The sequence below is a fragment of the Homalodisca vitripennis genome, chromosome X (genome assembly GCF_021130785.1).
Source record: "Homalodisca vitripennis isolate AUS2020 chromosome X, UT_GWSS_2.1, whole genome shotgun sequence".
Classification (NCBI taxonomy): Eukaryota; Metazoa; Arthropoda; class Insecta; order Hemiptera; family Cicadellidae; genus Homalodisca; species Homalodisca vitripennis.
The window spans coordinates 116158501-116302679 of NC_060215.1; the positions used below are offsets into that span (position 1 = coordinate 116158501).

At 33.7% G+C, this 144179-nt stretch overlaps 1 protein-coding gene across 1 annotated transcript; it reads left to right on the forward strand.

Moving 5' to 3' along the window:
• The first annotated feature begins 22580 nt into the window (after positions 1-22580).
• Positions 22581-95026, forward strand: LOC124369812 (homeotic protein Sex combs reduced). Its single transcript, XM_046827925.1, has 2 exons — positions 22581-23529; positions 92443-95026. Exons 1-2 carry the CDS (start codon positions 22821-22823, stop codon positions 92733-92735), a joined length of 1002 nt encoding a protein of 333 aa, XP_046683881.1. The 5' UTR covers positions 22581-22820; the 3' UTR covers positions 92736-95026.
• Positions 95027-144179: the final 49153 nt, after the last annotated feature.

Consider the following 144179-nt stretch of genomic DNA (forward strand, 5'->3'; position numbering starts at 1 on the left):
ATAATTACCAAGATTTCCCAGATAATTACGTTTTACACTAAGATTAATTAACGGACTATGCGTGTATGAGTGGGGCTGCGTGCATGTCGTGGACTCGCCTGCAACTATGCAAGTAAACTTTCAAATACGCAGTCACTTTTATATTCCTAATTAGTATGCATTTTTTTAATTTATGTATTTTTGGGGTTCTAAGGATTTAAGAAGTTTTTATTTAATGTTATATTATAATAATATAACAAATTTATTAATGATATTTAAACCTGGAATAACAGTCACATACCTGGTAAATAGTGATAAATTCTTATAGGGATACATAAAGCAATAAAGGTTGCTTATTTATTGGGTATTAACATGAAATTTATTTTAACGATATTGCAATAAATGCTACTCAGTTCTTTTTGACATTCTATCACTGTTCACTAAGCGCAACGGTGTTTGGTCGTGTTACTAATTTTGTTTAAAACTTTTAGTTACATTCCATTGAGAGAATAAAAATGAAAAAAACACAGCGTAATCATCCCATTATGTTTCCAACATTATAATTCCATAAACTATATCGATATAAAGTTGTATCTGGGGGTACGTTGTAATCAGGAGTATATCAAATCGGTTGAAAGTAAGGATTCATAAATTCGTAGCATGTATATAAGAGGAGCCTGAAGGGAACGACTAATTTATAATCATAAAAATACAATTTTCTCAACATATATTTTATTTAAATTGATTTCATTTAATTTAATTATATAATTCAAGAGTTATATAATCATAGAAAGCTGTAATTTACTTATATAATAAAACATTAGAAACATGCCATTCCGTGAAGCCATAACTAAGAGACTAAATAGTATAAAATATTGTATAAATAAGTAAAACAAAGTGCGTGTACCTTATCTTAAGCTTGATTACTTGGGACCAATAAAAGATTACTCAATCCCAAATTGAATATTTCTCCTATATCTATATTTGATGTGTTTCTTCATCTTCTGTATCGAATGTAAATGAATCTGATTCTGCATTATTTAATGTATGTACAGTACTCTTACCATTTTTGAACTGTATTTCTACAAGCTCTGGTTTAAATATTTCTATCTAGAAGATTGTATAAGTGTGTTATCAAATTCTTAAATTTTGCTTCTGCATTTTCTTTTAATCCTAAAATTTTATCGATTTCTTTGTTCTTCTATTTTTTCTGTTTCGCTTTTTAATTATGTTGTTTCACTAACCATTTATTGAAGCAAAATTGACAAGTTTACCGATCGATTTAAAATTTTAAGTTTTTTCTTATAAAATTACCTGATTCTCTATATTGTTCTAACAGATCTAACAGACCTTTATTAGTATGTAATTGTGTGCGTCTGTGATCAAGACTGTTATCATTTTTGTCATAAAATTCCAGGTCTTTGTTACCACTTCCATTTTCATAATATCGATATAAACGTTTTTTGTTTATACATTTTTTCCAAGATGATCTGATTTTTTCGAGATGTTTTCCAAATTCTCTAATATTTCTCTCTTTTTTTACATTGAAAAATGTTTTAAAGGATTTATCTATCGATTATATAAAAATTGACAGCATAGGGTTTCACAACGTAAACGTAAGATGTAACAACAAAACGTAAAACGTGACAATAAAAACATAAATGTGACAACAAAAACGTCAAATTAACGTACATTTTTTAAACCTCCCAATATTGTATTTAGTGAACCTAAGATGATTTTAAAGAACTGTGTATAACATACTGTATATATAATTTTGTCTAAAGATTGCTGCAATTTCTACGGAAATTAAAACGAAGACTATTTACGATTATCAAAGACCAGACACAAAACTACATCGGAAACCTTACTCACTTCCCAACTATGAAGCAAAAATACAAATCCATATTAAAATTTATATGAGCAAAAATATATTTAATGTTTTTGCGTAGAGATGCCAGTTAAATACAATGTCGTAAGTAAATTTCATAATTGTGAGGAATGGTCATAGACGTCCCATGTGCTGGGCTGCCAATATGTATTATTTTAGTGACGTAAATATTCGATTTGTGAAAAGTTTCAAATCTTTAGGACATTCATATTAAATGGTATTGCAGGAAATAAAAAAGGCCCTGTCGATTCCTTAAGAAAAATCCTCATTGTATTATATAAAAAGTCTATACAGTGTCTAAATAGTCTGTGAAATTGCAATCTGTAATCAATAATAACGAAGTTTTAACAATACACATAAACCCTAAAACTATGGAAAATGTGTTTAAATATAGAACAAATATAGTGGTTAATGTAATGTGAGGAAAATACAGAAGCTGTCATGAGTATTATTGCGTGGCGATTAAACCAATATCTCATCTATCTGGCACGATGAAGACGAGCATTGCCACCCATATAGCATAAGTGAAATTATCTTTGCCAATGTCGTAGTGATAAGCTCGAGAAGAGAATACAATACCGGAAATCACATTCAGTTAATTTTCAAAATATCATAGCGTTATTATCGAAAATTACAAAGAGGATCTTTTGAAGAGAAGAAATTATACAACACATATTGATACGTACCTATCTCCATAAGCTATCAAACTATTTAAATTAGAGCAGTGCAAACCCGGGCGTCTTAATACTCCATCTGAAGTATGCAAACCACTCGTAACAAGTCCAAGAAATAACGTGATCACAATCCTATTGTACTGCAGTCGTTTTTGCTTGTGATTTCACGTTTGTTTTGAAAATGTTTTGGAAACCCTTTACGTGAAATTCTATTCATGAAATCTCCCGTGTATTGTTTGCGCTGGAACCAATGTGATTTTTGCTTTTAGATAAGCTTAGAGGACAAGCCGGCCCTCTATGAGTACGGATGACCACAAATCGATTTTGAGTTGCTTTTGAACGATGACCACATCCTACACAATGATTATAACGAACACTACCATTATCAAGAGACCTTTGATTTGCACTATGATTCATACCTAAGTCCAAATTTGAACAATCCTCTACTAAAACGTATAGGACGAAAATACAGAAAAAATAGCTGAGGTTATATATATCACGGACAAAATTTTGTCTACGTAGAATACAATTAATCATGATAACTTGTATCTGGTAATTAGTTAAATAAGTAATGGAAACATGCTGATTCAAACTGAAACTACCTGCATTTAGAGATGTTGGTCGTTCTTGAACCAGTACAAATAGTCTTTGTTCTTGTTTCCTTGTTCCATGTAGACTTAAGTGTCGATAGATAATTATTCCACATAACGTAGCTATTGTGGTAAGGGTTGATTAAATGCGAATGATGAACTAAGCTTCAGTTCACCTACCTTTTAGTGAAGGGTCTGAAATCCGATGCTATCACAGACCTGACTTTGATGTCGAAACGATGCAAAGAGTTTGTTTTGAGCTTCATCGTTGCCTACTTTTTACTTTTAAAAATGACTCTACATGATTTTAGGCGTCTGGAATGAAAGCGTAGGATTTCAGACGCTGCACTAAGAAGGTGAATTGGAGCTAATCTCAACATTCACAGATAATTACTGTCCCACTTCTAGTATTGCACAGTGTATATTAAAAACATTACGTTTAGCTTCAAAAACATATAATATAGCATCAAAATACATGACCATCCTTGCAAGTTAAAAGAGTAAATCCCACATCCAAAACATTACAAACATGTTCTCTGGTCCCTAACCAGAATTTGTCTTCAAAATGAACGACATACATAAAAATTAACACTCTCCAAAGTCTGCACTACAGCGAAATAAGATCTTTCCTTAAATTGTTATAAGGTTTTTTTTTGTAAACATTAAAAGATTACATTTTAAAAATTTTAGAGAATTTAAAAAACCCACCTTTAGTGCTCATCCTTAACCTTCAAGAGATTCTTTCGATTGGACTTGTTATCAAGGATTCCTACCCACAAGAACCCACGCCAAAATGTACTGGGTAGCAGACATCAGCAGACAACTTTCGCACCGAGGCGAGTTATCGATAGCTATCGTTCGGCTTAGTATTTACACTCGATAACCTTAATATCAAATTAAACCCACGTGGTAGTAGCTATATTTAAAATGCTGTGTAAAATGTATTGAGTTTATAATTTTTTGTACTTTAGTTGCAATAAGCGAATTTGAACGCAATAATTATTACAATTCAGACGGTAGAAAAATCGGATTTAATAATAAATTAGGCTAACATAATAGTAACACATTAAGAAAACAACAAATTAAACTAATAATTGTAAAATAAATAGTGTTATACAAAATAATATTACTTTGTTATAGTTACAAAGTAATATTCACCAAAAAGGGAACAGTAATACTAACATGCTACAATCACAAAAAAATTTACTATTAAAATAACAAATAACATGATCGTGAATTCATTGGTTCAAATATATAAATATAAACTGCTATGAATATACAAAACCACAAGTGAACACATATTATATTTCTTAGACAATGTAACTACTACTAAATTTACTAAAACTTTTATATATAACAAGCTAACAATGTAAGTATGGCTGCACTGACGATAACCAACAAAATAAAAATCTACTTTAGCAATATTTATATTTAAATTAGTGAGTAACAACCACAGGTAATAAAAGAGTACAAAGAAGTATAGAAGAATGCGATATAACGTAACGAAATAGTAAGCGCACAAACGGACAGACAGACGGATGGCTCTTATCCTTTGTGACACTAAAATCTAAAGGGTTCTTCCTTGCACCAACATGCTTCTGTGTCTTAAATTTAAAGTCTTAGAACCTTTATATCAAGAATTATTGAACAGACCGATTGATATACAGATGGACTGCCTTTTGACCACAAGAAGTTATCGCTCAAATATGCAGGCGGACAGACAGACGGACTGCCCTTTGCTCTTTTGACCTAAAAATCAATAAAAATCTTCCTTGGGTCACAAGGAACGTATGTATCGATTTTTAAGTCTCTAGTGCCTTTCTTTCGAGAGTTGTCTCAGAGAAGAGTGGACAGACCATAAACGGAAGGGCAACGAAATGATTTCAGCCACTTTAATGAGCAAGACAGCCACAATCAGTAATGATACAACTATTCTTAGAAAAGGGCTCATAACACGTTCACGACGACGTGTACCCCATCTGCTAAACACCGGGCTTTCGTAAAGCGCGTCGTGCGCCCGATGTGGTACACGTTGCTATGCAATTCCTTTTTGCGTTTTTCCTGTTTGCCTGTCTTAGTGGTTTGTTAAATTTGATCCCGCGCTTCAATAAATACGTCGGACTGTCGTGTGTCCCCATCGGAAGCACGATTGCTTAATTTTTAAGGTATTTTTTTATATCCCTTCGGGTACACCTAAAATAATTTTTTTGTGCGATATTTTGAAGCCTACATACTTTGGTCATTGTGTGACGTAAAAAACGATTACGGTATTTTACCGTTATTATTGAAAAAAATCGACGGTAAATAAAATAGTTTGGAAATAAGACGTCGTCTTGAACTTGTTAAGACGAACTAGCATGAAGACATTACGCTGTCTTGGGTATGGATCTATCCTTGGAACCTCTCCTTTACTGTCAAGCCGGAAGTGAATCATTTTGATTAGAGAAATGTTTATTCCTCTATTCTATTTACATACTTCTCCCATTCCCCGTCAATATTCGACGCTACTCATTTTTTGACAAGATACTGTTGAAGTCCACAGCAAATCAAACCCAATGTTTCTTTTTCAAAAGTATTTTAACTTGGTCTGCATATCGAAAATCAACAGTACGCTTCTTCTACTTGGTACTTCTAACTTTCCATACTAAATATAATGTAGTAACCGTATAGTTGTTATATTTACACATAAAAATGAAGAAAACAGCTGTGCGAATATAGGGGAGACCGGGGCAAGTTGACGACCGGGGCAAGACGACGAATGGTTAGTTTCTCAAATTAGTTGCTAGGTAGTAGCACCGGTCGAATGTCAGTAGCGCTCCACACGGATGGCCTCTGAAATAACTGGCAGTGAAGACAAGTTCGCCATTGTGTGTGTTGTTACAGCGGCTTGTTGTTTTTGGAGTGCGTTTTTTTTGTAACTTTTCGGCCTTTGCATCGTAAGGTTTATTGAATACGCAGGTAAGATATGTTAATTTTCAATATTACCTATATTTACCTTATGTATTAGGCTACTCATAAATACCATGTTTGTTTATATTTATCTTAAACTTAATGCCAATAAAATTTACCTACTCTATTACGGCCGCTCGGGGCAAGATGACGTGGGGCAAGATGGCGTGTTCGTCATCTTGCCCCGGTTAATTTTACTGGTGCAAAGCTGAAACTTTTAAGAAGTATGGTTATGCATACAATTTTGATTTAAGTAAACTAATAACTGACGACACTGTGAGACTTAACCACTTATTTAAAAAAAATTTAATCTACACTTTTGTTTAACAATTTTACTTTAGAATTGAATTTTATTAATTTAATATGCGGGTACAGATTTTTAGTTTTACTTTGGTTCCAGAGATGGTGAGAAACTACAAAAAGACTTCCTCTAGAGGAGAGTGGGAAAAAAAAACCAACATGGATACTGCTTTTCACAGAGGTCAAGGAGGGAAGAATGACTTGCTTGGGAGCAGCGAGAACTTACAATGTTCCAGAGGCAACACTTCGACGCCGACTGAAAAAGAACGTTTCGGTAACTATTTTCACCTACACCTTGCACCACGTTTATATTTACAACTTGTTTTAAGTTAAATTATTTACCACCTTGTTTTTTGATATTAAAACAAAATTTACTTTGGTATAACAAACTTCTCACGTTACAAAGACAAGACTATAATCCGTACCCCAGCTTTTTACGCAAATACACATAACATTTTCATTTACTTCATCACAACATTTCTAAGCAACCTACAACGATTATTATTTACATTTTCCAAACCTTAAAAAGTACCAAACTTTAAAATAATGAAATAAAATAAATATAAATTTTTTACCTTTCCTGCTCCCCTTAAACAAGTTTTTTTTTTAGGATATGCCTGGTCCATGGAGGAAGATATAGAGAAGTATTCAATGAAGAGCAGCTCCAAGATTTACACAACTATTTGACGGTAATGGACCAAATGTTTTTTGGAATGACCAAGTTGCAGTGCAGAAAACTCGTTTTTGAATACGCAGAAACACTTAGGGATTTCTCATCCGTTTAATAAAGAAACTAAAATGGCTGGTGAGGAATTGGCTGGCTACCTTTATGAAAAAACACAACTTTAGTATGCGTAAGCCAGAAGCAACATCTGTTGCAAGAGCAATGGGTTTCAACAAACCTAGTGTTGATAAATTTTTCTCCATTTTGAAGGAAGTGCGAGAAAAAACACAATTTTCCCCCGCTGCTAATATCTACAATGCAGATGAATCAGGACTATCTACTGTGCCCAATAAATTACCTAAGGTAATTTCACCAAAAGGAAGTAGAAGAGTTTCTAAAGTTGTGTCTGGGGAGAGAGGCAGGAAACGTCACTATTATTTGTTGCATCAATGCTACGGGAACTTACCTACCCCCTTTTTTGGTATTTGCCAGAAAGCGAATGCGACCTGAACTCATGGAAAGAGCTCCACCAGGTAGTGTGGGCCACTGCAGCGATAATGGCTGGAGCAACGGAGAGTTGTTCGTAAAGTTTTTGAACCACTTTATCCTCAATGCAAAACCCACAGTTGATTCTCCTATCCTGCTACTTGTCGATAATCACAGAACCCACATAACCCTAGAGGCAATCAACTTATGCAAGAGATAACCATATTGTTATGGTTGGATTTCCTCCTCATACAACACACCGTCTTCAGCCCTTGGACGTTTCATTCTTTGGTTCGCTGAAAACCTTTTACAGTCAAGCTTGTGACAACTTCATGGTCAATAATCCAGGACAGACCATCAGTGACTTTTAAAATTGGTGAGCTTTTGACCATTGCTTATTTCAAGGCTGCAACTGTTGGCAATGCCGTTAGTGGGTTCAGGTCCACAGGAATAGAACCTTATAATCCACTTGTATTCGACGAACATGACTTTGCTGCATCACAAACAACTGATCAGAAACCTGGATGTAGGCCTAGGACCCTAGCTATAATGAAGATGAAAATCCTACTATCCAATCAACAACATCAAATACAACAGAAAACTCCAGGTGAACCTGAAGAAGAAAACCATTGAGCTGAGTGAACGCCAAGAAACAGTAGGCCTAGTAGACTGTGCCCCAATCCCGGTAAAGAAGAATACAAGTGTCTTCGACTTTAAGCCTTTACCTAAAGGTAAACCAAAGGATAAAGAAAAGAAAAGTTCAGAAGTTAAGTTCTAGTATTATAACAAGCACGCCAGTAAAAATGTGTTTGGAAGTAAAGCAAGAAATGAAGGATGAAAAAGAGCGCTTAAAAAAGAAAAGAGAAGAGCTTCGAGCTTCAAAGGTTTCAAGAAGAAACTCAAGTTTGGACCCTACAAAAAACGTCCTAGGTGTATGAACACAGCTTCTACTTCAAAAGGCAGTGAAGTTAGATGTCCTGGGTGTGAAGAAAAATACTCCGATCCTCCAGTTGAAGAGTGGATCCAGTGTTCCAAGTGCAGTGAATGGTGGCACGAGAATTGTACAAGCTACGAAGGTGGGGAATTTGTTTGTGACTACTGCTAGTTTGTCAGTTTTTGTACATAAATAAAAATGACTAGCAGCCTTTTCTTTTACAAAGTAGCGTGTTTATTTAAACCTCCATAACATTCGTCATCTTGCCCCTATGCAAAAGTCATCTTGCCCCGGGGGTGGGGCAAGATGACATTTTTGCATTGTTTCATAAGAACTAAAATTTACAAACAAAAAATTGATATTATGATAATTAAAAAAAAATTAAATGTAGGTAAAGACTTATACTTAACTCTTATGTATCGTAAGACTTTTATTTTTATCACAATATTTTATTAAAAATATTTATTCCTTAACGTCGTCAACTTGCCCCGGTCTCCCCTACACGGCCAGTATTGCCAGAACAACGGGACTGATTTCTCACAACAATGTGCATATGGAGTAGGGTTTTTATTTTTACATAATATATTTGCAAATATATTGTATTCACAAAACAGCGACTGGGTACGGATACGGGCGAGTGCAATAAGCTGGTATTTGATGGTAGTTAGTTAAAGAGTCTGATTTTCCTTAAGGCCAATCATCTTGAGCCATTGCTTTTTACATTCAGTGTCTCCAAGGCCATTTAGAATTAGGAATTCAATGATTAGGAAATGATTCCGAAGATATTATTCAATGACAGACGCTTACTTCAGGAGTGTTTTAGTCCCTTTTTTAAAGTAGGATCGAATTTTTTGTTATTATACTTGGGTTGGGAAAGAGAGCCCATTTTATTATTATTATATTATAATTATTATACTACTGCTTCTGAATATATAGCCTCAAATAACAGATACGTAGTTCCTAATACTAAGAATGAAATAATGCATTACATTTGAGTTCACAACAAATCTCTTTTTCCTAGACGTATTAAATTTAAGGTAATTGTTTTTCCCCTACCTTCCTATAACATATATTTCTTGTACACTGTAAAATCAACTTTGGGATCCAGGGAAGCACGTCTACATGCATAACACTTTCTCGTACCAAGTACTTTCTCGGCTTGCCAATCATCCATGGTCAGGAAAAATATTTCTCTCATCGATATATTTTAACGAGATGGAAATTGATACAAGTTATAAACCTATTTTATCTCTCAGCTTTATTAACTGTTCCTGATTTATTCATACGAAGATTACTTCTCTACTGAAACGGATCAGAAGAGAAACCATACATAAGGAGTTTAAAATTATATTTTTGATTACAGGAAGCAGTTTTAGTCCTTATTCGTAGAATGAAATCTTATTTTTGATTATTTGAAAAGGACATCTATGGAGCTCACTTAGACGTCAGCACTAGTAAAGGCATGACAGTTTAACTAATCGTATAGTATTTCAGACCTTAGGCCTACATTGTTCAATATGCTGTAACTCTTGTGGTTAACAGTTATATTTATAATTACATAGTGGGCGTGCGAACTCTTCGAGGAGGATTTAGAATGTGAATAATGTAATATTAGTCAATGAAAACTTGTAAATAAAACAAATTTTGTAAAAAAGCTACGCATTAGTAGTTAATAAAAACTTGTAATATAAGGAAATTTGAAATCACAGGTTACGATAATGTTTGCTTTGTAAATGACAGTGTTATTCAATTGTGAGTTGTTTTCCATCTCGTGTAATACGGTCATAAAGAACACTGTGGTTAACTGGGAAATAATTACATGTAATATGGATTGTATGTAACAGAGAGAACTTGGTAGCTGATTATAATACTGTAACAGCTTAATAATTTGTTAAGGATGCTTAGTATTCAGGATGAATCCATAACAGTAATAATTGAGCTATGCCATACAATAATTAATTCAATTAGAGTTTTTTTAAAATTATATATAGTTTATATCTTGACGCTTGATGTTTTAAATCGTATAGCATTACTGTATAAAATACTATTATATGCAAGCTAACTTCTACTTAGTACTGCTTATTGTATTTATAGAAATCTGTTTAAAATAATCTCAAAACAATACATGTTTAGACTTTAATGAGCATTTAAAACAGTATAAGTACTCTGAAATAAGAGTATAAAATTGTATAATTGTCTCAAAATATGTAATTATACTGAACTGAACTCTTAAATTAAATTTTAACTAAAAGCTATCAATAGGAAAACTGGTCTTTTACTAATGTAAATTATTAAGAGAGTACCTTATGTATTTAAACATAAAAATTATTTATAACTTAAAAACTGTTTACATTAACAGGCTTACTTAATTAATCGTAGTCGTCTTGTTTCACAATTAATAATTTATATAGCTAACTCAGAGCACACTAACAGCAATGTCTTTAAGTATCCGTCAAGTGAGACACAAAATTTTTAAGAACTCTGTATGCTCTTTGAGAGACTCAGACTTCCCAGCAGAGGTCGTGCATGACTTCAAGGCGATGTTATTCGACTCAATGTGGTGCTTTCAAGACACATCTAGAGATTACAAACTTCCCTCACCAACTGGTTTTCTTGGTGCTTTTTTCATGCTGGATACTTTTGTGGGATGATGACCATTTACTGTAGTAATATCAATCACTCACTTCTGAGATGCCAAAAACAAAAAGGCCATCGCTTCTTTTAAGACGACGTCGTATTTACAGCATTTCCTAGGAGTGTCAAACAACGATCCTTAGTTATAGTCCGGCCAGTATCGGATAAATTCACTATTCACAATCTCCGTAGCACATTCATCATGACTTTGATGATCCCCCCACGCAGCCCTATTGCAGTATTATATTACACACAAAATAGTTTTAGATCCTTCTAAACTGTCCTCTATGCCGTGGTTCCTCGTCGTAGTCATTCTTGTTGGAAGGAGGGTGATTTCAACATGGACGATCTTAACGTTGTCTTTTTCTAGAATCCCAAAGAAGCAGAGCACCCTGCATGCGAAAGAGTTGATATCGGAACTCCCCATGAGTTCAAATTCGCGTGCTGAACTTGGGAATATTACTTTTTCCATGATTTTTTCGTAGACAGTTTTCTGTAACGTCGTGAACAATAGTATTCAGAGCCCAAACAAATCGTGTCTCGATCCAGAAACTGCTTTGGAACAAAAAGCTACGGAAAAGACTACAAGGCGCATCTTAGGGTGGTCACAATCGCCGGACGAAAGTGAGAACAAAATCCAATAATCTCATATTTGCCAATGTTACTGTATAAAGTGTAAAATTATGATATACATGAGGAATGAGCGAAATATTTTCAAGCTTGGCTACGGTTTCTACAGCTTGTTCGTTAATCAATCATAGTACAACTTAATATATCCACTCAGCGTTTTTGAATTTATAGACATTGGGCATTAAAAGATAACATAAAATGTACGATAATTATGTACTCTGAAAATAAGTTGGGCACTTGTGATTCTGCGAAAATATTAGTAAAACAAATTCTACTGCACGTGCCATCGTAACATCCTGATGCAACCTGATTCGACGGTTCTGTATTGAGCTGTTCATTTGAAACTCCTGATTGCATCATGGAACACCAGGGACAATGTTGGTTTTGATATAGACTGAATGTGTGTGGTAAAATCGTATCTCCTTTTACCATAAAACGTAACTCTCTAAGCGTGAGGAGTATCTGAGGCCCTTCCTAGGCACGAATATCTTTAATCACGTCATCAGGGTGTGCTCTTTGACTACTATATATGTTCTTCAGCACTTAGGAGCCCTACCGCGTGAAAATTTGTGAACGTTTCAACAAGGTATATAATTGTAAAAGTTCATTTACTCGTAATAAACACATTGTCACTGTGTAAAAGACGACATTCAATAGAATATCAGCTGGCTATATTACTGTATCCAAACTATTATCTCAACTATTAGCTGTATTTATTAGCTTACGCTTTATAAATGGATAAACAGAAATTGTATCATAGAAAATTGTTTCTTACACTGGAAACTGTATTAAATAATGTTCTAAAAATGCTTATTCACATAAGAATTGAAAAATGGTGCATAAAAGGAAAATATGCAATATACTAACTAAAGCAGGTACACATGATACTTTCATAAACAGTGACGTCAGCGTAACTATGAACTAACACTTGACAAACTTTATCCACAAAATCAATGTTAACATTTTAAGGATCGTTTTTGTGTTAAGGATATTTATAAAGCTTATTTTAGGCTTAGGCAGTGGTTCCTCTATACAGGTGCAAATTAATTATTGAATTTTTAATTTTCAAGTTTATGAAATACCCGTCATGAACTATTACTAAAAACCCTGACTCCTTGTCCAAATGGGCCTCTTTATTTATGCCTCAATGAATAGATTGCGTCAAATTAAATATTTTGCCAATTCTCCAGTATGCAGATTATTACGGGCTGTGATATAGTCCAATCAGCATAAGATAAAGCCCCAGCCACCATAACGTATACATCATCAAGGAATTTGATACTTTTGCAGCAGTCCCTTAACTGACTCGTTATAAACATCCAAATGTCACATCATCTTGTATGGAGGCACTTTATTAGAACGTCAGCAAGCTAAACACAGTCCTGACTTAGAATTCCATCGGAATCAGTTGAGGAACTCAGTACACACATGCAGTTGAGGATGTGACATTCGGGCTCTCCACATGTCCGTAATGGATAGAAAGAGTATTAATAAAATCACATAATATTCGATCCATTGAGATCGAGGCATATATTAACCAAGGCAATGTGGCATGGGGACCAGAGAACTAAGTGAGTAGGCATATATTTTAGGTACGACATACTGCATACATACATACACCCTATTGCATTATGATAACCTTTTCTTCATATAAGGGGTGGCCTAATGCCACTTGGATCTCAAAGACCTACTGAGTATTACGAAAAATGAGGCTTAGCTAATCATAGCAGTGAGAAAGTTGAGTTCAGGTGCCGTTCGCCTTTCTCTTAGTGCAGCGTCTGGAATCTGAGACTGTCACAGATTTAACTCCTTGAATATGGAGTCATGTTCGTCTGAAGAGATCCCAAAAAGGTCAGAGACGAAGAAGCTCTAAACGAATCGCTTACATAATTTTGAAATCAGAGACTACAAAATAGAGTTTAATCTAGGTTAAGAGATTTTCCCACTGTCTCATCAGGTTACAATTGAATGAACCGCGATTCATACGTGATCTATATGGTGAGCAACCGAGTTTCCTACCAGATTTCAGACGTTCAGATCAGGTTTCAGACACTCACATTGAATGTGTAGAAAACCTCGCTTGATCAAATTTAAGCAGTCTTACAAACCACTAACAACACATTATCAAGCCTTCCGGAGGTCACTTCCTATCCATATTCAAAGATGGCATTATGATTCTTATCCAACACATCCCAATGAAAAGAAATGTTCCACCGTGTCATCTTGTTCATTCAGCAGATTGCTGAATGGATGTTTTTTCTGCGATATCCACGTCCTGTGATTAGACCCACTGGCCGATAATATGAATATATATACAGCCTTAGAGAGAAGATCAGATGGTGCTACCCTGTGGGAAGGCTACGTAAAACAAGCTCACCCAGCCGTCAACATGGTAACACTATACATTTAGTGTTTTTATCATCCAATTCAAAATATTTAAGGGCTACACGTCTGAGAATTCTATATATCTTGACTGATTCTAAGCCCATGTTTTCTAGCACATCCTAACCGTGATCGCCTCATGGTCTTGAACCTAATAAACAGTAGCATTGATAAAAGAGGATTCAAGATCGTTTCTATATTAGATGATAACAATCCCGGAATCCCGAAAAACTTTTGAGCTGTAATAGGAGTCTATCTCTTTTAAGGTTATCTGTTAATTAGCAAAAATGTGTATCGTCTTTCACCTACACATCTGACGAAGATTCCCACTATCACTTATCATGATAATAGTGATCTCTGCTGCTCAAAAGTTCAGTACGGACCAAGACACTGCAGCGTTGCTCTGGTTGGTTTGCTTCCTTTGACCAAGCCTCCATAGGAGGCATTCTTACCCTTTTTAATGAAACTTTATGAAGTATGTGGTCAAAGACATTATCACATTAAATTCCTATACTGTTTATAAAATGTACAGTGTACTCATGCTGCTATAGGTGTCCTTTATCCTCCGCGTTGAAGACGATACGGATTTCCTCTGCGAAGTCACTGATCCGTTCTTAATTTAAAATAACTTCGATTTATAAAAGAAATATGAGCATCATTTTACAGCAAAGCAATAACTGCTGATTATAAAGTTTAGTCTCACAGGTGGCCAGTATAGCGGGTGAGTAACAAAAGTAGGAAATAATAACTAAAAACGTTATATGGTAATTGGGTTGCACTATTTGGAGGTATACAACATTATAACATAAAATATTATGACATTAACAAGATTAAAGCTCGTGGTGAAGGCTAGATGGTGGATTTTATCGTTTGCATTTAGGTTTAAAATGAAAACACATGAACGCATTAGTTTCTTAACTGAATATTTATTAGTTGATGTAAAGCTCATTTCTTATCTTTATAAATAACCCTGGTAATATTCTACTAAATGATAATATACTGATTACTAGAATTTTTAGCAGATTTTTAGTGGGAATTCAACACAGTGCATTTTATAGCTTTCATTTTTTAATCTTTCTTTTATATCTTTGTGCTTTATATCTTTCAGTAACACTTGGAGGTGCCAAGCTTATCCCTTTACGTAGTATCTAATTTTTTTGGTGTCATAGTCTTGGTAATAGGTGTCTTTTTGTTGGTGGCATTACAAATTTAGGGGTTATTTGCACTTGGAATTTGCTAGGAACGTCTTAGAGAAGCTATTTTCCTGCCATTGTGTTTCTTTATTGCATTTTAAACAATTACAGTTATCCCCTTCTACCCCCTTTGAAAAGGGAGGGATTTTTTATCCTTGAAAAAATCCACAAAAGTATTTTAATAAGTATGGTGAAGGTCGTACATTCATATCTCTGCTTAGTGGATTTATAATTGTTATGAGTTTTAATGTCAGTTTATATTATATTACTAGATTTAAAAGTGTATTATTAGATTTATATAAACTTAAAGTAACCTTACCTAACTGTATAGTTAAATACATTTAAATAATAAAGGTTAACTCGATTTTTTTAAACATACAACCCAGAAATTTAAAATATGAGTTATTTACAATAATAGATCAAAATGAAGAAATTTAGATGATTAACTGATTTAAATCAATATCATATACGAGGTCACCTGCCTTGAGATCTAGTTTGACAGGGCCAGCTAGTGAAGTAAGCAAGGTGTTTGCTAGCTCTAATTACACGAGTAAAACGGACCTTCAAAGTAATCGAACGTTTTGAGGTGTATAATTAGCCATTTCCACACGCTTTTCTGATGTTGAAATGACTTCGATATAATTGGCATGTTTGTGCACCTGAACTAGTTAACTAGATGTGGAGGAAAGGAATATTATTAATTAAGTGGGAATAACATAATTTGGTTTCATTTATGCAGGAAACACATTACATATTCAGTAGTATAGCTTTGTATTAGAATGGGCGTTGCTTTCGGATTCATTTAATAAGAATATTTACATCTTGTAATTACTTTCTTGTCAGCATTTTTTTTAATGTTTTCGACAATACCAACTGTTTCATATAAAAATTCTATTGAAATATTAATGTTGTATTATAGGATATAACACGCTGTACCGGAATGTTTAAACAATTACTACAAGCATGTAATTGTGGTTGTACTGTTTGTTTGTGTTTGCATGACTTCGTTTTAATGTTTTATTTCATGAGATACATAAAAAGACAAAATCCAACTGACATTTCTTAATCTTTTAAAAAGTACCTACATATTATTAAAAATACGAACTAGGAAATATGAGTTTGCAGATAATTTAAAAATATAATAACTTTAAAAATCGCGTTTTATCTAGTAAGGGCTTAAACCTTTTTTGCTCTCCGAGTTGAAAATGACGTAAAAATATAGGTTATATGTTAGAAGTCTACAAAAACGTTATCAGAGTATCATTTAATGTAACACAAGACCCACTTCACCAGCAACATTTTTATATTTGTACCATGTTTCAAAACAGTGCCTGAATTTCCTGTGAAAAAGCGCGCAGAATTGTTGTTTCTATTTAGTATATAAAGACAATATTTTTATGAAATAAAGTCTTTTTACTAATTTCTTTTATAAGTTTAGCTCCAGCTCACCTTCCTCTTAATGTAGCGTCTGAAATCTGATGCCGGCAAGAGTATATTTCAAGTCGACTCTTGGAATATGGAAAACAGATAAAAAAGTCAGCGAAGAAGAAGCTCAAAATGAACGCCTTACATTGTTTCGACATCAGATACACCCAGACCCCATAATATAGTGTGATCCAGGTGAAGAGGTATTCTTATTGTCTCATCATGTGCACAATGTGCACTACGATGCATACACGATTTCTATGGTGGAGTAACCGAGTTTTCTACCAGATTTCAGACATTCGGCCCAGCTTTTTTCGTGGTTTCAGCACTAAGAGAAAGGTGTATTGGAGCTAAACTCAACATTTGCTTTGATTCAACCCTTTCCACCATAGCTACGTTATGAGTATTTTGGTATATTGGTGTTCACTAGTGTGGTTTTGGACGCTTGTATAAGACATTTTTTACTCGATTATGCAAAAAATTGTATTTACGGCAATTTGCACACATTATATAAGGTTTGGTAACTTTATTCCAATTAAGAAAGTATATGCGTTTCGAAATTGTTTGAAAAATAATCTTATACAATTTTTCACAAATTCAAGTATGTTTTATAGTTTATCAGTTGCAATATGATATTGACGATGATACGGACAGGAGAGTGGAATTTTGTTCTCGAATCATTGAGTCTCATGAGCTAGATCCTAATTGGCATACTCAAATTTCTTTTAACAAATCCACTTTCTACCCCAATGGTGCTGTAAAGAAGCATATTTGTAATTATTATAACACCGGTAATCCACCCATTCTTTAATAGACTTTAATCAAATCAAAAGGAATAACTGTTTGGGCAGCTGTTACTTGTAATGGGGTGCAATGATTGGGAATAGGTATGAACAGGTTTTAAATGAACAAGTCTTGCCTCATTTCACGGTTCCAGAAATGGATCAAGCAATCTTTCAACAAGATGTTAAGATGGTTCTCCTCAGATTTCGCAAATCCTTTCAAGCGATTACTAAATGACAACCTTGTATTGGTCGTGGAAGTGATTTTTTTAGATTGGCCACCCCAATCCCCAGATTTAACTGTGTGTGATTTCTTTTTATGGGGTTACTTAAAGGAAAAAGTGTATACTCGTAGCTTCAATAATTATGAGGAATTAAAACAATCAATTGAAGAGTAACTTCTCCGAATACCAAAGAATTTCTTTGTAAGAGCTTACGACTCATTTGTTACTCACTTTTATCAGTCTGTCGCTATGGATGGATTACAGTTCAAGTAATTGTGGATTGTAATTGTAGGCTTTTGAATAGGCTATTTGCTAATTTTCTGATTAAAATACTTTATTTCTGGATGACAATAAATACAAAACCAAAAATACAGTTTTTTTACTGTTTTTAAAATATACTTTTTCAAAATACCACCATTTTGTTTCAACAATTGTAAGAGATCTGAAATTTTCACAGGATATTTTTAAAACATATTTTATTAATTGTGTATAGTTTAAAAATGTTCGGTGCATAAATGTGCAGATAATAAAATATTATGTTGAAACCTCTTCGTGGGTCAGTCTGTATGTTGATACAGTGTAATTCAATGAGCCATTTATTTTGTATATGACATTTCTTGAGGTAATTCAGTTATTATTACGCTCTCCCTAAACCCCCCCCCCCAACGCAAAGGATACAAACTGCCCTAATATTAGCCTTTACAAGAATTGATGAAAAGAGGTCTTAAAGCCAGCTGAGAGTGACCATACAATTAAATTAACTCTGATGCCGATTTTAAACCTAAATTTAAAAACATATCATGCTAAAGTTTACATTAATTTTCCTGTTAATTAAAACAATATGTGAAATTAGACAATATGAGAAAAATAGCAATCACACCTTGCCCAACTAAAAGTCATATTAAAACTAATTAATGATGAATCAAAAATAGCACAAAGTGATCTATTAGTTGAACTGTTTTAACAGCAATACAATATTCATATGCATTCATTTTTCAATTACAATTAGATCCATTCTCGAAATAATTGAATAGTAAAGAAACTAGTTTAATCGTCCTTAATGGATTACATAGAACTATCCATACTTATGATATAGTAAATTACATTTTAGTAATTCTATTGAAATTTGTTCAGGCCTGTGTTGCTTCTTTAAGATTAACTGCATTTCAATATTTTTTTTAGTATTTCTGCTCGTATTTTACCAACTTACTACTGTATTGTAATGCATTAATTACATGAAAAATTAAATTAAACTTGGCTTCCTCGAACCGAACTTAGATACAGTAACTAATCATAGATAAACTGTAATCTAAATATATTTAAGGTTATACTGAAAGCATTTTACAACTAACTATTCATTAAATTCCTCTATGAGTGTATAAATAATCAATGCACGGGTTCAACATAAAGAAACCAATTAATAACTATTTAAAATTTCCAAAGCGGACAAGTGAATGATGCAAATGTCCCCACGGTGCAGGCGAGCTCAACTCATCAATGTCACGTCCCCACGTAGAGGGCCCCTACATCCTCCCTGCAGAGGTATATGTACGTTAACAGCCACTTATAATGTTAGTAAATTATAAGTGGAATGCTATTTGAACATTCACGGATGCTAAAATAGAACGAAGGGATAGAGACGAAGAACTATGCTTATGCAGGTTTATGATGTATTTGTTTCTCTATAAGGCTACTTGACAGATTTATCATGTTTTATGCGTATCTTCTGAGAATATTTTTATTGGTCTGCTCCTTTTGTTGCGTGTTCTCATTAGGACAATTAATTTATGTCCAATTAACTATATCTCAGTTCAGTTGACACAGCATATCCTCGTATACAATTATCAAAATTTGCTCACCCAAATAGAAAGATTCTGCAGTTACTGGAAGTGCTTTAAAGGCGTATTTTCTAAAACACCTCTCATATTATCATCATACGTATGATATACTGTTCCATAGTGTCGTTTTAAATACAAATATTTCATCTAATATATATCAACATCCTCAATAGTACTTGTCGTAATTTACAATGATATAAATCAATTCAGATGAGTGAACACGGTTTTGAATATTAGCTCTAGGTCATTGTGTGTTTTCCCTTGAAGAAGTACATTTTTAAACTCTTCACATAATCTTTTATCGTTCGTTTCTTTTTAAACATCAAGCTTGTTGTATAAAATATCAACAACATAATCTAGGAGCATTTCCCGAGAAAAGTTTATAATACTGGAGTGCGAACACCCACAATAGAATGTTATAATACCCACTTATTCTGGGATGGCTTAATATTAGTATAGTGAAGATTCGAAATGTGTTGACTTCAAATACGCTCTCAATTTGTGATAAGAAGGGGCACACAGGGCAGTGACACGCTACTTAGACTTAGAGGCTTCCAAATATGCATATAGGATTTCAGCAATAGAAACTCATATTTAGTATCTCTGCTTTAAAAAATAAATCAAAAACATAATACACATTTTTGAACCCAGTAATTTTTAAGCACGTTAAAGAAGGATTCACTTAGAGAAAACTAGTCTCCTTGAAATATTATTATTCTACTACGTATTACAAATTATAATAATGATAACTCCATAAAACATAACAAAAGCAATATAGTATAACATATAACAAACCATGTCATTCTAACCTATGACATGAGCAAAGTCAGTACGAGATACTTGGGTAAACTAATACGTTAAGCTGTCGGGCGTTTGTTATTTTGAAAATATTACTTATATCTCGATAGTAACAATGAGTTGAATACTTAAGTTCTGTTTCATAGTTGAGCTTAATGTGGAATTTGAACAGGTAGTGCTAAGCCTTTCTAAAACTAATGACTAAAGCAATATTTAACCATATGTGATTTCTGAAACTTATATAATATAGAATAAACTTTCTACTGAGGAAATGCAGAAACTGAACTCCTATAGAGTAGTATAATTTGCTAGATTGAAATTCAATGAGCAAACAAATGATAAACTGTAGTATATAGTATAGATAGTTCGTAGGCAAACCACCTGCCATCTTAGGATTGTCTATTCTCCTAGTAAGATACGACCTGCTGCAGGTTAGGCATTAGTCACGTTTGGTTGTAATTCCTCAGTGCTAGTGTCTTTCTCTAGGAAGTGAAAGATATTTTGGTGCCTCCTAGTAAAATATCCTCCTAGGGCTCTTTGCCTCTGCAATGGTCTAAGACATAGTTTAGTATAACATGTTAAACTATGTTAAATAATAGCCTTAGTAGTGCAATACTCATAAAGAACCCCAACCAATTTTACATCGTTTATCCGTCCATATTCCATACATATACCAGTACAGACATTTCCCTTTATAAATCGTTCATTTGAATGTATCTGTTATAAATGTACAGAGGTGTCGTACTAGTTCGCTTGCAATGTTTGCCAAAGCCCGAAATCATTTATTTTGATCATCAGATCTCTGTTCGACTTTTCTTATCCAATTAACCAATTCCAATACGAACTGTAATACCAATTTTGCATTAAGATTATTAAGCTTTTTTATATAGCAGATATCAGTTGTTAAAGCTTCTTAAAACCAATCTTAAATATATACATGTAGACCAATTTGTTAGTTTAGAAACTTCTTTACTATAACTACGTGAGTTATGTCAATTAGTTAAATAAATAATTTTAATCCTATACGATTAGAATGCTAATATTGATCTTTTTCGTTATACTGTTATAATTTTAGGTTATAAATTTACCATAAATTAAAATTTGTAATCATCTTCAATTTTTTTTCTTCGTTTTTTAACAATCATTGTATATCAGTAAGACCTCCTTTTGATAAAAGTTGTGAACGGTTTAAATGAGTGATAACTTTGAGGTTATAAAACACTTTAAGGATCGTAAATTTGTGACACGCACGCAGTTTTGATAGCTCTGCATATCCAAAGTTTATATATTTAGTGAGATTGTTTGTATACTGAACGTATGTGCATTGTGGTGTATACTACAAACGATTAGTGTATTCACCAAAACATGAATCAAAAACCGCATTAGAAGTGTTTGGTCTATATAACGTGACACAATATTAGAGCAGAATAATGTGGTTTATTAAATATTCAACCTTGTAGGTCAGTAAATGTTCACCATGATTGTAAAGACCATAACAATTTGGTGTTCAAATTAAGGAAGGGAATATTATCAAATAATTCAGCCTAATATAAATGTTGACAATTAATGTTCACCAGAGACACATATGTCTCTCATGTGTTGGAAAAGAAAATTGACACAGGGTAACAGTACTAATGAAAAATTCCAACTGTACCAAAAATAAATTTTTCTGCTCCCGTCTTCTGATGTGCAAAGTGTTAAGCTACTTCTTAAGTAGATGCATTTAAAGGACGTTGTAATCATTTCATCTTTAAGGATACATCATGTTGACCTAGAGTCTAACGAGGAAGGAGGGCTCAACACTTATCCTTTGATGAATACTATCTTTCATAAACCATTTCAGGACATATCGTATAATCTAAATTTAATACTCAATCATTTTAGATGTTGATAAGAAGTACATACTTTAGATACACCGCACCTATCCATGTTATTCCTGTGAATTTCGGCTATATGAAATAGACATGTAAACAGTCAAGAATTTTTGTAAAAGAAAATTTAGTAAAAATAAACAAACTAGATCGTTAAGAAACAAAAATATTTAGCTAGGAAGTGAGGTGATAAGCAAAGCAGGGCGTTCGGGAGGAGGTCCCTGTCGCTCGGGGAGGAGCGACACTCGCGGACAAGTCTCCCCACCAACCACCCCCCACCCGGCCACTTCGCCCAATCGCAGAGCCTCAGAGCCCCGCAGCGCAGTCGACTCTGGGCGGACTCGGACCGAAAACACGTCAAGCTCTAGAGCAGTGCGCGTCGTCCCGTTGTCATAAAACATTGGCTCTGACAGTTCGTCCGCGAGCGGTCTTATCGATGATTATGCGGTCAACAGGTCCTCTGGTCGTCTTCTAGTTCAGTGCAAAGTCGGTTTCCGCTTCTCTTGTCACAGTGGAACTATTATGTAACAGTGAAAACTTTTTTTCTGTGTTCTATTCCCGAATAGTTTAAAACTTAAAATGAGTTCTTATCAGTTCGTGAATTCCTTGGCGTCCTGCTATCAGCAAGGGCAAGCCGTGAGGTCCGGTGCCTCCCCTGTGGACCCTTCACATCCTCAGCACCCTCAGGCGAGCAGTCCGGGGTCGGAGTACTACAACGCTAACCCCGGAGTCGTGTCCTCGTACGCTCCCGGAGGTTGTTACTCTCCACAGCAGTACGCGGGTCAATACATGCACCAGTCCGGGGACATGATAGACTACACTCAACTGCACTCTTCCCATAACCGGCTGGGAGTGGGCCATCTGCAGCCCTTGCACCACCACACGGTCTCCTCTCCAGGAGCTGTCTCGCCGATCCTCAACAACAACACGACAGTGACCAACCTCAGCTCCAACTCCTGCAAGTACGCTGACTCCACCACGGCAACGACCAACGTGTCGTCCCCTCAGGATCTCAGCACAGGAGGTCAGCCCGCCAGAAGTTCTTCTCCCATAAAGTCCACACCGGCCTCCTCGGCCAGAACTTCGGCTTCTGCATCGGCTACCTCCCCTGCGACGTCGGCAGCCCAGAACTCGTCGACGGCTGCCTCGCAAAGCTCCTCCTCTCCGGCTTCTTCGACATCCTCGAACTCTTCGAACACTGGGAATAATTCGACCTCCAAGACGGGAACTTCTGGAAACCCGCCCCCACAAATCTACCCTTGGATGAAGCGAGTTCACCTTGGCCAAAGTAAGTGCCTAATTCTTTTTATTATTTCGGTAATCCCGTAAAAACTAATACGTGTCCGTATGAAAAGCTTAAGGACTATCTGAACAATAGAGTTCAAACTCAACAGTCGCAAATAATGATAGTTTTATGGAACTTGCAAGAAACAACTCGTATTTAGATTCAGTATTTAATTATAAGATTTAGAGTTCTATGGTGACTGCTTAAGCATGAATTCATTCAAATTACTCGTTAAGTAACAGAGCCAATACATCACTGCTATTATATTGTATGGTTTTTTTATGAACTTACCTCCTCAAGTCAGAAATGCTATTAAAATCATATATTGTTTATTTACATTTGAGATTTTGAAGAAATTATCAAACATCTGCCTTCAAAACGAAATAAACTTTCTTTTTATGTATCAATTCTTCAGTGATACTACTTTTTTGTTTGTTTTTTGTTCCTTCCCAATATTTCTACTACTTTATGCAATAATATAGGTTCGCCTTCAAAAAGTCTTTTAAAATCTGAAATATTTATACTTTTAAATATAATCGCTAACTTAAGAACTATTTCTCTACTAGAGCAAGGTATACAGAATAATAAATGCAAGTGTATCGGTGAGGGAGTGCGCTATTGACCTAGATATTATGTGAGAGACCATAAATTACAGAGGGTAGTCACCCCATTCACCGCAGGGCCACAATAAGGGCGATTACACGGCTCTCCCGGCGAGCTCCATGGCCATTCACTGTTAGCCCTCTCTTGTCTTTCCTTCTGTGTCGATTCCGCAGTGGTTTCACCATGTGTTCTTGTACCTTTTCGTGAAGAGAGAGACCCCGCGAGTTTAAAGTTAGACTTTACGAGGAAAAACAGTTTTTATAGACTTATATATATGATACAGTTGATTGATAATGTTATAGCGATGTATCATATCAACTGCAGTGTTCGATGTAGGAGGCGTGGTTGTTTACTTGTTTTATGGATTTTTATCAAGATAGCACGCACATTTGGAGATCAATTAAAAATATATTAGCATTTGTTTCCTTGGCATTTTGTGTTAATCAAAATGCTTCATAAGATATCTTTTAACAAATATACTCTAAACAAAACAAGATTACTTCACTGGAGCCTTGTTTTGGTTAATTAAAATATAAAATAGTTTAAATTTTATTATTATACTGTTCGCAGTGTTAGCTAGATTTTAACATAAAACTATAGAATTGTGTACACAATAGATGTAGGTAGGCATAACTTTAAGTTTAAGCGTTAAAATTTCAGTAAGCTCAGAGTCTTTGCCTAGAAAAAGAAATAAAATTGTAAAATTCTGAATAATTTAAGTAAACTTAGAACTTGGTAGAGTTCTACCACGCATTGAAGTAAATTGGACTTTAATCACGTTTCACCTTATTTATGGTAAACACATGAACTGTAACACCTCGAATTCCTAGGAAATCGTAACTGCATATTGAGCAGATTGTGGCCCAGGTGGGAAAATGGAGCGATTATTAGTTACGAAACAAGTAATAGACCATTAGGAACCACACTCCCTTAACGGTGGACCACCTGCGAAGTAGCTCCTATAATCGGTCCGATATATCGAAATAAGCGACCTTCGACCCAGAATTACAGACTGAACTACCTGTCTTTCCCAACACTTGGAGTGGTCACGAAACCACATACTGTGTTTATGGGATCGGCCCAAACATTTAACTCAAAAATTATAATTTGTTAAAAAAATATAAGTATATTTAGTTTTAACTATATTAACACATAACATTTTTTAATTGCCTACGTTTAATGTGAACTTGCTCACACATATATTGCACTGAACTATTTTATTGTAGTTAATTTATAGTTCTACTACAAAAACTTTATAAAAAAATGTATAGCTAACTACAAAAAAATTATTGGGAATTATTTTTACCAGTTGCTATTAAAGTAAATACGTGTTGAGAAAAATCATTATGTAACTGTACATACAGTGCGTTTTTGTAAGTTTTTTTTAATATAACGTTAATTATGTTATAGTGTTAGTTTTGATTAAAATATTATTTTACTTATCAGAAATGCGTGACAGTAAAAAAATATATTTTACTCGAATCAGCTATTTACCGAAGGAAATAATTTTTATTGCCAGTATTTATATTTTTATTCCTAACTATTATTAAAAACGAACTTTTGCTACAGGACGTAAGTTAAACAGGTTTTATAGTTATTTTATATTCTATGTAGGCACGAGACGTTGTTGACAATAAGTGCATTACTAAGGCATACAACCAGCTAACAACAATGGTACACGAAGGCATTACTTACAATTATCTAACCTGTACTATCTCATGTCCAGTGACATGTCACGCGAACCGCTACTTAGCCTATCTGTTTTTGCGTAAGCCTAATTAATTCTCTAATTATAACCACTTAAGCTAGCTAGTTACGTCTCTGCGTATAAAACTGCGTTCTGTTGAGACCTTCGGTGAAGATACTACTCGTTAAATATTTTAAAATAAAGACTAAAATATTTACTAATCAGAACAATGTTATAATAAGGATTCAGTTATTTAAGGAATAAATAAATACAATAACTTTAAAATGTATATAGTAACATAGACTATGTTTTATTTGCTAATTTTACAAAAATAATCTAACATTAATTTTAATACTGTATATAAGATTTTAAACAGTGTTTTAACTGAATGAACAATTGTGAAATTGTTGATTGTTGATGCAATAAAGAATAAAGAAAGAATAAAGAAAAAGAATAAAGAAATAAAGAAAAGAATATTATTATTATTATTATTATGATGTTACATTTAATTACTAGTTATCGGTTCAATGGGTTAAAGGTGTTTTATTGGAGCAAGTGTTTTGAAGATATTTAATGACTTACATGAAAGGAATACATTCTGATGAACAAAGTGAGTAATTCTACTCTAAAATGCAATGGAATCAAAGTTGAAATCTTGCAAATGCTCGTTAACCATTAATAAGTGACTACGAATCCATTAATCAATGGGGAATGCATCGCTGCTGGGGGTCATATCCCATAACTTTCCCATTAATTGGGAGAAAACTCGGCAGCTGGAAGTGGGATGTTAAATTGGAAAATAATCGCGAAGAGGCGGACACAGCGCCTCCCATTTCCGTATTACTTGCTCCCAGCGTTAGTCCCGGTCTCCGCTATGTTCGCGCTTACTAGAGCGCTATACCTCCTAGTAATGTTGCCTACCGTGAATACATTTCAGATGATAACACCAGATAGTAAAAATCAATTTAATACCTATACAATAAAAAAAGTCAGCACTTTTTATGGAATCGTTTTTCTCACCACCGACGTGTTTATGAGACAAAACAACATTCAGGTCCTGATTGAATGGAACAGAACATGGACACATAAATAATAGCCAAATTATTTATTTTTTTTACATAAAGTACTTTCCTATAAAAGAATATTTTTATGTTTAAGAATATGATAATTAGGCACACATCCTAGCTCCATTTAATGATCTTACTTGAATGTGTGGGCACGATTATCTTAGCCTTCAAAATAAGACATAACCATTAAACAATGTTAATCATGTTTATTACTGTAATATTTAGTATATTAATGAGTCCTGGCAACAACGAAATTTACAATGCCCTGACTAAAATTTTTGTTGTAAATATATTAGTTCTAACTATTACTTGAATTACTTAGCCTGCTGTAAGAAAACACGAGTAAAATGTTTCCAGAAACTCAGAAATGTTGTTGGAAGAACCCCCACAAGAAATTTTGAAACCCTCCAAAGTTCGATAGTAGCCTATTAGATGTACAGAGCAACAAAATCAGCCTCTCCCGGCCAGATCTGGCGCATCGTCCCAGATGATTTATCCGGTAGCGGGGCCCCTTTGAGGTTTTTGCACCGCATTACACGGCCCCTAGGCGGGCTGTGTCACTGACGAGCTTGTTTTTAGTCCATCATGTGTTCGTGTTCCCCATAGCGGACGACGCGGCGAGGCGAGCTAACACTGGGACTGGGACGTTCACCTGATTTATTGCGCAGAAAAACCTTAATAGATATTCAGTACTGATATGAACTCGTCGAAGAAGAAACTGTTCGGATACACGATTTTCATGGGGGCAAGGAGTTTAGATGATGTCCGGGCGATTTTAAATGAATGCAATTCACTTCTCGAATGACATACATGGAACATTCTGAAAACTTCACTAAAGATCATCCACAGGTCCAAGTTTGAGACTTCTTGTCTTGAATATGTTAGTTACACAGAGTTTAATCATGGTTATGAATTACCAAAACAAATTAAAAGTATTTTAACCAATAACTTTTACAAATATAGTAGCTTTAGTTATTTTAGTTTTTCATTTAGACATTTTACAGCTAAGTTAAGGAATCCTGTATGGAAATACTACTTGAACAGGTTTCCTTAATCATGCAACATTTTAAATGTAGGAAAAGAACCATTTATTTAAAATTACTGCACAGTAACTCTTCTGAGTTTTCTTAATTTATAATAGATATATAACTGAGTGCAGATCTCACCTGCTCATATTAAATTACTTATGCATGTTAAACTTTGTGAATAAATTAATGACTGTGAATTCATTATTTCGAACTGTTTAGCCATCGAATATGAGACTAGATTCTGTTTTCTATCTGTACAAATCCATACGCTCGATAAAGCCACGAAAGGGAATTTCAGGCGTAGGCTCAGGGATAACTTCTGGTTAGTCATTGATTTGAAACAAATGGCACCCACTTCTCCGGTAGACGATGAGACGTTCGGGCACGGGAACGAGTGCGTGTCCGGGGATTACAAAGAGCTCGGAGCGCCAATTGATTCATTCGAGCCGGAGTTTCGTTCTGACTGCACCGGCCATTAACAGGTAACAAATCATGTCAGGACAATACCAGCTGAGAATTATGCATTGTTTAGTATCGGTTTGAATTATACGGCGCGGGCCAGAACCGGTTGGAAGGGAAAACTACCGCGCGCCCGGCATGAATTATTGTGTGTCTTTTAATATTGGCATAATTTGCAGCGCAAGTGTTTTTCAGCCTCTAAGCCTCTGACAAATAGCCCAGTAACAATACCCTGTCGATACCCGCCGTGGCCGGCCGAGACGGCTTCATAGCTCTGGCGGTAGCGACTTGGGTCTGCAGTTTGTGCAGCAATTTACTCTCTTTCTCATGATCTCCTCCACGGGATCCTTGATGATAGAGTTTCTAGAAACCGCTTGACAGGCTGTGAGGAATGCGCTATTATCGTCTTCGACTCCAGACAGCTTTGTATCCTTAAAGGTCACTCATGTATTTTCAGTGTAGATCAGGCGTAACGGAATCTGAAACTTGTAACTACATCTACCCAACAACGTAAATAAATCATAGCGACACAAACACAATAAAGGAAGTAATGTTCCCCTGTATATTTCAAACTTAACGATCGATACTTTATTAGTCAAATTGGCAGGATCTACCCACAGAATATATCGTATCTTTTTCAGTTCTAGTAGTTCAGGATCCAAGAGCAAACTGTAAAAGCACCACACAATCTAGTTTTTAAGTGATTTGGGAAGTCTATAGAAATTCACATAGGTATAAATAAGGTTATCCAATAATAATTTGGTTTTAGATCATAAAACGTGATCAGTGCCAGTTAGTCACGCGAAGACCAACTATTTAGCTAAAATGGTGACTTTTATTTTATTTATCTTCTTGACTGACAGTGTTATGCCTAACATTTATTTGTCTGACGGTCTCTTTTAACGCGTGCATATAGCTTAAAAAATCATCTGAGAAAACAATATCATTTGATACTTATAATCCTGTTGATAGCTTCCTTTTCTACGGTCAACCATCAAAACAAGAGCAGATAACGATCGATTTCGTTCTTAGGGGAAATTCCTCTATCGACTCCATATCGATAAAACTGGATATATGCTTGTACAACGCAAATTGGGTCGCGGTGTAATGCCTTACTGCTATTCCTACTTTCTATGCTATGTTCCTTAAATCCCAACCCATAGAATCTAAATATGCTATTAAATAATCGTAAACATGTTATTAAAGTTAATAGTTAAAGCAAGGGCTATTGCATCGCGGATTTGTGACAGTTTCATTTTAATCTCCAACGTTACCAATCAGTACATATGCAGTATTAATACTAGAAGAATTTCAAGTGGTATATGGCATGTGCAAGTCAATGCAATTTTTATTTGAAAATATTGGTTAGACAAAAAATGAGTGCCCACTTTTCAGTTCTGTTTATCTTCGTAGTTTCTGTTTTCTTTTTTAACTAACACTAACCTATTCAAAGAGAGAGTAATACCTTAGGTCTTGTAAATTTATGGTAGTAGCAAGCTAACGAATATGCAGCATATGCTCTCGTGTAATTGTACATGTTGCTACAAGGACATATCAATTAGTGACTTTTTCTTACAAGTTGGATATTTCTTCTAAGTCGTGTCCTTAAAAATACAATAGCTGCAAATTTCTTCCTTTGTTACTAACATGCTGTTACTCTGAGGAATAAATATTATGCTGAACGTTTACTGTGATGTTCTTTGTGAAATTGAAATCCCCGACCGAAAGATCCCTTATTTAAGCACAATAACCATCAGACCCTGGTCATTTATCGTGATCCACATGTCCGCCTATGTTAAATTTGATTCTTTTTTTCCCGGAAAGATTGTTTGGACAGTTGTGGTGTATCTGAGAGTTTGGCGAGCTTGTCGGCCTCTCTGCCCCTAGCCTTAGCCACCAGATCCGCTGACAGCGTCTCTGTCTGTCAATTGTCTAATTTACACACGCTGCCCTGGCGAGTCACCAACGCCAGTGAGATTCAACAACATTTATTTTTACTACTCGGTGTGGGTGGTAGGCCACATTTTAATATCGCCTGGTTAGTCTTTTAACGGTGTTAAAAATGGGTTTTAACACTCCATTAATGTTGACGTGTAAGTATATTCGTCAGACATTGTGTTATATGAATGTTTTGATTTACACAAAACTTTTTCCATGCAAAGCTCACCACTTAAACAAAAAAAATATGACATTGTCTGGGTGAATGAAATCAAAGCTATAACGTACTCAGTACAAAAGAACCTTCTCATTTTTAGATGCAGACATTGTAATACTTCTGTAGTCAATAAAGTTCATCTTTAAAGGTGAATTTCTTCCCCCATAGCTATGCAAAGGAATTAGGAAGGCAAAGAGGCACATTTTCATAATATTTAGTAGTTTATTTCGTAATCTGATTTATTAAACTATTTCAATATTATTTAATCCGGCCACTTCAAATGCTACAACTTTTGTCCGTATGACAGCTTAACTTCATTATCAAATTTTGAAATGATATATATATATATATATATATATATATATATATATATTTACAGTTTTTAAGAAAGCCTATTTATAATTTACTCATATCTTAAATAGCTAACAGATGTATAACATTTAAGTAATCGCTGAGATGTCAAATCACAAAGATTTATGGACGTTGGACTTGTTAACACATTTTGCTTTGTATTAGTTTAATGGAAAAGATCGGTCTCATCTTGTACACAAAATATATAGTTGTATTTGATCGGAACGAAATATGTCAAATCTAACTCAATGTAAGTCGTTCGATTTCATGCACGTTTTATGAAAACGGGTTCACCTCGGAAACCCGGCTTGGCTGCAATCACAAAAGTTTTCCTTGCATAAAACAGTTTTACTAAATAGTTCCAATGGCCCGAAGGAGTTTAGAGCGAACTAGTAATCGATACCAAGGTAATCATCGATCCTTGACGGCGCGGCGGCGGCAGTCGAGCGAGCAATTTTCAAAATAAGATCGAGATTTGTATTTAATTGGCTTCGTAGCCGGGGGCCGTCTGGATTAACATGTTACTCCAACACACCTCCGCAGCCATTCCTCTTCCTCCTCTGTGTTTATGTCCGATTTGTTGATACGCTCGCCCAGGTAACTCCGCTGCTAAACACTTAATGTCGGCTTTGCTCCGGAAACCTCACTGTACGGTTTCACCGTTATGATTCCAAAACTGAGACTTCAGCACGGTAAAGTCCCCGCAAATCATACGTATTTCCAATATACCCCTTGGCACTTATGAAGAAACGAGGTGGAACAGTTCCTAAATGTGATAACTAAACGGTAAAGTCTTTGTTGAGTCCGGCAGAGATGTGGATATGACCTTCAAACTCAGCACCAGATGGTCAGAGATGCTGTCTCAATTTGCAGACCCTGGATAATTTGCAGGTGCTATGTAATGAAGTTACGCGTTCAGTGAAAATCAACTCACATGATGTATTAATTTTTTACGTGATAAAATACGTATTGTAACTGAAGTACTTAAAACGCCCTAAGATTTGATGGTTGTGATATAAACTAAATATTTATTTATTTTTTACTTTTTTGTAGATTAATAAAACTCGATATCAAATTTTCCAACAAAATCACACCCCTAAAAATAATACATCTATTATTGTTTAGCTGTGACTGACGTGTGTTATCATTCTGTAACGTTGATAAAATATTCACGTTACAATGATGCAACTTTAATGTAACGATTTGACATATAACATGGTACATAAAGAGGGTAGACTTCTTGTTAAGGTAACCCAATCTTATATCACATAAATCATTGTATTGACACTACGTAAGGTAGAAACCAAATCAGTCACGTTGCAAGAAAATTGTTCAAGGAATAAATATACGTCGTAATTAAATTTAAGTTCAATGGAAGTACTACAATATTACTTAGATCTCCATTGGATGATGTGACCAGATAAGGCTGTGTGATCGAAATTGTTTTGTATAAACGTAGTTTGAATTTCAGCTTTTTATACCTTCCATGAAAATGTATACATAAATATACATAAGCAATGTTAAAATCAGGTCTCAATACAAATCACACATAAGTTTAAGACATAAATTAATTCACAAACGTGAATATAACTTTTCTGTGGTTTTCCACATATTCCCAAGTTTCTACGTTATATGTCTACAATACGGTATGGCATGACCAAAATTTTCTACTGTTTGAGAAACATAATTATCTTAAATGACTGTGGCCATGAAATTAAAAATACATAAGCCTACTGAAATCAATTGTATTACCTGAAAGATTGTTGCTGAAATATCTTAAAATGTATTTGTTATAAGTTCTACACTGTTTATTTCTATTTTTGTCTGTTTAGTAGTGTTTTAACGTCCTATTTATGTCTTTAGGTTTTCAAATGAGGTATTTTTATTTTATTTTTTATACTAATTTCTAATATTTATACTAAGAGTATTATTAACCTAAAATGATGGCACAAGTACTTCTTCCTGGTAATAATATCAACATATGAAAAATTTAACTACGAGATAAAACAACAGAACAGTAATCTTTTCTACTGCTTAAATTAATAGAAATAAAACTCTCAATGCGGCATTTCTCCTGTTGGCTCATTTTATCATACGATATTTATAGGAGTGACTAAACGATATCAATTTGTTAACACTTCTCAGTTCTGGGTCAAATATTATTACAACACTTTATTTGCAATAAAATATAGCCACGTGACATTTAATCTACTCTTTTTGCCTTAATTGCCAGTAATTGAATGATATCGACTCAAACTTTGTTGATAATACTAAAAAGAACAGTTTTCGCACGAAGAGTGTGTATAATTTATTTTAAAATTGCCCACCCTTTGTTCTATGTTAGTCCTAGGTTATACTATTAAAAAGGCCTTACTTAGTTTGGAGAAATCGATAGAACCTCAAAGAATGCATTGTTTTTGTCTAAAGTACATCCGATGATCAAATATGAACGGTTTATTAAGTTATATCATCAGCAAAATGTTATGTTAACATCAAATATTTGGTGTTTGGTTATTAACGGATTTATTTAGTTATCAAAAGTTGTTTCCTGATTAAAAAATCTACTAAACCTAATCTTTAATATCAAAAGTCATCCTTCTAGTAATGTTTGCAATTTATAGTGTTGATAATGATTTTTTAAATATACATATAAGCATGTGTGTGGAATTCTATTAATCTTTTGCAAATATCTGGACAGTGTGGATGGAATCTTCCAGCTGTAAAAAAACCTTCTTGAATATTCTTTTTATAAGTTGGCCGATTAATATATATGATTTGTATTCTGTAGCGTAAAAAAGGTATAATCCAAACGACTTAAAGGAATGCAAAACAGTGTGCCTCGTTTTTTTAAACTGTGGCATACAAGGACTTGTGTTATAGCTTTTCATGTTGTGCATTGTATACCCGTACTACCATCTGAACATTTGTGCCGGTTGTATAAATCCCGAAATCTCATGAAATAATTTATCGTGGTTATCAACAACTACCCATATTGACGGTGCAATTGTTACATCTACATGATGGAATTGTTTTACATCTCGTACATGAATACAGTACTGCATTAAATGTTAGATGAGGCACCGTAAAAGTAAAAAAAATATTACTTATGGAATAAACTTGAAATACTCAAGCAGGATTTTCGCGATTGATAGGCATTTGAAGATGGAATTCTTTTAAAGAGAGGCCGATTTCCTTTGACCTTATTCTCCTTGTCCGAGCAGGGTTTTTATACAACAGAATACAGAGGAGAGTCGGTACAGTACAAGTTTGACATTACTAAAATACACATAGTAATGTATATTGCTCTATACCTAACTCAAATGCAAAGTCCGACGTCAAAAACCGTGCGGCGATCGTCGGCTCTTATCTTAGAACTCTTCGTAGGACGTTTTTTAGGATATTACCAGTAATAAAAATAAGTGTATAAGTAAAGATTTGAAATTTTAAAACTGTATCTTATTTATGAATAACATTAATTTTATTAAGAAATTGTATTTAAGAAGTAAGGAATTTTTTTAAATGCCCTCTGAATAAATTATATATAGAGTAGTTTTTAGCTACTTTTTGGCCAAGTTACAAAATTGTCTAAACTTCTTTCTTGAAGCGTTGTTGTATCGTGTAGTAATCAAACCAAAGTTTTCTACTATTTGTCTTTAGAGAAATTATCTTAATGAAATATGAGTTTTTTAATAGCACAAGCTAAAATTGATCGCACTACCAGAAACTATCTCAAACCTGACCAAAGAAAGTCTTGAAAAATCTGGAGCGAGCTTGAAATTTTGTTTCTGTGCTTTCGTGCTATTCTACCGGTCCCAGTATTAATTATTCTATGTAGTATAGTTGTTGCGGCCCAAAGAACTAAATATAAATATAATATTTGTTTTTGAAAGTATAATTAGTTTTATACCAGTACCCATTACGAATATGAATTATATATGGTCGCAGACTGTACAGCATAACACCAGGGTGTGCTTGTAGGTGTTTGTTTTGTTATTTGTGATGGCTATCACATCAAAGTGGCATTTCACGTTGGCTGTGAATGTGGTGGAGGCCAGTTCTAGCATACAAGATTTCACAGATATCATGCAACACTGAAACCCCGATCAAGTAGTTATTCTTTATGATTATTCTCCATGTTGTGGTGGAGGCCAGTTCTAGCATACAAGATTTCACAGATATCATGCAACACTGAAACCCCGATCAAGTAGTTATTATTTATGATTATTCTCCATGTTGTGGTGGAGGCCAGTTCTAGCATACAAGATGTCACAGATATCATGCAACACTGAAACCCCGATCAAGTAGTTATTATTTATGATTATTCTCCATGTTGTGGTGGAGGCCAGTTCTAGCATACAAGATTTCACAGATATCATGCAACACTGAAACCCCGATCAAGTAGTTATTCTTTATGATTATTCTCCATGTTGTGGTGGAGGCCAGTTCTAGCATACAAGATTTCACAGATATCATGCAACACTGAAACCCCGATCAAGTAGTTATTATTTATGATTATTCTCCATGTTGTGGTGGAGGCCAGTTCTAGCATACAAGATTTCACAGATATCATGCAACACTGAAACCCCGATCAAGTAGTTATTCTTTATGATTATTCTCCATGTTGTGGTGGAGGCCAGTTCTAGCATACAAGATTTCACAGATATCATGCAACACTGAAACCCTGATCAAGTAGTTATTCTTTATGATTATTCTCCATGTACGTTTCTTTAACTACCATAACAAAGTATTATATTTAAACATCGTGTCATAATTTAGATATTTATTGCATCACCGCTATTTTACGACTTTATTAAAAGTATTTTTGCCCGTTAAAAGTTTTCTGTTTTTCACTTATATTTCTAAACTGACATTTCGTTCTACACATTTTAAAATTTGAAAAATAATGTTTTAGTCGAACTCTCATTATATTAAATACTAATCCCGCTTGTGTAAATAAATACCTTAGAAATGGGTCCATTAATATGTATCAATACAGTAACTAAAATATTGCTATCTTTTTAACAGATTAGCTCAACTTCTTGAGTAACGTTCAAATTATTTTAATTTATGATATAACCAATTTTTCATTATTAGTTTACAAACTTCAGAGAATAATGACGTGTTTTTTATACTTTTTATTGTGAAATTTTCATTAGATTGTACATTTTCCAATGTTTAAAAAATTAGTTCCCACAAGATTTTTTACGAGTGTTACATTTTTTCTTTTTCCGAGCGTTTTATGGTGCCAAATGAGGGCTGGCGAGCGATGCTATCTGGAGCTGGTGTAATTATTACCGCCGGCTTGTAATATCTGCACCAAGTGCTGCCTGCTCATCTCCGTTATCGCGAGATCTAGCTACCGATCTCCAATCCTCAGATAATGGCTAGGCATTTATCAATCATCTCCTGATGCCTGTAATAGATGTCAGAGGCTCCAGACCTCGCCGCTGCGCAATTATCAACTAAACTAAACAGCCGTGAAAATGCATTTGAAATGCACAAACTACGAGACATTGAAGAACTGCATCGTTCGGACCGCGATCGGCAGATGAGTGATGTAAGACCCCACAGAGAGAGACCGCAGATGCGGTCCGAGTCGCTGTGCGGTTGTGGTTGGTAATCACACCTTGCCGATGTTAATTCTGGGTCAGGGATAAATCGTGATCAGGGATAATGTAAGCCGTGGTCTTCACGCGTTGTCGATATATACTGCTCAGTCTCCTGTGTAAACTTGCATAAGAGAAATCCAGCTTCCAATTTTATTTAATGTTCTGTAATCTTTAGTAATATAGGACTAACCTGTGGCCCAATAAATGGGCAAAACAAGGCCAAAATGGTTATCGGTCTCTTCTTAACAACAATGTAATAAACATTTCAATGTTTTTCAGTATTAAAAATTAATACTCGGATTTTAAGTCGACTCGATGCGTAAGCGAAGGGTAGTAAAATGATTTACCGTTTAACTCATTCTTAGCTGCATTTTCTCAGGCCAAGTTTAAATGATTACAACGAAATGCATAACAGTTCACACGAGCCTTTGTGGTAATAATGTGAAAAACAATAACAAATAGCAAGTACTTTAGGCCGTAACTACATCAACTCCTTCACTTTTGGATGAAACTCTACGGTTTAGTATGGAAGTTTCAAATATTTTAGACCCGGAAGTATAATTATAGATGAAGATCTATAATAATTAAGACCAATTCTGATTATTATTCTGGTATGATAAGTGATAAAAATAAAATTGTATATACTTTTCAGTTTCAAATTAAAGTAGTTATTAAAAATACGAATTAGCAATGTATATTGCACCTATAAAAGTCGTACGAGTCCATGTAGCATTCTTTAGCTTTTTATTGGTATTTAGGGAAATTTCTAACATTACGTTTTGCGAATGTTAGTAAAATTGGGATGTTAGTAAACTAATAATCTGCATTTCAATCTGTAATCGTTTTAGATCTTAGTGAGTTGTAGTAAGTGTCATATTATTGCAAGACTTGGTTAAGGCAAATAAATTGTTTATTGCACTTAGGCTTGAGATACTGTTTTTAGAAGATTAGTATCTTGCGATAACTCTAGTATTCCTGATTGTATTTTGCAGTACTTATAACCGATCGATACTGATAACATATGTTCTTATTTACTACCTTCTGTGTACAAATAGTGATTCCATAATGTTTCAAACATCTACGACTTAATGACTCATGTCTGGGCTATGACACACGAGCATCATGTCATTGTTTCACTCATGTTTACTCAAACTCTTAACCTACCCGAGTTCTTAATAGCCTTAACTACATACTTTAAAATCATTTTTCATTTAATATAATTCTTAGCTAGTACAGAGTTGGTGGCTACAGCTGACTTCAAAGATTATTCAGATACCTATAGTTAATTAAGTTGCGTTTCTTATTTATGAAAATGTTTAGTTTTCTCCTTAATTCTTTGCGAAAAATATGTCAGCAAACTCTTTGGTGCATGAAGTTATCGGAATCACAAGCATAACATATGTTGAATTCGGTATATAAGAAGAAAATATACAATTTTATTTATTTATGCATTTCTCTTCGGCAGACGCATTCTGAAGTGTTTACACCTTAACAAGACAACAATACTGATATTAATTTTCAAACATTTGGATTTAAAAATGGAAGAATTACGATTCCAATTTTTTTGCATTTAGGTGTTGGAGCTCGATAATAGGTTGGTAATTACTTCAAAAAGTTCCAATGTTTGTCATAACTCTTATGAACCTGTTTGGTGTATTTCGTATTAAAAATGTTAAGCATTTTAAAACATTATAATTAAATATTTTGGAGAATACTTTTAAGCTGTTTAAAAGACAAATATCGTAGTACTTAATCTTATTGGACATCAATATATAATATACTTTATCGTATTTGTAACTTTTAAAATTTATATATTTTTACAAGTCTACTAACGAGCAATTAAATACTGACCGTTACGTGGCTTTAAAAGTATGTGTAATTTTTAAGTGTGATTTTAGAATCGAAGCAGCCTTGAATAAAAATACCATGGAATAATTTATTAGCAAAGTGGTATAAATAATTTATTGTACCAAAATATTTACCTTTCCTTTTTCATAAAAGTTGATGGAATATTGATGAGTTCCGCTATAACCATATAATATGAATATTAGTTTGTAAAATAATTAATTACTGAAATTTGTGGTATAATAAACAACAATTAAAGTCCGAGATAAGTATTACTAACTAAAACCAAAGTTTATGATTTAGAATAAAATTTTGATTGATCTCAATATGTTTCAGTGATATTTATTGGTTGAAAATATAATGATACAAAGAATTGCCAAATTAGCATCATCTAGATGACGTATAATGATAATTATCTTTTTTATTGACTCTAAGTGTGAAGAGCTATTTAACACTAGTAGACACAGGTAAGTGTGAGTAAAAGATTGTTCCTATTGTATTGGACTTACACAGGGTTAAATATGTACCATAACCTTCGATTCTTACTAGAGCAGTGGTAAATAAGTAATAATCAACATCGTTTTTAAAATTTGGGATATTAAGGATAAACATACAAGTATGAAAGCAGACAGAATTTCGAAGTGTGTCGTTTCATTTCTTTACTCTTGGTAAAGTTGAACTTTTTTGGCAATGTAGAGACGAATTGGTTAGGGAACGCATACGTTTTTCAGTCTTTTAACGATTCATGGGTGAGAGTTCTCTCTTCGTAATTAAAGAAGTAATAGTCGTGAGGAAATTAGTAAACATGGGCAGCAGATTTTTCGGTAGGCCACGCCGAAACCCGACCTGGTGCGAATCGCACGTCCCACGAAGTCAGCAATTTGGGGAATGGCGCCACCCATTTCAACACGTTGGTCCTGCAATTATGCGAGGCACGTTGATGTACAGATGACGAGACGGCATAATGATTACACAGCCGTCGGACGGGCGAACTGGCAGCACAAGGCATCATGGGAAAGGCTTGACCAGGCTCCCGATCTCCGAGGTTCGTGAAAGGCCAGCACTCCTGCACGATCAGGATATCACCTGTGTCGAGGGCTCGGTGGGGGCGAAGAACAAAGACCGACTGACCACGGCCGCTGAGTTGACAATGGCCGCTGATAGACGGATAAGTCAGGGTTAATGTCTCAATTAAATCTGATACTTGGGTCAATTAAACAAGAACAGGGAAGGTAAACATAGATCGCTCGTGAGATAGGCGTAATGTAAGAAATAAATTAGGGAGGTGTTGTTTTCTGAACGCGTTCTTGTGTGAGATTGCCCTACAAAATTTCGCCTCTAATTGGGATTATGTTTGGTTACAAATAGTATTGCATTTATCTCACCTTTTATAGTTGGGTCCACTCACGATCATTTTATAAAATTATGTTGAGTAGCAAGAGTTAAAAAAAAACTAAATATTACATCGTAATAAAAACTCCCTCGCCCTAATTTGTCATAGCTAGATACAAAGAAATTAATTCATAGCAAGAATGTTTCAACCTTAAAAGCAATGCCATGGTTGAAATACATGGTATCCATTCCAGTAACATAAACAGAAACGAAAGTGTTTTACGTTACCGTAGAGAAAACATTCTAAAATCCAGTGGTCAAAAGCAATAAAAAAAAGTAAAGCGGATGTATCTTGATCAATTCATTAATAATAGTTTTAGAAATATGTAAGGTAAATTCTCAAAACTTGTTGAAGAGACATAAAAAGAGAAATTAAAATTGAACGATTTATTTATGAACGCAGCAATAGATCTTCAAAATGCTTAATAATTCTAATTGGCTCAGATGATAACGATTATACCCTACCCAAATTTACACAGGTAGCTCTCTTACAGGAGTTGTACATAACATATAGATATACGTTTGGCACTTACACTAAAAGCATTTCAATGGAAATGTGTTCAGTAGGACTGATAAAATCCCGTAAGGGTCAATATTGCATGACTCTCTTGTTCACTTGATTAATACAGCTCTTCTCAGTATTGTTTACCTTGGTGAGTGGGTGGTGGGGAGGAGATCAAAGGAGAGCAAGATCAAACTTTTCTTCAAAGAGAAAGATGGTTAACTATCGCTTTGCCTCTGTTACAGATTGTTTCAAAGTCAATGTAAAGAAATGACATATGATCAGCTGATTGCCTATCTAAACAGCAATGACCGCATATTTGAGAGCAATAACATATTTAGAAAAGTTACATATTTCGAATTTGGTCAACTACTGCTTTGCGCGGTGCAATTTAAGGGAACATTAGTGGGCTACTCTGGTGAGCAAATCATTAGGTTTTTTTCAATGTTATTTGGTGTTATTTTATGTAATATACTAATGAAAAACCCCTCTGCACTTAGTGTCGGAAGGATTTAGTTGCTAAGTAGAATTTAGGGATGAAGTCCAGTCCAAGCGAAGATACTAACTGAGTAGTAGAATTGGAAAACAAGATTAAATTTAGTCAGTAACGGTCGCTATTAATAAGTTGGGTGTGCCACAGAAGACAGTTCTGGGTACTTTATTGTTCTTGTCACTAGGACATTTAAATTTTTGAAATATTACCAGAGTATCAAAATAAACCTGCCTGTGAAACTTTTCTTGAGGAAAAAATTGTTATGAAACAAAGTTTAGATTCAGCTTGAAACCGACCTGGAGATGGTACAGTTGAACATGAAAAAAATGTTATTTTCAATCAGATCCATAGCACTGAAACATATACGTCTATCACTGCTTATTGCACTCACGTATCTATGCACTAAAAGTGGAGTTAAGGAGAACAACATTAACAAATTAGCAACAGCTGTTTAATTGGCAGAGAACTCTTAAAGGGTGGATAATGATAATATTTTCAAGTAATCACTCTAGAAAGTTATCTTTATCACTCTAAGTCACCAGGCTTATGCATGTACATTTATGAAGAATATGTTTATATTTGCCTCTTTTTACAATACACCAAACAATAAAAAACTCACTGAAACAATCAATCTTAGTAAAAATTGTTAACTGGCGAATATTGAATGCCATTAAAATTACAGATAATCTAAAAAACGGCTAATTTCCCATAGTATTTACAGTGTTTATTATTGTTTTCGTCTTAGGATGGTTCTTACGGGGCTACGGGGTTAGTACGACTAATTCTTACAATGAACTTTATTTCAACGCTAGAAAACTAAAGGTTTTCTAATGAATGGTAAACTAATCCAATGTCTTTATTAAACTTCAATTTTGGAATTACACATTTTTTTGTTTAAACCCAGCTCACTCCCTCAGTATAAACCAATTTAAAGATTTTTACAATTTCATTGTGTTTTATGCCCCTTCTAGATGTAGGCAGGCCACTTCTGGACGACGCGGCCCATTTCCCGGCCATGCGCGGACGGGCGGGCCCAAAACTGGTTCCAAAGCTACAATTAAAGCCCGAGCCGATCATGTAATTGCCTAAGTATATATGATCGCATCGGTGAACCCAGAGTATCGAGGTGCCATCTCCCTGGCTGAGATTTTAGGGCTTTTATTTTCCAGACGCAAATGGATGGCATCATTAGCAAATCCATCAGATAAATTGTTGGTTAACAGTTTTATATTGGGGCGTATTACTGTTTCCTACGCGATTGGAAACGTAATAGAGTAAAGTGAGCAGTATTCAGGGTCAATGGTGGACATCTGTGTGTTCTTTGGGTTAATGATACTATTGGCTGGCTATTTGGTCTGTAAGGAAAGATATAGGTATTGTATAGTGATGTGTAATATGTAAGTTAAAGTGCAATTCATGATTGGTCAATAATAATGGCCGGTTAAACCGACTTACTTCGCTGGGTTGGTTTGAATTTGAAATTACGGCCAAGAAATGGCGGGGTCGGAAAGTAACTTTGTATGAGTTAAAGGATCCTTAAGAAATATTCTGTAATTTTAAGAAACAAAAATATATATCAACCAGAAAAATATATCCAGTGTAAGATTTCTTTACACCAGCGGTAAACCAGTTGAATACATTTTTTTACAATGTAACTTGATAACCACTTTTACATTGTATATTTACATACATTTAAATAAAAATAATAACAATAGATAAAAAATACATGAATACAACATAAGTATTGTTTTAACTAAACCTAAAAAAATAAATATACAATACTATGCATAAGTGTATATATGACAACAATGACAATAAATACATGTAGTTATAAATAAATAAAACTTCAGTAACAATCTCATCAAACGACCAACCAACATGATAGGCCAACACAAAAGAAAACAAGAACAAAAAGAGACTAATAACACAGCAAATAACGCAAAACTTGAGTTAATTACTCGAATGATAGGCAACAAACCAGAACGTATAATAAGAGAAGCATGGAACCAAACAACATCTGGCCAAACAAAGCACGAAGCTGATAACGTAAACTTCTGAAAATAAGGACCACTCTGGTATTCATTATTCTAGCGTCAAGCCGAGTCTGACACTAACACTCATTAACAGTTTATTGTACTAATTATACACCGACATTATCGCGGTATGTCATGGTGTCTGCCCGGCCATTGTCGGGTACAATGGTCAATCAGGCGAGCTTAGCCCACTGGTCTGTCATTCTACCGGCTCTGCTCTAGCTCTGACTCTCGCTCTCTCTTCCTCTCTTCCCCGCTCTCGCTCCAGTTCTGATTGGCTTTGATTACTGGTATTTGATCTGGTTGAATTCCAGCTATTGCCCCTTCTTATCCCTCCATCTATAACCCCCTCTCATCAATCGTACTTCTTGTTCGGTAGTTACCTCTGCTTTGTGTTGCTTCCCGCGTTATTAAGATGGTGTTTGCACGCGAGTTTCAAGATAACATAACATCCCAATACAAATATTAAAATCCCTTTGTGTCAGTGTTTTCTGTCGCATATTAAAATTGCAGCAATACTAAATAAACATACTCTCTAAGCCCCAAAATGGTCCAAACTTCATTTTTTGTTTTCTTTTTGTTGAACACCTGTTTTTTTACATTACTTAAAAATTTCATTACTTAAAAACTAAGGGTAATTTCAATTAAAAAAAAGAAAGACTGTAACGCGTTTAAATATCACGGGAGTTGAAATAAAATTTTATTATCTTATGTTTAGTCACTCTTATAAAATAAAAAAGTAAAAAATATTCGTTTTTATCTATTTTGATTATTTTTTTATTTCTTCAGTGACACCATTTGAATTGGTTGTTTAATAATTACTGTGTCTGTAGTTTTAATGTATTAAAACAATTCATTTGTGTTATTAAATTTATTTAACGTTTTTAATATTATAAGCCATGCTTGTACTGGTCCCTGCATTTTATCAACACTTTGATTAAATCTCTAACAAAGCCAGATTTACCTTCAGTGTTTTAATATAGTGCAGACACTTAAATAACTTATCTCTCTCGTTGTACTCAAAAACATTGTGCGTCTGATGGAGTATAGAGTTTGATATGGCCACCCTTCCAGCAAAAGCCCATCAAATTTTGATTTTACAAACTTACAGAATTGTTTAATCGTATCTTTTGCATTCGATGCTAAATATACCATAAAACTCCAGTGATGGAGTGACATCGGTTTATGAGCTTAACCTCTCACTTTAATACACAAACTCTATGACCTTTCATTTCTATACTAGTAGAACGTCATGTATAGTTTATAGAATCTACGACTTAACTTACACATATACTCCTGCCTTCTATAATACCTATCACAACAGAATATCCAGAATTATGCAACTTGGAGGTGTTTTTGCCATTTACTCGCTTCTACCAGCTTCTTTAAGTCAAAAGTTACCAAGGTGTTTGAAAAATGTGAACAAAAATGATGAACCAGTGGACTAACAGTTATATACATTTCATTTTTTTTACCTTTTCGTATTGTACTTGTGATTATGTCACTGGTTTATTACTTGTAAAATATTTGTATTTATTTCTATTCCCTCAATTGCAACGATGATAAGAAGTTTTAAACTGCTCGTATTAAGATTAATATCCATCTTTTATCGTCCATAGTATAGTAATGCTCAGTTACGTCTTGAATATATTTTAATATCAAGATACTTGCTTCATGTTTGCAATTTACTCTGTAGTTATGTTAGACTAAAAACACATCAATGTAGATGTAGAGTATTTGTAAAATAGTAATTCCATGTAAATAGAAAAATACAGCATGCAATAGTGTGGCTTTCAAGTTATGTAGCAATACATATGATAATTTCATGAGTTGTCAGTCCCAGTTAGTGTTTATATACCTGATATACTGTTTATCTGCCTAGTATAGAACATTTCAACCAATTACTTAAAAATTTTCATCATATACCTTTAGGATAGTACAATAGGTTTTTGCCTGGGGAACTTTTTAGTTTGAAAACCTTAACCCTGTAAAAATAACATATGTGGTAGAAACAAGTTTTTTATTACACAACGACCAATTATAGATATTTAAAGCAAGAAATAATAATATGATTATAGACAACTTTATAACTAGACACAAATAAAAAGGACGTAAGATAAAAATTATTTGCATGTACTCCCATGCATGAATTTTGGTTTCGGCTGGTGACGTGGTTTATAACTTAATGAAATCATATTTTAAAATATATAATATAATATAAGTAAAATATTAGGAAAAGTGATTTATTTTATATACAAAAATGCCATTCCTTCTAGTTATTTTTCGTATAAATACTGTGCAAAATTCATAATAGCTTTATTTTCAACATTTTGTAGGGCCTGATATGTTCCTGAAATTTAATTGTAATGCTTAGAAACTCCTGAAGAAATTAACAAAAAACTTATTATAATATTTTAGTTTTCAAAATTATATTTAAAAGGCTAATGACAAAAATGATTTCGGCAACCACCAATAAAAGGGCTTCCATCGAGCAAAGGTCTTCCTTACTGCAAAGTAATGAAGAGGTTCGTTGCGAAACAAAACGTACCAAAGCTGTTTCAGATAAGTGTCACCCCACCATCTGTCCGTAGGGTCGTTAGCTATAAAATAAAACAGTAGTGGGAAGTGGAGACCCCTGCGCGCTCAAATCGTAAATTAACATCGAATGGAACATAAATAACGTTTTATATCTGGCTGCAATAAAAGCCATTGCTTCAGAGTTGAGCGACATTTAACATCCGTTCCGTTCAGCGAAAACAATGAGCGGTTTCACCACCTGGCAGTCCCGCTTCCCGCGTCCCGCCGTCGGAAGGGTGGGTCGCCCCGGTCGCGAGTCTAGGGTGCACGGTGCCACTATTAGGGTAGCTACTAATTGTTACTGGACACAGGAGCCATTAATACACCTTGTTCACACCACATTTGCCTCGGGTAAACAAGCAGAGGGCTCATGGGATTGGCGAGACGTTCTCAATCAAACGCCAGTTATAAATCTTTCTCTTGACACGGTGCGGCAGTTCGGCGGGGTACTAGGTGACGTAAGGGCCACAATCGGTTTTTTTAAGCTCAAGGAGCTCTTAAATATAAAGGGTTATATACTGATTACATTTATTAAGAATCACATTTCAAAATATGCATAATCTTTAACCGTATTGCAAAATTTAAGGTAAGGAAAATGTGTTTCAGAAACATGGCATTAGGTTAATCGTTTATATATCACTAATATATATCGTAAATATCACTCCACATCATGAAATGTATATAGTTATTAAAAAAAACACATATTTGCATATATGGAGTACATCTTTCAGTAGGTTTTATGGAAATATCAAGAGGTGCAATAATGACACATTTGTGATTGCTTTGAAAAGGCCACTGTCGGTTTAATTCTACCTTAAATAAATTGCAAAAAAAATATTTTTTTTAATATAGTCATTTCTTGGAAGCCATTTTTAATACGTATATCAGGCGTCGTTTAACTTAATTTGTTTTCATATAAATGTGGTTGATGCATTTATTTATTGCATATAAACAATTAAGAAATGTTCTACTAAATTAAGGTTGAAAATAATCACAGTTTAAAAATCATATCAAAAATAAAAAAATAGTCAAATAAATATCGTCCCAAACAAAATGTTACGTTAAAAGTTTAAAACAAGGTTATTTATATTCGTGCAATTTATACTTATGCATACATTATTATATATTTATCAAGATTTATTAAAAATTCGATTCACATAAGAGCTTTGTAACTCTATTGTATCTATGTTCAGCGAAAACCAGACCGAAAACAGTTTAGATTTTTAAATCTGAAAAATCATTTTACTTTAGAGTCCTAAACCAATATGTTTATATAGTCTTATAAGGGTGAGAAAGGGGAGCTCTAAGTGCCAAAAATAACTGAAATTCCACTTGCAAGACACCGGTTCCTATCCTCATTAATATAATCCGATCTTTTAAAACCTTATGTATGAAATGAATGACATGGTTTAACAAATGTCCTAAAAACTCTAAAAATATCAGTGGTTTTAAAATAAATTTTCACCACCCACTCAGGTAGTCCTCTTTTGAAAGGATCAGTAGCAAAATTAAATTGGACTGCTTTTTATAAGGTTTGTTGACGAACTAAGTATAATATTTACATAACCAACTACTAACAACGATTAAGATGTCAAGACTGTTGCAACTTTCAGTCTACGATCTGCGGATATATTGCAATTAGTTAATGATTGTGTAAGTTCTTGAAATGGTTCGTCATGAGGGTCATTATTTAGTGTTTTTTTCACAAGGAGGATTTTGAACAGTCGCAGTTTAGAGTTATAATTTCTGTGCCAGAGGAAATGCGGGCTAATGTAGGCTGATTGAGACAACTATATTAATAACATCACTCCCATATCATTTAACAGAAGTAATTTCTAATACCTCAGCGTGTAAACCAGGAATAGTAATGAGCCGCTGCTTGTTGAATATTTGTCTAGCCTTTGCCCGCAGCTTTGCTCGAATTTCCCTCCAATAATAGAGTTGTCATGGACTTTTTACATGGCAATCCAAAGAAGCCTGGAATAAATTTAGATGTTAGTCTAGGATCGGAACCACTTCCATATCATTTAACGTCAACGTTTAGAGACCAGTTTGAATTTTGGAGGCCTAATTCGGAAATCGAAGATAACATTGTCAACGAATATTTACGTAGCATTTGTTTAAAAATATTCTCACCTCAAATTAGTTTCTTATAGGCCACTGGGGTGGGCCCTGATGTCGGAGACCAATTTGAAACTAAACACTTACCTTGATTTTGGTTAGAGAGTAATGGCAGAACTTTCATTTTCAGATCTCATTAATAAGTATCCTAAGGCTTTTTTTGTTTTTTGCGTTATAGTGTTTAAATATATTTAAACTATATATTACACAATTTTTTAATAAATATTTTCTATAGCTAATAAAAATATAGAAAACCTATAAAGCGATTGGATATGGACTAATGAAACTTTTAAATGAGATATCCAGCGGAATTGTTATAGCAAAAAAAGGGCATAGACACGTTTGAGGTTAAACATTGTTTTTATGGGACTAAAATCAAAATGGCTAAAATCAAAAATTTCAACTCAACTTCTTCAATTTTTTGTGTGGTAGTAATAAAACCATACATGCAAACACACTTACACGTTTACGTTAGTACATTTGTTGGAATATTTTATATTTTATTTCAAACCATGTTTAAATCAATTTTAAAAGTCTCAAAATATCCAATTGCAATGTATACATGTATATTAGGCTTATATTACTTTACCAACTTCATACACTGCAATGCGACCATTAAGTACTCAACAGCTGCTCATGGCATATACGTACATTACGTATATGTAGCATTATATTACGTACATTCACGAAACAGTTATAAACAAGAAATGCAAATACTTTATAAATATTAAAACTCTGAAATTTTAGGTTTATTAATACTACGTTCAAAGCTATTTTATTCTTCAAACCTTGTTACTTGTTTGGAACAATACTTTACTAGCGCTCCCACGAAACAATACTAGGAGCGGTCACACTTTAAAAGGCATACGCGTGTATAATTAGTCCAATTTGGTGCAAGATAAATCAGCGACGAGGTGTAAATGCAGTAAATAAGTCGGCCAGGCATTTAAATATTAATTAACTTAGTTCCAGTCTATTGGGTTTTTGGAAAATCGCCACTGCATACGTGAGCCGTAGTTGCAGGGAATTAATGGGGCACCATAAACAAGCATGCAGGCTCTTGTCTCCATTAATTAATTGCCAGTAGGAAGATTTCCCAGTAACGGGACTGTGTTTAGTCATCGACAATACTAACGGGAAGAGCAACAACGGCCATCCAGTATTTCAAAGCTCTAGGACATGTGTGCACATTTGTTTTTGTGAAGTGGTGCAGATGTAATAATGTTGTACTAAATTAATTAAAATGTCACAGGAATAGTGATTCACTGCAAATTCAAGCACCGAAGGAGAAATAATTAATTGTCTTTACTTGCATCGCTGTTCCAATGTTTTTAATATTAATACAAATAGAAACAGCCACGACAAACAATTTTAGCTGTGGCGTGTTTCTCCGTCGTTGGTGAGTTTTTAGTAATTTAGGCTGTTAATGATGGTCTTGAGGGCGTGTTCAAATAATCCAAATCGAATAAAATAATTAACGAAACTCATACAAATCGTAGTTCTTACAACTGTTTAGATTTGTACGTACGAAAATAAATTATCCACTGTATACACTACTTCCTATAGTGATTTCGTAGCCTAAATTAAACAATGGTCCGACATAAAACAAATTCGGATTAGTTTCATGGTTTATAACACAAGAATGACTGTACCGATTATAATTATCTGTGATTTGTTGGATTCGTTTCAGCCTCGAATAGCAGAATATCCATTAACATAACAGTTCACGGATAATGTAAATACAAAACAAAATATACTGTATACAAAAAAGAAAATACTTCACTTGAACCAGAAGTGCTCATTCACTTGCAAAACCTACGATATTAATATAGAAGCCACGGGTAACTGCTAGTAAAATAATAGTTTTCTAAATTCGTGTTGAATTAAAGCTGACTATCTGACTGAGTTGTCTAGATATTGTAAAAAAATGTATTATCCTTAACATTGGTTTCAAAACTATAATAATATTTATTATGTTTGATAGTGTAACCAAATCATATCGGAAACTTTTACCAAACAACTTATTATTATTTCTTGATCATGGCAATTAGAAATTACACTGTAAGACACGCCATTAAATTATTAACTTCTACTAGATTGAAGAGAATTGAATATATTCCGCAACAACAACTTAACTACAGCCAGTAAGACGAATGGGTAAACAATATTGGCAGCTACAAAGGTTACCATTCTTGGGTGCCTGAAGGTAGAAAAGACAGAAGCTGAGCTCAGTTACCGCCCAGGGCTGGCTGCAGATGGAGAGGAAGGCACGCGAGAGACCAGCTGATGTCAGTGGTCTGCTGACAGACTTACAGCAGCAACTGTCCGTCTGTCCATCGGTCTGTCTCTCTCTTTCTGTTTGTTTGTGCTCTTGCTTATCACTTGCTCTAGATCGGTAAACACTTGTCCGCACTGCAACAAGACAAATTAATTAACAACTGACTTTCACATTCTGTTATTTCGTAAAGGATAAATAATTGTGCCAAAAAAGGTATAAATAAGTTGCACTGATTGTTTATTGTGGTAGTTATGACATGATTCCATTTATAAATAATTAGGCATTTGATTTGATTCGAAGTATGACCTACATACTGACAAAATCATCATATGACATTTAATATAAGAGTTTTTAATTTTTATTAAAGATGAAGAAAGAACGCCATGAGATGATAGTTGTTGATTAGTGCGACGTTGCCGTATGACGAATGTCCCGGCACGACGGACCGACACGGTGCCCAAACTGGTTTCTCCGGTTAGCAAGTGGGAGCCCTGGCTCAGGTCTAGCTGACAAATGCAAGTTTCCGGCATCATTTATGAAATATGGCCGCCGACGGTTTCTCCGTCCTTATATTTACAGAAGAAATAAAACTCCATTTATACGGTTGTCACTGAACGCGCCCGGTCACTTAGTGGTTTATTCAATGGTGACACCTTAAACCGGTTGTCAAATATCGAAGGGTAGGGTAACTTTTGAGCCGATACATCTATAGCCGTTTCATCAGTAGAATAAGACGGACTAACCTGAAGTAATATAGACTCTACTTAGTAATTTTACACGAATTCCATTTGATAGTTATTAGAAAGCCTAGGTTGTTGGACTATTTTTAAATTTTCCGTCAAAAGTCATTGCGAAGACATCAAATTACTTTTCTTTGAAACATAAACATGCAGATGGTTACTAGGTTAGCAAATTAAATGGGTCACTTCAGCGTTATGAATTTTTTAAATTGCATCTGCAATGTATACTTGTACTGTAGGTATTCTACTACAACCCCACAAACAGACAGTTTTCTTATAAAGGATTGTATAACTCTGTAAACCAATTTTATTTTCAATACATTTTGTATAACACTTTTGACTGGCATTTTTTGTACTTGTGACAAAGACGGGACATCCTCTCTATACTTACGCCAGTTCAACAACTCCGTGTCGTAATAATTGAGTTGTGAAGTGTGGCATGCGAACGCCCATTCGAACATTCGAAGCGATGAGAAGTAGAATGGATCGGTGTAGGAGGAGCTGTGCTGATAACATCTTGACGTGTTGGAGCAGCACGTTCTGTTATCGATCATATGACTTGGCACTGGTACCGGCAGTCCTTGTGTTGTATAGGGCAAGGGCCCGTGACGACATAATGTCGATCGATAGCCCTTCAGGTCTGCATATGTGATGTACTAGACTTTTCCTTCATTTGTGGATTTACTCTTTTAAAATTTATATTTTTTTGGCATAAAAAGGATTAAAAGTTAAACTAGCAGAAAAATAATTTTTATTAAAAACGATTTCTGCGGTGCAGGAACGTAGTAATTTATTTTTGGAATAAAATTTGAGTGTACGATCACGAATAACTTATACAAGATAAAATGAATTGATTACATTAATAATTTGCTCATGGAGTTTTGTTTATTAATCACGAAGTTACATTTTTGGAGTGGTTGCTGTATTGTATGTCACCGGATTGTATGTAATTGATTACAGTCATCCGTGGATTAGGCGGCGTGCTACCAATTGGCAGGAACTGGAACTAAAATGAACGGGTGAATAAAACTAGAGTTATGCAACGGCGGCGGCGCCACGCAATGCCATTACGCAACAGCCGGCGCTGTACCTCATAAGGTAAATAAGAGTTGCATTCACCGAGTGCTATGGTACAGCGGTAGCGGTAGTCGTAGCATTGGGCCACCCTGAGCCTCGTCCGGCCCCAGGAGACGTGAGGGGAATATACCGCAGTAGAATGGAGAGTGACCTCGCCTGTGGCCAAACAATACCACAAGTCGCGGTCACAAGAGCGATGGACAACGATCAATGGAATGTATAGTATCAAACGCCACATCCGATTCCTAACAAGTCCCTTTCGGATCCGGCACTCAATTTTTTTCTTCGTTTACACGTTTACTTAATGAACACAAAAAAATAACACAGCTAACCGTTTAAACATATTTCAATAATGAACTAATCAATTAAGTGTTAATTATTGGAAAAAATATTCGAATTCTTTGAAAACATAGTATGCAAATCGTTGTGACGTGTCAATAACTTAATTTGAGATTACAACTTATGGTAGAGGGGCTTTACATTCAATTGTTTGAGTGCTAAAGTCTAAAAGTGAAAAATTTGCCATATATGTGTACATGATGGTAGATATGAAATAAGCCTTTCATGATAGTACATAAACCAAATGGCGAGGAGTTCATTAAATATCCCCTTTAAAGTAAACACATCTGCTTCCTTCTTCCTGAATAGAATACCGAGGACCTCCACATTCCTGGAAGCTGATTTGTGCAATAGAGCGAAACTGTCATCGTGTCGTCCATGTGGCACAAATTTATGTAAGGGACTTCCGGCGATCTCTTGAGTGGCCCAGTGACCCACGGTCCTTCGTGGTGACGTGGAGGGTGAGGGGTCAGCGGGCTGTGGAGAGAGGGATGCTCCCCCAGCGAGGTAAATGTGCCCGAGTGTGCACCCCTGGGGTCTACCATACATTCACGGTCCATTCGGACAGACCGGCTCCAATATTTTCGATCCGTCCTTAGTTTGCTTACGCTAGCGAGATCGGATTTTAAGGATTCAAAGTCACAAAATGCTTGATGAAAAGCATTCCTGTTCCCATGGAAACCAGAAAAGTCTAACAAGTCTTTGATGTTATTCAGCATGACTTTTCGATTGGAAAATACAGCATTACCCAAATCTACCGGTTTCAAATCCTACCTAAAATTTTCCACATTGTTATAGAGAATAGAGTATTCTTAGATGACTCTTGTTAAAGATCAGTCAGTCTTAAACCGTAACAATACTACTCAGAACGACCAAATTCCACATTCTATGTATTAATGCAACTCATAATTTCTCTAAAGCAAAAGGTTTAGTCTGTTTCCTTTTCTAAATGTGCAGATGTTCCTGATAAACACAGTGTGTATAAAGCGAGCGCTACAATTCATCGGGATAACCAACAACTCCCCGGCGTCTCAGGATCATAATTGTATTCAGTACTGTTTCTGGTACTTAATAACGACTTAAAAAGTTTAAAAACAACCACACGAATTTCAAAGCGATGACGTAATGTCTTAATATCCGGAGATGAATTTCTAATCAAGATATTGGGACTGTAATTAATTACGGATGGATGATTACTGATTCGCAAGCGTGTCGGCTGGCCTTGAGGCCTGGGACGTGGGTACATTCTTGCGCCCCTTGCTGCCAGGGGGGCGCCCACACCCGTCGATACCCACGTGTCACTCTGGCGATGAGGTGGGAGAGAGTGTGAAAAATTGTCTCCTGTCGTCCAACCCCGAGGCTGATACTTCCCAACGCTGACTCCAATTTATGCAACCGACTCAAGATGGGACTTCCGCGAGTTCCTGGCTAACACAGCCCACAATAAAATTTTATATATTTCCGTAGGTATTTAAAAATATAAAAGTGAGAAGTTTGCTCCTATTTGAAATTTCTATGAATTAAGTAGTCAAATGCACAATTAATTGATAAAGTAAAACGCCTTCGCAGAGACATGTTTCCTTTACCTAATTCTCACTAAGCCGACGTGGAGGCATTGTTTCCATGACTTTTTTTTAAAGCGGATAGAGATGCGACACCTTTTTTCTAATGAAACTGTCAACTTTGGGTTCATTTAAAAGTAGCAGGCAATGCTTAGCTTACTGACTGAACGTGTCTAGCTATACTTTTTATTATAATCGTTACTAACAAAATCAGTCAGTCTTGATCCTTACGTAATCACCATTAAATATCTAAATACAGCAGGAAACTGCTTTCATTTCCGTAATTACAAAAAGTATTTAATTCCATTCGTCACAAACTAATTTCAAATATAAAGTGCTACTTCTAAGTCCACATACTGTATTATTAAAGACGTATAAGTAAGTAAGAGTATTAATCGCTGTTTAGGAGTGTGTCTTTAACTTCACTATCCTCCTGGCAGAGCCAAGGACTAGAAGTCTTGACAGTAGGAGATCACAGATTCAGGAATAATGGGCATTAAAGAAAAGTTGTTGAAAATTGTAGAATAGGGTTTCCTGAATACTGTGAGTATTGTAATTAAGTTATTAATTTTACACAAAAAGGAATTGTTTATGTATCATCAGTTTCTTTTTGTAATATGGTTATTTAAAATTGAAGAACTGAAAAAAGTTGCTGGCTCATCAACAATATTTTCAATAAAGAAAGCCAAAACAGTGTATCAAATATTTGTTATATAAGCTTCACCACAATTATGTAGCCAACAATTCTTAAATATAACTACACTATTGTTGGTAGATTTAAAACTGTTGGCACTAAGACAAACAGAACTATCATATTCACTCTTGTCTGTTGGTGACTGGTGAAGGCGGTCGTAGCAACATCAGCAACTGACACTACCTAACCCATAGCCATATCTGTTGGATATGTTGGATGTCGCGGGTTACCCGGCGTCAAGCTATAGCGAGTGTGGTTACTCCACGGATGGGTGACCACAAATGATAAGCTCTGGCAAGTAACCCACCCAACCGACCACTGACAGTTCTTCTGTAGCAACCTTGATGTCGTTAGTAACATTTTGACATCGTAGCACCCCCTGCTTAAACAGCTCTCGCTTGATTCAACTTTGCATGTATTAAACATAACATACTATTATGCATATATTCTACCTAGATAGTATCGTTCCATTTTCATGTAGGCAAGAAATGGGCTATGAGATTAGGAAAATTTTCAGACCTCTATAATCACCAACCAAGCTATAGTGGATGGGTAAAAAAGGAACCAATTGTAAACGTCCAGTGCAAGAATTTTTTACTATGGCTATTTGAGCAGGGAAAAGTATGAAAAAGGAAACCCTCCTACCATGAAAATCGCAATCGTCCAGGACATTAAGTGTTCCTCAAAGAAATAATTTTATAATCTTACTGGTAATGAACAAACCTGTTAGGAATTTGCACAAACTTTTTTTTAATTGCAGTTTATATCGGAAAACATTATATTTTAGAACAGGTAAATTGAGTTATCCAATGACTACCAATAATATCATGGGAAACCGAATAAGATAGATCTACCATCAAGCATGGACACCAAAAAAGCCAGCGGCGAGCAAAGATAAGACAGACTGAAGTTGTTAGAAAAATTTCGAGCACGTAAAATTACACGGTATACACATGCTACTGTTTCCGTATAATTAGGTATTACGCAAGATTTAACATTTTTAAACCTATTCATAGCTGAATGAAAAATACTTAATACAATATGATGGTATTGAGTACCATATTAATAATACATAATGTATGTATAATTGTGGTATTGGTATAACAACAGATTGCCAATAAAAAAATGTATATATATATATATACTGTATATATATACAGTATATATATACTGTATATATATATATATATATATATATATATATATATATATATATATATATATATATATATATAAAATATCGTAAATTTTCATATTATTGATGGAATATACTAAAACACATTTCTATTTTTTTAAACAGAATGATCTAATTAATTCACCGGAAGGCTTTCAGCGAGGATAAGCAACTTAGTCCCAAAAAGGAGGAATGTTTTATTGAGTTAGTTCCGTACGCATTTCGGCATGGCTACATTGAGATAGTTCCGTATATATTTCTTGATGGCTACATTGAGATAGTTCCTTATGTATTTCGTCATGGCTACATTGAGATAGCCCCGTATATATTTCGTCATGGATACATTGAGTTAGTTCCGTATGTATTTCATGTTGGCTACAAATCCTCAGTATTGTAAATACCTGATGGGCGGTTAGATTTTGTAGGGAGGTATAAGAACTCCTACTGCACAAACCTACTATCTAGCCACGACCTAGTGTTAGTTCCTAGCACGCCAACCTTCGCTTATTACGCACCCCAGATGTTCATAGGGTGTGCCTAATCTCATACCTTTACCGAGATCTGAAAGTTACTCAGCTGAAATTCAGCACCTGGTTGAGAGATCCCCCTCCTGCACTCAAGCCTCTCACAATCCAAAATAATAAGTTTTGTAGTCTCTTCAGACTGATTGCATAGTCTACACTCAGGATGTTCAGTGGTGAGGCCTTGAGTGTGCAAATGTTTCCTGAAATTACCGCCTCCAGTAATGATAGAGATTACTTGCTTCCAAAGGCCTCTTCATAACTTCATCAGCCATTTCTTGAACTGAGTGTTCGTGACTATAAAAGAGTATTAAAAGGCTCTCCAATGGAGACTATATCACTGGTGACACTGTTTGTCTCTGAACCATTCAAGGGATGGTAAGCAGCTGGCTTACTTATACCATAAGGTTCAGACCAAAATAATTGCTTTTATAACAATATCTTTACTTCATAAACGTATCAACAAACATAGTATAATTGATATTAGTTTATTTATGTATTAGACTAAATCGTGTTGCAAGACTCTAATCTTGGGTGCAAATAATCATTAATAAACGTTATTAAAACTATTAAAACTGGAAAGATATGCAGTACGCCAACAGCACACATATGGGATCGCGTTTCCTTTTCTACTCAGTAATCGTAATTTCTGGTGAAGTAATTGAAGCTAGGAATGGCGTCAGGTTTCAATTTGTTGCCCAATGCGAGCCAGTCTCCCTCTAATTTGAGGTAGACTGCCGACTGCCCATTACTTATATCCACTCTCAGTTTATTTTCTAATTAAACTCTAATAAAGATACATATTCGACTGTCTTTAAACGGATCATATATTAATTAATATTAAACGCGATCAGCCATCCGTGGATTAATTACTTCTTTATTTATGCGGCCGGTGGTTGCCGCTCTCAGCGCTTGCGCCGCCGCGCCGCCCAACTATTTTAATCATAATACAGCATTTCCAGTGAAAAATGGACCGGGTACTTAGTGTCATCTTTGAGTACTGGTTGCTTTAGTAAATAACTAGTCATGTGTTGATGCCACTGTTGTTGAAAAACTGTTGTTAAAAAGCTTGTAATCTCAGGCTGCGTACGCGATGACGGGTTAAATTTGAAATTTTGCTTTTTACTCCCTTTGGCTAAATGTGTTGTCCTTAATAAAATTAGTAAGGTAGGCTACTTTGTCCATTATATATTTGAGTTCAGAGCCTCTATAGCCAAACAAAATGGTTTTAAAATACACGATCAGAGTTTTTAAATCACAAGAGAATGGCTTTAAAATACACGATCCGTGCCTCTATATCCAAAGGGAATGATAAAAGGATTCACTATGAGTCAGGATTACAGATAAGGCAAGTTTTACTCTGTCTGAAAGTGAGCGATTAGTTCTGTTTACCTTGTAGTGTACTGACTCTTCCCCTTCTTATCATCCTCGCAGATCTACAGTCTTTAGGGAATGGCAAAGTAGGGCTAAAAAGAAAACATCTCTGATTTGACCGAAGTTAAATAAACTGCCCAATATTCTGGCATGCTGTCGAGAACTCATTTACTCGCATTTGGAACTTTAAGAGAGTTCCTACGTTGAACAAAAATTGGAGTTGAACTGAAATGTCATAATTATTACTTAGTATTTATTTATATACTATAATTATAAAATTCACTCACCTAATAATGTTTTTGTAGTAAATGCATAATGTGATAAATATTCTATCAATAATTAATTAAATATAATTTTGCGCTCCGGGGGTCTCTTTAATTTCCAGTGCCAATGTTCTTAATACTTCAAGCTGTGCCAATTTTATATTAGATCTATTATATTGTCTTTATGTATATTGTGGATATAATACTGTGCTTTTCATATACAATTTCTGGAACATGATATACTTTTATAGTAGTGATAGAGAGTGATTTTATAAAGATTTAAAGAGTGAAGAGGACGGCTATCAATGCCAAGAACATATCTTACACAATTTTAACTTCCATCGTCTCGGAGGAAAAATTAAATTAAGACCCCAAACTACGCTTTGAAAAAGCAGCCGCGCTTCAAAAGAGAAATCTCTGATGTGATCTTAATCTGGTTGGAAAAAGAGGTAAATTACAGGTCGGAGCAGCGATGAAGGCTGATGTGACCGCTGCGTTGCCAGTTGTTGTGGCGCTGTTGCTGTATAAATCACGTGATCAGCCGCTCCCCCTGTCAACCGATCAAATATCTCGCCATATTTATTATATAACTCTATTAACCACCAGATGCTGTGTGGGTCTCGCTCGGGCACAGCATACGTAATGCGTTCACCTCTCTGCGCCATCACTGTCTCTAGGACCGCCACGCCACTGCTCTGCGCCGCGCCACATCGGGGCCGCGCATTCATTATTAATGTGCATTCACTTATTGTTGTTCTGGCAGCATTTCTCTAGCTGTAACTCAGCCATCCTACTAACTAAAGAGACAGCAGAGTTACCGGGTTGCCTTTACAAACAAATGGCGAAGTATGGTTTACATAGGCTACCATTGGTTGTTATAAATAAACATCAATTTAGGCTATTGATATATTTTACAAACAAATAATGTGGTAGTTAATTAATTAAGTATGTAGGATTTTTCCCCTTTATTTGTCCAATGCTGCTGTTTCCTTAAACTTATACAAGTTTGAGTGAGTTAGTAGTTGTTTTTAAATAATCAGTTTTGTAATTAAAAAATTTTTGTTTATATTTATTACTTTATCAACAGAAAATAATTTTTACCCGTACAATGTACATTCTTAAATGGCAATCAATGAAATGTGGATGAATACAAGTTTAAATTTATGTTTTTAAAGTTATGAATTTGAATTTAGGCAGCATAACTTTTCAACGACTCATAATTTTAAAGTTCACAATTGTTAATTGTGCTTTAAAATTATTGTTAAACACAGCCTCGAGAAATTATCTACCCATTAATAAATAAAGATAAAAATATTCTGAGTACATTCCCTCAGGTTATATTAAGGAACATGAACGTGTTCCTGAAGACAATAATAACATTTGTGTTCACACAATTACACTAAAGGGGTAATAGTAGGCCTAATATTAAAACAAATATAAATTTTCATGTTTATGTATCTACAATTTCTGCTTGTAGTTACAAACTCTGCACTATATAATATAGTTTACCACAACAATTAAAAAAATAAAAGCGGTTTGTCGACACTATAGTGCATGTATATCAGTATAAAATATATTTTTACACTTTTCCTATTTTAGTACAGGTATTAGACACATACAGGAAACAGCACGAAATGGTGTAAAATAAATAAGTGCTTATTCACTAAATGAAAAATATCAACACACTTAACTACAAAATAGATAAGTACATATAAAACATCGCCTTAAATGGTGGAATAATAGCCGGTTGCGGTCTACAAACCAAGAACAAAACCTGTATCCCGAGGCGGTGCTTATCTCCATCACATTCCTACAATTCACTTGGAAATTAATTCATAATAATGTGATGGATTTCCATAAATTTGAATAATGTGGAGCTCGGTAGGTAGGGGGCGGGCTGTCCGGTATGATCCCGCCATGCTGTCAAGGTTGCTCAGGGGGGACGGTCCTGTGGGAAATAAATATTACACTTATCAAAAAATCACTCAAATGCACATCTGGTGGGACATATACAAACATTTGGCACGTACACAATGTTATGCACACCACGCTTAAAATCTGAGCTTTCGATAACAGCTTGTTCTTATTTAGTGCAAATTCGTAGAACCTTTATAATTTGTAGGGTCTACAAAACTATAAACGTCTCCTATGAGTTCGTATACGGGATCTCTTTTTACTGCAAAACTTATTAAAGTGGTTATTGTGCTAACATAACTGTTATTTTAGAGAGGATTGCATTATATTATTAAAACTTTGAGTTATCATCATTTAAATATTTTTTAGTAAATAAGTTTGGGCATTCAATCAAATTCCTTTCTCTTAAAAGGTGTAACATCGTTCTCCTGTGGCTAAAACCAATATGGTTGCCACTGCAGCCGGCTCTCGAGCTTTTTTTTATTTAGCTTCTTCTACACTAGAAAACAAACAAAATGATCAGCCATTTACTAATTTCCACAGGTAGTCCCCTAGGTAGAACTCCCCGTCCAAAACTTTTATCCGATAATAATGTCACAATACAATTAACGCTAACAAAACTTTTGCGAATTTATTATGAAAACTTATGAAAAATTAATTAGAAATATGTATGTGCAATTTTAAATAAAAAACATACATTATTAGCGTGCCAATTTTCTCCAGTTTGGCAATTGAAAAAATCAACTTCCAGTTTTCTATTAAAAACCTAGTTTTTAGTAATTTTTCATAAATCGCCTGTTATCATTTTTGGATTAGTTGTTTCGTTTTTAATACTATGAAAATATCTGTGAACGTTTGTTTATAGGTTAATGTTTTAAGATTAATAAATATTAATTTGACCTGAAGTTTTATGAACAATATTAGGCTACACCGTTATCAACGATATTCATCGTTGTCGAAGGTGACTCAAAGTTTGAATACCAAAAACATTTTAAAGTTGTTATTTAGAGTCTTCTGATTTAAATTATGTTGTACGTTGAATTATCTGAAAACTCTTCTTCGTGAAGAGTGTTTTATAAAGAGTGGTAATTGTTATACTTTCCATGTTGCATACTGCGTCAGGCTTTGGTGACCTGCAGTAAATTCCTATCGAAGCTACGTTAGTCATGCTTGATTGACAAGGCCCTGCCACCCTTGGCCAGACACGAAGAGCAAGTATTTCTTTTTGATTAACTGTGAGATTTTCAGTAAGCTCCAAGCATACAAGTTACTAGGTCTCCTGGCAATATTAAACTTAACTGCATCGGTAGTTTTATGATTGTATTAAACACATTATATATGAAGCACCTTTAAATGCATACTGAAAAAAACTAAATGCTAATATAAGTTTTACTACAGCACTGTCAAAAACACACATATATATGGAGATATGAAAAGTAGAATAACATGTGTTTCCACAGGTTATTCTGATTAAAATATTCAAAAAATCTAAAATTTGAGGAAATAGTATAGATTTTGTGAACCAGAGCATGCCTCTTCAAGCATACCTTGCCATGGTCGATCACAGTTTTAAGTCACAAACCATGTTAAACGATAGGAGACCAGACGACGCGTCGCATCGTTTTTGCTACTCACCCGAGAACAAAAAACGTCGGAATAGAATACCACTGCAATGGATTAAGGTTCCGTTATGAACAAACAGTACTTGAAGGGATAAGACCAAATTTGCTCAGTATCTTGCGGGACACGGTAGTTATGTTATTTTTCTACAGATCTCATATACACCTCAGATGACTTAATCATAGCATAAAACGCTGGTATAGCCAATTATAGGGCACGGACCTTTAGCTGGACCCATTTACATACAGATCAGAGATAATTATGATTCCTCGGCTTTAATTATAATAATTTCCCTGCAAGAATAGATGACTGGCATGGTGAGGTTTAATTGAGTAATTTTAACGTCATTTCAAAGTATAATTCCCTTAAATCAAACTCTAATTACCCTACAAAAACAATAATTATACCAAACTCACATTGCAATATAAGTTAAAAAGTATAATGAAAAGAACTCCTCTTGAATAACGAAAGAAAAACGTGTGATTGCTTTTAATACTTAAATATGTTGGGTAGAGTCACTTTGTCCACGATTTTGTACTTTTGTACGTTAGGTTAATGGTGTTACCCTAATTTAATTACTCTATTATAGACTTCCTCCGCAGATTTATCCACACCAACTGGCTTTAACCTCTCTTTTTCTCATCAGCTGGCATACACACAATCACCTGAGGATAGTACAATTTCCATGCCCACTTTGTCTGGCTAGTCTGGGTAGTCATCCTTGATTTATCATTAGTGTACAGGCTTTTGAATCTTATAATTAGATGATTAGTCGGTTGCATGCTGTTGCATGTTATTAGGCACACCTTATCTAAGTGGTACCACGCGCTCTAAAAGATAGCGATCAAACATGCACTTTTAATTAATTGGAAACATGTTGATCATTCACTGCCATTTTTTAGGTTAATGACGTTACAGACTTTTTTATTACGAGAGGTGTTGTGAGGAAAGGTAGCAATACATAATGGGTAAAACTGGAACTGAAACCATCCGCACATTGTGATGTTTTGTTGTTGCCATACAAATGCTTAACTAACTAAACCAAGTAACAAAATAAATAAGTGGTACTTTAAGTGGTGGATTATCCTCTTGGAAACATAGTACCGATACCGTCTCGAATAGCAAACATAACAATAAAGTCTGAAAGTTAGGTAATTTGGATCCATTTATACTGAAGATGAAGACGAAGTTTATTTATTTGTGCTTCCAGTACAAGTTGGTTCCAAGCGTTTCCGGCAGGGGCAGCACCGATGGCGTTTATCACACGGTCGGTACCAAGCGTGACATTTTTGACAACATACTTAGGTGTTACGCTGGGTGATAAATCTTCTGGCTCCGGAGGGGGTGGGGGGAGGGGCTCCTTGACCCGATCATGATTATTTACCTGTACCATACAGCCACTTATTCTTTATTTGCCCCCTAACGCCATAAATCTGTCGTCCTCCAAGTCCGACCGGTTTTTCAGTTTTATCCTCTTTACCGCACAACCCTCTGCGGGACGAACCGGGCCCGCACGGCAGAACTCCGAGCCCGGACTTTGCACGCCTATCACGCCCGGGGAAAACAGACGAAAATTAGGGGAGAGGGTGCCAGCTCGTAAATCGTCCTGCCCTCAAAACTTGACCTTATTACACTTTAATGGACAGGGAAGACGCTAAACACCCTAGCTGCAGATATATGGCTAACACATTCACACGACTGTGGCTTTTAGTGATAGAAGCTCGTTGGGATTTCATCGTTTGACCTCTTCGATTCTGAACTCAAGTGTAACGAGCAATAACAGTATTGCAGTATATTCAAAATCTTTTTTACATAAATTTGTTACAGTTTTTGTAATAACATAGTGTTTTTGGATACTTATAATGCACTAAAACCAGCATCGTAATGAAAAAGCACACTTTATTTGTCTGTTCTTAAAGCTCTAACTTACCTACTTACTGAGTAGACTTTTACAAGCATAAGTACATTTTTTTAATACGTATTCTATTTTTATCATCGTTAATACGTATAAATACACTATTGTGTTTTAATTATTTACTATAAATAATATACATTGTAACACTGTGTACACTTAAAATGTTATTAACAATGAAAAATAGTGGAAATTAATTTTTTTATTGCATGAATCATACTTTTTTGCCTCTGCTGTACTATGATAATATATTAAAACATAAAAAGTACAACATTTTCTTATGCCACTAGGTTTTTCAATTAGTACTCTACCGTCATTTTAATTTTTGATATATGTATAACATTTTTTTAAACTGTGTTTTTTTTATTGGTATTATATTTCTTATTTAAACGATATATAATGTATTATAATACTACAACAATTAAAATATTAGTAAACTGGTCTATATAATAGTACACAAATGTGGTTTTCGTCCAAGTAAAAAACTATCCCAGTAAGGTCGTATTTATTGTAGCTGTTGTATAGTTAATTTTGTACTGATAATATCATTTTTTTATAAAAAGAGCTAATAATATTTAAGTTGTTCAAAATGGTTATTCCATTTCAAAAATAGATTCAAGAAATAGCACTAGCTTTTTATTCATTACTGATGCCAATATTAGTATACAATGTTCTTTAAAACACAGGTCCTGTAAATAAATAATAAGCTGTATCTAAACAGTAATCAAAATCCTAGAATCTGAGTTTTTTTAAATATATTTAGTAGCCTATATCAAAACTCTGGTTAAATAGAAATAATAAGTATTGAGATAAAATAATAAGTTTTAAAACTTTAACATATTCAGAATTCAGAGGAAATTTGCCTTTAAGATTTTAAAGACTTTAGTTTTCGTTGAGTAAATATGTCCTTGTAAAATAAAAAAGTCAGTATGAAAACGTTAAAAATATTTTATTATAAGAATTTGAAGCATGACTTTTCACGGAAAGGATAAGTGAAAGCAGAACGTCGATCGTTTACAAAAGTTTTAATTGCTTCGAACTTCACTTTCACTTCTCATCCTTACGGCTTTTTCTGAGAACCTAACGTTCCTTGTTTTGTAAACAAATTCGTTTGCAAAATTAAGGTAATATTTTGAATTGATAAGAACTCTGTAAATGTGATATACAGTTTAAATGTAGTATACACTATACTTAATATTTTTTAACATATAAATCTTGCAGCAATATACCAAATCATAGTTTTCTTGTTAAACACATTTTATAAATGAATTATAGATTATTGTAAAAAGTGTTATCAATAGAATTTTGTAACTATATTTATATCAGTAACTGTTATAGTTTTACCTTGTTTTAATTTTAATGTAGGCTACTACAGATATTTGGAAGAGGATAAGCAATGTTTTTGTCATAATAAAATATAATATATGTATTGAGAAACTGTGAAATACGGTATTCAAGATACTAATTTTTATTGTTATTGTATGAAAGTATATTCACTATGTTCCATGTTGTTTAATTGTTTAAGAATATACAATGAGAATAGTTCACTATAATATGTGATCTATATAAACGTTACAGACTACTTTAACAGGGTTTATTTCATTTAGCAGAGCTATTAGCAATTATTAAAAAATATAAATTAGTGAAGGCTTTTAGCATCATTTACATTTAGCATTCAAATCGTTCCTATTCAGTGAGGACATCTCTTTCCTTCAAGATTCTTCGTTTGAGTGATGTATTCAGTAGTAGATTACTAATTTATTACTTTGTCAACGATGGACGCAATAAATATCATTACTTAACAACCGGTCATAAACATGCAATTAAAATGTCTGTGGCCCACAGGCAAAAACGGTCGAACAGTTACATCATAAGAAGAAAATCGGAAATTTGAAACTGTTGGGCGGATTGCGTCCAAGTGGCGAACCAATTGTGTAGGTTGGGGGTGGGAGGTCAATTTGGGGGTAAATTAACATCTCAAAGTGCGCTGTTAAGGTGGTAGCGTGCTCGAACAATACAAATCTGCCCCCCTCACACCCCCACCACTTCTAATCACATCCCATTATCTAATCACCAGGGAGTGAGTTGTTAATATGCATTACGACGGTAATCGCTTAATAAAACGCTATAAATTGGTGCCCACAACAAGCGTTGATAATTATAGCTAGCGTGGCCTTGCAATGGGCCGCTGCCAAACTAGCACATGAAGCTACAAGCTTGTTTCGTCTTAATTCCCGTTATTTTTAATAAAAACTACCAATAAATATTCTTAAAGTTCACGAAAGAAATATTATTTTAAAACAATTGGCAAACATGTCTCACAGTAAAAAACATCGCACTAAGCAGTCTTCATGGACATTCTTAAAGATTCCTAAACAGACTGCAAATTGCCAAATTACCAAATGCATCTAGTATGCAGATTAAAGGAAAGTAGTATCAACATCATTTTTGCCCAATCTCACTGTTGAAATCAAACTGTAATTTGATAAAAAGTGAATAAGTACACCGTCTATGGCATTTGGCATTTCAACATATAGTATTAGTAGTTTCGAAACCATTCAAATTAGTGTGTTTCCTAAAAATATCCTTGACACCCTACACCCAACGATCTTTGGATAATTGCATGAAATGCGCATTATTCCAGAGGTAACTATGTGTTCAACGTAATATCCAAACGGAGTAATTATATGTAAGTAGTTCTATTTACCGGTTTATTTTAGCCCTTACTTTGAAGAAGTAATTTTCCTTTACTTATGATTTCACACTTCCTTTCAATTATACAACTTCAAAACAGCTACTTTCTCTTTTCTCTAGGATATTTGCTTAACCATATACAAACTGCAGTTATTACACAATAGCAGTATACACTACAATATTTAAAGAACATTTTAAAATAAATTAAATTGGTAATTATGATGACTTAAGAGAGACAATTACGTACAGCATTGGGTCGAAAATAAATTAAAAATAATACTAATATATCAATAATTATTTAATTTTAACAACTATTGACCACGTTGAAGGCTTTATCTGGAATTCGATATAAGTTAGAATTGTAACCTGTATACTCTCAACAGAAAAAAAACTCAATCCCCGTTTTAACCTAAGAACTCCATTGAATGAAAAAATGCAAATAATATTGTAATAGTATGGAATACCAAAATTTTAAAAAGATTATTATGAAATAATACGCGAATGCTAAATTAGATTTAGTCTATCGAGTTGCATTTTATGTGATGCCCTTCATTAAACTAATTTTTTATCGTCTCTTCTATAAAGTTCGAAGGGATAGTAAAGTAAAATTCACACAAAGTGTCCGCGACATGGCGGAAGAGAGCCGAGGAAGTCATATCAGTTTTATTAACTATGATGTTTTGTTTTGGAGAGGCGCGCTACCACAGGACAAATTGAAGGTGAAGGTAAAGTTAAGTGGGAGCGACGTTGCCAGATCTCCTCATCTCTATGTGACAACGCTGCAATACCACTTTTAATAACTTGTTCGGCAACAATACTTTCCTCAGTGGCCATTGGGACAACCACTTCGCGTAATTTTCGTGGGAAACCATTAACATTATTGATTCGTCCTTCACATAATATTACAAAGTATCGTGTTGATGTTCTGGAAACAACACTTCTGTAAAACCACGTATCTAGAATTTTACAGCTAGTGTAAAAATACTTTCTTTTAAGAAATATAAATTATTTACGTTTCTTATACAAATCTTTTAACTGACAATAAATTATTAAAAATATATGAGAAGAGTCAGCATATTTTAAAATTCGTTGTTTCTTTACTTAAATTTCAAGGAAAGAGCTCAATTTTAGTCTATCATGTTTAAACAGACAGGCTATAAAATTAATCTGCATAGCCACTTCATAAAAAATCAACAAACCATCAGTTATTGATGTTGTTTTAACTAATTACAGCTTAATTCTGTACTAAACACGTTATTTTTCAACGATTCTGCTCTATAATTGTACAACGCGTTCCCTCGAGAATTGAAGACTATTGAGACAGTAAAGATTCTGTAAAAATGCAGAGTATTTTGTTAAGAAACGTGATTTTTCTGTTAGTGAGTTCCTTTCGGTATGTACTGACAAGGATGATAGCTTGGTCAAGTGTGCTATGCTTTCCTGATGTTTTTCATATACGGACGGCATTTAAAACGTTTAAAAGTTTGTTTAATTGTTCACAAATTTCATCTAGCCAATAGTATTTACGAATTATATTATTTGTATGCTATTCAAATAGATTATATTTGTATTATTTTGAGTTGCATTCAGTATTGCTGTCTTTTTATATTATATTCATTTTTTTAAATTACATAAATAATCATTATAGTTAGATGTTTTCAGAATATTTCAATTCTTTGCTCTGTAACTGAGACGCTTTCCAGTATTTTTCTTTTCTTTTCTTTATTTCAAATGAATCTGCCCAAATTCCAACAAATTACATCAATTGATCCAAAGAGCAGTTGAGCAATACAAATAATGCGCAAAAAATTTGTTTGAACCTTCAAAGAAACCGCTGTTTGTTGCCGTACATGAAAGTAGGACTGGAGCAAATGTTTGCTCAACAGTCGTAATTGTTCATATGCGCAGTTCGGCGGCATTGAGTCGGCACTTTACTGTGTCGGTACTTTGGTGTGTCGGTACTTTGACTTCCCTGCCTTTACACAAAACTGAACAAACAGGAGTAAATCGTACAGTATCTTCTGTAGTTATCCATGTGATGGGGTTATTGTAGGTCTCTTAAACGACACATTAATATAATATGTTGCCCCTGAGAATGATGTTTCAGCACACCGCAGCACAGAAATGACAACAGCGCAGGTTTTTGTGAGTTCAGGCGTTGGGGGTTCATAAAACCTTGTGTCTTCTACAACGGTATTCAATAATAGTAATTAGATTCTGTATCATATTAAATCACAAATGCATTTGTTTGCGCAATGAAAATATGTAATAAGTTTTTATAAAAAACTTGTAAAATTTTATAAAATTTAATCTTATTTATGACGTTACAAACATTATTTACGTCTCAAAATGATTGTGATTATTTATCTTAATTCATATAATTGAAATGTTTTTAAAGAATGTACATCTCATATAAATAATGAGCAACCACATAATTATTAGGTATAAACATTCATTTCCTTAACCTTTAGTCTCGTTAGACACCATTTCTAATCTTTAGAACAATTGTTTTTATTTTTGTCTCCAGGAAAGCAATTCGGAAAATCAAAATTGCAAAAAGCAGGGTAGTTAAAATGGAAACATGTTGGTTATTGAAACTTAGAACACTTTTATTCTTATAAATGTATTTAATATATAGAAAATGAGGCACAATTAAGTCTAAAAAGGCGTAACAATGATATGTTGTATCTTGAAAAATTTAAACAGATAAATATAAAAAAAACAAGTATTATTGAGAGCTGCTAATAGTGAGTTTATAAAAGACAGATTATCTACACAGAACTGTGACAAATGTTAACAATGTTGTCTATAACTGAAAGGGAAATATTCACGTTTATTTATAATGTTGACAAAATAGAAAACACTCAGTCCATGAATATATTTAACATAAATAACACTTCAGAGAGCGCTCTAGAATAAGAAAGGTTACATCGGAAAAGACAGTTAAGACCTTTATCATAACCACCTTAAGGCCAAAATTCACACAACTAGACTTCAATTTGTTAGAAAACGCCATACTAATGACCTTATCGTTAGTATGTGGTTATGATTTGGTGGAACATTAATTACTACTTTATAACAAAATACTTCTCAGTGCAATCAAATGAACCATTATAAATTCATTTAGTTCTATTAACATCAAGTAATGGAGATGTGATCAAAGTATTAAAAACGCTATTTTATTTCAAAAGTAGTACAATACCAACTTCTTCTTATAGGCGATTGTCAGACAAGGATTTAATTTAATTGCACGATCCATTAAGTGATTCACCATTTAGACCAAATAAAAAGTGAGTAATAATCGTGAAAAACCAAATTCGGAAGACGATTCTTGTTTGTCACTTAATGTACAACATTTAGAATAAACGGAATCGAGGGGCTAACACACAATGAGCAAGTTAAACATGTTTCGAGTTCGCTGCTGTGTAAAATCGAGCTCACAACGCCCTGAACAAGATGTGATTACAGTCCGAGCTTTAATTATACGAATTACATAACTCAATGTCTTTTATAATTTCATGTCATACGGTTTAATGATCAGGTTCGCCGTCGCTTCCGGCCAAAGCCCCCATTTTGTCCGGAGCCAGTGTGTACTTCGGTTATCAAAAACGAGTCGTCAAGAGGCAATGTTTGTTGTTTTGATTTTGAACGATTGTAAGTCGTAATTTCCGAGCGGGAGCAACGGCCGGCAGCCAGAGGTCAAAGGGCAGTTTTATTGTAAAACAGAGGTTTTGTTGTGATGAGCAAACAAACGTGATTGTACAATAACTTGTATGTACCATTACCACTATTCACATGCAATACATCTTTAGTCTAACTGGAATGAGATATTTTCGTTTCTTTCCTCAACCATAGGGATACGAATTCGTCAAAGATAAGGACAGGACGAGTAACAATAAAATGTGTAGCAAGGCATGAATTTAACACATGTGTAGCAAGCAAAGCAACATTTAAAACACTTTGGATGAAAACTAGGAGTAATCAACATTGCTGTAACAGAGGTTATACTAGTTTGAGTAAACAACGGTTAGCGTGTACTATAGGCGATGTGAAGTCAACCACATAAACTATACTACACACCTATACACCACCAAGTAAAACACACCAAGTAAACTTCACACCTATACTTTAATTTACAACATGAGTTTACAGAACAACTATCGGACAGCTTTAAAAATCATTTAAGCAATGATTCGGTGTTTTCCATGATAAAAAAATAAACGCCTGCTGTCAATAACTGTTCTGTAAACTCATGTTGTAAATTAAAGTATAGGTGTGAAGCCATTTGATCTTAAGTTCTATAAATATCGCGTTTTTTGTTTCATTTTGGTTTTTTATATTAAACCTATATGATAATTAGCTGAAAGTCAGTCAGGTCCGGAACAGTTTATTCCTAATACATCTAAAACCTATATGATAATTAGCTGAAAGTCAGTCAGGTCCGGAACAGTTTATTCCTAATACATCTAAAACCTATAATAATTTTGTTGTTGAATTTAGCGAGGTACTGGTGGTATTACTCTGTCATGAATCACATCAAAGTGACCGTATAGTATAAGAAAATTCATAACTTTAAACTAAAGATATCATATACAAAAACTAAACGGACTAGGGTATTAGTACGTTCCACAAACGATAAGTACGACCCACCAAGAACCGTTATTAATATACCACACCTTAGTAAAATTGAATATCCTTAGTTGATATCGATACCTTTGATAAATTAGGAGGCAGACAACGTGTTAACTTGCTTAATATTGTTAGTGAATAAAAACTTCATATTTACAATCATATTGATATTAGAATACAACAACGAATATAAAAATTACGGAGCGAAATAGCAATATAGTATTTTTAATGAGATGATATGAAGTGATACCAAAAAGTCAAAACAGATTTTTAAATGTGACAAGAAAATAATGATTCACAGTTTCTTCACCATTTGGTATAAGAACCAATGTACAACAAGGGATTCAATGTAGATAAATTTATTTATTGACAGGTCCGTACTTTCTTCTATGGATGCGATTATGCTTCATAACAAATTTTATTTTATTGCATTTTTATTGCCTTATTGACAAACTCGTAAAAGCTAACGTCGTGCAATTATTGTGGTCACTTTCCGCAGGAAAAGCAAAGCTGTCCATAATTCGTTGTTGTTTTAAATTGTACGTATTTGTATACTTGTAAAATAAGGTCCAAATCATTTCAGTCATTATAAATAAAAGTCTTATCACATATATGAAGAAAGGTCCAACTTTTTATTTTAAATCAAAACTGCAACAAATCGTGGAAAACCCCTAATAGTGCAGTCATTGAAGCATTGTTGGTCCGAATTTTTTTTACTGTGAACCGAATTTGCATAAAATTTTGGAATTAGGTTCATCTTACCCTTAACTTCAAAAGTGGAAATGATTTGAACTCCGCAACCACCCTGGGGGTGGGTTGCCACCCCTTCTCGGGAGGTGAATTTATTTTTTTTCAAAATAACCTCGGATATCGATAGCAGGCCTAATTTTAAGCAAAAAATCATCTATAACTTTTTTCGAAAAATCCAATACTTTCAAAGTTTATTGGCAATTGAAAATTTCGCAATTGTTTCACGTTTTCCATCGGTTTTTTGCAAGTATCTCCAAAAAATATACGTTTTATCGAAAAAATTTTATAAGGTACACAATTGTAGCAGGTAAAAACAATGAACAATTTTATTTTTTATTAAGTATTCTAAGTACAATATTTAAGCTAGATATTAAAAATCAAAGCCCGTTTTTTATTTTGTCTGAAATTTAATCGATGTGGTCAATGCCATCTAGCAACGAGCCGATGATTTTTTAGGCATTCTAATAAAAAAGAGTTTTATAGTGCTTGAAATAAGCTTTAAAAATGAGCACTATTAAAAGTCTTTTGCGCGTAAAATAAGTGAGCTGTATTGCAAATAAGAGGAGCATCTAATGTTTTTTCTTTTAAATCAATGGGTTTCATAAGTGCCATTTCCACCAAAATTAAAATTAATCGTATTCCGCCTAGAATAAACTTTATTATTATGAAGAGTTTAATAGATTTGTATCAGTTTGGCTTCTTCAGGACACATATTTTTCAAAAAAGTCACGATTAAAAAAAATTTTCAAATTTTAAAAAAACCACCTTTTTTCATATATCTCAAAAATGACGACACATACGAATAAAAGGGTAGGTATGAAAAATGTAGGTATATTTCTGACAACCAATTTGGATTTTTTGATTTTTCTGTAAAACAAAAAATTGACGGAAATATGATTGTTTAAAGAGCGCGTGGCAGCGCAATCACAGCCTCTCTTAAGCCCTTTAACCCTTCACCGTTTGAGAAAAAGGTTTTTTACTATATATTGCAATGAAGGATGTTGTAGCTCTCTTAATTAACTTTACAATGGTTTTTATAAATTGTGATAGCATGAAAATTGAAGGAGTTATGGTCAAAAAACTTATCATATTTTTTTCTACTTAGTAACTGAAAATTTCGGACTGTGAATATTTGGAGCAATGTGAAAGTACGGCAGTATAATAGAGACCCAAAACTATTGTAATGTGTATAAATATACATAATATGGACTCATATATTTTGGAAACGTAGGCATGAATACATACCAACTTTCTTATATGTATTATATAACACATTTGAGTAAATTTTGCATAATTTGTAAATATTTTATCCAATAAATAGCAATTTTTTACTCTAAATTAAATTATTTTTAAATAATATGTAATCATATATATTTACTGTTTTAATTTAGGGGTAGTTTTAAGGGTGGAAAAGCTTAAGAATATGATAATCATTTTCGAGAGTGTAGAATAATAATTTAAATCCTTTTTCATTTTATCAAAAAAAATTGTAACAGTTTTTTTATCAAGGGGTAGTTTTCAAGGGTGAAAGGGGGTTAAAAATGTGATAATTAATTATAGAAAATATAAAATATTACTAACTCTATACTTACATCTTTTTATATCATACCAAAGTATTTTTTTTGTGATTTTTTTTCAATTTAGGGGTTGTTTGCAAGGGTTGTAAGATGTTCAAGGGGTTGAAAATGATTTTAATATGAGGGGTAATTGTGTTATAAAACACTTTAAAATTTCACCACTTACTATTAAACATGTTTTCTAGCGATAAAATGGCTCAATGTCGATTTTTCCATTAAGGGGTTGTTTACACCCCTTAAAAATAATATGCGGGAGTTCAGATCATTTTCACTTTTGAAGTTAAGGGTAAGATGAGCCTAATTCCAAAATTTCATGCAAATCGGTTCACAGTAAAAAAAAATTGGAGGTAAGACCGTATTTTTTCGCTTCAATGACTGCACTATAAACACTAAAGTTTTTGATAATTAAGCGTACCTGAATACACATTTATAAAAATGTTTAGAAAGCGTGTCCCAAAGGAGGTTTAAACTTAATAAAATTTTGGTTATTTTAAAGACAACTTCTTTTATTCATGTTTCAGTTCTCAATCGATTGAAAATTCAGTTGAAATACTTTCAGGCAATATTTAACCAAGCTCACCATAAGCTAATTTAACTGATAGTCATAGTATAGCTAGTTTTAAAGACTTCGCAATTGATGAAATTAAACACGACCAGATCAATAAGATTCAGGAATTGACCAGAATAACTCCATACATCTACGGACATGAGAGTATCCACGGACTTGCATAAATACTATCATAGACCATAAAACATACATAGAATAAATACTTTATATAGAATCTCTCACAAAAAATAGTATTTACCCGGAAATGATACGCCTGTGGGTTTTTACTTTTAATTGTTGACTGATATCTTACTTAGTCGGAGTGTTGGCAAATATCGTGCCAGTAATGTTTAATCCCCTGCGCCGCACCGCCAGTTCAAGATGGATCGGCCAAGTAACGATTACAAATGCGACTAGTAGTCAGTCAGTATGTGCCAACTGCCGGGAAAGAAATTACCCGCCATAATATTGTGCAATGGCCGACTAAGCAAGCCAAGGTAAGACACAGACTGTTGGTCAGGTTCAGACCCCCCCTTCCTATAAGTGGTAATAAAGTGGTATTCCCTGTCTTTAGATATCAGAGTGTTAGAGAAAAAATATCAGCATATTTTAAAATCACTCTTTCGTTCTTTATAAGTAATTAGGGTGGAATAAAGAATCCGAGCCCATTAAATTAAATATAAAAACCCGTCCTTTAAGACTTTGAACTTATTTAGTATACCTTAATAAACAACAAAAACTATCATACTATAACGAAAAAACAACTAAACAACATTTAACTAAATAACACTAAAAAATAACAGTAATAACAACTGTTCCTTAATGACACTTGTCAAAACCTTATTTCTATGGTTTCAAACCTCATAAACCTCTTTTCTTTTACCTACCCCAGAAAATTGCAGTGATAAGTATTTTTCTCTTATCATAAGCATAACACTTCTTTGTTTCAAAATTTTTATCGAAGTGAATCTTTGTTGAAAAATATTGACCATGGATCGTTTGAAAATATAAAAGGTTCTTGGACATTTTCCATCCTATTATGTTGCATAAATAACACTGACTTTCGCGGTTTAAAATCTGCCCTCTTCCTCAGGTGTGAAGGTTGCCTTAAGTCCTGTCTTAAGGTCTTCAAGGCCCTTGAATGTCTAATAACATTTTCCCCGTGTCTGCGTATTACACTTGTTCAAGTACTTTGCAAATGACGAAGATCATGTACACATGCAATTTTGTAAATACATAATTTCCCACAAAAAACTTAATTTATTTTTAGACAAATTTATTATTACGTGGCCAACATATAAAGTCACCGGTTTAATTCCTTGTTAAAAAAGCGTTCTAGACGGGTACATAAAGCATTAAATAAAGTTTGGCACCCCGGCGAGACGTGGCGCGTCACCCCCCCCCCCCCAAACAACCACTCTACGCTCCCTATCCCATCTGACATAATGGTTGAGTGAAGTTTAATTACCTACTCGTTTACACCCTTAAATGTCGTAGTCTACACCGTCGACTGAGTCACTCTGTAATTTGTGTGTATCCGGCTACATGACAGTTTCCTTACAAAATGGACGAAATTTTTACTCCTTTGGTTCGTAAATATGCCAATAAAGTCTAAATGTTACGTTGGGTTTGGTTTTGTTAACAGAGTTGTTTCTGCACGATGGACATTTTCATCCTCTCACAGTAAAATATAAGATAAATGTACTATCGAAGAAAGTTGAATTATTCTGTCTACGAGAATCTAATACTAAAAACGTACTATGTTTTTGAGGATATAAGTTTTTGATTTACTGAAATTCAGAAGACCATTACTATTAAATAATTTTATAGTTGGTACGTACTCGTTTTTTCAAAAGTTTCTAGACAAAATTTTGAAAATTTTATTATAGTATGTTATTAAATGGCAAGAGTAGGATAATTCACATATATCAAATCATTAGTGCTACGGAAATGGAATTAACGTTAAGGACTCCCACTTAATATCAGCTCTTGATTAAATAACTTAAATGTCTTTCTAGGCTCTTTTCACTTTTTTTTTAAACTATTTCTCCTTCAATTCTCTTCAGCGACAAAAATTAAAATAATCCTAATTGTTTTAATTTAAAATTTGTCTTAAAATAAGATTTACTTTTTAAAAACCTTTACCGTTTATTTTATGTAGGAAATAAAGGTTTCTACATTTACTGTTTTATTTACATGACATTATAATTGGATTCATTGTTCCCTAAAACTTGTAATTTTCGAATAAAGACATATGGTTAGTGCCAAATGTATTGATTTAAAATTTTATACAAATTGATTAAAAAAAAAAAAAAAAAAAAAAAAACTAAAAAGCAAATATAAAATTTAAAACATAGCTGAGTAAACTATAATGTAGAACAATGTACCATTTGGGCAAAAAGTACAAAAGAATTCATTTAAAATTGTATGATATCAGTAATCAAACGTTTTAAAATTTGTTTATTGAACCAATTAAATATATACATGGTGTTCATATATTAATAACAAAATATAATATACCACATATATTTATCTGTTCAGGAGGGGCTTCCTAAGAGGTATGGGAATATTAAATACTCCTGGTACGGTGATAATTGGGGAAAGGTCTCCAAAACAGCTTGATTCCTAATAAGTTTGTAGTTTATAAATTAATTAATTCTAACCAACTAATATTATAGGTTTATTATTAAAAAACCACGTGCGCATATATTTTTGTTACCGTTACGAATTATGCAAAACACGTGCGTTTTAAAAGTATTTTTAAAGTTGCATTTTTTCAGTTTTGTGTACGTTGCTTGTTTTCAGTCTTTTAAAATATAAAAAGCATTATCTATTGTATCTCAGCTATAAATATCTTATGTGTTAATTTAATTTTGAAATTCCTATCAAATATGATCGACCTGCAGACCTTCTTTTTCTTTTCAACACCTCGAACATTTCACGCACAATTCATAGCTAAGTGCTTGTTTACCATTAGAAATTAAAGTAAATCTTTTTTAGACCCATTATCGAATTGTAAAATCAAATAGAAACCACTCTTATAATCTTTTTTAATGGTGCGTGGCCCCTATCAAAGATAACAATTATGGCTAACCGAGGTAACAAAACTCCGAAGACTCTGTAATTGCGTGGGTTTGAAATAAACGGGCATGTAAATATGTTCATGTTCAGACGACAGTTGTATATCGTTCACGATGGTATCGGAGTGCGAAGTGTGAACACGGATTAATTGATAAGGAACGGGGAAAAATGGCGACAACAGTCCTTGGCAAGATCTGATTCGTATTTGCTTGTGTTTGTATAAGTATGATATAACATCTTTGAATGCGACATTACTTGTTGGAACGAACATTGTCGGCGTTAATGGCACACGGGTTATAACTAATAGCTCCATTATATTTGTTGAAGTTAATGTGTTAATATCATGAATCATCTTCGTAAGTATAAAAATATCATTTGTAGTCACTTAATGTGACTGTGCTTTACGTTACTGAGTCATATTTTGAATAAAACAATTAATATTTAAAAGTGTTTAAAGAGTTATGAATTGTACAAACAAACACATATTGACAAACTTGCTTGAACTTTGATTTACACCGCACACATTGCCAAAATTTCTGTCTGCAAGTTAAAATATAGCAATGACAAATTATTGCAAAACGTCTCGAACCGTTTTAGCGTTACTGAAATTAGTAGCCGTTTAAAATATGACTCACTGATAAACATATTCAACTGCACTATAAGATGAAACTTACACTTTTAATGAAATTTCTAAACATTTATTTAAAAAAAAAGGTGGTGCGATTCATAGTGGGTGTAATATAGTGAACTAAAAATATGTTGAATTGTATTCTAAACCCCTCTAAAAACTACGCAACTGCCCTAAACAAGATATACGAATTCAAATTTAAAAAAAAAAATTGGATTGTTTTATTTCAAACTAATATAAAATAGTATCCCAAAAGTGAAAGAAAATTGAGAATGTAAAAAAGATGTATTAAATAATAGTTATCTTCAATTACATTTCCCCCCATTATTACAACGTTCAAAGCAGTAAAAGCATCGGTTCTAAACCACAACCTTCCGGGACACCGTTGAGTGAACCACCCTGATAGATGATTATGACGTTACTTAACCATATCTGGCACAACTAGTTGCCACCGTGGCAACATCCGCTATCCGAGTAGCGCGGCGAGCTGGGTGAGGCGATTAATCCACCTACAGGTCGAAAATCGGATACCAAAAGGGAGGTAATTTAGGGAGCGATTCTAGGGAGGAAAGTGATAGTGGTGTGAGTGCGGAAATCACGCGAGTGTTCATGCAGCAGGAACGTTGATAATCTGAGGTATGATTGATGCTTTATATTTCCCTCCATCTGCATCCTACTGTTCCCCCGGTGCACTTTGCTCTCCCCCCCCTCCCACCACAAACAGAGGACTCCCCTTTTATACTATTACTGATAAGATCTGATTGTCGGTGCCTCGATCACTCAGGACAGGTAGTTCCGAGTACGTTGCACTCCTGTTTATATAGTGTCTTGGAATACCGCAGCAAGCTGCCGTTGGTTTTTTTTTACGAGAAATATCAAAAGAGACCTAGTAAACGTTTCTTATTCTTTAATAAGGTTAAAAAACAAACACCAAGAGAAGGTATTGCAGAATGCAGCCAGAATTCCTTCGTTTTAAACAATAATTGCAGGTTTCCTCGATCATCTTTTATATATGCAAACATATTTTTATCTGCTATGATTTTCGTTTGAGCTTCATTACAAAATTGCTTAAATTTCCTGCTTAAATTCCTCGTGAAGTGATGAAAAATATTTTCCTGTCTTTAGAGAACTATCTTTAATATCTATTAACTTAAAATAAAAAAAATATTTTCTCATCGAAAATTCGATTGCACCAACTTAAGCAAAACTTAGAGGGATGGGCAGCAGCCTCTATCCAGTAAAAAAATACAAGTCTGCAATTTATTTCTAAAATATTAGTTTTATTCATTCATGTTTTGTTAATATTATTTGAATACTGAATGCAATTAATCGTAGTGTACATCAGGACATTAAAGCTTTACCTAGATATTACTTAATTGCATTATTTCAAATACAATTCCATCAATGTATAGCTAACTTAAACTGTATTTCCTGGAATAATACGTGTTTACCAAATCGAGTTGAATCAAACCAACTAATTCTATCCCAATCAATCAATATTAAAGTATGGAATAACAATACTTGTAACGAAGAATCATGTGTATTTTAATACACAAGTGGTTATGAATCACGTCAGGTATCCTAGAAATCGCTTTGTCATGTTTATAGGAATATGACAAACTTTAGTCTGATTCATTAACTAATTACAACTGCCGTATTAAACAACAATTGTTTCCCTTTATGTTTGGCTTTGCTTTTATAATCAAATAGTTGTGAATTGTGTAGCATTAAATAACATATTTTAAAGAAAATTAAAACTAAAAATAATACAAAATATTGGTTTTATCAGCAATAGTAGGCTACATAAGTGGAATGTTGAACTATAATGTAGCTCTCACCTTAACTATAATGGTAAAATAAAGTGGTAAATAAACGTATTTCTTAAGATATTAAGTTTTTTTTTCGGAAGTGTATTAAGTGTTTCATTTATTCGTAACAAGGTAACAAATTTCTGGTACAAAAATATTTTACTGAAATCAGAATTTACAAAAATTGAATATACAGTAGTATAATTGAATTTAATAAATTATCAATAAACCCAACCTGACTTTTAAATGCTATCGACAATAATGAAAGCTTGCTGATCATTTCATCGTATTAATACGAGTTTATGACGGGTTCAGATTATCACGTTATGTGGTGCACTCTACTCATGTACCCATGTATGAGAAACTATATTCACTTCGGCGGAAAGAAGTGTTTCACACCTGTAACGCGAGATTTGAGTGACACCCGCTCGCAGAGTGTAGGGAGCACGAGGGTGGCGCTCCCTCCCCCTCCCATCCAGGGCTCTTTCAATAAACACAATTTTGAGGTTCTCTTGCTCTCTTTTCCATTTATAACTGTCTGTCTTGACAGCGACGCTAGCGCTCTCTGTTATTGTGGCCAACTTAACAACTACGCCCCCTAATAACACTAGCGCTTCCCGCGCGGCTGCGATGTCTTTTCTAAATTGATTTCTCCTCGAGTGTTTCCGTTCTGAGCGTGACACCCGTCGACAGCTTGTTACATCTCCGGCAGTCCTAACACACTTCTCCCGACTTAAGTTTTTAAATTGTTATCAATTAATTCTGCTCAACAGTATAAAATTGCGAGAAAGTGTGCATTTATCGAGTCCAACGCATACTTCGTAATCAGTAAAAAGTATACTACCACACAGTGTATAAAGTATTAATAGACTTTTCTGCGTACATGTCGTTAGCCATGTAAACGACTTAAATGACATCTTTATGTTTGTAATTATTTAAAATAAATTGCATGTACATGGCCTGTGAACATGTTTTTACATACAGTATTAATCTATCTCAAATATCCTAACGAATTAATGTTAAGCATTAAGTTTCCGGTTGTAATAATAATTATCTTAGAATTTTGTTGAAATATTTGTAACAAACCTTTAAGATACAATTTCTGAAAAAAGGGAAAATATAAACATTTCTTTCTTATTTCACGAAGAGAAATAGGAGTATTCCTGGACACCTTATAACTATGCCCAAATAAACACTTTTGTAGGTAAGAATATGAAGTTTTTAAAATATGTACATGAAATATAACTGAGGAGAGTATGTTGTTATTTATAAAACAAATTTATTTTTGATAAAAATAGTAAAAACCACGTTGTTTGCTTATTTTACATTGAAAAAATAATTTCATCGCCTCAGGAACTGACTACTCATATGTCACTTATGTACACCTCTAAAAATGTATAATTTTTATTCTGCGTTTTTATGAGGGCCTGATAATAAAATTTCCTAAAGGCTCTATTTTAAATGCTTGTAACTTCTCGTGGAGTAATCAAAATATTTGGGGCTAGGAATGTAATATAAAACAATATTTATAAAAAAAAATGACTGCACCTCTTAAAGGTTTCTCTCATGCTCTGAATTTTCAATATTCGTGGTTTGAAGAGACTTTTATCACAGTTAGTTAAATAATATTGTCGGAAGACGTAAAATTTGCATTTTTTCTTTTTTACGTCCGATTTACTCAGAGAACCTGGTGCAAAGATCTTCATGAAAGTTGCACAAATAACAATCTAATACGAACATGCAAACTTCGTAACTCAGAAGTTTAATTATATTGGTTTTTTAAGATTTCGTTCGAGTTTTTCATTTTAAGACACGTCATGTCAAAATATACACGCCAATATACATTACATGGCCAATAGTAATTATTATTAGTGATAAATTGTGATTAACGAAATAAAACTATCAAGCTGGAGGTTTTAGGTAATAGTAATTATAAAAATATAAAACATAATTATTATTGCATAGTGAACTATTATTGTGGAATAATAGTAATAAATACATGAATAAATCACAATGCACATACTTGAACATGTTAAAGAGACTCTATCATGTCTCTCTATATGGTCCATATGACGTTTTAAGGACACCTCGGATTCTATTTCGTCTTGTTTAATTCTAATAATTGAAAATCAAAAAGTTGAAAGGGTATAAAATATTGAACATTCTTCGGATTATTCATTTAATTCATAAAAAAATATTTTCATGATGTCCAACTTTATTTAATATAATATTGCATTTTTAAAATACCAAATATATTTTTTCTTCTGAATGTAAATCTTCTGCTTTTAAGTTGGTGCAATCATTTACTGGTTCAATTTCCAAGTCAAGTCCGGAAAGATAATTTGTTTGAAGACAGAAAAGCATAATTCGATCACTCACCTAGAAATGCACATTTGGGCCATTTATTAAAAAAGCCAGAAATCTCCTGAAAATAAAAATTTGATACAAAAATATTTATTTAAATTATGATTTTTATGAATAACGTAAAGTTAACGTTGCAAGTGAATTATATTTTTAAATGTAATATAATTTTATGAGCGTATATGTTTTAGTAAAGTATACTTAAGAAAGTTAGTCTCTTATAAACAACACTTGCCTTCGGCCGTTCTCATGTGTGCCTTATTATAGGATGGACTAAATACTATTCTAAATGCCTACAATTTCTACGGCAGATTTTTCTTAATTTTTGTATTCTGGAAAGGTATATAGTGGACAGTGTCACAAAAAGTTGTAAGAAAATTTAAAAGAAATTAACTCAAATAGACAACAGATTGCATGACACAAGGTCTAACATCCGTAGAGAGATAGACTTAGTAAATTGCAGATCACAGTACATGAGAAAGCACTCCTAGGTATTATATTACGAAAGGCATCAGCATACTTTGTGCACTTAAGGTTTACGAGTTTTATCATTTATTCTCAATTACTTCATATTTTAGAAAAAAAGGTATTGGAAGATATTTCCGAAACCTATTATAATGAGAGTAACGAACGCTAAATAGCAAATAAACTAATCCACCTGTTTACAAACTTCCATTTTAATACCATAAACTTACCTAACCTAACCTAATCGGTCAAAGAGCCTCAACAAAAACGTCGAGTAACTTAAAGCAAAGTTACATGCTAGAACCTATAAAAATATCAAGTTAAATATTAATAAAAAATCAGAAAATCAAGGAAAGTTGCTAATGAGATCAGCAATACCCCCAGGCCCGTAAGATCTACACGGTCCCTGGTTTCAGTTACTGTTCGTGGTTTTCTTAGGCAAGAAGAATTATTTAAAACATAACATTTATCTCACGAATTCTATGTCAGTGTCGCCAAGTTGTGACAGATGGTGTACAGTTTTGGTAAAATATATGCAAACTCCATACATTAACGTGGGGATTAATGCTGAGATAAAACGGGGTCAAAATTTAAATAAATCATCGCCCGGAATTAATGGGCCGTTTTGACAACGGCCTTCTTGTGGAAATCAAAAAATAGATTCGGTCCGCCTTGCGCAAGTGCGCTAAAACGAAAACCGTGTTCGGGCGAAGAATGAGGCCTGTGTTGGCGCTCGCGATGTCCGAGCGGTTTGAGCCGCGTCCAAGAGCCGACAGCAGCACTGACTGTCAACCTGCTCAGAAGATGAGTTACGTGCGCATTACTCATAATGAGAACGACAAATACGTTCTTGTACACGAACAGCCTCCTGGGTGTGGGCACGCGTCATTCGGTAAGCTAACCCGTTATATGTTTTAACCCTGCAATTGCGCTCTACACAGCGCCAGATAATAAGATAGATCACTTCTTTGTCCATTGAGTTCAGAATTTCAGTCGCATTAAGACTATTTATAATTTTATATCCTATAATTTTTCAAATAATGTTTGAAAAAAAACGAGGCCGGACGGACCAAATTACTTTTAACTTCAGACCGAAAATATTGCATCATCGTTTTAACGACATTATGTTATGTTGTACGCAGACATTGGCGATGATTATATACTAACAAATATGTTTACGTTATGAGTCTTTAAAGATCTCACTCAATGTTATTCTCATAAAAAGATTGGTTGTTTTTCGCTACGTGTTCACGCTGTCTTGAAAAAAAATTATGCAAAAGTACACAAAATATTTGTTTTTAACACTAAAAAAAGTATTAATCACTAAAGCCACTTCGCACAAAATACAATAATATAAAACATAAATAGCTTTATTCCTGGAACATATGGTATGTTTGAAAATTACACTTAAAGTGTTACCATACAAAATGTATGTTAATTTGTCACTTTTAATTTATATTCCTTAATTTTAAAATTAAGAAATTAAGTTTCACGAACGCCGTCATTCAAAATCATTTTCTTCCGAAAAAGTTTTTGAAACCTAAATCTGACAATAAATAAATAGTGACTCATAGGTCGAGATCAGCCTGAAGATGAAGTGCAGTTGTTGAGCATGTCGAGTGATCACTTCACGGATGAGTTAGTAGATTGTCCCATACAGAGGATGGTTGTTTACAAATATGTGCGCTCGATCCGGGCCTGTGGCTGCTGGGATCCGGATTGCGGTCTCGGGTCGCAGGGTGAGCAATGGACTCCGCGCCGCGACGCTTTTAGAGCGTCGTCTCTCATTATAAATAGGTTTTTAAAAGCTGCGAGCCAGCGGGCCCGTGTCACACACCGATAAAATATCTACTGAGCATACACGTGTTTAACTGATCGTAAACGTTTTGAGACCGACATACACGTGTTTAACTGATCGTAAACGATTTGAGACCACATACACGTGTTTAATTGATCGTAAACGTTTTGAGGTCGACGTACACGTGTTTAACTGATCCTAGTCATTTAAAGACGACGTACATGCATGTATCTTAAACATCTCGAGACCTACGTATAAGTATTAAATTTTACAACTTGTTACTGCTGACTAAGCATTGTTCTTCTTCACCTTTTAACTCAAGGGCTGAGCTCATCGTGTATGTTTGGTATCGAAATTATACCCTTTGATAGCTCAATTTTAAAACAGGCAAATGTAAAGATCACTTATATTTTGAAACGCAAATTTTTCCTTTTAAAGCTCCGGTTTTAGGAAAGGCAATACTATGATTAATTCGCTTTCTGGAATACCTGCATGTATCTCATACATGCCTTTATCTCATGCCTATCTGTATCTCATTATATTAGTGATATTTTCTTTCGCATGTTTCGTGTCAACAAACTCTAAATCAACGATGCATTATTATGAGTTGGAAATTGGTAAGACATAATATGAAGGGATGTGATAAGGAAGTTTGGATCTTCTATTAAACCTTCTTTTATATCTTAACAAAAATATTAAAATATAATGTAAATTACTAGAGCCTGGGTAAAAATAAAATGTCGTTTCTCAATTTTCCAATTAATATATTTGTGTAAACATTGAATACACATAGTGATACCTACTGCAATAATTAAGAGTAATTACATTTTTTTAGTTTTATTCTGTTTTAGAGTACTTCAAACTTCTCGTAAAGACGACGCATACAATGTTCAACTATTATTCAGTGCAGAACTCCTCTAGCCTATTTCTGCTGTAAATAACCGTGGAGTTAATTTTAAAATTTTCAATTTTAGTTGTGCAATTTTACACTTAGTCAAGGATTTACATCTATGACAATTTCCCCGTGAGGGATATACCTTAATGTTATTACTATCAAATATAATATTTAATCTCGCGAAACAGTTTAAACATGTATAATTTATAAAATAATTCTCAAACCGTTAACAAATAATTATTTAAATTTCTTCAGAAAAAAGTTATAATCTAGTATTCAACTTTGAAAACTTTATTATAAGCTTACTTAAGATGGGTTGTTTACGAATATTTAGAACAGTTGCCATGTTGCCAGATGATAAAAAAATTCCAGATAACAGCTGAAGGCTCTGGAAATAATTAATTGTTCCAAAATTTTTCACATATGGTCAGCTAAAAGGTACTGACTACTTAATAATACACCATTAAAAATTTTGTCGTAAATTTATAAGAATCGGATTTCTTATATTATACACGGTCAATGCCGTTTAAAGAATTTTATACACTTATTTTAATTATATGTACACCTATCAAATATCTCCAAAGTTAATAATTAAAATTCTTTAGTAATGATTAGTAGTGATCATTAATATTTAATATTTTGCCCACTTTAACACGTTAATTATATCGAAACCAATCAACTTATAATCTGGAATAGAATGAAGCCAGTTTTTGAGAGCGATACATTGTTGCGATTTAATACAAGATTTGAAATTTTAGTGAATTTGAAGTTGCCTTGTTACAATTGAAATTTTACCAGAGAGTTCCCAGTTTATTAAACTGTTTCCACAACTAGTTTTTTTATTTAAAGTTAACGTAATAACACTATTTAAGTCAAGACTTAGCTTATGTTGTTACGTTTGACAGTTTTGTCAAGTAAAGTTAAACATTTTCGAGATATAAAAAACACAACTAAAAATCAGTGAGTAATCATTATTTTTCTAAATAATAGTGCTTCTCTAAAGACCGTTGAATACCGCTGAGTATTAAAAATCCATACAACATTTTACCAAACTTATGTAAAGTTAAAAAAATGTTATTAAAAAATAATTTACATCGATGTTTAAACAATTCCGCATAGTACATTAAGTTTTGCCTAACTTCTATAATAATTGTAGTTGTGTTACTATTAATACAACATCCATACTGGTAGTTTCGGATAGTAACTCTATTAAAATATTTTAAAAGTTCTTTTTATTTAGTAAAGAAGATAAAACCTCCAGCAAAGCCTTTACTCTCTTTTGCAGAGGGCCATACACTCCGCCTAATGTCTTTCATCACGATCTAAATAATAAAAAAATATTTATTACTTAAAGCCTTAAGTAGCGCGTGTTGGCCTAAACATATAATTTTCATAAAGAAATTTTATTTTCACTAAATAGCGCCAGTAAAAAGTTTAACTTTAAAATGTAAGCAGTGAGATAAGATACGAGTCGAGAAAGTGAGATTAAGTATACTCGTATCATGTTCCTTTGATATTACTCACTGCAATAGTCCGTCAGTAAGATAACATACGAGTCGAGAAAGTGGAATTAAGTATACTCGCATCATGTTCCTTTGATATTACTCACTGCACCAGTCCGTCAGTAAGATAAGATACGAATCGAGAAAGTGAAATTAAGTATACTTGAATCATGTTCCTTTGATATTACTCACTGCAATAGTCCATCAGTAAGATAAAATACGAGTCGAGAAAGTGGAATTAAGTATACTCGCATCATGTTCCTTTGATATTACTCAATATTTCACTGCACCAGTCCGTCAGTAAGATAAGATACGAATCGAGAAAGTGAAATTAAGTATACTTGCATCATGTTCCTTTGATATTACTCACTGCAATAGTCCATCAGTAAGATAAAATACGAGTCGAGAAAGTGGAATTAAGTATACTCGCATCATGTTCCTTTGATATTACTCACTGCACCAGTCCGTCAGTAAGATAAGATACGAATCGAGAAAGTGAAATTAAGTATACTCGCATCATGTTCCTTTGATATTACTCACTGCAATAGTCCATCAGTAAGATAACATACGAATCGAGAAAGTGAAATTAAGTATACTCGCATCATGTTCCTTTGATATTACTCACTGCACCAGTCCGTCAATAAAATATCGGTCGCGAAATTGTGATCAAGTGTATCAGAAGCTTGTTTGTCAGAATCGAAGTTATTGGAGTTAGATGTGTACAGTAAGTGTAGGCAAATTGAACCGCGTTTCTGTTATGGTTACAATGCATGTGTATTGTATCAGTTTTCCACTGTAATGGTGGACAGAATAATAATAGTATTCTAAGAAATCGGACGTGCCAAGATCCATTATCAACACTACCTTCTACTTATCTTTACTATAATTGTGTTTTTGAGGCTAAGTAACAGAGAGGACCTTTAAGTCCTAACTTCGTTTCTACAACGTCAGTAATCTCATGTTCGCTATTAAAGGTAACAATGCATGTGGATAGGTGTTATTTTTACCATTATCAGTTATCAGAGTGGATAGAGTGGTAAGGGCATTCTAAGGAACTGATCGATCCAAGATCCATTATCAACACTACCTTCTACTTATCTTTACTATAATTGTGTTTTGAGGATAAGTAACAGGGAGGACCTTTAAGTCCTAACTTCGTTTCTACAACGTCAGTAATCTCATGTTCGCTATTAAAGGTAACAATGCATGTGGATAGGTGTTATTTTTACCATTATCAGTTATCAGAGTGGATAGAGTGGTAAGGGTATTCTAAGGAACTGATCGAGCCAAGATCCATTATCAACACTACCTTCTACTTATCTTTACTATAATTGTGTTTTGAGGATAAGTAACAGAGAGGACCTTTAAGTCCTAACTTCGTTTCTACAACGTCAGTAATCTCATGTTCGCTATTAAAGGTAACAATGCATGTGGATAGGTGTTATTTTTACCATTATCAGTTATCAGAGTGGATAGAGTGGTAAGGGTATTCTAAGGAACTGATCGAGCCAAGAACCATTATCAACACTACCTTCTACTTATCTTTACTATAATTGTGTTTTTGAGGCTAAGTAACAGAGAGGACCTTTAAGTCCTAACTTCGTTTCTACAACGTCAGTAATCTCATGTTCGCTATTAAAGGTAACAATGCATGTGGATAGGTGTTATTTTTACCATTATCAGTTATCAGAGTGGATAGAGTGGTAAGGGCATTCTAAGGAACTGATCGATCCAAGATCCATTATCAACACTACCTTCTACTTATCTTTACTATAATTGTGTTTTGAGGATAAGTAACAGGGAGGACCTTTAAGTCCTAACTTCGTTTCTACAACGTCAGTAATCTCATGTTCGCTATTAAAGGTAACAATGCATGTGGATAGGTGTTATTTTTACCATTATCAGTTATCAGAGTGGATAGAGTGGTAAGGGTATTCTAAGGAACTGATCGAGCCAAGATCCATTATCAACACTACCTTCTACTTATCTTTACTATAATTGTGTTTTGAGGATAAGTAACAGAGAGGACCTTTAAGTCCTAACTTCGTTTCTACAACGTCAGTAATCTCATGTTCGCTATTAAAGGTAACAATGCATGTGGATAGGTGTTATTTTTACCATTATCAGTTATCAGAGTGGATAGAGTGGTAAGGGTATTCTAAGGAACTGATCGAGCCAAGAACCATTATCAACACTACCTTCTACTTATCTTTACTATAATTGTGTTTTTGAGGCTAAGTAACAGAGAGGACCTTTAAGTCCTAACTTCGTTTCTACAACGTCAGTAATCTCATGTTCGCTATTAAAGGTCACAATGCATGTGGATAGGTGTTATTTTTACCATTATCAGTTATCAGGGTGGATAGAGTGGTAAGGGTATTCTAAGAAACTCCTCGTGCCTGGTACCATAATCACAACGGTCTCCTATATCTCATCTATTGAATCGGCTGGTAGTAGGGATAACTATAATTATAGAGGCCGTAATAGTCGTGGTCGCCACAACACGACATTGGCTAGATAGAAACTGTTACAGCTATGCATACATTACCATAAGATTAATTTTGCGTCATTGTCATTCTAGGTAAGCAAGTTTTATCGTAACTACATCTATAGAAAATGGCATCTACTTCAGACACCTTTATACAGCTACACGGTTTGAATTTGAAACTGTGAGCTGGTCAAGAAAGTAGTTACTCGAAAACACTACCAAAATGAAGTGATTAAAAACTAAATACATAACTGTGGATTTACATTCAACCTTAGGCCATGCTTGAGCCTTCACTTCAACAACGTAGCAGGGTTAAAAATCACGAGTTCAGACTCAGTTTTGTTGTATGGCAGATTTTATTCGTCTTCATGCTCCTAAACACTATGAAGAACTTATTAGAGTGTTATTGTCAAACACGAGCAGTTTTGAGAATCGATAGTGAAAGTATTGATTTTATAATAGAATGTTTTAAACACACAATAGTGTTAATAGTCAAAGACAGAATATGAATATTCCAGTGTTATTTCAATCACCCATGCTTTTAAGTGTAGTTTGCTTCTGATTTACGCCTATGCGTGGACCGGTCAACAGTATACAAACATCCTGATCTTTCAAGACGTCTTGGACAAAGTTATAGGAAAACAACTAATTGGATTGAATGTTCATCTTCCTGCGCCGAGATAGATGCATACCCTGCAGCCTCCAAAGCATCCTCGAATATTTACTTATAAAAACCGCTTTAGCGGGAAGTACAAGTAAATTCTCACAAATAGTATCATATTATTTATTCGTTAAAGCTAAGGAATAGTTTGCTCACTATTTTAAAAACACGGAAGTGAAGCTATTACTCCACTTGGTGGTAAATTCTTTGATCATTTACTTAGTTTTAATTCACCTAACTGAATGAACATCAGTGTAATGTGTATATTTGAATCGTATTTCAGTATTTCAGGCTTAACTCTTATAGGATATTGGAATAAAAAACAAGTTTTTACTGCCTACTTTTAATGTTGAACTGAAAATCTGTTAAAAATCAATAAATAAAGAAACATTTTTTTCAAACTTTATCACATATTCTTTTTTAAGAACAAATACTTTAATAATCGCCAAAAACTATTTGTATACTATATTTTCAGTTAAACATGGTTTGAAATGTACGAAATTATTGATTTCGATTACTTATACTTGTATAATGAGCCTCATCGACTGGGATCAGTTCATGAGTGTCAGTGCTGAAGCACTGCTGAACCTCCCGATTCGGTTGACTGGGAGAGCCATAGAAGTACAGTGTAGGAGGGCCGAGACGATCAAGACTAATAGGTTCCTCGGACTTCCCACCGAATACGCGGAAGAAAAATGACGACGAACCGGCTACTGGTAGGCACTGCAAATTACTCCGGAACACGACCCGCCGCGAACCTTTTTGGTAGAACGGGTGGTTACTGGCAGTTATGATTTATGGTACAAAGATCTCATCTTGCGGATCTCCATTATCCGATCGGATTCTGTGAAACACTTGTTTGGAACAGGTGGTTTTTGTAATCGCACGACTTAGCTAAAAATAATGACAGTAAACAGCTGGATCCCACACTGTACTCTGTTCCAATATTTACCGGTGAAGAACGTTGTATTCTGGAAGACTCAGTGCCTATATTTAAGCTACTAAGGCTTTGAGCATGGTGATATAGGCCTCTTCTGGTAGAATCTTTCCCTAAGCATGACGTCAAACCTAAACAATGTGTTTTATATAGACTAACAATTTTATGATCCGTGATATCTTGAACTTTACATACACGAATGAGTTCAAGGACGCACCAGGAGGAATCGTTTCTGGATGGTTTTTACCTTCCAGTTGAATCTACACTGCGTTTAGCAAAACCCGATGTTTCAATTATATCTGGACATTATTTTATATTGGATTATATGGATGTTAAAAAAAATATAGAGATATTGGTGTTGAAGGGTGGATCGATGGGTCTAGTCTGCTGCGAAGAATGTCTTTTGAAGTGGGTGGAGCTCCCTTGATGTTAAAGGCTGCTAGCCTGGACATGAAGGAATGCTGTTCCTGCCCGCTTTGACTGGAGAGGCTGAAACAGAGTTGGCCTTCCCTTCTTCAAAGTGACATGACTGAGATATAACTATCCCTCTTATGGCATATTGACGATCTTGGAGGAAATCTACTGTACCTATCCCGAATATCTTGTCATTCCTAAAGCGAGCGCAAGGATCTCTTTAGGATTAAGTACAATGAGAGGTTTCCCAACTTCTTGTCCTAAGTGAACTAACAGTTAAGGGATAGAAACGTTATTCAAAATACAAAAAGGCAAATTAGGCTAAAATCAAATTATTTCCTGTTCATTCTAGATTCCAAATATGGAAAGAAGTGCAAAAGTGCAAAAATACTATGATGTGATGAACTGAATCTTGAAAAAAGGAAAAAAATCATTTAAAAAAGAGGAGCAAAGATACCATGCTGTAATGATCTTTCTACTCGTATATACTACAATCGGTGTTGATGTTTTTAGAAATCAATGCACTATAATTCACTGGGATGGACTATAATTTACAATAGTCGTTAATTTTATAAAAGAAGTATAAATTAATGACTGCTTATAAAAGTTATATATATATAAGATTTTATTTTTCACTGCAGGAATCTAAACATAACTATAACTACTAGATTAATTTCTAGTTATGTGAGTCAGACGTCCATTTCTTTTTATGATGTTATTTTACGTTGAGTTTATAAGTTTTTAAGCTACCCGATAAAATCCTTGTGGACCCGTAGTCTTTAAGATGGAAGCAAAAAAAATTTGTAGTGGAGCAGCATTTCAGGAAAAACTAATAATTTTGGATTGATTATGCTCTCTGGTATGTGACTATGATGTCGAAGATTTGGCCTTCAACAATTTAAAATAAATTAAATACAAACAAGTAAATTATTCAGACAAGCGCTTGCGATAAAAGCATCCTCAAAACTAATTATGGTCATGTATTAAAAGTTTTTAGTATTATTGTTTACGATTGGTTAAGAAATCAAGTTATAATTAGCATAAATAAATATAATCTTAGTAATATTATAAATAATATGATAATAATTCAAGTGTTATAATTAATTTTAAAATTTTTTCAACATGAAAAAAGGTTACTTCAAAACACTTAAATATTTTTTCATAGATATCACCCCTCTAAAGATAAAAATTGCTGTCCACATTTCTTAAGATGAATAAAAAGTAATAAGTATATTTATATATTCTTTTAACCCACTAAATGCTCGTAAATTAATTATTGAATAAGTTAGCTTGATTTATTGTTACTCGTGACAATGAATTCATTATGTTCACATTTTAGGTATTTCATAACAAATAATATAAATTTATGGAAAAGAATAAAAATTGGAAAATAATGTCCTAATTTAGTTTTGTATATTATTTATATAAATATAAGTGTAAAGCTTATATTGAAATTGAGACATTATATAAAATTTATCTTTCATTTCTATTACACTTGATGTCTTTATATTTGAAGGTATTTTTTAATCAGCCTGCAGCAGGCAGTTTGCAGCGTCAAAGTCTGATGAAATACACTGATGTATCGATAAGTCGTCATGTTTAGTAGATTGATTAATCGATCACAGAGTGATGAAGTCCACTATAATTACTTCGGGAATGAATTGGAGATTGGAATTCTTGATAGTCCGCGTATTTTCATTCAATACAGCTCTGGGATAAACAATATTTACAGTAACTTGTATAAAAGGCTTTAAATACATATTACTGAAGCTAAACTAAAGCACTGACAAATTATATTATTACAGTAGTGGTTTCTGTTGTGGCAAATGAGTCACATTTCATCTTACATAACAAATGAAGTCAAGAAAATTTGTCTGCGTTACTTCAAAGTGTACGTTTTATTTATTTAATCAGAGTCATATGAAACTATACTACTTCTTACAAGACGATATAGTTTTTGAGGAGAAAGTATTTGCAAGAAATTATCGTAAAGATATTATAGGTACCTCAATCAAGGTACTGATTCGCAGTTATTTCAGTTTCTTACATTGTTAATGGTTCCACTATGAAAAAGGGGTTAATTTATTTTAACCTCTTTTGTTACCCATTATGTTGGATAACAATTGTGAGACAAAATTAGGAAGTTGGCTGTACTAATCAAAGTCGCAAAGGGAATTAACAGTCCTCTATAGTTTTAGACTCATTCTTTCAGTGTGTTCTCGTTATTTGATGTTTTAATTTTAAATTCTTGAGTGTAGATGAAAGTATCCAATATTTACTTTCTGTTTCAGGCACTGTGAATGCCAACGGGGAAACCAAGCGGCAGCGAACCTCGTACACGAGGTACCAGACTCTGGAGCTGGAGAAGGAGTTCCACTTCAACCGCTACCTGACGAGGAGACGGAGGATCGAGATCGCCCACGCCCTCTGCCTGACGGAGCGTCAGATCAAGATCTGGTTCCAGAACAGGCGGATGAAGTGGAAGAAGGAACACAAGATGGCGTCGATGAACATAGTCCCCTACCACTACCACATGTCCCAGCCCTACCCCAACCCCTACCAGTTTACGCATCTGACTACCTAATCCTCGGCCAATTGGTACGCGGAGTACCAATAGTCGGATGGCCTACAGACTTAAAGACTTCCTGCTGTGATTAGTGAAGTGTTAAGGGAAACTCGACTTTAATGTTCCTACGTGGATTTGGAAAGCCAAGTGACTTTCTCGTAGTGTAAATCGATCGTTTAGCTTTAATTTTGTATGTAGTCACCCCCAAACAGCTTTTGACTTAGGGTCGTTAACTCATGGTAAAACCAGACAACTTCTGCCCTAGGTGCTCTGTATAGACAAACTCGAACTAATCAAAAGACATTAGATCATATAAAAGAGCGAGTCAGAGTATTTATTTGCTTGTATTTACTAGTAGGTATATGTCCACTTCGTATTTTGCACGAATACTTTTGTCGGATTCGCGAGGTGGTGATAGTGTTTTCCATTCACAGTTGACAGCCGATAAGTATAAATACAATTACCACTAATTTATTACGTACTGTTTCTTTAGATGAACCGCTTTTGACGAACATTACATTCGATTCGATATATTTCAATAATCAATAGTTTTACGCGACATTACGCTGTTTTCGGGATTATTCTTTTTGTAATTGTTTTTGGCTGTGCTTGTTTTCGTACGAAATGTGAAGATTGTAAGTAAAACGTATACTGAAAAACAAAAAGTGCAATAAAGCATGGACATGTATAGTAAATGTACATAATTAAGTACTTATTGTAACTTAGATGTATGTGGTTCTCAGTGTACCATATCTATGTGGGTGGCCCAGTGAACTGTATACGATTTTATATTGTCTTTAGCAGAATCTCTGTCAACAAATTCGGAAGAATACAGGGGATCGCTGTAGGCTAACAAAGTGTAGAACTATCATTCTATTATTTATGTGTGGTTAGATTTGTGTAGATAGATACAGTACAGACACCTTCTGCAATAGAATTGTTCTTGTTGCGAATCCAGCTCCGTCGTTAATTTATGTTTGTGTTTTTGAGTTTTGTTAATGTTGTTATTGTGATGTGATGAAGCCATCGTCACTCCTTGTAGCTAATCAGCAAACACATTTTGAAGTTATGTTTTATTATGTTATTGTGTGTTGATGTATGGTGAGTTATATTTAGAGTATCTTTGTACTAAATTTAAAAACACTTGTGTCGCTCTGAAAATATTGTATAACTTGTTAATTATATTACTATGAATACAGCTAAAATTAATAACTTTCAACAAAAACTAATTTATGTCCACTACATTACATATATATACCTATTATATTAGTAATACATGTTTAAGAATACTTTGTACACTTAGTTCCTTACATTTAGGAAGTAATAAAACTAATTGTAGCAGACAAATAATTCACGCATTTAAATAATCGTAAACTACTATGTCGAACTCAAATCATTACCCTTCACAGAAAGGGACTTGCTTTCCTTATAAATATATAAAACCTCTGGTTACATTTTATGTTTGAAATCCGGTTTCATTACAAATTATTTTTTCTGTTTATGACCTTCATTCAACAACTCGCTTATTTATACACTATTTTACTGTGAAACAGATTTAGTGACTCTAATGTATTGCTTTTCGGCTCTAATCCAAATTGAACATTATACCACATTATTACGTAATTGACTTATCAAAATAATATTATGTTTGGTACCATTAACAGTAACGGTTGTTTATTCCATTTTAATATTTACTCATTGCGTTCCTTATTTTCTTTTTTATAGAACATTTGCCTTTCATTTAGACTGTGTATTTATTTAATCAATAGTATGCCTATTATATATTTCTTATATATGTGTGGCGGTAAAAACCCCTTATTATAGTAAGAAATTCATAATAAATATTTCAAGAATCATTATTTCTTATAAGTTCCACCTCATACACAATGAAAAGTATACGATTATTTAAAGTTTTGCTACAAGTTTACCGTTACTTTGCCGAAAGAAATAGTAGTATTCTGTTTTAATTTAGTCGAATTGATTAGTTGTATTCTTTTTTGTTTTTTTGTTATTATTTAATGTTATGAAACTGTAATTTAATAATTACTGAGTCATTTTATTCACAATGGTCGCGAAAGAAATATAAAAGAAGGAGTAAGCATGTCAAAGTAAATCATGTGTAATGTATAATGTTTCAGCTTCTGATGTACTAGAAATTACTTAGATTTGTGAATTCGCAACAAGAGCTAACACAAGTATATTTCTCTCTATATTTCTCTTATCCCTCCCCTCTCTTTACCCCAGGTGTATACAGTATCTATATGTAATCATGTATGAATGGATAATAAATAAACTCTATTGATTCACTCTTTGTGCGTTATTCCTTACTTTCTCTTTGACTAATGTGTAATTTCTCTGAAGGCATATGAAATACCCAGACCAGGGATTAATAAAATAATTTAAATTCATTCGTAAGATTAATTTGACGCAAAGCTACATTTTACTGCTATTCAACTCCAAAGTCAAAAAAGACAAGAAAAAGCGTAATACCGAGTAAAATTAAACTATAGAAAGAATTTAAAAATTGTTTACTTTCGAACAAGGAGATACATCAGCTTTATTTGGTAATTATATTGTAGAGATCATTTTCCTCCCTTACGTATTTGAACAAACATACTTATGTATGGGCTGAATGTAATGTAATTTTAATTTACAATAGTTTTCACCTTTATTTAAATTTGCAGTTTTTAATTTAAACCTTGTTGTTAATAAAGGATTTTGAGCTAAATGTGCAGTATATATAAAATGTCACTATTTACAAAACTGTTGTTGCCCACTTTTGTTAAGAATATTGTGCCAGTTTTACACTTTAGTATTAGCTACAAACAATCCACCAATTAGCATACGTATAAAACTACAAATAATACTTGGTCTAGTAAAATTTCAATAAGAATATAAAACAGTTAAAAGGGCTGTCAGAAGAATGCTGCTCTCAAAACATATACGCGAGGTGTTCTTTCCTGTGTTTTTATAATCTGAGAACACTTTAGTAGCATGCAATGACTCATATATAGAGAGACATGACACATTATTAGAACAAACATTACATGATCTGAAATACAATATGTCATCTCATGTCAGATCTCATGGCTGATTTTAAGATTAATGTTAAAATGCTGTAAAATTAACGAGTTTTGTAAAATTTTCCATATTAAGAGCATTATTTGATACAAATAGATAAACAATATTAAAATAAGATGATTGTGTTGAAATACGTTGGTACATGCAAATGTAATACTTATTACAATACGTTTAAAAGTGCATATAAATGAATAAATAATTTAAAAGATTTAATTTGGCCAAATTCTTTATATAAAGAAGCCTGTAAGACCTAAATAAATAAAAGTAACAAGTATTGAAGTCAGATAATGAGGCTAATAATGAATAAAAATATTTAAAGTTAATCATTAATACTATAACAGATAGTGTTTACAATAACTAACTTTTTGAGGTATTGCCATGCCAAGACAGAAGTGTCCGTGCATGTTATTAGTGTAGAATCACTTATATGTAATAATTTAAATGGTCTATGACACCATCACCAAAGCTCAATACAGGTATAAAAATTTGGGATTTCTCCAAGGAATTTCAGTAACTTAATTTTTTTTAATCTTTCAACTGTTTTCAATATCACGAGAACTGAAAACCTGTACATGAATAACTGTATAAGTTCGCGTACACATTGACTTCCGTGTAGCACTGTATTTGGTGTCTTCAGAAAATACTAATATATAACTTTTATTTGTTTGTTAAGATTATGAGAATAATAATTCAAAAACGACCAATCTCACACTGCCTGATCACGAGTTAAAATAATTGGTAGACATCAAAACAAACAAATAAAACATTAACATTGACATTAAATTTGCTAGTAGTGCATTACCAGCTGCATGGCTGTAAACTGATGTTGCTTGACATAAAGCTGTGAATGACATGACAATGACAACTGCTCCAAGCATGTAAGCTGCCGTGCTGTTTTTGCTGGAGTGACGTAAATTTTAACTGCTAAGTTGGTGCTGAAGAGACATATGGATTGTCACCGGAAAGTAATGTTTGAATGAATAACTTGAAATTGAAGCAAAATGAGTTACTATGAGTTAAATAATGTTACGAAAAATATGAAATTGTCTTCCAAAGTCCAAGACTTAGAACCTGGTTAACTCCCCAATCGTGTAAATTGTGTTTGGTAAGTCTCATAAAGAACGTGGCTCTCTGTCTTATCAGGACTAAGCTAATAGAGCTAAAAGGCGAATGGTCTGACTATTTTCTTATTAAACGCATTACAACTATTCTATTTGCATTTTTCATTCTAAAAATATATATTCAGAATGCAGAAATATTTATATTGTATACAAGGTTATATGTGCCTGAAGAGTAGCAAGTCTAGATGAAGGAGTTACAAGCCAAAGTAACTGTTTCAGGAAGAAACACCAACTTATATTGACAGGGACATATGATAATTTATAGTTATTTTTATATATTTATATAAATTTAAAATAAATCAATTATCTGAGCTTGGGCTAAAGCACAAAAATGAATGTAATAGTTTTGTACATACTACGTTTTATATGACCTATGTTGTACATAAACCGCTTTGCATGTAAACAAAATAAAAATAAACAACTTTCGGAGAATAAGTTTCATGAAAACTGGGTACAAGTAGTCATGTGCTGATTTGCACGTAAAGAAAGAATGTTTTCTTTTTCAATTAAACGTAAACGTTTAATACACTCTTACCACTTTGTTGGAAAGTTCTGAATTACTGTTGTTTTACTTGAATATTTTCAAAGGAAATAAGCTATTTTGAATTCAAATGTGAACTTAAAAATGCCTTTACTGTAAAATTGGTATGGAGTTAAGTAAAAAAATTAAAATGGCTTAATCGGATATATACAACAATAAAATCTAACACAATTTCTATTTTTTGTTACTTAAGCTAGTTTATATTGATTTCTATAGTACTATTAAAAAATACATGTGACTTAAAATTTGTTTTCTCCGTCGTTGTAATCTCCGTCATTAGGCTATATCTTTATTTTTTTAGAAAACATCCGTTCTCCAATTGTTTAAGACCACTGATTCATCTTGAAGCTTATTCAAAGTCAAAAAACTTTTACAACTCTATACAACTCATAAGAAAGAAATGAGATCTTAGAATTGTTTTACTAAGTGTAGATCTCGAACTCAATAAATTACTCAACTAACTTCCACAAAAAAGGCTCTTAAGGTTACTCCGCCCACAACGAATTCCTTGGAAAGTCCATTAATCCGGACGTATTACGGCGGGAAGCATTGTTAGACAGTCGAAAGAGAAACTTTTCCAATTAAACCCAATTAAGTGAAAAGTTTGTCCCCCCCCGCGCAAGGTTGAGGTAAGGGGTGGCAAAAATCAAACGCCACACCGCAATGTTCTAAGCTACCCCCTAATAAGCATATAAAAACAAAGGGCTGCTGCTATTTTCAATCATGATCCGATCTCCACCCTCCACTCGATATCAGACTTATTGAAATCAGGATTCATTGATACACCCAGACATGATTAACGATCCTGGAGGGATGTATTACCCTCCCTTCCCCCTCTCCACAACAAGGAGGGTGCACCAGTGGACTTTTCTACGTTCTATAATTCTGTATTGGTTTATCTATATTACATTATATGTTATACATTTTTTCTACGAGGGAATCGATTGACCTTTCGTTGAATGTTGTTCAGATACGTGTAAGAAATAAACCTATCTCAAGATATGAATTTTCCAGTAGTATTGTGAATAACAGATATTATTAGTGCGTAAGATTTAACTAATGAGTTCCGGTACGTAAACACTGTCACCCTATATTTTGAAATATGTATTTAGAACGAGAGAGAAACTTCGATAAAACATGTATATACACCTCAATATTGTGATATGTGTCTCCACTGCTTAGAACTGGTTGTACTTTTTTGTGTTGCGGCAATTATAATCGCTATGCTATAGTTATTACATTATATTTGTTCCAAGCTGTCATTAGATATTTATACTAATTATAGTTAATTATTTCTGATATTAGTTATTTGTATGCTAAAACAAGGCTACGTATTAATAAAAAAAAATTAGGGTGCTCTTGGTAAGAACCGGTATATTGCGCCATGTATGCACTTAACAATACTGGGCAAAAATGTGGAAACGCCCTATACACTAGCTCTATCCCTGTACATATTACCATTAGCAGTTAATCGCGGATTTGCACGTGATATTAAATAGCAAGAGTGTTCTAGGCCTCCTTAAATGATATAATAAACATTACTGAAAATAAGTGATCGCCATAAGAGAAAATAAATGAATCTCTTGATCCATTTCAAAACAACTGGAGTTTAAAGTTCAAAGAGCAAAGTTTTGGAGCCCTAAAGTTGGTAGAGAAAATGGATTTATAATTACCAATGATGTACAGACATATGTCTACGACATTCCATAATATATGATAGCTAGAGCCCTTTTGATTTATAAATTTTGAGCTATATGTTTAAGCTAGGTATAATAGTTGAATGTATACTTAAGTGGTTCAAAAGTTAAACAAAATTGGTATTGGCGCTAACATTAGGTTTAGCGCGTGGAGAAACATTTCTGATTTGATTAGTTGGTTTGGTAGTTAAAAATTGTGTACTTACGGCCTTTGCCATAGGACTAATAGCTTTTGCATTGTTATTCCGATGAATAAATAAATAAATAAATAAATATATATATATATATATATATATATATATATATATATATATATATATATATATAAACATATATGAAAATATGTACATACGTAGGTCGGAAGAGTCTTCTTCGTTCAAAATGCGACTTCCTCCCGTCATTGTCTTCTGATTCCGATCTAAGGTATTACCAATGATGTAGTAGCGTTTCCTTTACATACGTTGGTATGAAAAGAATCTCCTTACGGTCACCGGTATTGACTTCAGGTCTCAATTAATTAATTCCGGTACTGTGCACTGTTCCTCTATTAAAAAAGAAAAATACATAGGTATACAAATTCTTCTTCGGCCAAAAAACGTTTACTGCCGGCCACCGTCATACCGTCATATATATTTTCGGGTTTTTGTATTTCTGACATTGCGGTAACGTTTGTATTTTACTTCAATCAAGAAACTATGTACATAAATAATTCAGAAAATTCCTCTTCGGCGAAAAAGTGACTACTTCCGATCATTGTACTCTTCTTCCAGGTAAAGATATTCCCGGTGCTGTAGTTGCGTTTGAATTGTTTGTTGTTGATATGCAAATTCTGGAAAGTCTTCTTAGGTAAAAGCGTAAACTTCCGGTTTAAGGTATTTCCGGTCCCCGGAATATTTAAGTCATGAGCCGCATGAGACCAAAGTTTCATCTTTCAAGGACATGGAGACGAACTCCTATGGTTTTTTTATCTTTATAAAATTGCCATGTGCGCCAATTTTTGAAGAATTAGTAAATGAGTGAGTGAGTGAGTGAGAGAGGAGGGGTGTGTCTGTTATACTGCATATAAAGATGAGTTACCTACTAAGTGTGTGCTTATTTACTCAGACTCATTCATTGCCCTAACGACTATCCCCGTATGATATTCAAAGAGAAAAAGTCCAACCGTGCTCAGTCAATTAACTTCGACTCATCAGCATCCGTTAGTAGTGACAAGACACCTTGGGAAACGGACGTAATAGTCAAGCGGGTTCGTTGCTTTAACTATGTCTGTATTGAACCAGCGTACTAACTCTTAAAATTTACTGATGAACATTTCTTATACACTGAGTCAAAATTACCTTTCCATTATGAATTGGATTGAACGGATGAAGTCAGCGTTTCAATGCGGAGATATGTCTCTTGCCTTGGCCGGCAAAGATAGGTAAACAGACATACTGGGAGCTTATCTCAGATATCAGTGCTTCTGGCGAATGCCATATCTCGGAGTCAATTTCAAAGTCGAGTCAGGGTCAAAGTAAGTGTGCGGAGACATAGTTGCTATATGACTGGATAATAAAGCCTCATTTTAAACCTCAGCAGCTTTTGAAATATTTATGCTAATTTATAACCTGTATGTGTAATTGTTTATCGTTGATACAATAATTTGAGTTTAGGTCAGTTAGGGAGTTAGGGAGAGTTTATATCACTTTATTCTTCTTCACATGCTTCGCCTGGGCGCGGTTTGTGCTTAAGGCATTGCATGATGACATCGACATTCCTCTCTGGCTTTCAATATACACGTGGTGATGATGGGATTCGAGAGGGCCGACAAAAGAATTGACTTGAAATATCCTTACTTCTGTTACTGCAGAACGACTACGTAAGAGGGGGGGGAGTGGTGGCAAGAGCCAAAGTACCAAAAACGATCATGACATGCATTTGAAATGTAACAGAAAATTAAAGTAATGTTTAGATGCCTTACTAATATTCAACCAACACAGTGATCCACTGAGTATCACATAATAAAGTTCTTGCATCAGTGAAGCCACTCATAGAAGTCAGTCAGTGGACAATTCCGTAAATTTAAAATTTAAAACTAAGTGGGCCTGAGGTTTTAACTATACTAAAACATTTCAAAAAGTGAAAGTCATTAAATTTTGGAAAGTGTATGATATGAAACCAGCTTATACCGTTATACATTTACTGTAAAGTTCAATACAACATTTATTTAGGATACACAATGTTATGAATATTTTCATTTTGGTTTACCTCAACAAGGTTATTTAACTATAAGTGTTCTTTCTTCTCTAAAGTAAAAAAAAAAAAAACATATTAAGAGACGGGTGTACTAGCGGCCATCTTGATCATAGTCCCTTGAGAACAATGTTAATCTTCAAATATTTTTACTAACTTATTTTCAAGTCTTAGAACTCCGGAATCTGTCTAAGATTAATACGAATTAAAACGCTTTTTTACAATTTTAGATATTCAGAAAAAATTTTACAATTTTCTACTTTCTCCTTTACACGTTCAAAAAGTAAACACGATACAACAAAACACAAATAGCGGTTGCAGAATCTTGTGGGATCCAAATCGATCCGATAGCTCTCTAAAAAAAGCGAACAATAAATGTATAAAATCAACCCTTTGGATAATGTAAGCTATACTTCATTAACAGCATTACAATTTTTTTGATTCAATAATGATATCTTCATTTGTAGATTTGTTATGTATATACTTCTTATATAATGTTTATTATTATTCTGTTAAATTACATGCATTAATATTCCAACACTGTAAAGTAACCATTCGGTAATCGACGTTGTTGCCAACCACAATTAATTGTATCCTATGTAAATCCACGCCTGGTAACAATTTTCTGCCATTAAACTAAATTTGAAACTGCACGTTGACACAATGTTCCATAGTGTACATAAGATGGCAGTTCCCACTGTGGAATAATGTAAAAACATTTTAAACAATCAATACACGAGAAAATTCAATGCCACGGTCTCTCATATGTCTCGTTTATTGACAGGATGAGTTTCCTTTACCAAAAAATGATGATCACGATTATTTAAAAAGAAGTTACCGAATATTTTAATTCTAAAACAATTTAATTCCTACACCGTACGAACGGCTTATATTTTCACTCCATATTTCAACTCCACAGAACTGTATTCATTTTTAGCAGTAGCTGTTTCTGTTTTGGAACACCAGGAAAGGTTGACAGTATGTTCTGTTACTTCAAAATATAATTTTACAAGATTCCTCAACTCTTCTTAAACTCGATCCCACTTATTGAAATTGTAGTGAAACTATTCATTTAAATATTTAGTGTGTGATCTTCTGGTGATTCAAGAGTCCCTTGTGACTCCATCTGGCACCTCTGTTTATAAATGACGAGGTGTTACCTATCCTGGAAAGTCCATCTTGATGTTACTTTCATTCGTAAATCTGTTTTAATAATATTGCTGGTTTTATGATCTAGAGAAAGTATACCATCCAGAAAGCTGGTGTCCTGAAAAATTCGGAAATCTATAACAACAAAGGTTTCTTACCTTAGGTCTTTCAAGTGCTTCTCTGAAGCCACTTGCAGTCACCTGGAATGGGTTTAAACAAATGTAATGTATTATATTATCTATTATTATATTATATATATATTATATATATATATATTATAATATATATATATATAATATAATTATTTTATATATATATATATATTATAATATATATATTTATATAATATAATTATTATATATATATATATATATTATTATTATTATTATTATATCTATAGGACATAATGGAACATACTACTTCATAAACTTAACACATTAAAATAATTTTACTCAACACCAAAATAAGATAAATACAATATTATTCCAAATGATCCAAAACCTATAAACACAAATTATAACAATAAAAATAATAAATTAAAATAATGGTCAATAGTGTTTTTTATTTCACTGTAGCAACCTAATACATGTTCTAAATAAATGTAATGTACATAAAATCTACATATGTTACAGTATTATACTTTTTGCTCAAAAATCTAGTCAATATAGTACGGAATATAACATCTCTAAGACTAATTTGCAACTAATAACTCTTCCTATAAATAGTTGACTGCCGTCCTTGACATTTCCCTTATTCAAAACAGAAGGAAAGATAACTTCGAAACTAGTATGAGCTATATTATGAGTCATTAGCAAGTGAAACTCGGATATTTTCCAATGCTACAGCATCCAATTTCGTTGGATCGGATGATAGTATAGTGAGAGAGTTCACTATACTATCTGATCACACAGTACATTCCTTAAGTGATATTTTTCTTACTCTAAAGACTACTAAATTGGGGGCTCTCGAGGAGAGAGGTAAAACTCAATGTTATTTTAGTAGGGGAAGAGGCCAAGAGAATTTATAAAAGTATTTTTTTAATTCATGAATCCTGGCATAACTAACTCGGCAGTCAAAACATATTTCTGAAGCAACTCATGCCTCTGTATAGACATTTATATAATTACAAATATAATAAATAACAGATGAAGAAAGAAAACTTCGGAAACCATAAGTGCCAGGTAGTTTCTCAATATTTCTTTCGGATTCCGCATTAAGGCTAAATCATAAAGTATTCCTTGCAAATTCTAATATTATAATAACTTATAGATATCGAGAGATCTTGATCGTAGCTTTCTACTCAGGTTCGGTTTGCAGGATGATGTATGCGGAACAGACTTCTAAGCCACTGGATATGGAAAAAAAACTTACATGTACCTTCATACAACGTCCGCCAGACCAACCGTCTCAGCCTTGTCTGAGTTGCTGCCTTTACGAGTCATCCATATTAAGAACTATGCCAGAATTTCTCGACCGCATTAAGAGTATACCCATAAATCATCGAAATAATTCAAAATGCTGATAAGCACTCGAGCAAAAACATCCTGTTAGCAGTCCTTTCCCATGGTCAAACCCTAATCCTCGAGAGTCCACACCAGTTAGACCTTCTTGAGCGTGAATATCAGCATTACCCAAACCGGATGTGCCTGTGGCCAATGAATGTTTATGTCCGTCATAGACAAAAAAGATCTTTTATTCAAAGCGTTCTCACAATTTACAGAAACCGCAGATAATAAGATAAGGGTGAAGGTGAGGGAGAAGCAGCCATTGGAGTAATCAGGCTTCAATGAGTACACTCAGAAGGCATTTCCAGGTCGTTATATTTCTCATTTAGATGAGGACCTATTCATAAAAGAAATCGTTGAAAAGTGACTTGGCAAGCCTACTACTCAACCTCATACATCAGCTTACGTTTATTCCTATCATCACGCTCAAATGCCTATAATCAGGTTGTATAAACCATCCATGGTAAACCTTGCTATGATGCTGTCATTCATAAAGCTTTTGTCGTTTGTAAATCAGACACCTATATCTTTAGGTGATGATAGCTAATCTATAATGTTTTCCAGAACTGAAAAAGAAATAGTAAAAAATTTAGTATTCCATATAATTTATATAATTATAATTTTTCCAGAACACGAAGCTTACCTGCATGATTACCTGCTGATATAATTCAGAGCTTTAACTAAAACTCAGGGCGTGTACGTGAGCTAAGGTAAAACAAGAGATGATTACACCAAATATATTTATTGAATGTAAACATTTATCGTATAAAGTTTTATAGAAGGAGATTTTATGTGACAATGAAATGGAATAAACTCATCCAATTCCTTGATAACGTCCAATAACGGTCAAACTGATGCAAGTAATCAAATTTCATAAGACGCATACCTTTTCGGCTTAGAAATAAACAAGAAACTTATGCATACATAACAACAGTTACTTACAAATTTTCTTTGTATGTAATTGCAATTACCATATACATTGTACACATGTTTTTTTATATATTAAGCTATCCTAAAGACAAATCTGGGTATACTATATTAAATTAAGTCAGAAATACATTTAAAAAAGTAATAATAAACGAACAGAATTATTTTCAGCTATAGTTATAATGTTCAGCAGTCGAAATTGTATAAAATACAAGAGTTAAATTTCAGTACTAATAACTAAAAATTATTATTAGGACTAATCGGATTGATTTAAATTTATAAAGAGCACGAAAGCTAATTGAAACGTATTACTTGATCATTATGGGTATATGCTTTATTCTGAAGTTTATGTATGCGTATATATATTTTGCTACAAAAACTATCAGAACTATTAAATTACAATCTAAAAAGGACGGTATATTAAAAATAAATATAAACGTTACGATTGAGAAATCATAAAAATATGCCCAACACTTCAGCGAGCCTTGGACTTCTAAACTAATACCCAAAGTTTTGAAGTGATAAATATCAGAAAGTAAAATTTTAAATTTTCTATGTTGCAATAATATACTGTAGAAAAGGTTTTTAATGGTCTGGATGATAAATAAATCGAGGTCAGTCTCAACATATTTTATTGTTATTAAAATGTAACGTAATAATCAACAAAATGTCTATATGTATTAACAATAAGGCATATATACTCTTAGCCGTACAACACTCTAATGTAGACGAAATCACGGAAATATTTTTTTTATCGGATAAACCATCTATAGCAGTCGCATGTATTATAAAACAATCTTAATGTTCTTGCAAATATATTAGTTACATTTTGTGAGAAACAGCAAACGAAACACTTAAAACAACATTAATAAACACATAAATAGTATTTTATTGTTATAACGAAACTAGTTACAGAAGGAAATTTAAAACATATAACATGAATTCAACCAAGCAAAGAAAATTTTGAATATATATTAGTCATATTAACAACGGAAATGCTGAAAACGAGCTGTAAAATTATAAAACAATAAAAACTAATTTCGTAACTGTTATATGTTAAATGATAACATACTTAACTAAAGGGTTATTATATGTCTGTTAGGGATTTTCATTCTTAGACTTTCAAATCAATTTTGCACTGTTTGATAGCAGTTTTGCAATTCCATAGTTAATAAACACTGAATTAAACTCATAAAACTTGATATAAGTAACATGTTCAGTTTATTAAATATTGGATTATTCAGTGGAAAGTAAAAACTTTAATTACCACAGCAATTAATGTAAACAAGTCGATTAGACATTCTCGGGCATTTAAAATACAATAATCTTTAAAGATTTCCATAAAGTTGAGCTTGTTAAAGATTCAACATCATAATCAACAATAATGACATGAGTGGTCGTCGTCTGCTTCGTTTTAATTATTCGTTCATCAAAGCCTGAACTCCAACAAAACAGCTTAATTGGCGGTTTTTTATTTGCACTCTTCTCCAATAAGTGGCTAGCTTCCTCTTTCCCATTTCCCCGACCATTTTATATTAATAGAGGTGGAATCAAGATTAGATTCTTAAATAGAGATAGGGATCCTATTAAATATGGCCTCCCTTTCGTGATTTCTCATCCCGATGAATATTTTAGATCCATTTCCCCGCCTCCACCATCCTCTTCCCTTATTGTCTTGGTTTTAATACCTTTTTCTTGCCTATTTCTTTTATAGGAATTTTATCGCTTGCTGGTTATCCAACACCAGTTTGATGACCCGAATTTAATAACGGGAAAACTAATAATCACGCTGATTTACTTGATTGATTCCATCAGATTCAATTGAATATTTTAGAACATTTTAAGTAAGAAAACTTTAAAAATATGAGTGGAACATTATAGTAATATAAATAATAAAACTTACTGAATCATTCAGTATCAAAGCAGACCTATCTAAATACACAGATTTTAAGTACTATAATTAAAGTACATGGCTACATTATGGAAATAAGGCATTAAAAATATAAATACATTATTGTGCGAAATGTGCCCTAAAAATACGCCATAATAATTGATATCCACTATACATACATCAAGAATTAAAGTTACATTTCAAGAACTATAGACTGATCACAATGTGTTGAAAACAAATACGTAGATTAGTTCCATTTTTTGTTTCTCGTTTGAGAAATGTTTGCGTTTAGAGCTAGTTTAAACCATTATCTGCTTTCTTTACATAATTTAGCATAAGATCCAGAATCTTATTATATTTTTCTGGTTAAATATATCCATACAAATATAATAAGAAGGCTGACATTCAGTTTGCTTTTGACCTTTTTCAGATACGTAAGATAACTGTTTTTATGTTTTCAAAAACGTTCGCGAAAATGCTGGATAATCGCCACTTTACTCATTACAAACTCTTCTTTAGTATTGCTTACAGCGATTTGGACAACTCTTTAATAACTAAAAATTGTCATGAGTGTCCATATGTTCTATATCATGGCGATTCATGAGTAATTGGGTAAACTCATGATTGCAGTCACTTGTTGATTGCTATCAAAAACTCCATAAACAATGCTTGTTAAGTATGAAATATTGAACGTCACCCTTTCGTTTTAGGTACTCGCTAAAATTTTCTCATAAACGTCAACTTTTACTCTCTAAAATTATACGTTATATTTCAATAGCAGTTTGATTAAACTTAGAACTCTTAAAAAACCTTGGGGTTACACATTTTATCCACATTTGTTAGTACATGGTTAACATTGCCCTGCTTTTATTTATGATTGCTTTGAGTTAAAGGGTTATGTATGAAACTAACTAGTATAACTAATATACTGGAAGGTGCCTACTATTTGACATAGACCTCTGTACAATCGGCACGAACTACACTAATATTGGAAACTACTCGACCTAACGCAAGTACCGTTCAATTCTGCATCTATAGCCATTTAATTGCTCGCGAAGTTTCCGCGTAGTCCCTAATGGTAAAGCACTCCGATTTCAAGCCTGAGCTCAATAGACAATAATCGTAAAACTAACGAAGTTCAGAAACGAATGTCACGATACGCTGCATATTCGTGGCAACTACTGAGATCTCAGAGCCAAGGCGAACACATTACCACCTACTTTTTATATTCATTGCATATTTTTAAACAGATATAGTCCAATTTGAATTCAATAGGGATTCAGATTCAATTCCTCCGTCGAGAATGAAACTCGAACTCGTTTGGCAAGTATTTTTTCTTTCTTTCGAGGGCCCTTAGGTATATTCTCATCCTCACCCAATGGAGTAAGTGATTTTTGTGAATTAAGCTGTATTGAAATAATATTTTTTTTAGTTTTGATCATACCATATTTTTAATTATTATAATACCTGATCTGATAACATAGAACAAGAAATTAGTGTATTATTATTGCTAATGACGTATTATTCCACTACTATTCCCGTAGTTTTATTATCAATAAGCCAGAATTCATAGTGATGACGGGTAACTATGTCTAACGCCATGTGTCTAGCAGTTACTCCTCTTTGACACCACTATTATAATTCAACATGATCCAGAACGTGTTTGTTGCTGTGTGCAATTAGAAGCAGAAAGGAACAGTGCGGATCCCCTTACTTCCTCAGGCACTGTTTTGTACTTTAGTCGATGAAGGGTTTACTTACTACTCTGTATTTAGGTTATCTCTCAAACTCAAATGTTCTGAGATTAGTACACGTAGTAAAATGTCTACGTACTGTGAGATGGCTGCTCAGCCATCGACGGACTTTATGAGCAACGACTGTCACGAATCAACGACATGGGCCAAAGAAGAGGGTTTGAGACTCCTGGCGGAATACCCTTGGATTCTTTTTACTGGTAACATCAATCAAGCCCCTGAACTGTGCTCCACAGTATGCACTGTACAAGGCCTGTCTCAAGTCATCTCGCTTAAGACCTGAAATCAAAAATATGTCCCTGAGTTTACACACGTATACTACCTCCAGCATGACGGATGGCTGTAGAAGTTCTCATACTTTATACTTGGAAGCCATAGCAACCTTTTGGAAGAGGATGAAAGTTATATAGCTACTAATTCACGCTTTGTTGTGAAAAGTTAGGCAAAGATAAAAAAAAACTGCTTATCGATCACGAACAAAATATCGTGGAACAAAGTGATATAACAGACCAAGCTGTTTAAAAAAAGGGAAGTGTATCATACATATAAAAGCGTTGAAAAGGCAATTATTATAGTAAAACTATAAATGTAAAGAGTACAGGAATAAAATACCTTCCCAAGCTATAATATGTCTATTAAATATCCTCTCTCAGTAAAAATTTGCTGTATTTAGCGAAGCCTTTCACTCATGAGGTTTAGAAAAATGTAATTTCTGTTTGTCTTGTCTGCACGATATCTCAAGTACAAATACACTATAAAGTTGAAATTTTGCATGAAACTTCATTTCTACTCAAGCAACCGAGTTCTAAGATGATGTGTCACGGGAGTCCCCTTTGCGTTAATGAACATTTCTACATAGGTCTTATGGATAAACATAATGGCAACACGAAAATCGCAGAATGAATTAACTTTTTAACCAGGTGAGTACAGTCTTATGATATGAGTAATAATCCTTTGACCAGCTTTGATACATTTAGCCTAACTATCCGTAAGATATATTGAGAAATATTTCAACTGTACACTATTTTGCATGAACTTAATTTCTAAACAGACAAGAATGAACCCTGTGACTGAGCATGTTTATGAATGGGATTTTGCTCAGCATAACTGCAGATTATCACACTCAGTAAGCTTCCTCAATATCTCTTATGAGCCGGGAGGATGTAAAAATGTTTTTTTATGTATGATTGTGCGCAGGAAATTAAAAAAATTTAATAAGCTATAACAAATGTCCAACCTTACCTAACCCTGTTACGCGACACGTGGTTTAGTGTACTCCTACCTTATTTTTCAAAGAGCTTGAAAGATTCCGTGTGAAGAAGATTGAGCTTTCACAGGCTCTAATTCCTTTATGGAGACAATTAAACACGTCGACCCAACGTCTCTAACGATTTCTTGGGCATGTTTGACTAGCTCGAGCGTATGTTGACGCCTAATCTCAAACATATGATAATGTAATGGAGAACTAGGCGGCCTATTGAAATTGAACGTAGCCGTATAAACGGAATATATGAAAATGGAAGCAGAGTTCCATACATTCAACAGGAAAACATCACGAAAACTACCACAAAACAGCCCATATTTTATTATTGGACTGTCTGCTTTTATAAGTTAAAAACATTTCCACTCGCAATGCTCTGAGTGGCTGTTGCTATCTTTAGCAATCCTTTACACGAAATAACGAGTACTAAACTTCAAAATTCTGAGTGACTAGGTTTGTGAGATAGTCAGAAATGATTGAAAGTATTAGTATTTTATATTCAGTGACAGATTTGAAAAATGCTCACTACACGCCATTAGTGTTCGCGCAACGCAGAATAAATTATGTCTACTGCACTATCTAAAGTTGCGATTTGGTCAAGGACCTCAGTATGGTAATGCATACTGAGTAAGTGGAAAAATTACTCGCCCATGCAAACGCTACATTATTAGTAGTACGCTAAAGTAGTGTGATTAATTACACTATTTGCGTAAACTGAAACAAATATCTGTATATTCTAATCACTCCAATGCAAACTTCGAGATAAGACGTCATTTGCAGTAAACGTGTGCAATTAGCAAATTTAACAGCCATAACATTTCCTAATTACGTACAATTTAACAGTGTTGGAAACAAAATGAATCTCACGGTCGATGGCAGATCTGCATCTTCTCAAAGGTTGTAGACAATTATTCTACAGCTTATGAAGTGCATGTATATTAAACATACTGATTTTTAGCATAATGACTAGGTATATGAATCTAAAATTGGATTTTGCAGAGTTAAATCACAAGTCACGTGTTTAAAACTTTTGATTGACGGTGACTGATATGAAAGGATCCAAATACTCTGTATTTCAGACATTTGCCATCGTTACATGCTACACTAAACATTAGGTTTCATGGATTGAAAGCTATTCTCTTGCTCAGGTGACAAAAAGCTGTCATAAGGTTAAACATGCTAAAAGATTTAAAACTTTAAATGGTTCCTGGTATCGTTTGTATTTTTACCAAGCCCATTCCCCCAAGTTATATAAAACACCTGAAATGTCTCCCATCACTAACGTCTTTTAAATTAATTAATAAACTATATAGAAATAACAATCCTGAATAGGTTATGATATGAATATCGGTTTTCAAGACATCATTAATTACTAATAAATTTAGTTTGGGGAGTCTCTTGAAAATGCTTCATATTTGAGAGGTAATTATGAAACATAAAATTTACTTCAAATGGTGTGATTAGCAATTCATCGTACGGATAAATTTAATGGTTTTTTTAATTGCACAATTGAACAACAAGTTAGAAATACAGGATATTTTTAAGTTGACCACTATGGAATTTTCGAGCAAACTCTTTTTTCGATAGTTTTCTCTATACGATTATTTTATTTCGTAATGTTTGGATTCTGGAAATAAAATAATCTTAATTTGTACGGAAGATCACTGAAGCCCATTTAAAAATAACAGCCAGTTTGTGTTTTATCACAGTTGTATACGGTATTCATAATTATCCATATAAGTACCGTAGTTCTATCTTTGAAATTTTCCTTGTAAACATTGGTTATTGAAAGGGACTTTCATAAAATTAGTGAAATGACTCCAATTCCGAAAGTTTTAATGATTTGCTATTTTGTAAATGTTCCATGTTTAAGACATGTTAACCTTCAATTGAAACTCAAGCTCAGTCTGAAACTAGCCACATTGGCATAATCGAAAAACGAAGAATTATAAACCAAACATAACGATTTTCTCTATTATTATGTAAGAAATGCGCTTGTAAAGTTTGTCGACACGATTCAGGGACACGCCTGTCTCGTATACGTCTGGGACGTACCCACCTCACGACGAGACGCGCCGCGCCGGAGCGGTTCACGATTTGACTTACAAACTCCACAGTTTAAGGTCAGGAATCACGTTGCTGCCGCCGCGGCCGTCTCACATGTCCAGCCATTATTTGCATAACCCGAGTCAATTTATGTGTAACGGGGTTTTACATAACGGCTCAAAACGATGTTAAACCATTACTAGAATCTTTAAAATTGTGGCCGAGAGAACAGAGTAGGGTATTTTCGATTGAGGAAGTCATTGGCAACAAGAACTAAGGAATAGGCATTTGGCCTTGGTCAGAGATTAGAGATAATATGAGTAAATCCTGTTTGTGCTGGAGTACTTTTCAATAATTTCTACCTCACACTGTACCTAATCTCTTTCTCTCACTCTCTGAATTATTCTGTTCAATAAGGTCTTTCCACAGGTTTATGACCCATCGATAATTTCATAGGTTAAAAAAGTGATAAGTTAAAAAAAATAACAGAATCTGTTTCAGTTAAAAGTTTATAGTTTACTAACTCTTCAAAAAATGCATACGAGTTGACTACACAAATATTGACCTCAGGGCAATTTTACATATGACCCACAAGGGTCAAAGTCCTTCTCGTGTCACACTACAGAACAGGAGAAGTAAAGCTAATTCGTGTTGGGCATAGAGCGTGAATGTAGCAATTGTAGATTGCTTCGTAATAAAACTATATTATACTAATGAGGAAAGGTTATTTTAAACCATAAATACATGCAAGTCAAAAGCGGCGAATTGCTTTAATACTGTTTACTACTTCAAAGCATTTTCGTCCCACAATCTCACATGAATGATTTTCTTGGTCACGTAAAATGGACATGTTGATCTTATCAGGTCTTGTGATTATTTAATTTAATTTTTAAGACATTTATGTGACTAGTTTACATGCAATGTTGCTAGATATGCAATGTTAATATACTCAGTATAGTTTTGTATTTGATTGCAAAGAATTAAAAATGCACATCGTTTAAATTAAGTGGCTAGAAATTTGCAGGGTTAATTCATTGTGGGACATAATAATAATAAAAGCTCAAAAACGGAGCTAACTCAAAAAGACCTCGAACACCCACCTTTAGAGCCCATGTTTAGAAGTAATTATTTTAGAAATAGTTGTTTATGTTATAAGAAATATACTACTTCATATGTTATTCATACAAAATTACAGTATTTCTGGTATAAGGTAACCATTTCCTTAAATAATCAATATTATTGAGTCACTTGCAACCCCAGGATGTTGTTATATATAAATTGTTACATACACGCTTGTTGTTACTGGAAAAATACGTTTTTCTTTTATACATGTGACATCACCATACATCACCATGTTATATATCATATTTTTGCATCGTAGTTTTTACAGGCTCAGTCTGTTGGAAGACTATTCGAAAATACGTTCATCTGGCCTCAATTTGAATTAAACTATTAAGTGAACCAATTTATTATCATTATTTTTAGAGGAATTGAAAGTGTTCCATAAAAGAACAAAAATATATGTTTATAGGTTTGTTTATTATGTTAAAATTCTACTCGGTTCAAATCACTTACATTTCAAGTAAAGTATACCATCGAAATTTGTCCCAATTATTTTCTGTGTTAATTAAAAAAAAATACAGTTATAAATTAATTACTGGATAAAATACTGCTTTTATTAAATAATTTTACCTAAAATGATTTATCAATATTTATTATAATTATAAGTAATTTACATTTTTTGAATTTAAATTAATCAATTCTTGGCGGGTGGAAAAACTTTGTTTATTCTCGAGAAAAAGATTTTGTCCACAACCCTCCAAGATTTTTCTGTGGACAGGAATACATATTTTCGTAATTGCACGAGAAATCGAAGGTAACTATGTGAAGCAGAATGTTTTGCAGAATTTACATGAAAGATAACCGTAGAAAGTGACATATTATTCATTTATAACCAAATTTCTTTCAGATACAATTATTAAAAACTTATTAAAAAAAATTATTAAGTTTGAAAATATCATTTTCTTGAGTTATAAATAAAATTATTTTAAAATCACTCCTTGAAGCTGTAACTCATCCTTACAGTGCAGACAGCTCAAATTATATTCAGTTGTTTTCATTTCGTTCTGAACTAAATGTTACTGAAATTTCCTACTTTTAAAGCACGCGGAGTGATAGAAAATAAATTTCTACTTTTTCTGTCCTCATGGAAGTTATCTTAAAAGGTGAATTTAAAATGTAACACACATGTAACATAAAGATATATTGCATTACCTTATTAAATACCTTGTTAAATTGTTCAATGTTTGTTTTTGATCGTTATTTTATTGAACTTTCTGCCTCTCTGGTGTGCTATTAAAAAATATATATTATCACAATTTACAGTCACTTTTGGGCAATCAAGTTCATTGCTTTAAAAAATTAAACAGTTTCAAACTCATGTGCGGGATCAGTACGACTACTTTGAGTACAATAAGTTCTAAATTAATAAGTTTAAAACCTATGTTGTTCACTCTGACAAACACATACCCAACACTGTCCCAACACGTAATATATAACTTCGCTCATGTTACTACACCTAGCAAGTAACGAACAAATATCGTTTTGTTCTAGTGTACAGTTTGAACAATAGGTGATGTTCCCCAGCTGGCGCAGACCAGGGCCCTCGGTCGCTCAGTCACGGAGTGCGCCCTGGTAACACGGTAATGCGCCACTTCCTCGCCGGGCCGTCTATCGATTATCACTCGTTACTCCCATCAGTCGATCATCCACGGACGTGCCGCTGACCGGTACGGTTTTTGCTGCAGAGCGGCGCGACGCGATGACACCCGTGGTCAAACGTTTCCTGTCCTACGAGAGAGTAAACAACTCCACGGGTATCTTCGCGGGAGGTCTTCGGACCGCTCCTTCACTGAGAGACGAGGTATTAGGAGAGGGAAATCCGGTAAATTTTCTTTTACGAATGGTTAATTTATTAGTAAATATCTTTTCTCGTTAGTGAATCAGTTGTTAAGGAGGAGCAGTCAGGTTTGGGCCAGAACTTTTTGTTATTTTAAAACCAAACTTAGGTCACACTTCTCTAAGAAAAAGAGTTCTGGAGAGAGAAAAAATAGAAACGATTATTTCCACTATCACAAGATTTGTTGTAGAAATTTTAAGTATAAAGTCTAATAATCAGGCCGAAGTTAAAACGGTTGAAGTTAAGGATATAAGCTATTAAGGGTGGAAGATGATGGAAAGAGTGACGGGTTTTACATTTGAAAAAAGAGAATGAATTTCCTTAACAAATAATCTTTATCTTAATTTATATATAATTAAAATATAACGAATTCCTTCAGTAGTAAATGTATAAAAACAATGTTTCAGCTCTCAAGCTATAACTCATGTGTGTACTACTTTTTAAACTCAGTCGTTTTTATTTGGGCCTTATTAGAAAATGTCTTAAGTTTTGTAATTTAAATGTCTGAAATTCTTTGTGGAATTATTACAAAAAACTTCTACTGCTTTTGCCTTTAACGAAGTTATTTTAGTTTTTCTTATTTTTATATGTTGAAAACGAGGTGACTTATGGACTTGAAAGTTAGCATGAACCTTCATTATATAAGCAACAATGAATTCGATTATCGTCATGGAATATCGTTCCCCATGGAATATGGCAGAACGTTAGCGAATACTTTTACTATGATTACAATGAGAAAATAGCAGAATAAATAAATTTGTAAACAATTGAGTAGATGCATGTACAATTTTTAACGTGTGACATTTTATTCATAGAGCAAAGAGAAAAATAATAGACGGGAGAATCAGTGTTCACATTCGGGGACAGAGTTCGATTTCAGAGCACTCTTTCGATGAGTACCCTCCGTCACTCACCAAAACCTATATTGTTTTAACAGTGCTATGGAACGTAAAATCTTAATGAAAAAAATGTGAGTTTATCATGTGGCAAGATATTTCGAGAAAGATTCTTTTATTTATGTCTGCCTGTCTATCAATCTGTTATTCCACACGATATGGAAAATTAACTGAACTACAGACTTGTGATTTGTGCACGAAGTGCACAAACATTAGTGCACAAACATGAATAACATTTGCCACTTGTTATTCATGAGGAACACCGAGTTTGATAACTGTACATGTCCCTCAATTGGATTTGGCTGAACGTTAGGTTTTATGAGTAACCATGATGGTAATGAGAAAATAGTAAAATAAATAAATTTTAAAACAAACAATACACCCATGGGAGATTCGACTACAATTTAACTATCCCAACACATATTTCATTGTATAGTGACTTAGCGTCTATCATTTATTATTTAAACACTGAAATAAAACCCAATTTAATGAAAAAATCAGAGTGTCAAGATATTTCGAGAAAAGTTTCATGTAGACTTTCATTTAAACTTCAATGTTTTATGATGTTTGAAGCTGTTATGTCACATGATGTGGCGTATTTACACCTTGAATGAGATATTAAAAAATAGGTAGTATTGTTTTAATCGAAACTATGAGGAAATTGTACTACTATCTCTACGAGTACCTTAATGCAAGTAATAAAGTTTAAACTTGCAAAAGTTGTTAGTATATTCCTAATAAGTAGGTCATACATACTATATTCAAAACCACACGCGTAGAAATTTGTGGCTTCCCCTTATATTGCAATTAATTTATCACAAGGTAAATCCATTTTATTTACTGTACGTGATAATGTTTTATCGTGATAGCCATTTTTTTTACTTTACGGATAGCCAAACAGTGTTATATCATCATGTTTTACTGCATATTATGTATTTAATTCCAATATAATAAAACATTAACTTGTATTGATATGTGTTGTTCTCTTTTCATTCATCACTTCGAATGTCCTAGTCTTTAAGTTTGACTCTTAAGCATTTTAAGAGCACGTGTTTCTTAATGTTACTTAACTGAATATATTATTAGATTCAAGAATGTCCTTCTCCTTCTTAGCTAATTACGATAGCTTAATCGTAAATTTAGAGCTATTATAACTTTATAATGCAATTCAAAAGCATTAACGAGTCTGAATATAAGTATTTAGGCATATTTATGTACTATATTTAGTAGGGTCATTCCTCGTTTTTTACGCACTAATAGACTTAAAATGGACCTACAACCTATCTCAGTTTTGATTTTGTTAGTTTATGAATAACCACTACGTATGTTCTGCATTGCTTTAATTTCCATACAAACTACACGTGAAAAGTGTTTTTCAAGAATATAGGATTTATCCTTACATACGAGAAAATAAAGCACAGCTTCTTCGAGTAAATCCAGGCTAACAGCCACTCTATCATTACTTTATGCCTGGCAATGTGACTGAGTAAGTGGGTATGTACCTCGTCTTGTAATTTGGAACTAACCCTCTCTTCTCTTCTGCCTTAGAATCGTCTCTGTACCTGTTTCAGCTCCACGATGACGTTGCATATCGCCAAGCAAAGTGAGATCCTACCTCGATTAATAAGGAACAAATTTAAGAAACGATTAAAGCCAGTCACTCTTTAAGCTGTATTCTACCTATCCTCGTGGGCCACTGGCCTGTGTGAGGATTTTATCAAACAGAATAAGGGAAAGAATGAATACATTAGAAGGTTGACGGCACAGATAAAGAGTGGAAAGGTCACAGACCGTTTCAACTTCAGATTTTTTCAACTTGCGCCTTATCTAAATCCAAATCCAAAGTCTGACGTTTTAGACCATTCGGCCATCGTCTCTCCTTTAGGAAGACATACCATTCAAGGGTTTGGCATGCAGTTGACAACTACCTCCCTGCTAATCGCCATAGATTTCCAATCACCACCAATATTGTCTTCATCACAAAACATCTATACTGTAGGACTTCCACTCAGCATCTGCCGTAACTACAGAAGAAAAACTCATTGTTAATAGTGTTTTAGTATATTTGTAAACTACGGTGTGTGTATGACTTAAATGTGTTTTAATGAACAAGTGCTACAAAATTATGGACCTCTTTATACTCAATTCCTATGTTGAAGAATCCCAGTAAGGTCGTGGTCTAGTAGGGTTCTTGAATTCTTATAATACTCTTCTAAAACAGTAAATTAAAGTGCTGATGGTTAATGTGCCAATAAAGCGCTGTTATTGCCAAGGAATGAAGCAAGTTGCTTACACTAGCATTGCAGCTCGACTGCGGTTTGTAAACACCGGTTTTGTAAACCCAATGTAAACACCGGTGCGTGTCTTGGAGGGCAATCACATTTGAAGTAAACCGTTACGACCGGTGTTGTTGAATTGTCAGAAAACGTTTATTTTGGCGATCTCAGCCGAAAGACGGGCTAGAGCCTCTCGTTGAAGGCTGGTCGTTTATAGCCTCGGTTTATTTATACTTATCCTATTTGAAAGGTGAATCGCTACTGAATCTCGGATACACTGCATTAGAAGTTATGAGAAATGTCCGTTCAGCAATAAGACGAGGTACCTCGATAGGTTTACTAACACCAAATGTATCTGCTACATGTTTATTTATCTTATACGTTATCAAGCAATAACTCTATCGATATATTGAGGTAGTTGAATCCGTTCTATTTCTACCGCTATAGGTCAGGAGTAAATTTTAGTATCGAGCAAATGTATGGATAAAAATGCGGGATACTAGTAACATTTAATAACGGAACAATTAGATACAGATCCGAGAACTACACACCAATTTTCACAGGTATTTCGAAATGTTCCATTGATCACTTCTCTCTTGCCTCAGTGGATAATATAAAAAATTGAAAATTGTCTTTGGAAATCAAACTTCATCGTACCAGGTACCATTATAATACCAGACCCTTTTAGACGTTATTGGGTCCTTTCAGGTGAATGTAGGCGAGGCTGGATGATTGCACATAAATGATTCCACAATTCGAACATAAACCTAAATTTAAACCTAATTTGCTGTCATATGCTTTTGACGTTGTCGTAAAGCAATATGTTCTCAATTATTAAATGTTTCTGATAATACAGCCTTCATGTTACTATTACTAATAGGGCTGTCAGTCTCCCTATTCATTTCGTTCAGTCTCCCTTGAGACTGAACGAAATGAAATTTTCTGAAAGTATGTTTAAAATCTTATATCTGAAGGTTAGTTACAATGGTTGACGATAAATAAGTAAATTATATACATACAAAGCTTTAAAGGTGATCTGTTAACCTTGGACTGTACCTTACTCTGTGTTTAATGTTCCCGACACGGGTCTTGTGTTCTTTCAGGAATAGACGGTTCGAGATTCAATTGGGAACGCCTTCACTTTAAATTAAAAGGAAATCATAAAGTACGAAAACTATCCAAGTAATGGTAGAGTCAGTGAACGTCAACCACAGTGTACAGTTTCTGTGTTTACTGTGTTGTTCTTTGTTTTGACTTTCTCATGCCTCATTCATAGGGTATTATGAATTTTATGGTTTATGGCTATTTTTAGAGTTCTCTTACATTATGTTACGTGTTTATATAAATAAGCATGAGTTTATAATGTAATTCGCGACAAAATAAATTACGGAGTGTGTCAAATGAAGCGATAGATCCTAATAAGACAAATTTCATCGAAGTAATCAGTAACTTAAGGAACGCCCAAAAATAATTCGTGTTGTGAAAGTACCGTTTTAGTTGTACATTACGTAGTCGTGAGCGACAAAAAGCTAGTTGTTCTAACACAGGACTACTTCTCTGCGTTACCCTGTTAAAAGTTCTCACAATACAGACGCACGGTGCATGAAACCATGCGTGACTAAATGGCCTGTATAATTGAATTGTTATTGATTGAAGGCGACGGTGGGTAGTTGAAAGTGAACACAACTAAGTTTTTCTGTCGTTTATTATAAGACACGTGACCTATTAAGATGTTTTACCATGAGATCCACTAAATCTTTAACTTGCTTTCTACTTTGTATCTTAGCATGATTTAATGTTGGCAATACTACTGCGCGGTAATTCTAAATGATATATATTTTATAATAATATTTTGTGCTTATGGGCTTTACTAAATAAAAAATAAATATGGAATTAAAAGGATTTTATCAATGTACAGTAATGAAGGAATACCTAGATTACATCTTATCAGACGGATTTTGGAAAACTTTTCCTTACTATGCTTAGGTAAAGCAAAACCTAGCTAATAAATAAATTTAAATCGTTGAAAGTCTAGAATTTAAGGCTTTTAAATCAAAATTAACATCATATATCAAATTTTTATATTGAATAAATATTTTATTAATGTTTACCCTATCTAAGTAAGGTCGGATGACTGAAACGCGTTTAGTAATAATTTTAATGAACATGATAATTCTCGATATCGAATTAGGAGTCACGTAACACATGTAATTAGAAAGGTTAGCTCGTTTGTAGCAATGGTTGACGGAGTCAAAGTACACATATATGTCTTGCTACGGTTGAAGCCTAGAAAAGTAACAAGACGATTTATAAAAATGCATCACTCGGTTAGAGTGTTATACTAAAATACCCCATGTCTACAACCACATTAAAATATTTCATCCCACAGGTTAGTTGAACGGAAGTAACTGAGTAATAATCAGTCTAATTATTACAAGTACAACACACCAACCTCACTACAACGCGAAGGAAATTACCTGATTGGTTATTCTCTAGTTATCAGCCCAACACACCAACCTCATATCAGTCGAAGGAAATGATCTGATTAGCGATATTCTGGTTAACATTCCAACAAACTAATTTGACTATAAAACGAAGGAAATTACCTGAATGGTGATACTCTGGATATCAGCCCAACACACCAACCTTACTATCATATGAAGGAAATTATCTGATTAGCGATATTCTGGTTAACATTCCAACAAACTAATTTGACTATTAAACGAAGGAAATTGCCTGAATGGTGATACTCTGGATATCAGCCCAACTCACCAACCTTACTATCAGTCGAAGGAAATGATCTGATTAGCGATATTCTGGTTAACATTCCAACAAACTAATTTGACTATAAAACGAAGGAAATTACCTGAATGGTGATACTCTGGATATCAGCCCAACACACCAACCTTACTATCATATGAAGGAAATTATCTGATTAGCGATATTCTGGTTAACATTCCAACAAACTAATTTGACTATTAAACGAAGGAAATTGCCTGAATGGTGATACTCTGGATATCAGCCCAACTCACCAACCTTACTATCAGTCGAAGGAAATGATCTGATTAGCGATATTCTGGTTAACATTCCAACAAACTAATTTGACTATTAAACGAAGGAAATTGCCTGAATGGTGATACTCTGGATATCAGCCCAACACACCAACCTTACTATCAGATGAAGGAAATTATCTGATTAGCGATATTCTGGTTAACATTCCAAAAACTAATTTGACTATTAAACGAAGGAAATTGCCTGAATGGTGATACTCTGGATATCAACCCAACACACCAACCTTACTATCAGATGAAGGAAATTATCTGATTAGCGATATTCTGGTTAACATTCCAACAAACTAATTTGACTATCAAACGATGGAAATCGCCTGAACGGTGATACTCTGGATACCAGCCTAACACACCACCTTACTATCAGATGAAGGAAATTATATGAATGGCAATAGTCTGGTTATCAGTCCAACACACCATCCTGACTATCAGACGAAGCGAATTAACTGAATGGCGATACTCTGGTTATAAGTCCAACATTATCATTCGAATAAAGAAAATTATTGTACTATGTTAATCCTTGCTATAGAAATTCACTCTTATAAATGTATCTAATTTATACTTCACATGACTCACAATTATAGGTTTCTGACGGGATTGTTCCATTGTTCATACATACTGACTCATCTTGCTGGAAGATTACAAACACGCTACTGGATGTTCCTTAATTACGTTGTAACGGTCGAATTCTTGATAAAATGTCTTTTGGATTGTAAGATGAGATAACGAAGATAACCTGATTATTTTTGTTGTAATTAGATATAATTTACTATATATTATATCCTTCTTTAAATATATTATAATACGCATTATATCTATTATATTAGTGTGATTATTACTTTAACTAAATAAGTTCCTTGAGACTTTAACCAAAGTTCCTGAGGTTCTTCAAAATAAGTTCGCATAGCTACTATCATCGCTGTAACTTCAATTCTTTATATAAATTAGGAACAAAAGATAAAAGATGCTGCTTGGTAATAAGGTGTTCTTATATTCAGTTTATAAGGGACAAAATAGAAAACAATAAGGTCAACTATGTCCTGTGCAAAAACTTAATAAGTAACATGCTTTTTCAAATTTACTTTGAATTAATATAAGGAAGACGGTAACGAACCAAATTGAAATCACTGGACAAATTTTTCAAAGCTCCTGAAAAATAAATATTTGTCTCTAAAGTGTACACTAGCGTTAAACAATCTGCCAGACCAGTTCGCTAGTAGTAGTTTTATATAAAATTAAATAGTTTTCCAGTATAGAAAACGTTTCTCCAGGTCGGTTGGTCTACTTCTCCAGCTCCAGAAAGGTTTGCGACTCCAGAGTTTCCCGGCTGGACAAATGACCCGTCACCCGTCAACTGCCCGCTCCGCTGGAGGCGATTGGACAAGGGAAATATTTCACCCAAAACAATCCAGTTCCAGCCAACCTTCCGTTCCGTTTCTTGCAATGATCGCTCCAGTTTTTTAACCAACGAACAGCGCTCAAATTTCAAAACTATTGTCCCGAAAGGTTCCAGATTATAAAATAAAAGATAAAGGTGAAACACTAGAATTACCTTGAAATATAACTTGTTAGAACAAATATAATTCTCAGTTACAGGAAAATTCCCAACTGTCACAATGACAAAAGATTAGAGTTCGAAAACTAAGGTATCATTGACTTCAAGTGAGAACAGGAATGAGTTTAAACAATTAAGTATATCTCAAAATGTTCATTTATGGAGTCTTACACTTTCCAAACTAATCGTACAAATGAAAGAAACTAAATTGTACAATCACAACTGTTTACTTTGATTTAAATTGATACTTTGATCGTTTTTTACGATTACAACAATTATCACGCTACAATACTAGTTGTGACTCTGGGAACTATTTCGGAGTAACTTAAGTTGAGTGAAAATTAGAATGAATACAAATTATGATTTTGCTGCCAACTAAGGGATACTCGTTACAAATGATTACATTACCATTATATCCCTTCCATTAGAAAGGTAGATTTCATGTGTGGCTGAAATCTCGAAATGTCTAATAAAACATCCTAATATCAATATATATTTTATTATTAAAATAAAAACCTTGCCAAACATATATTTTCGTTTTGCTTTAAGGTGCACAACAAGTCAGATATAACCGTTAATGTTCAAAACTCTATATCCACTTTCTTGAAACTTCAATACTTACTAAACAATAGGTAATAGTAACAGTTTATTGAAATTGCTTGACAATTTGAATGAGAGGTTCTTTATTTTTGTATACTAGGTTTAATATTATTGTTGTTGTTGGTTTAACAAGGCTGCTATCTAGAACCTAAGGTTCATCGTGTGATATCATGAAACATGTAAGAATAAACATTATTGCAAATGACCTAAGAATTCTAAAACTCGCTTTTGTTTCGCTTTGCAATGCACGATAAGTATTTCTTTCTGAACTTAGGCCGCCCTTGATTTGTTTAAGAATATAAGTCGCTTAAAACTACCTTACGTTTTGGGTATTTGTTGGGAAATAGTAGAGTTGAACTTTTTCACTAATTCAAATGACCTCCAACTTAAAACATGTTGTGGTTAAGACTGGCTAACTAAGTCATCCAAGCTATGTAAAACTACTGACCATGTCTTGTCTGAATCTAATAAAAATTACAGTATACCCATAATGATCATGTGTTCGTGCACGATGAAAAGACTATCTCACTCATTAAAGTAATAATCCAGGTTTACGCACCGTTCGTTTAAAAGTTCGGCAAAGTATATTATGCCATTAACGATGAGATTGTCGTGCACGATGAGAAAAATGTCTCACTGGCCACAACACTGTAATCGAGACACGAAAAGTTACAAACCACGACAATATGATGACGAACGATGAGAAGGTGCATCACTAGGTATATTACAATAATAATCCAGTATCACGGAGCGTTTCATTATCACCTGGGCACCTATGTACGAGAAAAACCACCCACTACGACGATGTAAACATGCACGATGAGAAGATTACATCCAATAAAAAAAATCCTTTATTTACAAGCGTTCGTCAGTTACAAACCGATTTTCAGGACGACTGAAGTCAAATCTTAATTTCTAACTGCTTCTTTTACATCTTTTTAATACCACTAATGGAAAGAGACTTCAGGAAACCAGGGAGGTCATTATAATATGAAAATAAGACATTATAATAGGACAATTATTGGTCATTATAATGTCGGCCAAAAATAGGAAAATCTCAAGATCTCATCCCGATACCGTAGTCTCTCACTCAGGTACTGGGGCTCCATGAGTAGGACTCTGTGACTCAACAACAATAACAGCTTGCAGAAGTCATGCGAAGCATGTTAACAGCATCACGACAATGTGACCCATGATCATATCGTCTCAGAGAGAACACATACCTAAGTGTTATGTTTTGGAGGTTTTCGAATTCTCTGAGCGTCGTGCATCGTGATACTGTTCCCATAGGCAGGGTGACAACAATAGAAAACTAATAATACTAAAGACTGCATGAGCTGGAGTTTTATATGCTCAGGTAACAAACCTTTAAACCGATAGAAACCCGTCAGCCTGCCAATGGCGCGCTGGATTATAAGACACGTGGTCTGCAAAAGAGAGGCAACTGTCAAAAATTACTCCGAGAGTTTTGACCTTATCACAAATTTTTGGCTCTCCCCGCCAAGAGTGACATCTAAGCCTCTCTCAGTGAGTGTCTGAATGTGGTTTTGTGGTGGTATGTGTAACACAGAACACTTCCCTATGTTTAGTTTGAGGCCATTTTCGGAGTACCAAGGCCAGAACTTTTCAAGTTCAGTTTTAATTTGGATAATAGCATCCTGAAATAAATCAGGATCATATGATAAGAGCAGTTGACAATAATAAGCGTATAAATGTGTTGTGCAGCTTTGGACACAAGTTGGAAACTCTGATGTGTACAGATTGAAAAGTATAGGCCCCAAGCAGCTTCCCTAAGGTACACCTCGCTCTCTCTTAAGAGCAGTTGATATCTCACTCTTGATATCATGCACGATAAGTACAATATTCATTAGCTACAATACAACAATATCCCAGGCTCACCAAGCAGACGGTTCAATACCTGGACCCCTACGTTCGTACAAATCACCTACCACGGTGAGTGATAATGCACGATAAATACACTATTCATTGGCCGCATGACAATAACATCATAGACTCAAGAAGCGGAAGTTTCAACACCTGGACTCCTAGGTTCGTATAAGTCACCTACCACGGTGAGTGGTCATGCACGATAAGTACACTATTCATTGGCCTCAATACCGCAATAATCTCTCAGTGACCAGTCATTTCAATACTTAACCACCTTGGCACGGTGCATGACTCCCAGCAGAGATGTATCAGCACATTTCCGTTTCGAGGTCAGTCACTCATAGGCTGAGTTTATATGAAATATATATATATATATATATATATATATATATATATATATATATATATATATTTTAGGGTGTGGTATATCGATATAATAGCATTGTATTATACAGCATTTTATACTTTTTACTTAAATGTACTACAAATATTTCCAATAGCAGTAACAGGGGGTGTATATGTGTCTATATCTGATTCTGTACTACCTTCGGATAACATTTGCAGTAATGTTTCCGTATTATATTCAAAAATTAAATATATATCTGTATATTTTCTTCAGATCAATGTCAAATAACACATGTTAGAGTTACCACTCAATCACTAGACTGCATTATAAAACTGAATCCACCAAGGTAAAATTAATCAATGCAATTTTAGAGTATATTCAACTTAGCAAACAAGTCTAAGACCATTAACGAAAACATTTATCCATCCTGTTAAATTGGTTCACTTGTTTCGCGATATACATATGAGTAATAATTTCCACCATAACTTTATGTTTTCCTTTTTCATTCAATTTCACTTCAAATTAAGCTCCCGTTTCTTACACCCAGACCTCCGGAAAGGACGTCCTACTGAAGCTTATATCTACTAGAGGGCCGGATATTTGAACTGTAAATTATTCGACCACATAGAACAAGAATAAAAATAAAAAAATTGAATAAAGACATGCAACCACTTTTGCTCAGTATTTCATTGCTGAGGAATAATAGAATGTCCTAATGTTTATCAATCTCCTGCATGATGGCCCGGAAAGTAATTTTGAAGATCAATCCTTGAGGAATGACCTGGGAAATAATGCATCTGATCTTCCTGCACTGAATTATACGCCAACTCCATTCAAAGTAAGTACTCTCTAAGACTAGTTTTAGGAACGTTGCTTAGGAATTTTTCTGATATCATATTCTAGGATAAGTAGAAAACACATAAAAGATTGCAATTCGTCTTGAAAGTACAACTACACAGAAATCAGTTTCCAACTGCGAAGAAGGCAACGCTGATGGATTATAATGTTAATAAGCTGTATTAAACTTGAAACTTTTGCATGTATGGAGATATATTTATTATTTACATAAGTAAAGTTGTTTTTGTACCAAAGTATAGATGTTTTTCCAAAAAATTAATTTTGCTATTTAAAGTGTAAAATCATAGGGACTCATAAATTTTGACCTAAAATTTGTTTCTTTATTATATAATACCATGTGGAACAAGGCCATGAATGTGGAGAATACATTTTCTAACATTTTTGTTTTCGGACCCGAATGCTGAAAACACCAATGCTGTTACAGATCCTTTCTTTGGACCCCGCTCCAAGAAAAATGGAAAATGTTTATAGAGATACAAGCTTTCAGATTTTAAAATAAAAATATGTTTATATCCTTAGCTAGTTATATCAATATAGCTTGAGTTGTACGAATGGATATACAATAACAATTATTCTTCGAATGCAAAATCATATTTTTTTTTCAGACTTATCCTATGCATTAGAGTGTACGATATTAAAAAATAATGGTATTGATTGCTAATTATAATAAACTTAACTCCATCCCAAGGATTTGTTATAAGACATTGCAAGGATCCTTAAAGAATAGACCCTTTGCCAATTACAATAAACCGAATCATACAATTTATTCTTTACACTTACTAGTCCCATAGGCTTATATGTGAAAACGCATATCAAAAAAGGAAATGTTTGACCTATTAAAGATTAACAAATGTTAAGATATATCACGTTTTTCCAACTGTGATGTTTTTATTTCGTACAGATAAGGATGGCACATGTAAGGATAAGGAAATAATTCGCTTATCTTTTACTATTATATTACCCCTAATAAGTTGTAACAGCAGCTATTTGAACAACAAATAACAGCAAGACTTTTAATATGTCCCTACATAAATAGGCGTAAGATTATCAAAGTGTTACACGGACAACTCAGTGGTAAGGTTTTGAAAGGATAGATGTGTCTTCATGGATAAAAAGCTTGGCACTAATATAAGTCTAAGTTATTGCTGATAGAAACTAATAGACTTGTAAAATTCAATATTAACTATACGGTAATGATTAATATGTAACATGATGTCCCAACAATCCCTCATCACCTTAACTTTTTAATTGCTGAGAATTTTCAAATCCCATTTGGGAATATGCAATAACATACCCTGAAAACGTTTTTGTTGGAATTTGAGACCAGGGTAGAAGGAAAAATAAAAAATTGTTACCCTATTGGGTAATAAATATAATTAAATATTATGATGGGACAAAAGCAACAACACTAATAAAATTTATTTAAGACTAAGCTACCATTCGTAGGTTCCATTAGATTTAAACTCAACTAGACACTAATTTGGATATATTCAATTACAGATCCATAGTTTTTGCTGTTCTTTTTTCGTCAAAAACTTTAAAATGAAGTGCCACTCGATAGTGCCTGTTACAAAAATGCTTTTACTTCCCTCGAATTTTGATGTTTTTAGTGATAAGTAAACACATTGTAATAGTAATCCCAACCCACGTTATTTTTAAGTCCTTGATAAATAGAGATGAACGGTGAAATTTAGAGGTCTCTACGTTTATCCGTCATAGCGTACAATTGCACTCAACAATTGTACTTAGTTCAAACGGTACCCATTTTTGCGAAAGTGTTCAAAAATTAATTTTCTGGGACTCGTTTGTCTAGATTTTTAATACTTGATGTGTCATTCCATGTAAAATTTCTAAGATTTTCCCTAATCCATTTTTTTAGAAATAAGATTACCTTTAACATCGATCAAATATATATCAGTGTATGTTATGCAGTTTTGCCAAATGATATTTGAAAATTCTTAACCGTTGAAACGCTAAGGAAGGTGTAGAACTTTGGGACACCATAAATGACTAATTTTTGTTACAGCAAATTCGTTAAAGAGTTAAAAAACTAAATTGACAAAAGTGGAATTGTTTTAAATTGGGAAAGATGAGCCTTCTGGAGAATCATCTTTATATACGGTACAAAAATGATCAAAAGAATGAACTTTTTCTGATCAGCGGGGAGATTGGAGTAATCTTGCAGAGGGAGTGGCCTGGATGTAAAAGCTGAGCAAAATCGACGAAAGAATGTGTACGATTCCAGAGATAGCAGGATCTACACTGATTAATTGTTTCTGAACTCCAACTACGGATCAGTATTCCGGGGTCGGCCCCGTCAGCCAAACAGAGTGGACAGGCATTCCTGGCGAGTCGGACAGACAGACTGATTCGTCCGTGATGTTATCGACACCCATCGGCAGTCACGCACCACGACCCGGCTAATTCAATCCCAGAAAGCAGTTTGCACGAACACTTCCCTTCTTTTAACAGCCTATCAGTCTTCGAATTTTCCTAAGTTTCCCTAAGCTATCACAGATAAAAAAAAATACTGTCAACTATTCAGAAGAGTAGAAATTTTTTTATTTGAACACCATCTCTGATAACTTATCAATATTTAAACATGTTGAGTACGTTCTGAATGTTTGTAACATTATTCTCATATTAACCGAAAGAATTATACTGAAAAGTCTTGGAGACCATATCTGTACTTCAAATTCCCAGAGGTTCTTCCAGTTATACATATTTTATATTTGTTTTGAAAATAAAAGCAAGAAAATAATAGTAAATGGGAGGAATCTTTACAATTCATGATAAATTAAAGACATGTACTTGTAAAAGTATATACTTTTTTTCATTAATTCTTAATACTAGAAATACGTTAAAGAATTATTTTTTATCCTTATTTTGAAATTTATGTTTGGTTTAATAGTGCTCAATACTTAGTATTCTTTAACTAATGGATTTAAAATTAGATATAACTATAAATGCTTTAAAGCATCACAACGAATTAATTACATTCTACGAGATGATTTTAGAACACACTCTGTGTTAACGGTTATAATATTTTGAATAAGCGGAATTTATTTACACATTGATAAGAAAGGTTCTTAATGGTCAAAAGAAAATTAAATTCAAGTAAAATCAATTTTGTTGGATGTATCACTAAATAAAAACAGATAACACATTTCAATTAAATATTAAATTACATTTCTGCAATATAGCTGGGAAATTTGAAATAATATATAGCATATGTCTTTGTATTTAAAAATACCTGATAATCATGAAAGTGCAATTAGTTCATACAAAAACGTTCAAGAAATTTGGTCTTTGATTCCAAGTATAAGAACAAATAAAATTTCCAAAATATAAATCTTTCCTTCCTGGTTTCCTGGTTTTGTAGTAGAACCAATTGTCCATCTAAATCAAAAACGATACTTTGTAACTTTAACAACAGTTTAAAATTATGCTACGAGATTAATACATCTGTAGCTGTAAATTAATTAATCGTGTGTTATTTTATAATCACCGATCATACACATTTTACCCCTTACAATCCAATAATTTATGATTTTTTCTAATCTATCCTTCAGCTTTTAAGATTATACTGATAGAATTCTCTGGAATCGGCACAATACTTTATTTATATGCAAAAATAACAAAGTTTGAAGACCGATCTGATCACAAACTGGCATCAAATTTCAAGACAGTAACAGTTCATAGGGGTAAATCCAGTTCTCCGGTACGTCATTTGAAAGATCAAACTGAAATATTTTTTAGACTTTCAGTTATAAGAATTATATGTTCTTATACTACGTTTCTACTTGTTCATACACAGAAAAAACAATCCAAGGCAATAACATATATACCAGTGCAGTATTTTAAATAAAAGTGCATTCTTTATTAGGCTGGATCAGACTACTGTAGTTCTGTCAATGTTTTATTTTCACAATAAACCTTGCAATTAAAATGATCCAATACTTTTACGCTAGTAAGAAAGATTAACACATTACACAAGCATTTAATGTATTCAGCTATAATTGAAAGGTTTTTAAAACTATTTATTGCAATGACATTTTATTATGGTGCCTACAATTTCACAAATTTGGAAATGGCAATATTTAGACATGACGAAACAAATTAAATTAATAACAAAATTCCTTGAGAGATGTGGTTAGGACTGTAAAGTTCTATTAACATAACCTTATTAATAAGCAAAGGGAATTAATAAAGTAATATTAAATGCATAAGACTCTAATAGGGGTAGAATTCAATACTAAGTATACGCCTATAATTAATAACGTTACAGAGTGCCCCAAATATCCCCCCTCACCTTAACTTTTTAATAGTTGAGAATTTTAAAATCTCATGTAGAAATATGTAATAACGTACCCTGTCACGTAAGTTTCCGAAGTCAGAGGCTCTGGATTAGGCAACTTCCTATGCGGTGACCCCCTTTTGTAATAGCCCAGCCGAAAGTCGCTGTCCTGAAAGTGTTAGAAAAAATTAACGGCTCGAGTCAATCAATTTCACTCTCGAGCTCGTAATTAATGATATTAAAACAAAATTAGATTACATAGTCATGATAATTAACTGTGGGGAAGGGCGAGATAAATACAATTATTTTAAGCCATTCACTAGCAAGATGGCTGATTGGCGGATCCTTAATACACAACATTTAAATAGACAAATTATATGGTTTAAATACACATATATTTAAGACCCATGAGATGACCCTCTGATTGCAGAGTCATCTCACCCTGTAGTTGCAGTTCTAAAAGTGCTTAACGTCAAACAGTAAATTTTATTGTAAATTTGAAGTTGACCTTTAAGTAATTCACTTAAAAATTTATTCATTAATCAAATACACTACTTGAGTAATATAGTATGATTTATTAATATGTTTAACTTTAAAAAATGTTCAATATAGAATATATTTTTATTCAAAACTATTTCATAATACTGTGTAAAACATTACTTATCAAAACCGTTAATAGCAATACTCTTATTAATCTCAATATTGCATGAGCTAAAACTGAACTGTAAGTTTACTAAACTTCTAATAGTAATAATCAGTAAAATTTCCAATTTATTGGTCCTTTAATATCACAATTAAACAGTGTTAAAAAACTTGTGGAACAAGAGGCTCGACATAACAGTTCACCCCAGCGCAGCTGCAGCTTTTGTCAAATTGAGTACGTCATTCTCCGAGGATACAATCAGGTGAAACATAGTTATAATTTTAATTAAACAACATTATTTGGTTGATTTCTACAAATGTTTAGAAGCAGTTCACCTCAATTAAAATCTGAAATACATGAGTTTGTCAATCACAAGAGCACATCTTTGCAAGTCTTCTACAGAACTCACCCATATACTAACTTAGTAGTCTACATCAAAAGTCCATCACATTTCATTGCTCATCTGCCTGGATGTTTATTTCCTCAAGATTATTTCATGAGTAGACCATTTACATACTTCTAATACTACTAATTCATGGTATTGTAACATAACACCATCACTGCAACATCCAATTCCCAGTCAAGTACCGTAATAATAGTAGTGTGCGTTCATCGCAGCCAATAAGTTAAACTATGATACATGTCCAGCAAGAATAAGCTGTTACCAACTCAAAGCGACAAGATAAGCTAACGTCAGGACAGCCAGAATAATAGTAATATGTTAATCGCAGTCAATATGTTACATTATGATACATTTTTAGCAAAATAAAACTGTTGATACCTTTACTGCGACACGAGTCATGTGGTGGCTTCAGGAGAGCCGAAAAAATAGTAATGTTAGTTCATCGCAGTCAAGATGTTAAAGTATGATACATATTTAACTACAGAATAAGCTGTCAAGATGTTAAACTACGATTCACTTTCACTGCGACACGAGTCATGTACTGACTCCAGGACAGACGGAATATTACTTACGTGCGTCTATCACAGGCAATATGTTAAGGGGAGTCGAATGGTGAAAATCGCAAAAACATTCGAGTTTTGTTCTTAGCTCATTTGAATATACATACTTTTAGGCAAAACTTGATACAAATATTATTCTATTCCGTTAATAATTAAAAACTTTATGACCTAAAACGTAATTGCGTGCAAAAGACATTCTGGACCAGATAGCTAGTGTAAATACAAGAAGGCACAGGAGAATAATGCAGAATATAATCACAATGAGCACACATACTTTCCAAGAGTAGTGATGGAACAATTGAAGCCTATATTCAAGGACTTAGCAAACCCTGCCCTGCTCCGCAGATGCTTACATTGTGGAACTCAAAATGATGCAGAGTCACTAAATAGCGTAATATGGCCACGGTTTCCAAAAAGCACTTTTGTACAAAAAAGTACACTTGAATTAGGTGTCTATGAAGCCATAGCTTCATACAACCAAGGAAACATCATAAAATGTAAGATTTTGAAGAAAATTGGAATATGTCCTGGGAAGAACTGCATTGAGCACATGAAGAAAGCTGACGAGATTAGAATCCGCAAAGCTGAAAAAGCGGTAGAAGAAATTGAAAAAAAATGCAGAAAGAAACAAACATTGGCTAAAAGGGAACTTGAGGATCATTATGAAGAGCAGGAGGACCCGGAGAACTCATCATATGGTCCAGGAATGTACTAAGGCAAGATTTTACTTTTATAATTTCATGTATTTTACAAAAAGTTCGATTTCTGAAAGTTTTGTTTTTTTACAGTCAATGTACTTTTTCTCAAGAACCACTCAAGATATCAAGGGGTTTTTTGTTTGTTTTGTTAATAAATTTATGCTTAACATTTTAAGCAGAGGAAATTCCAAAATAAAGAAAAATAAAAACGTAAGTAGTAAATTTTAACCTTTTTAAAAAAAAATTTTATTTGTTGTATGATGAAATACTGTCTGCTCATATTAAAGATCAAGATCCAAACTTTAAAATAAAACACAAACCAGCATGTTATCTTTTATACTTTGTAAAAAAAGGTGCATCAAACTTGTTAAATTTAACATGAGCGAGATAGGGCCATCCGACTCCCCTTAAACTATGATACATCTCTGGCTAAAGAATAAACTGTAGCTTTTAACACTTTCACTGCGACACGAGTCATGTACTAACTTCAGTACACACGGAATATTACTTACGTGCGTCTATCACAGGCAAGATGTTAAGCTATTATACATCTCTGGCTAAATAATAAACTGCAGCTTTTAACACTTTCACTGCAACACGAGTCATGTACTGACTTCGGAGCAGTCATTATAATAGTAATGTGCGTCCATCGCAGTCAAGATATTAAACTATGATATATCTCAATCTACAGGATAAGCTGTAGCTTTTAACACCATTACAGCGAAATGACTCATGTACTGACGAGGGGTGCCAGAATAGTATTGTGTGTGTGATTCCTTCGCAGTCAAGATGTTAAACTATAATGCATCTCTAGCTACAGAATGAGCAGTCAAGATGTTAAACTATAGTGCATCTCTAGCTACAGGATGAGCAGTCAAGATGTTTAACTATAGTGCATCTCTAGCTACAGAATGAGCAGTCAAGATGTTAAACTATAGTGCATCTCTAGCTACAGAATGAGCAGTCAAGATGTTAAACTATAGTGCATCTCTAGCTACAGAACGAGCAGTCAAGATGTTAAACTATGATGCATCTATAGCTACAGAATGAGCAGTCAAGATGTTAAACTATAGTGCATCTCTAGCTACAGAACGAGCAGTCAAGATGTTAAACTATAGTGCATCTCTAGCTACTGAATGAGCAGTCAAGATGTTAAACTATAGTGCATCTCTAGCTACTGAATGAGCAGTCAAGATGTTAAACTATAATGCATCTATAACTACAGAATGGGCAGTCAAGATGTTAAACTATAATGCATCTCTAGCTACAGAATGAGCAGTCAAGATGTTAAACTATAGTGCATCTCTAGCTACAGAACGAGCAGTCAAGGTGTTAAACTATGATGCATCTCTAGCTACAGAATGATCAGTCAAGATGTTAAACTATAGTGCATCTCTAGCTACAGAACGAGCAGTCAAGATGTTAAACTATAGGGCATCTCTAGCTACTGAATGAGCAGTCAAGATGTTAAACTAAAGTGCATCTCTAGCTACAGAATGAGCAGTCAAGATGTTAAACTATAATGCATCTCTAGCTACTGAATGAGCAGTCAAGATGTTAAACTAAAGTGCATCTCTAGCTACTGAATGAGCAGTCAAGATGTTAAACTAAAGTGCATCTCTACCTACAGAATGAGCAGTCTAGATGTTAAACTATAGGGCATCTCTAGCTACTGAATGAGCAGTCAAGATGTTAAACTAAATTGCATCTCTAGCTACAGAATGATCAGTCAAGATGTTAAACTATAATGCATCTCTAGCTACTGAATGAGCAGTCAAGATGTTAAACTAAAGTGCATCTCTAGCTACAGAATGAGCAGTCAAGATGTTAAACTATGATGCATCTATAGCTACAGAATGAACAGTCTAGATGTTAAACTATGATGCATCTATAGCTACAGAATGAGCAGTCAAGATGTTAAACTATAGTGCATCTCTAGCTACTGAATGAGCAGTCAAGATGTTAAACTATAATGCATCTATAACTACAGAATGAGCAGTCAAGATGTTAAACTATAGTGCATCTCTAGCTACAGAATGAGCAGTCAAGATGTTAAACTATAGTGCATCTCTAGCTACAGAATGAGCAGTCAAGATGTTAAACTATGATGCATCTCTAGCTACTGAATGAGCAGTCAAGATGTTAAACTAAAGTGCATCTCTAGCTACAGAATGAGCAGTCAAGATGTTAAACTATAGTGCATCTCTAGCTACTGAATGAGCAGTCAAGATGTTAAACTATAGTGCATCTGTAGCTACTGAATGAGCAGTCAAGATGTTAAACTATAGTGCATCTCTAGCTACTGAATGAGCAGTCAAGATGTTAAACTATAGTGCATCTGTAGCTACTGAATGAGCAGTCAAGATGTTAAACTATAGTGCATCTCTAGCTACTGAATGAGCAGTCAAGATGTTAAACTAAAGTGCATCTCTAGCTACAGCATGAGCAGTCAAGATGTTAAACTAAAGTGCATCTCTAGCTACAGAATGAGCAGTCAAGATGTTAAACTATAGTGCATCTCTAGCTACTGAATGAGCAGTCAAGATGTTAAACTAAAGTGCATCTCTAGCTACAGAATGAGCAGTCAAGATGTTAAACTATAGTGCATCTCTAGCTACTGAATGAGCAGTCAAGATGTTAAACTATAGTGCATCTGTAGCTACTGAATGAGCAGTCAAGATGTTAAACTATAGTGCATCTCTAGCTACTGAATGAGCAGTCAAGATGTTAAACTATAGTGCATCTGTAGCTACTGAATGAGCAGTCAAGATGTTAAACTATAGTGCATCTCTAGCTACTGAATGAGCAGTCAAGATGTTAAACTATAGTGCATCTGTAGCTACTGAATGAGCAGTCAAGATGTTAAACTAAAGTGCATCTCTAGCTACAGAATGAGCAGTCAAGATGTTAAACTATAGTGCATCTCTAGCTACTGAATGGGCAGTCAAGATGTTAAACTAAAGTGCAACTCTAGCTACAGCATGAACAGTCAAGATGTTAAACTATAGTACATCTCTAGCTACTGAATGAGCAGTCAAGATGTTAAACTATAGTGCATCTGTAGCTACTGAATGAGCAGTCAAGATGTTAAACTATAGTGCATCTCTAGCTACTGAATGAGCAGTCAAGATGTTAAACTATAGTGCATCTGTAGCTACTGAATGAGCAGTCAAGATGTTAAACTATAGTGCATCTCTAGCTACTGAATGAGCAGTCAAGATGTTAAACTAAAGTGCATCTCTAGCTACAGCATGAGCAGTCAAGATGTTAAACTAAAGTGCATCTCTAGCTACAGAATGAGCAGTCAAGATGTTAAACTATAGTGCATCTCTAGCTACTGAATGAGCAGTCAAGATGTTAAACTAAAGTGCATCTCTAGCTACAGAATGAGCAGTCAAGATGTTAAACTATAGTGCATCTCTAGCTACTGAATGAGCAGTCAAGATGTTAAACTATAGTGCATCTGTAGCTACTGAATGAGCAGTCAAGATGTTAAACTATAGTGCATCTCTAGCTACTGAATGAGCAGTCAAGATGTTAAACTATAGTGCATCTGTAGCTACTGAATGAGCAGTCAAGATGTTAAACTATAGTGCATCTCTAGCTACTGAATGAGCAGTCAAGATGTTAAACTATAGTGCATCTGTAGCTACTGAATGAGCAGTCAAGATGTTAAACTATAGTGCATCTCTAGCTACTGAATGAGCAGTCAAGATGTTAAACTATAGTGCATCTGTAGCTACTGAATGAGCAGTCAAGATGTTAAACTATAGTGCATCTGTAGCTACTGAATGAGCAGTCAAGATGTTAAACTATAGTGCATCTGTAGCTACTGAATGAGCAGTCAAGATGTTAAACTATAGTGCATCTGTAGCTACTGAATGAGCAGTCAAGATGTTAAACTATAGTGCATCTGTAGCTACTGAATGAGCAGTCAAGATGTTAAACTATAGTGCATCTCTAGCTACTGAATGAGCAGTCAAGATGTTAAACTAAAGTGCATCTCTAGCTACAGAATGAGCAGTCAAGATGTTAAACTATAATGCCTCTATAGCTACAGAATGAGCAGTCAAGATGTTAAACTATAGGGCATCTCTAGCTACTGAATGAGCAGTCAAGATGTTAAACTAAAATTCATCTCTAGCTACAGAATGAGCAGTCAAGATGTTAAACTATAATGCATCTCTAGCTACTGAATGAGCAGTCAAGATGTTAAACTAAAGTGCATCTCTAGCTACAGAATGAGCAGTCAAGATGTTTAACTATGATGCATCTATAGCTACAGAATGAGCAGTCAAGATGTTAAACTATAGGGCATCTCTAGCTACTGAATGAGCAGTCAAGATGTTAAACTAAAGTGCATCAATAGCTACAGAATGAGCAGTCAAGATGTTAAACTATAGTGCATCTCTAGCTACTGAATGAGCAGTCAAGATGTTAAACTAAAGTGCATCTCTAGCTACAGAATGAGCAGTCAAGATGTTAAACTATAGTGCATCTGTAGCTACTGAATGAGCAGTCAAGATGTTAAACTATAGTGCATCTCTAGCTACTGAATGGGCAGTCAAGATGTTAAACTAAAGTGCAACTCTAGCTACAGCATGAACAGTCAAGATGTTAAACTATAGTACATCTCTACCTACAGAATGAGCAGTCTAGATGTTAAACTATGATGCATCTATAGCTACTGAATGAGCAGTCAAGATGTTAAACTAAAGTGCATCTCTAGCTACAGAATGAGCAGTCAAGATGTTAAACTATGATGCATCTATAGCTACAGAATGAGCAGTCTAGATGTTAAACTATGATGCATCTATAGCTACAGAATGAGCAGTCAAGATGTTAAACTATAGTGCATCTCTAGCTACAGAATGATCAGTCAAGATGTTAAACTATAGTGCATCTCTAGCTACAGAACGAGCAGTCAAGATGTTAAACTATAGGGCATCTCTAGCTACTGAATGAGCAGTCAAGATGTTAAACTAAAGTGCATCTCTAGCTACAGAATGAGCAGTCAAGATGTTAAACTATAATGCATCTCTAGCTACTGAATGAGCAGTCAAGATGTTAAACTAAAGTGCATCTCTAGCTACTGAATGAGCAGTCAAGATGTTAAACTAAAGTGCATCTCTAGCTACAGAATGAGCAGTCAAGATGTTAAACTATAGTGCATCTGTAGCTACTGAATGAGCAGTCAAGATGTTAAACTATAGTGCATCTCTAGCTACTGAATGAGCAGTCAAGATGTTAAACTAAAGTGCATCTCTAGCTACAGCATGAGCAGTCAAGATGTTAAACTATAGTACATCTCTACCTACAGAATAAATTATTAACTTTTTCAATGTTACTCATTCTGTTCTAAGGGCACTTTTCTGTCTTAATTCTTTACTTTTAACCTGAAGAACAATAACCATTTGATTTGTACTTTACCACAGAACTCTGTATAAATCCGTAGCTGGGACTTTCCTCTTATGTGTAGATGTAAAACATTTTGCTGAATGTGCTAATGCTTCGTAATTATTTCTTTTTTCATACGATGTACTTTAGTCTATGCGCTACTTTCAATATTAACAATTTCTAGTTCTTTATTTGTATCTAACAGCTAGCCTTAATAATTTAATAATAACTATTAATATAAACTCAAGCTACTTGAATCGTAACCACAAGAAACTTATAACCGATTCTCAGTTTGCCTTTAACTTTTTACCCTGATACGAAAAATAAAAAATAGTGAATACTTTAATCTCTCTTATATGAAAAATAATTACTATTTAGTTTCTTTTCTTTGTCAGGTATGTATATATTTTGTCATTCCCTTCAGTGTGATTAAAATTTGCAATATTACATAGGAAGCTGTGAGTTACTTACGGATATTTTGCTAAATGGTGTTTTGAATCATTTTGGTTGTCTATTAAAGACTTTCACCATATTTGTTCAGAATACAGGATGAAGTACTTATAGTTCTAAATTCACGAGATGACGTCAGCTAGCCTCCCCTCGCGAGTCGACCCATTCATCATCGGCCCGCCCTTGTTTTTAGCCCTGTCATCGTTAATGTTAGAGGCCGCAGTTTTAACACAAAATCAACAAATGTCAAAGGATTAATTAATTTGGAACTCGTTGTAAATTAATATGGAGAAGTGTTCGGGTAAGACTTGGTTATCTTTCAAACTTTGGATCGTTTATCACGACCGCCACCTGTCAACGCGACGCCCTCAACTTAAGTTGAGCTTTTAAAGTTTTAATTTAACTTCGGCCCTCTAAATGATTCACTATTAAGTTGTAGTTTTCTGGTTATTAGAGGCTTCAATGAGATTTTAGATCGAACACAAAATAGTACAAAAAATCTCTTTCTTTATCCTCAGCATTACAATATTTACATTAAACTAAAATCAAACAAAATTGACTTAAGTACAGAGAATGTTTCAGCATCTGAGTATATTTAAGTATAGGACTATTTATTTAATTACTTCGGTACTACTTTGATTCGATTACAAGACTCATCTTCCCTTTTAAGGTGGTTCAACTGGTTATTGATGGACGCAATGTTTGTCAATTAAAAAACAAAATCATAGCCCTTTAAGAAGCCTTTTCTGAAGACAAGAAAAAGATAAAATGTGGTAATCATTTCCGATGATTGTTGTAGGTTTTTAAATTAAAATTTTGGAAAATGTGTTGAAATAGAGATAAGCAATTTTTGCAGTAGGTTTATGGAGGACGACTAGAGGTAATGCCATATCGTTCTTTATGAAAACAATATTAATGTCGTTATCACGCACTTTCATCCACGCCGGTGCGATGTGTGATCGTGTTTCTCGTACTTGTGACTCGTGATCGTGACTTTTGGGTATATTTGAACCCTTTTTCCCTTCTTTTCTTCTTCTTTCAGTTCTTTATTTTTGTATGTACTAATATCTCCCCCACCAGACGAAGAGGATAGATTCACATCCTCGAAACGTTGTGTTATACCTTTTGAAACCACAATGACGGCAAATGTCCAGTATCATGTTATCCTGTCAAACCTTGCATCGTCAATAAAAAACTTTAAAAAAGAATAATTTCGTTAAATAATATTAAATAATTATTAAAAGGTGCCATTTAACTACAGAGCAAACCATTATATAACAGGTAAATACCTGAAGCTGTAACTTATAAGTATAATTTTACATTTTTATCTTCAACGTTTTATATGGGCCTTTGCAAGAAGTTGTCCAAATCTCTTACTGTAAATGCCTATAACTCGTGTATCCTAAAGAGCTGTCACTTGGGAATTAAAAAGATATTATGACGAAAAACTGATTTCATAGCCTTAATCATATTGAAGTGATAAGTTATACAATAAGTTATGCAGATTCAATAAAATGTTATAAAATAAAAAAACTTTATTTGTTTTATTTGCATGTTCAAAAATTTACAAACAGGGAGTGCACAGAAAATTAACTGAAACATATTTTAATCTTATTCAAGTTATAATTTTATCGTAGCTTATTGAAAAAAAAATTATATTCAGATTAATAGGCAATTCTACATCGTTGTTAGAAAACTGTCAGCGTTGTTTATTGACAGAGGCAAGGCTAATCAGCGAGCCTTCAATTACAGAATACACGTTCAGTGTAGTTATGTACAGATAAAGTCAGGATACGTTTGCAGGCGCTAAGTAGATAGAGGCAATAGCTTCGTAGGTTTATTTCTGTCACTGCTTTATTTTTGCCCACTTGATACTATACATAATAACTTTCGCTAATAATATATTTACTTTTTATAATAGTGTATTTAATAATCTAATGTAATTGATGTTACATCACAATGGTACATATACAGTGTGTGTAATTGTCTAGAAACACCTAGTATGTTTTGAAATTTAGCAGTATGTTTTGCAAATTTAAATTTACAAACCCTGCACAATGTTATACGAGAGATAATCTAACTCTTTAACACAACATTGGGGGACATGCCCGTAGGTATTGTCATGAAAAAGGTTTAATGATGAATGATGAATGAATATGAATGTCAATATGCATATCTTTTTAAAGGTATTTATCATTAAAACAAATGCCCCAACAACAGTTAAAAAATGTTTTCCTTACAAAATGGAGACTGTTAATAGTATTATATTAACAGCCACCATATAATCACCATATTGTTCAATATCGAACAATAAACGCCTGCTAATATGTATAAATGAAGTGTTCTATTATTCGATTTTAAAATTTAATAAGAGCTGTGTACTAAGTGCTCTGCTTAGTACACATTCTATTATATTATATTCTAATATTTATAGTTTTAAAAGTCATTACAGTTATAAACAATACAAACCAACGATTTTACACGTTTGGTCTTTAAAGGTCGTAATTAAGATAATTCAAGATTGGAGTTTTTACGTCCTGGGCAAGTTATAGCTCAGAAGCTATTTCAGATACGGCGCTGTAATTTTGAATGTTTTTATTTTTTAGTAAGATGTAATTTTCTGCTGAAAGAAACTAATTCATCTTAATAGCTTCAAAATGGCGACTTAAAAAAAATTAAAGCAATATTTCATGAAAACCTACAAGAAAAGACCTTTTTAAAAATCACATAAAGTATAGCTTATTAAAAAACAAATTTTTAATACACTATTTATTATGAACGAAAAAAACTTAATAAATGTTTGTTTGCTACTGTCACGCAGTCAACTTCAGTTAACAGTGGAACACAGTGATGTTGCTATATTATTTTTCATCCGTTCATAAAAAATAAGGTATACAATTTGTTTTGAATCTTGAAATTGTTTCTCACCTCGTCGGTTTTCACTAAATCTTGCTAAAAAGTTTTAAAAAGGTCGCCATTTTGAAACTAAAGTTGATACATTTTTTTTATTTCAGAGCATACTGTTGCAATTCAATAAGAAATGCCATCATGCACAATTACAGCATCGTAAGTCTACTCGTTTCTGAGTTATAATATTTTAAATTTAAAATACAGAAAAATTCTTAAGTTAAATAGACCATAGTGTTAAAGGAACGTTTTTTTATTGTTTGGTTTAGATTTTGTTTTTTATTTTTTTCATAGATTTTTAAGACATTATTTCTGGAGACACGAGTCAATTAATAAGAGTTTAGGGGCATCTTATAATCAGAAGAAAAACTATTTAAAATAAAGATAAAACAGTATTTACACGGAAATAGCCAGGAGGAATCAATTTTTTTATTCTTTATTTGTCTTATTTAAAATATGTCATGAAAAAATGTTGTTTCACTCAAAATGTCATTCTTTTAGTCGTAAATAATAAAAATAATGTCACTATCAGAAGCTATAATCTTGAACTGTAATACTTTTATTCTCAATAGTTTTTAGGCCTGATTAAAAATTGGAGTGCTTATCAAAACTGGTTCTACCTTTTTCTTCACATGTATATCCAGAAAAAAATTCTATACACCACCTTAAAATTAGTACGTAGTAGTAGTAAGCACTCGTAAGATAACATGAATAGCTATGAAAATTGTGTTGTTGTCATTTTGTTGAGTAGTTCATAAACTTAGGGGGTGGAATCTTTAGTTTTGAGGACATAGCTGTAGTCATAGGGCAGGTATGAAGTAGCATGAACGCAATAAATGCCAATAGATTTATTTCATGCCGTATTTTAAAATCAATCTCAATCATATCTAACTTTAAAAGGGCTTTAACTTAATCACTGATAACACGACGTGACATAAACGGTTCGTATTTGGCTTTGTAGGTACAGAGATAAAATAGTTTTCATAGAAACCTTAAGATCCTGACATCAAATAAGAATAGATTATTAATGAGCCTGTTAAGGCTGAAATTACCATAGCAGTTAGTTAAACGGTTGCTGAGATATCGATAGTTAGCAATACAAAAGTGGAGTCGGTCATTTCGATTTGTTATTTATGAAATCACGGTTTTCACTGATGTGAAGCTCGTATTTTTTAACCACAATTTGATTGCAAAACTGTACAGCGGTTAGCGTTTCACTACATCGAGGCACTACGAAAGTCGTTCGTAATGTACAAAAGAACATACATATTTAATAATTAAATGTTTATAATTTTAGCAGTATAGATTTTATATGTCCAGTTGTTCGTTTTTAAAACTTTAAAGAACTTGTATAAGTTATTCATATATAAAATATATCTGTAATCTCAGAATATTTTTTTTTACTTATATTTAAATTACTGTGTCAATTTTTGGGCTGATAACAATATTTCTACATAATCCTTATAAAAATAAGACAATATAAATTAATTCAAATAATAAATGAACTGTCAGTAGTAACATTAGAGTCAAATTTAACGCTATAGAAGTATAATTTGGTGATTATCGTTTCTCTATTAATTTATTGTAAGTTAAGAAAATGTAATCACAAACATGTGAAACCTATTATAAAAAGGTTCTGTATGAAAAATTAAATATATTAAACTAAAAATACAGAGAATGTTGGTAAAATATTAGATTCCTATGTCAACTGACATCAACTTACTTTAAGGCAGACAGACGGTACTTGGCCTTTAAAAATTTACTGATGAGTTCATTCACTTATAAGGATTATTGTGTGAAATCAACGTTTTATTATTTTTAAAAGGAAAACTTTATTCCAAATTTACCATTTAAATTAGCATGGGGAATTAACTATAGAGCTCTTGCCAAAGGATGAAACGATAACCAACCATTTTTATATTCGTTCATTTAGTATTAAATAGGCTGTCTAACGATATCGTCGTTGAGACATTTAAGGTTTTACATCACTTTTGCCCAAAACCATTTTTTGACATTTTGGATTATTTATTGCAAACTGTGATTATTCTAGTAAAAAAACTTTTTTGCAATAAATATTATCCCTTGTGGAAATATATGCTACTTCCTTATTACAAAACATCTCGTTATTACAGTTTTAAATTTCGCAGATATTTTTGGAGACTAATGGAACATTTTTTAAATTATTTACTGCAATTTATTTTCAGCAGATTTAAAATTTAATGTCAATTCTTTTGCTTCAGAGTATTTCGTTCTAGAATTTGTGAGTTCAGTCTATGAGTCTTTGACTATGATACAATCTATACTTTCTTGTGTTACCTATAAAAAATATAGATTTCAATACGTATGCCAGTGTTTTGGTTACACTAACAAAACCTGGACATTATATATATCTGAAATTGTTTCTTTAGTTTTTATCCCGTATGAAGAAATTTATTGCATTGGATGCTTTAAATAATA

Excerpts from the sequence above, each read along its gene's own strand:
- LOC124369812 (XM_046827925.1), top strand. The coding sequence starts at position 22,821 with ATGAGTTCTTATCAGTTCGTGAATTCCTTGGCGTCCTGCTATCAGCAA. Across the intron at positions 23,530-92,442 it reads GCGAGTTCACCTTGGCCAAA|GCACTGTGAATGCCAACGGG; the intron begins GTAAGTGCCTAA and ends TTTCTGTTTCAG.